This window comes from Ursus maritimus, unplaced genomic scaffold (assembly GCF_017311325.1).
Source record: "Ursus maritimus isolate PB19 unplaced genomic scaffold, ASM1731132v1 scaffold_15, whole genome shotgun sequence".
NCBI lineage: Eukaryota > Metazoa > Chordata > Mammalia > Carnivora > Ursidae > Ursus > Ursus maritimus.
The window spans coordinates 22458384-22563855 of record NW_024423897.1 but is presented as its reverse complement, the minus strand read 5'-3'; the positions used below and the strand labels follow the sequence as shown (position 1 = coordinate 22563855).

General features: G+C 55.0%; 1 protein-coding gene across 1 annotated transcript; it reads left to right on the top strand.

Annotated features, from left to right (window-relative positions):
* Positions 1–17301: 17301 nt before the first annotated feature.
* NDST1 (N-deacetylase and N-sulfotransferase 1) lies at positions 17302–75745 on the top strand. The gene is made up of 15 exons (XM_040630401.1): positions 17302–17419; positions 45324–46223; positions 52088–52582; positions 55460–55547; positions 56739–56893; positions 57569–57754; positions 59452–59580; positions 60375–60557; positions 61540–61636; positions 62810–62933; positions 65012–65186; positions 67190–67360; positions 68025–68134; positions 69861–69963; positions 70728–75745. The coding sequence occupies exons 2-15, from the start codon at positions 45711–45713 to the stop codon at positions 70845–70847; spliced, it is 2649 nt and encodes an 882-aa protein (XP_040486335.1). The 5' UTR covers positions 17302–17419; positions 45324–45710; the 3' UTR covers positions 70848–75745.
* The last annotated feature ends 29727 nt before the right edge of the window (positions 75746–105472 follow it).

Below are 105472 nucleotides of genomic sequence, written 5' to 3'. Positions count from 1 at the left end.
GGTAGGACTGAGGAGGGGCTGCCAGGGCCGCGCAGGGACCAGAGTGCCAGAGACAAGGGAGGCCCTGGGTGTGGGGCGGGCGGTCAGGGCAGCAGAATTAGTGACTGACCCCTGCAGCTGCCGGGGAGCACCAGTAGCAACAAGAGCCCCTGTGTTAGTCAAACACTTACAACTCGCCAGTCCCTGCCCTAAGCCAGGTGCACGTATCACCTCACTGAGTCCTTCCAATCAGCCTGGGAGGCAGGACAGCTTTTTGTCCCCTCATTCACAACTGAGCACCCAAGTAAGCAGTCAGCAGCCGTCAGTGTGGTGTGGGGATGTGAGCGCAGGCAATCTGACATGCTAAATCGCAGTTCTAAGTGTTTTCTAAGCATCTGTTGGGTGGGGACATGAAGAGCAGGGAATTGAAAAACCCACACCCAGCCCTTTGCTGGGCCCTCAAGCCCACCCTGGAATGCCCCAAACTTCCCATGTTAAGCAACAGGTCATACTTTAAATTGCTCATGCGTTCCATCCTCTGCTCCCCTTGGAGGCAAGTTTTGTGAAAGGGAGCAAGGAAAGCGTGGGAAGAAGAAGCTGTGGCCCAGGGAGGGTGAGTTAGTTCACCACAGACACACAGCCAGGAGTCAGAGACCAACGGTAGCCCAGCAGGCACTGGGGCTTGGAGCTGGGGCAGGCCGCACCCTGCGTCCTTCCTGGAAACCCCCAGTTTCCATCCTTCACAGGCTGGGACCCGCTTGCTTCTGACGCTCCGGGACTCACTCGCAGTTTGAGTGCATGGGCCCCGGGCCTCTGACCCTGCAGAGGCAAGCGTGACAAAGCCTCTGTCTGGGTCTTTGCTGAAGGAGGGATCCGGGCAGGAAGCGTGGTGCATGTACGGGGAGCAGGCTTAGCAAGAGGGCGGGAGGGATGCCTGCAGGGGCAACAGAGGGCAGGCCTAGCTGGGTCAGGGGCCTCCGCAGGTGCCATTTAAGTAGAGGCCCAGAGTGTAGGTAGGGGCTAGGGGTCAGCCAGGACAGGGAGAAGAGGGTGGGGGAGAATTCCCAGGCTGAGAAAAGAGCCTGTGGGAAGGTCTGTAGAAAACGTGGATCATTCAGGATCATTCGTGGAGACGTTCTGTGAGGCTGGAGGGGAGGGAATGGTGAGAAGTGGGCTCCCAGATCGGGAGGTGGGGTGGGGGTGAGAGGCTAAGTACCTGGATGGGCAGCCCCTGTGTTTGCTCCTAGGCCCAGCTCTGCCCAGGGAGGGAGATCAAGGCAGCTGTGGGAACAGAGGGGCTGAGAATGCCCGCTCTTGCCTAGGTTGCCCACTAGATGGCGCCTGATCCCCACACTGGGGGGAAGGCGCGGCCTTGACTGAGGCTGGTGGGGGGGGGCGCTCCTGTGTTAGGGATCCCGGCTCTGCAATTTCTGAGCCCAGAAGTTGGTGGGGAGTGTGAGTGTGTGTCTGTGTGTGTAAATCTGCACTTCAGTCGGGACATCCACCTGGGACATGGTTATGAGGTGGCCATGGCAGACGTTCTCTCTTTGTGCCTCACCTCACCCCCAGGAGCTCAGATTTTTATCCTTGTTTTCCAGGGAGCAAGCCAAGGCTAGAGAAGGTCAGGGACGTGCCCAAGGTCCCTGGGCTGGTTCAGAGTGGAGTAAGTGGTTGGAGGTGGAAACCAGGCCTCCCAGATCCGAATCTAGGGCTCTGCACTTCCCCACGCTGCAGAACTGGCTTTCAGAGGACCTGCTTGGGGTTGCCCTGAAGGCGAGAGCAAGGCCCAACGGGGTGGTGGTACCAGGATATGGATTCCGGGGCATTTACCCATTCAGCACACTTGTTGAGTGCGTACTACATGCCAGGCTCCGTGCTAGGCATTGGTGAACAAGAAGGCAATGGATAGCACAGTCCCAAAGGCAGAATCTAGCAGCGGAGCCAGCCAGACGATGTACAGATAAACCGGCCCAAGGGCTGTGAGGGAAACAGGTGGACTCAGGCTCGAAAAGGTCACAGGGTGGGCTTGTTCTCTTGGAGGGGAGTGGGGACCAGACTCTGAGACCTGAGGAGAGAAAGCACATAGCCAGAGGGCATAGCTCGTGCAAGGGCTGCCAAGGCAGAGAAGAGCCTGAAGGACCGCCTGGAGGAGGGGGCAGGTAAAGAGGGGAAAAGGGGTAAGATCATCCAGGAGGCCAGGAGCCTGGTGGGAGGGTGCCATGGGAAGGCGGTGAGGAGCTGGAGGCAGGGCGTGGCATGTTCTGATTTGTGTATTTCAAAGTTCACTCTGATTTTGTTGGGAGAATCTGGTAAAGACGGTCGTGCAGGTGAGAGATGGTTACTCAGGGCATGATAGTAGCTGTGGGGATGGGAGGACCAAATCCAGGTTTGAGAGATACTTTGGAAGTAGCATGGGTAGGATTTTGAGCAGCGGGTGGACAGTGGGGCCATTTATCACGGTGGTGGAGCCTGGGAGAGGTTGTGATTTGAGTGGCGGGTGGGACGCTCAGGCCCTGTCACTTTCGGAGCTAGCTGTAGGACATGCTGGTAGAAAGATGGGGCAGGTAGTTGAGGCTCCCTGGAACAGTCGGGGCTGCCGATGTCACCTCTAGATTGTTCCAATGTCAAGGGATTGGGGGAGGTTACCCAGCCCACAGTCCAGGTGGGTGCACAACGGAAGCCAGCAAGGGCCCCATCACTGCAGGTGTGCGGGGAGCCTGGCTGAGGTCAGTCACAGCTGCGGGAAAGGGGAGGCCTCTTTGAGGGGGGTGGAACGAAACGGCCCCTGAAGATGCCAGAGACCAGGACCGGGGGGCCCCAAGACTGTGTGGAGGAGCTGGACATGCTGACTCTTTGTCTGATTAGATTCTCCTCAGTGGCACTTCCCCCACTGCCATCTGGCAGGGCCCCGACAGGAGACCCTGGGGTGGGGGTGGGGAGGCCAGCCTCAGGGACAGGCTGTAATTTCAGCTGGGGGCAGGGTTTCTCAATTTCAGTGCCACCTGGTGTGAAGTTCCTCTTTCTGGCACCTCCCCATGACTGGTTCTGCTGACAGTCCCTCCTCCCCAACTACAGCTCCTCAGCCAGCTTCCCACCTGGAAAGGCATTGAGTCAGGTGGCACAGCATGGGGGGCGTGGGGAGGGGTAATTGGAGGGGGCTGCCAAGTTTAATTAGTGGTTATGAGGCCCTGGAAACTGCATCTGAGAGCACCCCACTCCCACCCCCAGACTTTCATCTTCAAAACTTCCCCACCAGCCTGGATGAAAGGGCCAGGGAGGGGCCAGGTATTAATAGTAATTATTAGTTTCACTAATAAAGAGAAGAAACAGGATTATCACCAAGCCTAACTTGTTCTCCCCTCTTTGTCTACCTCTTCTCTCCTTCCTCCAGCTCTATCTCTCTGTTCTTTCCTCTTTTGCTCCTTCTCCCTCTTTCTCTTTCTCTTTTTATCCAGGCCTTGACAATTCTATGTGTCCTTGTTTTGAGGCCTCAGGATCCTGTCCCTCTGGGTCTCATCAGATCTTTGTGTGGGATGTCTGGGGCACCAGATATTTAGGGAGCCCCCTGTGCTTGTCTGGGTTAGCAGAAGGAGGGTGGGAGAAGGAGTGTGTGTGTGTGTGTGTGTGTGTGTGTGTGTATTAAGGTGTCTATGTCCATTCATTCACTGTTTTACAAATGGTTATTGAACACCTACTAGGTGCCAAGCACGGGATGGGCCCCAGGGATTCAATGCTGAACAGGACAGACTTGGGTCCTGCGTGGGGAGCCAATATCTGAGGGGGGAAGAGGGACAGTAAACAGTAAACTGAGAAGTATGTGTGAGGTCACAGATTGTGACACACACCAGGAAGAGATAAACAGATAAGATGGTGGCCACTTCAGACTGGGGGACCAGGGAGGTCTCCCTGAGGAAGTGGCATTTGGGCTGAGACCTGAACGATGAGAAGGACCCAGTTATGAGACAAGATTGGGAAAAGGGTCTGTAGCAAAAGTCCTGGATGGGAAAGAGCTTGGAATGTTCGTGGATGAGATAGGAGGGTAAGGTGGCCCTCTGTCAGGAGAGGGGAGCTAGATTTAGAAAGGGTGAGCTGAGCTGGGGCAGGCCGGTACATGGGCACGCCTCCGTGCACTCACACCCCCCTGTGCACTCACGCTAGGCCCCACACTTGCTTGGATGCTCCGCCAGCATTGTCGAAATTCTTGATTTTTGAACAAGGGGATCTGCATCTTCATTTTGCACTGGGCTCCATAAATTATGTAGCTATTCCTGGTTGGGGAGGTCAGCAAAAGAAGTGAATGTCTGTATATAGAAGTATGAGAGCCACTTGGCTGGTGTTTGGTGAAGGAAGGAAAGAAGGAGGGAGGGAGGGAGGGAGGGAAGAAGCCATGTGCACACATGTGTGAGCTTATCTGTGAGGCTGTCATTGGGCCACATTAGCTGAGACCAGGGGTTGCTGTTGTGTGTGGAGGGCTCACACACAGATGTGGCCCCAACATGCCCCAAAGTCCTGTGGCACCTGCTCTGTTTCCCAGGACCTGTTGCCCAAGGGGTTCCCAGGAGCTGTGTGTACCAGGCCTGAAGCAGCACCGCGAACAGGGAGTGAGGCCAGGCTCATCCCAGGCCCCACTTTGGAAACAGGGTGATTCCTCCACTTCAGGGGGAGGCAGCCCTGTCTTGCCTGTAAGATTTGAGACTTTGGAGCCAGACAGACTTGAGTTCAAACGTGACTTTGACACTCTGTCTAGTGCTTGCAAATAACTGAACTTGGAGCAGGTGATCTGCTTCTCTGAGCCTCAGTTCCTTCATCTGTAAAATGGGGGTCACCACCTAAAAGCGTTGAGGGTGTTATAAGAGAAGAGCTGTTGGCCGAGCCAGCTTGGCAAATACTGGCAGTAGTAGTTATTACTACCACGCAACCTCTGGAGTCTTGGGTAAACATTTGCTTCTGCTCTGAATGTCTGCACAATCATGAAAAGCACGTTCTCCTCCTGGGCCTCAGTTTCCTCATCTCGTAAGTCGGAGTGATAACAATCGAGCCCATCTCTAACCACAGTGGTCAAGACGGAACCACATGATCATTGTGAAGCTTCTCTGTAAACTGGTGTGAGCACAGGCGCGTTGTTGGCACACTCCTGACCATTTGGGGGCAGGTTTTCTACAAATCTGCCCACCTGGAGAGAAAAGCACCCCTGGGTTTTTGGCCACACATAAAATTCGGTCCCTGGATTCCCGGCCCTGAGTTATTGCACTCATGCTGGAAAGTCTGCCTATGATTGAACCTCAAGTTCAAGGTCCCCATTTGGCCAAAGAAGAGGAAGGCGCCGAAGCTGCAGCCGAGGAGGGGGAGGATGAGCTGAGGCAGGACAAAGGAGCTGAAACCCAAATCCCCATGACCCTGCTTCCTTCCTCCTTCTGGGCAGCAAGCAGCTGGGAAGCTTGAGAATTAGTCTCTGACAAAGGGCCTGGGTGACAGTGTTGTAGTGGGCTGACTTCATCTCCCACATACACTCCCAGCAGCCGATTTGCAGGTGCCTCCAACACTCATGGGGACCCCTAAGGAGCACCTGCACCAGCCTGAGAAAGAGGGCCCTTCCCCTGGAGGAGTCCTGGTCAGGGGAACCTTGAAGAGAGAGTGAAAGGGCCCTTGGCCATCCCTGAGTAAAGATATGAGCTCTGGGGCCATGCCTAGGGGCGGCCACCAACCAGCGAGGTGACCTTGGGGCTATTTAGCTTCTCCGTGCCTCAGTTTCCCCATCTAGAACACATCACACCTTCTCAGTGCTGCTGGGAGAGCTCAGTGCTCTAAGGTTCTCAGCAAAACCTGACACACAGTGAGTGAGTACAGCAACATCTGCTGTAATTACATTCTTCAAAAGACGAGGCCACCCAGCGGGTTGTGACAGTCTGTCAGATACCCCGATAGACGAGTTCAAAGCCCTCCTCTATATTTTGCTGTATTTTTGGCTGGTGACCATCATTCATTCATTTGTTTCTTCAGTAAGTATTTATGCAGCGTATTTATGGCAGCAAAGGGTGGCGGAGGGGGGGCCCCAGGACTGATTGGTTCCTGGAAGGGCGTTTAGGTGAGAACTAACATTTATTCAGCATGAACCGCGGGCGTAGTTTCTGGGCGCCCAGGTTCCCACGAGCCTGGAGGTGGGTCTTGGCCAGTGAATAGCAGAGAGAGTCCAGGTGAAGCCACGGGTACAAGATCACACAGCTACTCAGGAGCAGCGCTGGGATTCAAACCCCTCTGAAGTGTGTGCTTTTCCAAACCCAGACTCCGGGTCTACCCTCCTGCCGCCCCTCCCCTCAACACCTGGCCCCGGCCCCCACTTTGGCAAAGCCACATCCCTAGGGGCCAAAGGTTGGGCTGTGTTCTGTCCCCCTCTGCCGCAGGATCTTTGTCATTTCCTCCCTGGTTCTCCTGACCAGGCAGACCAACCTTGGGGCTTTCCTCAGAGGGGAAACCCAGCCTGGAAGCAGCCCATGGAAAATGTGGCTGTGGGTGACTCCTGATGTTTGTCTCCTCAGCGGCAGAGCGTCGTGGGGCCGGGGGGGTGGGGGGTGGGGGCTGGGGGCAGAGCAAGGTGGGAGGCTGCCTGGATGCGTGCTGAACCAATGATTCCCCTGCGGCTGACACCCAGCCCCGCTCTGGTTCGTTGCCTGAGACAGAGCATAGCTTCACTTTGGGACTCAGTTTCCCCACCTATAGAAAATGGAACAGCATTTTCTGTTCTGTAACCGTCTGCCTTTGGCTCAGGTCATGATCCCAGGGTCCTGAGACTGAGCCCCGAGTTGGGATCCCTGCTCAGCGGGGAATCTGCTTCTCCCTCCTCCTCTCCCCCTCCTCCCCACTGCACATGCTCTGTCTCTGTCCCTCTCTCTCAAATAAATAAATAAAATATTTTAAAAAATAAACTAAAGAAGATGGAACAGGAACCGAGTTCCAGCACCAAGCCCTCTCTCTGCATGGTATTTGGGCTGGGAGTTTATGTGCTGGTGGCAAGTCCCTCCACCTTTCCTCTTGCACACTCGTGAGGATGAGATGGGACTGTGGCTGCGGAAGGATGCTGAAGTGGGATGCAGAGCCAGATGACAGCAGGTGCCGATCATTGTTGACTGAGCCCCTCACCGTCCAACTCCAGCTTCTGCCTCACCCAGCCTCCTGCCTGCACCCGAGCCCCATTCCCCAGACCCTCTGAAGGACCTGAGAGTCTGGGGGCAAGGCTGGAGCCGGTAAGGGGGTTTCTGGGCCTGGCATGACTCTCCCCCAACCAAGAAGTCATTCGCCCAGAGGAAACACCTGTGGGGCCTTCCCGAAGCTTCCCTGACATCCTGCCATGGCAGGTTTCTGCCTTGACTTTCCCCAGAAGCGGAGACAGGAGAGGGAGTTTGGGAGTAGGAAGAGGAACCCTGTGGCTAACCAGAAGGCATCCTCCTGGCAGAGCACAACACTTGCCTTATGCCTAGATTGGGAAACCCTTTCTGCTCTCTGGCTTCCATTTCCCCATCTGCACAACTCAAGGCGTCCATCACGTGACCTCAGAGAGCCCTCCCAGGTCTCCCGGGCCTAGACAGTAGGTTTCTGACTTCTCTCTGCCTCGGGGCTCCTAGCTTCAGCCTTCAGCACATGGAGACCAGTGCCACCTTCAGCGGCCTCCATCTGGGGTTTTCACCACACTCCCTAACTCCATCTGCTGCAGTAGTCCCCACATGCTCTCCAGAGTGGACAGAAAGGAAGGGAGGGAGGCAGGGGCACGCCCTGTCCCCAGCAAGATTCAAAGGCAGGAGGTTCACTTCCAGGCTTGTGCGCACGGATGGAGAGACGACGAGGCTGAGAGACGGCTGGTGAGGCAGCTCTGCACAGAGGGGCCAGCTCCCTGGGCACACGGGCACGCCCACCCCCTCTTCCACTGGTGGGGCCAGATGGAGGGGGCAGCCGAAGGGAGGGCTCCTTGCCCCCCATCCCCTAGGGACTCTGCAGGGGCCTGGATTTCTTTCCACACAAAGGGGGTGGGAGGCTTATCCACAAGCAGGCTTGGGGCAGACTTGGGGAAACATTTCAATCTGGTGGAATCACTATTGTAACATTACAGAACCGTAGTATGCTGCAGAATTCTAGAATCTTGGAGGCAAAGCATCCTAGAGTTTTAGAAAAATGAGGCTAGATTTTAGGGTTCTAAACTGCTGTCCAACACTGTAGTCACTAGTCATGTGTGGCTAGTGAGTAGTTGAAATATGACTAGTCTGAACTGAGATGTGCTGTAAATGTAAACTACCAGTAGATTTTGAAGATTTCGTACAAAAGAAAGAATTTAAAACATCTCATCGATAGTTTCTTTATATTAACTGCATGTCAAATTGCTAATAGTTTGGGCATATTGGGTTAAATACGATCTGTTGCTAAAATTAATTTCACTTGTTTCTTTGTATTTTTTAAAATGTGGCTACTAGAAACTTGAAAATTCAATGAGTGGCTTGCATTATGTTTCTTTTTTTTTTTTTTAAGATTTTATTTATGTGACAGAGAGAGAGACAGCCAGCGAGAGAGGGAACACAAGCAGGGGGAGTGGGAGAGGAAGAAGCAGGCTCCCAGCGGAAGAGCCCGACATGGGGCTCGATCCCAGAACTCCGGGATCACGCCCTGAGCCAAAGGCAGACGCTTAACGACTGAGCCACTCAGGCGCCCCTTGCATTATGTTTCTAATAGACAGAGCAGTTCCAGAACCTAAGAATCATGTTTAAAAATCTCAGAATCAGGGGCGCATGGGCAGCTCAGTTGGTTAAGTGTCCAACTCTTGATTTCGGCTCAGGTCATGATCTCAGGGTCATGGGATCATGCCCCGCATCGGGCTCCATGCTCAACGAGGAGTCTGCTTGAGAGTCTCTCCATCTCTCCGTCTCCCTCTGCCCCTCTCTGCATTTGCTCACACACTATCTAAATAAATAAATAAATAAATAAATAAATAAACAAACAAATAAATTTAAAATCTCAGAATCATGAAATTGTGACATTTCAGAACCTGAAAGTGATAGAGTTTTAGAACCAGATTTCCAGATCTTTACATCGCTGACTTTGAATCTTAGACAGTAACTCTCAGAGCCTAGAAGAATCTGAGAAGAATTCTGGTCTTTCTCCCACCTAATACAGGGATCTTTCTATCCCACCCTGACTGGACTTGACCAGCTTCTGCTTATCTCTTCCTGACTCCTGGCAAGAAGTTCGCTGGAGTCAAGGCTGCTTGGCTTCTTGAATGCTCAGTTTCTTCATGCTGGGTGGGATCTACCCCCTGCCTCTTTTTCCACCCTTAAGACTGGTTCCCAGAGCACCTTCCAGGGCCTCCTGGTCAAGTCCCAGTCCGTGAAAGGTAGGGAGTCTGGGTCCTGTCCCTTCCCCTCCCAGGCTGCTGTCCTACAGGCTGCAGGGCCTACCCTGACAACTGTTCCTAAATGTGGGCTTCAAGTACCCCCAAGCAGGGACCCTCAGCTCCAGATGACCCTCTCTGCTTCCCCATCCCTCAGCAGAACTGGTCCTGGGACCCCAATAACAGAGAAGGGGGAGTCCTTCCAGCCTCTCCCAATTTGTAGATTATCCTGTCTGTCCATCTGGACAACTGGCCTATAACTCATGGTCTCGACCCTGACCTCTTTCCAGCTTCAGGTAGAGGGGGATGGGTGACTAGAGGTACTGGGGCAGGGGGTGGCACAGGAATCAGGGGGTTGAGTTAGAGTGCCCCAAATATGCTTGGGAAGTGCTTTCAGTCTTAAGAGACTCTTAGAGGAGGAAGGAAGAGGCCTTTTTTCCTCCAACAGAATCAGGAATTCCAAGGCAGGACTAAGTGGCAGTGACTCAGAGGGCCTCAGGAATTCAGAGGAGGAAGACCAGAGGTCAGTCAGGGAAGGCTTCTTGGAGGAGGTGGGACTTAAAGGAAGGGGTGGAAGTTGGAGTTGTGAAGAGGTGGAGGTGAGGGCATTCTGGGCAGAAGGGAGGCTGGACAGACACGGCTTGTGCTCAGGCCTTGAGGGGCCCAGGCTGCCTGGAGTAGAGGGGTCAGAGGTGGGAGGGCTGTGAGGGTGGGTCAGCTGGCCGAGGACAGCCTGTGAGTTAGCCTCTGGGGATGTGTGTGTACAACAGAGAGCAAAGGAACTCCAAAGAGCTATAGGGGAATGTTGAAGAAAGTAACAGGAACAACTATAGCTGCACATGGCCTGGTGCTAAGCAGCTTCCTGATACCCAGTTTACCCTATGAGGTAAATGTAACTATCCCCATTCTACAAATAAACAATGGAAAGCTAGTTAAATGACAGTAAGAGGAGGTTGACCTTGGATTCCAACACAGGACAGTCTGGCTGCCACGCTCTTAAGCACTGGATGGAGGGTAGTTAGGGGAGAAGGGAGGTGGGTGGGGGTACGTGGGGGGACCTGGTTTATGATTGTGAATGAGTGGGACTGTGTGCAGTGTGCGTGAGCGGGGAAGGTATCCCTGCATTTCCCTCGCTCTACCCTCCCTCGGCCCTGCTCCGTCTCAGAAGAGACCCAGCCTGGGCAGGTGGGTGAGAAGAGGGGCCTTGGAATGATAAAACTTCTATGCTTGTTGGAGCAGATAGCCCCAGACAAGAGCCTGACCCCCATGCCAGTCACAGAGCCAACTTCCCACCAGGTCAACTCTGCCCGCCCTCCACATGCTGGCACATTTGCAAGGGCCCAGGAATGGTATCTTCTACACTTGATCCTGGGGGGCCTTGCCTTGCTGGTGCCCCCTCCTGCTTCTGCTACATGTACCGCGGGGCAAGGGGGAAGGTTGCCAGGCAGAGTCCTCCCCAGGTCGTCCTAGCTCTGCCACGTCATTGCTCCTCCCTGGGCCTTGGTTTCTCCATTTCTGCCAGGAGGAGGACCGGATTGGCTCAGGAATCATAAACTAAGATGCCAAGGGGCCCCATAATGCAAATGAACAAAGTGGGCTGGGCATGTGTATGGAGTGGTGGGGACCAAGGACAGCAGCCTCCAGACTAGGTAACCTAGTCCATCCCTCCCAGCTTCACTGGGGTCGGCGGGGTGGAGGTGGGGGGACAGCTACTGGGACCCTGAGCCTCAACTCCATTCTTCACCTAAAGAATGGACATCATAATGCTTAACCCTACCCCACGGGAGTGGTGAGAATAAACTAGGATAATTGATAAAACTAGAATAAACTAGGAGATTGATAATTCTCTTGTGGAGAAATACCCTCCCCGCCTCCATTTTTGATCAACGCAATCTTTTGATTTGAGTGATGTTAGGAGTATTTAGCTCCAGGGGATCAAGTGAAGAGAACTGAAGAATGTAGAGGCCGGCTAGTGGAGGAGTGGATGAGAAATGGGGCCTGGGGGTAAGGACAGGGCCGGGCAGAGCACCTCTGACCAGCAGCAGGGAGGTTTGGGAAAGAACAGTCCCTCCAGGCCCTTGGCACCCACCAAGCTGACGGCATCTGAGCCTCCACTCCGCTTGCCAGGCAGAAACTCAGCCCTGGACCCTGCCCTGCCCTCAGGGGACTTTGAGCCCTTTCAGTAACATCATTTAGAGACCACGTGTTCTTGTGTGTTTTTCTTTCGACAGGTTGTAATGGGTGCATCACAATGAACACAGTAAAAAGGGAAATTAAGCGATTTACATTTGTTTGCAGAAGCCATTACCTCCTGGTGTGAGCATTGGGAAGAAGTTCACCCTTCTTGGTTGTTCTATCTGTTCTATGGTCAGGAGGAGCCCTCCAGGGACTTGGAAGCGTGGGGCAGGTGGTCTGCAGATCCTGCGGAGCCGTAGCTCGGTATTTTTGCTAGCTGTGGGGATCTCCTCCAGGTTAGCCAAATCTCCGTGTTCTCATCTGCAAAATGGGGGTGACAGATCCGCACTGTGTGTACCTCGCAGGACTGCTGTATGGTCCCCAGGACTTGGTTTACAGAATGAGACAATGTTTTCCCAAACAAAAGAAAGGTACTTCACTTGCTAGGTGAGCCGTTGGCCGTGGCAGCTCCGGAGAGTGAGGGAGGGTCTGGGAAAGGCGTGACACGCGTCTTCAGGTTCTGCCTGAAACAGGAAACGTGGCCCCGGAGGTGGGACTGTTTTGGAAACCAGCGGCAAGTACTCTTCAAACAGCAGCAGCCCAGTGATGAAAGTGGGTTTGCAGCAGCAAAGGGCGGGAAGGGAATGCCGGGAAGTGAGGGAAGGGAGCACAGAACCTAGGTGGTCTTGGACACCTAGTGGGGGCTCGTGGCCCCTGGGCACCTTAGAGTTGGGGTGAATAATGACAAGAACTCAGTCTTTTAGTTGGATGGACCTGGATTGGAAAACTCCTGTGCCACTCCCGTCTGGGTGACCTTGGGGAAGTTGCTTCGCCTTTCTGAGCTTCGTGCTGTCTGGGTTGCTGAGTTACAAACAGAAAGTGGGTGGCATGCACCAGAGCAAGTAACTAATTGCTGTTAATTGCTCCTATCCCCCACCTCAGACAGTCTTTGGTTGGCTTCCAGGCCATTTTATATCCATGGTCCATCTGAAGCATGGATAATCTGCCCATTTCACAGATTTTCTCCTTTATTTGTTTATTTGTTTAAGAGATTATCAAGGAAGAACTCATTGTGCCTGTGTGTGTGTGAGAGAGAGAGAGAGAGAGAAAGAGAGAGAGAGAGAGGGAGAGAGGAGGGAGGGGGAGGAAACTGTTACACCATGTGGTCAATGCTGTAATTACGGTGACTGTATTCTCCAAGCCACAAATCAGGTCACGTGGTCTGACAGAGGCTATTTTCTGCCTCCACTGAAGTCCAAACATGAAATCACATGTAGTTACACATTCATTGAATCACCTTTTATTTTTTTAAAGAAGCAAATGACATGAAATTTGGATTGTCCTGGACAAATCCTGCTATAGTCCTAGAAAATCACTAAAGCCATGACTGGGGCCCATAAAGAGCCCTGGCAGGAGCAGGAAGACTCCCTGGAGGAGGTGCTGCTCAAGTGGGGCCTTGAAGGCTGAATAAGAGGTCTCCAGACAGAGGAAGAGGAGGAGAGGAGGTGGCCTGAATGCCCTTAGGACAGGACCTACCTTTCCTGCTCTAAAGACAACCCTACCGGGAATTGGGGATGCTGGCTACCGTCAGCAACTGTGTCTGTTTTCAGTTACTTTCACTCTTTCTTGTTTCAAAGACCTCTGGTGGGGGGAACAAAATTGTTACAGGCCAGTGTAACAACACACTCTTATTGCATTTACTTGTCTTCTCTGTAGTGGACTGTGCATTCCTCCCCGGGGAAGGGCCACCTCTGCTTGTTCATCTCTGTGTCGCCCTACTTGTCCTCCCCCATAAGAATGGCATGAGGAAGACTATAGGAGAGGCACTAAAAAATGTCAAATAGGGGCTCCTGGGTGGCTCAGTTGGTTAAGCGTTTGACTCTCGATTTCAGCTCAGGTCTTGATCGCAGGGTGGTGAGATCAGGTCTTGATCGCAGGGTGGTGAGATCGATGCTCCTGTGCTCAGTGGAGAGTCTGCTTCAGATTCTCTCCCTCTCCCTTTGCTACTCCCCTACACACGTCCGTCCCTCCCCACCCCCAAGGCACGGTGCTCTCTCCCTCTAAATTAAAAAAAAAAGTCAAATAAAATAATGAATAAAGTACCATTGGTGCGCATTTTGTAGGTAGACAGTATCTATTTGGTGCTGAATCTGTTGAATCTCATTTCAATCTGTTTCGTTAGCGAATGTGTGCGAGTTGCCTACCCTGTGCCTGGTGCCGAGCAGGGCCGTGGGGCTGGGTGGTGTCTGAGCCAAACGAGGGCCTGCCCACACAGAGCTTACGTGCTACGGGGAGAGATGTTCCCTGGACAAGTAACTACAAGGGGGATGAAGAGGGGGATGAGACATGTAGACCAGGAAGCCTGGTCTGGATTAGAGGTGTAGGGAAGGCCCCAGGAAGAAATGAAATTTAGCCCGAGATCTAAAGGATCACAATGAAAACTAACACATGGATGACGGACTATGTCACATATATGTGATGGAAACCACCCTGAGGGCTTGACGTATTTAACTCATTTAATTCTCACAAAGATCCCAGGAACTACAATAGTGTTATGGTCCCATTTTAGAGATAAGGAAGCTGAGTACAGAAATGTTGACAAACAGGCCCAAGGTCACACAGCTTATAAGTGGAAAGGCCAGCATTCAAACGTGGCAGTCTGGCTGAGTCCACACTCTTATCACAGAATTAGTTGGGTAAAGGGGAAGGTGAGGCATACCACCTTAGGACAAGAGGTGAGGTTGGACATCAGGGCAGAGAATTTATCCTAAAATCAATGGAAAGCCACTGGTAGTTTTAAGTAGGAAATGAGCACGATGAGTTTGCATCAGAGGGATCAAAGTGGGAGGGAGGGGGAGAGAGCAATTAAGAGACTGTGAACACGGACCATGGTGGAGACAAGATGGCAGCTTGGACGAGGCTGGCAATGGTGAAGAAGAAAAAATGGGGTTGCATTAGATTTTATAAAAATCTGGAGGCAGAACCAATGGGACTGGCTCTTGGATGGGATGCAGGGACCAGGGGCTGGTGTCAGATTTCTGGACTGGACATGTGAGTTGGGGACACAGGAGGAGGGGGAGAGGCAGATCTGGGTGGAAGAAATGAGCTCAGCCTCTGACTTGCAGAGTCGGATAAAGGTGACCTTGGGACAGCCAAAGGACATATCAAGTAGGCAGTGGAGAGGCCACCTGGATCTGAGGAGAGGATCTGGGCAGGGGGAGTTGTCAGCACAAAGACAGTCTTTGAGAGGTGTGGGTGGATCCTGAGGGGATAGGGGAGCAGGGCATCTCAACAGTCTTTCTCAGAACTTCCTGGGGTGTGGTTAGAAATGCAGGTCAACTTCACATCGTCCCATGGAGGCAAATTCCCTGGGTGGGGCCCGGGCCTTGCCTCCTTACCCGCTTTCTGGGCGACATTGAGCTGGAGGTCTTGAGGCCAGCTTGGTGAACAGCAACTCTGAAGACGTGAAAAGAGTAGGAAGAGGTAGCTCTCAGTGATGGGGAGTTACCCCAGCTCACTCCTGCCCCCCCCCCCCCCCCCCCCCCCCCGTGGTTTGGATTTGCATCATTGATGAGATGTTGCATCTCAATCAGCCTGGGCAGGAGCATGATGGCTCTGTGACCTGACTGGCCTCCCTTCCCCTCCACCCTCTCACAGCATGGTTCTTCCCACCTCCTTCACCTTATAGCCTTCTGGCTCCTCAGGCCCTAAAGATAATGTCCGATCTGTGGAGCTTCTCCCAAGAGGTCACCTATAATCTGCTCCTAAGCCACCTCTCCAGTTTTCTTGCTCAGTCTTTCCTTCCTGCTACTTCCGCCCTTCTCCTCCTGCCCCCTGCCTCCCACCCATGCAACACTCCGCTTTTCCTGAGCACTTTCAATGTGGCCTTTGCACAGGCCGTTCCTTGCGCAGAGCATGTCCTTTTCTCCACCCCAGTCTCACCCATTCGTCCTGTCCTGCTCTGACGCTGGGTCTCCCAAAAGCTCCTTCATTCTGCTCCCCTCGTGCTGTAGGCCATAGCATTTGCCCTGGGCCTCCCCAGCAGGCCCCCAGCTTAGCCAGCCCCTGGGCACCAGGAAGGACATGCGGATCATCTCCGAACATGCCTATACACTTCCTGAGTGTAGGCGCATGTCTCTTTCAACCCTGCTTCTCCCTTACCAGGAGCTCTGTGCCTGGCACAGAGAAGATGCTCACAGGGCCTCCTGTGGATGGAAATGGGCTTCTAAAGCAGAGATTAGCATGAGTAAGTTTCTAGGGGGCTTGTTTAACCTGCCTGAGACTCAGGGCATATTCAAGGACTTTCAGATCATTGACGACAAGAACATAGATTATAAAGGATACTTTGCTGGTGGATGCTGATTTCCTTGGCCAAACTGGTGGCAGGGCTGGAGTAGGCACTAAGAAGTTACAAGCCCCTCTTTGAACATGGCCTGCAGTTTGGGCCCAGGACCACCACTATTAGGCTCATTCCTATCTGATGGTACTCCATCCAAAGCTGTCACTTGGGCACATCTAGAAGTCAGGAACCCAGTCCCATCCCCCAGCATCTCTTCTTGTTCAGGCTGAGTGTCTTTCCCCCTCTGAGACAGGAGTGGGCTGGCTGAAAACCCCTCCCCCCAGGACAAAGTTGCCCTTTAGGGGAATGGGAATGAGTCTCTCCTATTGTCATGGGTCCAGTTTGGCCCTTCTACCTCTCTTGGCTCTGCTCTGGTTGCTCATGTGCTTTTTGAACCTGGTTCCTACAGTTAATTGTGAGCCTCAGAAGATCCTTAGGAAACTACCAATCTACTGTTTTCCAAATTCCACATCATTAGCAAGTTCCTGAAGGCTCACTAAGCCCCCCTCCCCTCCCCTGCCCCATCTCTCCTTATTCCCGTTGGTTCAGAGGAGGCAAAAAGCCCCTCTGTCTAGAGCAGTCAGATTTGAGCACAGACTCCACTCAGCTCTCTATGAAATGCCCAGAAATCATCTCATCTCTCTGGGCCTCATTGTCCCCAATCATTTAATGAGGACGGCCACTATAGTCTTGCCTAACTTGCAGGATCCTTGAGATGGTTGAAATGACACCAGGGATGGGAAACTGAGGCTCAGTGGGAGAAGAAATCTGTAAAGGTCTTCCACGCCTTCATCTGCCAGTTCTGGGCCAGGCGCTGGGGATTCAGCTGGGAACAACTTGTTGGGGGAGATGACATTCTAGTAAACAATGAGACCAGTAAATGAACCAGATAATCACGATAAAGGAAATAAAGGGGTTTTCGAGAGTCAGGGCAAAGGTGGGGTGGGGTGGGGTGGGGGTCACTCTGGCAGAGACCTGGTTGTCTGGGGAGCCGTCTGGGGAGGCCCTGGAGGGTTGTCATAAGCCCAGCGGCGGCACAGCCGGGAGGCCCCCCTTGGCCTGTCCAGGGCGCTTCCCGGGGCCCCCGGCGGCGCGGTGGGCGCGAGTCTTTGTCTCCCTCATTTTCTCAGGAGCCTCCCCGACCCCCAGCGCTGTTCCCTCTTTGACCTCGAATAACTTGTTGGCTTCCCCAGGGCTTTGTTTCCCCGGGGGTCACCGCCATCCGGACGCCCGGCAGCCGCCCAGGGCCCTCGTGGGTCCCGCATCTGACACCCCCTCTGGCCCCCGCCCCCTACCCGCTCGGAGACAGGGGTCAAAGGCAGCCCGCGTCACGTGGTCGCCGAGCAGCACCGAATCGGCCGGGAGAGCCGAGGAAGAATCCGGGTGGAAGCCGAGAAATCCAGCCCCGATAGCGGCGCCCGGTCCCGCCCCGGCCCCCGCCCCGGGGCGCTCGCCGCACGCCCGCCGGCCGCCCGGGCCTCCGGAGCCGATCTCGGGCGGGCACCCACGCTCCATCACGGGATCGAACCCCGCTCCCACGGCCGCGATTCGGGGAGGTAGGCGCCGTGGCGGGCGAGGGGAAGGGGAGACGGGCCGGGGGCCCTGGGCGCGCGGGCTCGCCCCTCTGTGTCCGACCGGCCTGCGGGGCGCGGGGCAGCGCGCCCCAACTTCCAGTCTTCGGGGAGACCCCCACCTCCCCGCCGCGGGACCGCGAGGCGGGGGGGGGGGTGACTGCGAGCTGCCCCAGCGCAGTGCCGGGGGCCGGGACTGGGGGCTGGGCACCGGGCGGGAGGGGGAGGGGGACAGCGGGCGGGAGGCTGAGCGGGCGGTGGCGGCGGCTGCGGCGTGGAGCGGGGGTGGGAGCGACGGGTGGCGGCCGGCGAGGGGTTAACCCCGGCCGGGGCCAGAGCCCGGCGGCGCCCGCACGGCCGGGGGGAACCCAGGCGTCCCGCGGCTCGCCGGGAGCACCTCCTGCCCCGGGGGGCGCCCCAGCCTGGGCAGGTAAGAGGCTGGGAGGGCCGGGGCCAGCCAGTCCCCTGTCGCCGGGCCGGCGGGGCCCGAGCCGGGCGTGCAGGCCGCGCGGGGCCCAAGCGGCCGCCGGCGCAAGTTTAGTGCGGGCGGGCGCCGGGCGGGCGAGCCAAGTCTGCCGGGGCCCCGCGCACCGGGGTGGGAGGACAAAGGGGTGGGGGGCCGCGCGGGGGCCGGGGGCAGGCTAGGGTGCGGGCGAGGGCAGCGCGGCAGCTGTAGGTCACGGATAATGTCACTCACGAGGAATGCCCCCTCCCCCTCCCCTCCTCCCGAACAGGGGAAACTTTTGTCTGGCGAGGGAGGGGGGTTAGAGGCCGGGTCCCCGCTCGGGGCAGGGGAAGGCAGCCGGACCGGTTTTCTCGGGACTGTGCGCGGCCTGGTCTCTAACTCCCTTCCTCCCTCGGGTTCTCGGAGCGAGGAGACTCCGTTTTGAACGCTGCTCTTGAACACCCTGGGACGGGGTGAGGAGGGGGCACCGGTGGACGCGTGGGCTCTGGGACAGGCCGGGAGTCTGGGGACTGGCCTCCTGGCTCTGCTTTCCCGGATTCGAGCACACGGGTCAACCAGGAGCCACGCCAGGCCCGGGAGATCCCGAACCCCACCCCCCGTCTAGCCCCAGCGCCGTGCTCCTCCCCGCCAACCCCCAGTCATTCAGAATGGCCTGCCCCCTGGTCTGAGGTGCAGACTGCCCTGGGTGTCTGTCACTTCCCGGCTCTGTGACCTTGGGCTGGTTCCTTACCTTCCCCTCACCTCAGTTTCCTTACCTGTAAAATGGGGAAAATATAGTATCTTCTAGAATAAGGGTGAAATGAGAACCTGTGGTACCTCAGTGAAGGGTGGCCTGTTTGTATTCAACAAGTATTTACTGCCTGTGTACTGCGTGCCAGGCACTGGGCCAATTGCTTTACATACATTATTTTACTCAATTCTCCCCCGTTACTATTAACCGCATCTCATCAAGCGCGCAACTGAGGCACAGCACGGTGAAGGTCACACAGGTGGGAAGTGGTGGAGCTTGGATTTCGCTCTCCTCCCCCAGCCTGAGTCTCAGCTACAGAGCTCTAGAAGGTCCTGCTGTGACTGAGCTCACAGTGTCATTTTCAGTTCAAATTATGAGGACACTTGTCCGCTTTCCCCATTCCCCTTACCCCTAGGTGATGCTCCTTCTGCCTGGTACTGGTGAGGGTGAGATCTGGTGCCCTGGCCCTTGTTATTGTGGGCAGCTGGAGCAGAAGGGAAGTCCACTGGCTCCCGGGCCTGGAGCTCTGCGATGGTCCAACTTCTGTTGCTGGCTGGGTCCATGGCAGGAATGCTTTCCCAGTGCGGGTGGTGCAGGGAGGAGCCGGTCTCCCTGGCTCCAGCTAGGGACAGCTGGTGGCTTTGTCAACAGGCCTCTCTCCAGCACCCAGGGGACGGCAGAGCCTTTCATCTCCATTCAGACCAGGTCACTTTCGGATCAGCAGGGGGCAGAGGTAGGGCCAAGAAGTGGAGCCCTTGGGGCGACAGGAGACAGAAGGCCAAGGGATTTATATCCCAGGTGTCCTCTTGTGTGAATCATCAGTAGGGTCCTTATTGATAAACTAGTGCGCTGTTCTAGGTACTCCAACCCCAAAAGTCCCTGAAGACAGGCATGGTGGGTGGACTTTGAACCAGTGTCAGGATTACAGAATCCTATTGGAAAATGAATGTGTGATGGGGTTTCTGAGCCTGGGACACGTGTAGGCCCGTGAGTGAATGTGTGGGGTGACCCAGACTCCCACTGGCTTTAATGCCCTGTGCTGGCCCAATCTTTTAGTTGGGGTACCATCTCATGACTGCCGATCAGGCTCTGACTGTGGGACGCCAGTAATTTTTTTTTTTTAACGGAAAACAACTTGCTGGGTAATAAATGACATCTTAAAGCAATGGAGTGGGGTAGGTAACAAAAGTTCTTAGGAGATGTGAGTTCGTGCGTTACCGTTCTAGCTGCCCTGAGGGCTGTGCCAGCACTGTATCTGGGATTTGCAGGGTCTGTAGGCCTTTGCTAGACTTCACGAACAGGGGGCCCTCTTGGGCGGACAGATCACTGTTAGCCTGTAGGAACAAGAGTGGAAATTCCCCTACTAGCTGGACTTTGAGGGGACTCAGAAATGTGGGGCAATGAGTGGAGGGGCTGGATGGCTGAAAGGAGTCCTGAGGAATGGAGATGACCCGTGGCATGTGGCCAGCTGGTCCTTATCGTCATGATCACAACAGGAAGAGAGGCCTCAGGGAGAATCAACAGGTGAAGGGATGGAGCCAGGAAGCAAGAAAAGATGGATAGTGAACCTCTTGTCAACAAGGGGCATGCAAGAAACAGTTTTAAATCACAAGTTGAGGATGTGGTCAGTTATGGAACCATAGACTGGGGGTTGGCCCAGTGGCCAACTGAGAGACTCTGCATCTGAGAAACGTAGCAACGGGCTCTAGTCTCAGCAGCCCTGAGCTGTGTCTGCCCTGGGCTTTGGGTCTGCTCTACCTGTCTTCCATGCTTTGGGACCAAAGCCAGGCCTGCAAGTCCCTAGAGATTGGGCAGACTTCTGCTGGCTTGGAATTTGGTTTGGGGTATGGCTTGAAATATCTGAACTGTTTGGAGGACTTGGACGTGCTTTACGTGAAATGGAACATTAGGGTAATTTGTTAAATATGTATGGAAACTGTCTGCGGAGTGGGGTGATGGGGAAATGAAATGGGGTGAGGTGCTGCTTGTTTCTCAGTAGAGAGGCTGCTGGTCTGATGGGGGAGGGAAGATGAGGATCTGGATCTGTGATGGTAAAGAGGCAGGACGTGGTCAGTGATAGATGGGTTTTGGAAGGTCAGTAGAGGGGAAAAGCTCTTTTGGTTGTTAACGTCGGCAGGGCTTCCTGGGGGAGGAAGTGTTTGTGAGGATGCAGGCTAGGGGAAGGGGGGCAGTGGGAGGCAAGATTGGGTTGTGGGGTGTTTGCATCATCCTGCTCAGGAGTTTGGATTTTATTCTGTAGCTGGTGGAGAGGACAGAGGGTTGTAAAGCAGCTCGTTGAGTTGATGCCTGTTACTGTGTCTCGTGCCAGGCTCCTTACAGACGCTCCATCGAAATCTCACAATACCCCTGCAAAGTAGCTGCTGCCGCTGGGAACCCCCACCCCTGCCCCATTTTCAGATGGGGAAATGGAGGCTCAGAGGGGTTGAGTCACTTGCAGAGCTGTTTGGAACGCAGGCCGGAACTGTTTCTGCCATAGTGTGCTGTTCCTCTCAGAGGTCATTTGGCCAAAGATGATGGCAAGATGGGTGGCGTTGAGACCCGCTCAGAGGTGATGGTAAATTGTGGTCCAGCGGAGAGCTGACCAAAGCCTGACGCAGGCCATGGGGCTGAGGAAAGGAGGAGGAATCTGCAGGACTTAGTAGCTGCCTTGGGGATCGGGATCATTACGGGTGACCGAAGGTTTGGGGAAGGACCCTTAAGTGGCAGTGTCACCGCTTTTGAACCCCTGCAAGGCTCTCTGTGGGCAGAGGGCACAGCCTTGTCCTGTGCCTCCCGAGGCCAGAGACAGCACCAAGGGTGATAGGAGGCTGGGGAATAGGATGGGGGGAATAGGACGCCTGGGGAGGAGGGAAAGTCTCCATTGCTAAAGGTATGCAGTGAGATCGGAGAGGGGGAGAGGGTGCCGAGGGCGTGTACCAGAAGGGTCAGGCCTGGGTGACCGCTCTCAGTTCAGCTGGGGTGGTGCTGGGCCCACTTCCACCCCGTTTTTCTCATAGCTCTTCAGGGCTGCCCCTTCCCGTGCTTCTTGGGAAGTTCCCCATACTTGCCTGGCCTGCAGTGCTCTGCCTGGGAGAGTCCTTATCCCGTGGAATACACTCAGCACAGCTGACCTTCCAGGGGCCCCTCGGGACGTCTGGGTCAGCTGCCGGAGCCCAAGCTGCCGGGAACTGTGGTTTCACAGACGACTGGAACCTTCTGCTTTCCATTTCCCAGTCTGTGAAATGGGTTCAGTCTCTCTTTCCTCAAATGTGTGGAAAGAAGGCTGAATTATGAATCAGTCTGAATCAGTAGGAATTGGAGGAGAGGGCTTGTGGGTTTGAAAGTGAGGAGTGGGAGGGCGTGGGTGGGGGCAGGACCGTCCCCCTCCTTCCCTGCAGTAAAGGTTAAAGCAGGGTCTCCTGGTCTGGGGTGGGGGGTCGTCATCAGCAGAGGCACTTTATCCTGCCTGAGGGGCTCTTAGAAAGTTCTGCCCATCAACTTCAGCTTGGAGCCTTGGAGCCTGGTAGAAGGGATGGACAGGAATGTCTAGGACTGTGTGGCCTCTGGACCAGAGCCAGTCTGCCACCAAAGGAGACACAGAGGGGACCAAAGCTCTTTTCTAGATGGAGGGGAGTTTATATTAAGTTGCCTCCTAGCCCTTTCTATTTCTCCCTGTTCTATTTCTTGATACAGATTGGATTAATCTAACTTTAAAATATACATAGCAAAAGAGCATTTATTTATTTGAGGGCAAGGTCTGGGGAGTAGCCCACGATGTGACCCTGTGCCCCATCTCCATTCCCCCCTCAGCCCTCAAGAAGAACCTGCCTCTTTTCCTCCCCTGCGTGCGCCCGTCCCTTCCTGCCTGTGCATCTCTGCTCCTGGTGAGGATGTGGCCTGCCGGTCACGTCCCCTCATCACCCCCCGCCCCCAGTCCTCCCCAACCAGGGCCCAGCTCCAGTGTTACCTCTTCCATACAGTCATCCCCAATGCCACAGAGCTGGCATTACCTGCTCCCTGCTTTTACATGGGCAGAGCCTGTTATATGGTCCCCTCGCTGGGCCCTTGGCACACCTGGCTTTGAATTCTGACTTCTTAAGGACACGTCTCATTTCTTCTAGGCTCCATGCTTTGGAGGCAGGCCCTGCACGCGGGCCATTTCTATACAGTGGGGGTGGGTGGCATTGCAGAGTGGAGTCAAAAGTTGTGGGTTCGAATCCCAGCTCTGCCACCATTAGCTGTGAGATCTGGAGCAAATTACCTAAATCTTAAATCCCTTTTGGGCATTGGTTTTCTCAACTGCAAAATAAGGATAGGAATCGTCCTGTTTTGCTAAGAGAGTTGGACAGATCGATGCCTTACCCAGAGTAAGAGCCCCGTCAGTAAGAGCTCTTCAAGGATAATAGTGGGGATTATTATTGTTTATACCCAGGGGATGGTCTGTCCTTTCAGAGACGGAGGGAAGAATCCTTGGAGTTTGAGTTCCTGAACTTTCTGTTCTAGTAGCCTGAGGAGGCTTGTTCGGAAGAGGAAACCGAGGTCCAGAGAGTCAGGGCAATTTGTGTGGGGTGTGGGAGCTGGCATTCTTATCCAGGAAGCCCGACAGGGTTTCTTCTCTTACACCTGTTGTTCCTCTTCCCCCCTTTCATCAAGGTTGAGGTGCTCAAGTTTCGTAGGCCCAGTTTCCTCTCTGGTGGTCATGTGGAATGGTGGCCAAAACTCGTGTCAGATAAGTTGGCCTGGCTGGCAGGTCCTGTGGCCATCCTCAAGAAGAGGGGCCCATACCCCAGATTGTGCACACCGTGCGCTGGAGCCTCCAGAGGCCTCCCGCCTAGGCTCCCTGTGGCCTGGGAACGGGGCTAGGATGATGGCAGGGAGAGGCGACCCTGGGGTAGGTCTTGAGGCAGCTGAGTAGGATACAGACAGAGCAGAGGCTGGAGCCGGATAGTCTGGGTTCAGACCCTTGCCGGGCCATCTCCGACCCGTGAGACCTTGGGCAAGCTCTTTAGTGTCTTCATCTGTACAACGGGGATAGTAATTGTCCCCATCGCGTAGCATTTAGAAAGATAGTGCAGGGAAAGCGCTTGAGTGCAGGCTCAGTCCGTGTTCGTTATGATTGTTGTTGTAGTTGGCGATGCTGTTTTTGCCCATGGAGCTCAGGTCATCCTCCCAGCCGCCGCAGGAGGGAGGCGCTAGTGTCACCGCCCTGTGAGATGGGGTGGCGAGGGCTTGGCGAAGCGGATGGCTCAGCCTGGGGAGGTGAAGACTCCGGGAGTGACCATCACAGGGCTGGTTTCGGAGGGGCTGCTCCGGCCAGCCGCCACTGACTTGTTCTGGGAGGCCCGGGAAGTGTGGAAACACTCAGAGCCAGCCAGGATGGAGGGGGTCGGATCTGGAGGTGTGGAGCACCTCCCAGCACTGGGAGACTCTGGCCTCCTGCACACCTGAGGCCTGGCTGTAAGAGGCAGGGCGGGGCTCCTCATCTCCCCTAGGCCGGCCATGGGTCGACCTGTCTGGGCAGGTCTTGGGTGGCGGGCGGGCAGCAGAGGTCTGCTGTAATGACTCAGTGGCAGCCACCTCTGGTCTGCGCTACCTGCCCAGGCAGAGGCCAGGTGAGGAGAAATGAGTGTCATCATCCCAGGGCCTTCACTCATGCTTCCCTCTCTGCCCAGATTCCCTTCCTCCTCTCCTTACGTCCAGGCAGCTCCTGCTCGTGCTTTCACAGTCGTCTTAGTGTCGCATACTCGTGAGAGCTCTTCCTGATTCACCTGCAGGTGAAGTCAGTGGCCCTCAAAGTTCCTATCTGGACTGGTGGCATCAGCATTACCTGGGAACTTGCCGAGGATGCAAATTATCTGGCCCCACCCCCGACCTACTGAATCAGAAACTGGGATCGATGGGGAAGGAGGGAATCCACAGTCTGTTTTAAGAAGCCTCCAAGTGACTCAGGTGCATGCTCAAGTTCAAGAAACACTTGGTTAGATCATTTTTTTTAAGATTATTTATTTATGTATTTGACAGAGAGAGAGAGAAAGTGAGCACGTGTAGGCAGAGCGGCAGGCAGAAGGAGAGGGAGAAGCAGGGAGCCCAATGCGGGGCTCGATCCCAGGACCCTGGGATCATGACCTGAGCCGAAGGCAGCTGCTTAACCGACTGAGCCACCCAGGCGCCCCTGGTTAGATAATTAAAAAAAAAAAAAAATGCTTCTGTCCTTGGGCTCTCAGCGTACTTCGCCACCCTTGGCAAAGGTGGATGCCAGGAACAAGGCAGCTGTGTTCTGGGGCTGGAGTCAGGCAGAGTGTGGGTCCTGCTTCAGAGAAGCCGTGTGCGGGGGGGTGAGGGCACATGCATGTGTGTGCGATTGCAGTGGTCAGGCGTGGTCTGAGAGGGCTAAGGGGCCTTAACTGTCGCCAGCCCTGCAGTGGTAAGCATCTCAGTAATTTTAATGACGATGATCATGTAATTGCCACTCAGCCTTTTTTGAGAGCTTATCAGTGCTTACTAGGCATAACCCTATAAAGCAGGCGCTATTACTGTCACCATTTTTTAGATGAAAATACTGAGGCCTTACAGCCATAAGGCGGTAGATCTAGGAATTCTACAGACTTCTGTAGGGCTGCTTAGAAGCACAATCTCTTTGGAAGAAGGGAGGTGGGGGATTGTCTTGGAGTGTTTGTTTAGCTGGGGCAACGTAGATTGGTTTAAAGATGCAGCAATGTATATACTATCAAATGAGTGACTTAGGTTTTGGTGGAGGTGATAGGAGTGTGTTGGGGTGATTAGGGCTGAAGCCTCCACATTGGGGCCTTCACTGCAGACGCTGTCATTTTTCTTGTGGTCTGGACGGCCATTTGAGGGACACAGAGACTCACTCAGTGCTGAGTTCAGGATCCCACAGCTGGGGCAAGAGACAAAATCAGAGAGAGAAGAGTGGGTCTCCTCTGGTTCTAGCAGAAGGGGTGAGAATGGGGGTCAAGGTCAGAGCCCACTGTGTAGCCTGCTGTTCTTTTCCATCCCGGTGTCCCCAAGGAGCCCAGGAGCTGGAGGGCTTTCCTGACACAGTGTGGGAGCCTCTTCATTTCTCAGTGGGGAACCAAGGAGCGGGGACTTGCCCACGCAGGCCACACACGGTGTCATGATTGGGACCAGAACCCAGAGCTGTCTCTGTTCTGACCAGGGAAGGGTTTGTTTCCCGAACACTGTCCCTGCCCCCACCCCATCTCAAGCAGTCTGGGTAGCCATTGCCCTCAGGGTAGCCCAGAGCAATGCTGGGGGCAGAGACGGGTGTGTCCTGGGGAGAAAGCTGCCAAAGAGAGGCGGGGCAGCGTTCAAGGGAAGAACACCAAGAAGCCCAGACCCCAGACGGAAACCAAGTGTGTTTTCTAGGTCCTGAGAGGATATCTGGAACAATGGAAATAGGATGGGGGAAGTTGGACTATAAAAAGGGCTTCTTGATATCCTTTATAAAAAAAAAAGTGGTCTTTAGGTTTGACTTTTGTTTCTCTGAAGGATGTTTATGTAACTTCCTGAAAGCAGGATCCCAGGGCTCCGTGAAGTTTGTCATGCTGCTGTTTATATACTCCGGGCTTTGAGCTGGGAAGGACTTGATAGGGTGGGCTCCCCATTTCACAATTGGTGGAACTGAGGTTCTGAGAGGTGGGAGGGGCCTACGTAAGGTCCATGCAGTGAGACGGCAGAAGATTTGGCCCTGGAGCCTTGGAGTCTTCTGGTGCCTTGCAAAGGGGCTGTCGTCTTGACTTCCGACTGCCTGGGCTCTGGCTGGCGTGGAAGCTGGGCAGGGGCTATGGAGGGGTCCCCTTAGGAAACACTCAGAGCTATGGAGTTAGGACAAAGCCGGGGCTGGTGTATAGTGAGGTGGGCTCACGGGGGGCTGACTTGGGGGTTGGGCAAGAGGCTGGGCTGGTATGCTTAGTGATGCCACCCCCGTCCAGATGCCACGGCCCAGCTGTGCGCCGTCTGCCCAGCAGCTGGGAGCTGTGAGTCACACCCAGTGGGTGCAGAGGCGAGGGCTATTGTATGTCGTGATTTCTCCGCTTCTCCCAGCCCTGAAGGGATGGCGAGGCCCTGAGCCCGGCTTCGTGCCCACGCCTATGAACTTAACCAGCTGTGAGTTTAGGCTTCATGTTTACAGATAGGAGGCATCCCGAAGGGCTTGGGGGAGTCCTCTTCCTCTGCCACCTCCTATATTTCTTGATCCTGTGTATCCTATGATCTTGACTCATCCATTCTCACCAGTGCAGGAGTCTGTGTGCCCCTGAGATCATGCACCACCATGTGTCGGCATTCCTCTGCATTCTTTTTCTGGAGAGAGAGTCTGGAGGTTTCATCAGGTTGTCAGAGGACTCAGTGTCCCCCCAAGTGCTGACAGGAGGGCAGGAGGCCACGAGTCTGCACTGCAGCGAGCAGGTTGCTGACGAGGCCGCGAAGTCGGAGTATTCCAGGAGACGGTAGCCCGCGGCAGGAGAGCACCACGGTTCAGACTTTAGTCTCGCAGGCTGCTGTCGGGTTCTGAATCCTCCACTTAGGAACTGTGTGATCTTGGATAAGTGGCTGTGTCCGTGCTTCCGTTTGCCTGTCTGTAAAATGGGACAAATAATCATAGTTATCGCATGGTGCTACTGGCTCTTAAGATAATCCGGGACGCCTGGATGGCTCAGTCGGTGAAGCGTTTACCTTTGGCTCGGGTCATGATCCCAGGGTCCTGGGATCGAGTCCCGCATCGGGCTCCTTGTTCAGCGGGGAGCCTGCTTCTCCCTCTGCCTGCTGCTCCCCCTGCTTGTGCTCTATCTCTCTCTCTCCCTCTGACAAATAAATAAGTAAAATCTTTTAAAAAATGCAGTTTTAAAAAAAATAAGGTAATCCATGTGAAGGACTTATCCCAGTGCCTGATACAAAGTAATCACTTGGTAAAACTGTGCTCTTATTATTAGTCCCAGCTCTGCCATCCTGTTAAATGCCTTCTGTCGGGATCCTAGTTTCCTCCTTTGGCTCTGTACTCTGTGTTGGGCTTTCCAGGAGCTGCGAGGCAAGGCGGGAGAGTAGGGGTAGACAGGGAGGGAGGAAGAACCCTCTCTGTGTTTCTGGGACTCTCTAGCCCAGGCCCTCCCTGGTGCCTTGAACGTGGCTTTGTCCTGAGGCAGGCTTATGTAACCAGCCAGGCCTGGCCAGGCAGGACACGATTCTTAACCTCGTTTTGTCCTCCATTGTCTCTTCCTCTGATGGAGCTGTTGCATTAGCTGACCTGTTCCTCAGGCTCCAGGGATGAAATCGAACCTGTGCTATGCTGCCGCCCCGTGATTGAATCTGGAGGCTTGCTGGGTAGGTGGCCCCTCCTCCTGCCACCTGGGGACAGACAGAGCTGATGCCTATTGCCTGCTTTGGGGACAGAGACAGGGACTCCTCTCGAGGGGGAGAGGCAGCCCGTGGGCTAGGGGGCCCTTGATCCATGGCTGCTGTGTTTCCAGCGGTGGTGCCTACCCTCCCCAGGATTCCCTCCCAGGAGTTCTCTCCCTATCCCGCAGCCCACACCCATCCTTCTCTCCCTGGGATCCTGCCCGGGGACCTCAGCTACCGGGAAGTTGGCTTCCACTGAGCTTCACAGCATGTTCCGTGACACAGCATGTCCCTTTCAGGAAAGCAGAGGCCACAAACTGGCAGGCCACATCTGCCCCACGGGTGGTTCTGCTTAGCCCATGCAGAAAATTGAGCTGATTGCCAAGAGGAGATTTTACCGAAAAATCCCGATTTCTGGCTTTACTTCACAAATTTGGAAGATCAGAAAACCTGGAGCCTGAGTTCTTCGCATAGTCACCTGGTCTTTCTGGCCATGTAGGTGTTTGAGTTTGTAACCCTATCCTGGCGGCACAGCCTGCTTTCTCTCCTGTTTTATGTAGCGTTGTTCCTGGTCTGTCTGCTTTGTGAGCTCTCTAAGAATGGCGGAGGGTGGGGGGGCTGGCTCGACTCTGCTCAGAGCATTGTGCTCAGGCTCAGGGCCGTGTATACAGCAGGAGCAAATTAAATGTTTCTTTTATGAACGAAGGTGTGGCCGTGGTGGTGCTCCCCGCTAGCTGCAAAGGTTCCATTTAATCGAGGCCTCTGGATCAGCCTGCCCTGTGGCCCTCGAATCCTCCTCCCAGATAAGCTGTGGCTGCTTAGCCACTGACCCAGGCAGCTTCTTAAGGTGTGGATAAACAGTCACCGAAAGTGCTGTCCCCACGCTGCAATATCACCACGGAGGGGAACATTTCACCTGTAGCCGTCCCACGTTTCGCTCTCCCAGGTGGCTCAGAGGAGCTTGGGGGGAGAGAGAGGCAGGGATCAGCAGCCTTCAGACGGCACCAAGTCCAGACCTCTGCGTCCTGGAGGGACAAGAGAAAGGGAGGTGGCATCAGTTCACGTGTTTACTTGACTGGGCCCTCTTTCAAGCCTTTCTCTGCTTTATTCTGCTCCTAGAGTGCATGCTTTCTCCATCAGCTCCTTTGTCCAGCTGTCTGTCCATCCAAGGTTTGTTTCATTCTCTCAGTTGAAATCCTGACCATCCCTAAGCTGTCTCCTCCTGGAAGAGGTCTTGGCTGAGAGGTTGCTGTTATTCTGGTTACAAGAAAAAGCTGGGAAACTTATAAAAACTGCATGTAGATTTCTGTCCCTCATCTTTGGTTCCTTCAGTCTCAGGTAAAACCTCCCTCTCCCCAGAAGTTCAGACATGGGATTCTGTAGCCGGGTTTTGAGGACCGTGTCTTAACTCATGAAGCCCAGGGCTGGTAGGGAGGACCCCTGGGTGGCAGCTATGCTGTGTGATGTCAACATGCCCCTTTCCCTCTCTGGGCTTCTCTTTTGCCCTCTGTGGGGTAACTACTGGGTTCTCTTTAGTAGTCGTGGCTGAAAGGGCCTTATGAGCCATCCTCAGAGAAGATGGCAGAGGGGATCGGCACAGGTGCCGGTGTCTGGGTGGGGGTGAGGCCCCCTGTCACTGGGCCAGGCCCAGAGAACTTTCACATATTTCAGGTCATCATGGGAAGAGGGAGGCCCAAGCTCTGGTTGTCAGGCCCCACAGGGAGGACCCGAGCCCAGGGAAGTTGAAGGTCTAGCCTGTGTGGCCCAGTGACCTGGCCACAGGCTGAGAGGTGCCTCGCTGTGTGGTCCTATGGCAGGCAACCCAAGGCTTCAAATGCAGGCCTGGATAAGCTATTACAGATGGGTAAACTGAGGTACCTAGAAGAAGGGCCTCTCCCAGTGTCGCACACAAGAGCATAGAAAGTCAGGCCCAGATTCAGGTCATCTGACTCCCAGGCAAGGCTACACTCCTCTGTCCCCACCTCCCTCTGCAGGGTCAATGCCAGATCACCCAGCTGGGACAATGTCTGATTGTCTGTGTTGACCTCGGCTAGTGCCTGGAAAAGTGAAGCCACCATCATCACAGCCACCCTGGAGGCGTGAAACCGGTTGGGTGTGCAAATTATCCCTCAGACATTCTCCATCCCATTTTTTTTTTTTTTCCTTAAACTGTCTCTGATGGGCCAGCCCCCTTGGTACCCGTTTCCGCCTGGCACTGGGCTTCGTGCTCTTCATTCTGAAAACAAAGCTTCCTTCTGATGGCCCTCCCGCTGCAACAGGAAAAGAGCAGGCGTGGCACTGGGCTGTCCTCCTCCGCCTCCTCTTGCTGGGAGCATGGGGCAACCTTTGTCAGATCCCGGACCCGGGACCTGGCCGTGCTGGGGGGCTGGGGGAGCAGGTAGCCCAGTCCCTGCTCCTGCTGGTGGCAGGATCCGCCCCTTGGGCCCAGCTGTCAAGGCCTCCCCCTTGACAAAAGGGTGGGCAAAGGTACCAGACAAGGACCAAGGCGCAGTCCTGCCCTGGTCCAAGCAGTCAGTTGTCCCAGGACAGGCTGGGGAATTGGCCAGGAACTGTTCATGTGACAATCATCAGGGTTTCAGCTGGCACAGGTGATCGGCCTGCAGGTGACACTAGTCTCTGGGGGCTACAGAAACCAAAAGATGTGTTCAGATGAGGGAGGCAATAAGCCCTCATTCAACAATGTCTTTTTCAAGCATTTACTTTGTTCAGGCACTTTTTCTTGTCCTGGGACACGGCAGTGAACAAAACAGACCAAGTCCCAGTGTTGGATGTGGGGCTGACGTTCTAGCCGTGGGGCAGAATAAACAAAGCAACAAATATTAGTTCAATACTGGCTACTCGTCAGGTGGCAGGAAGTGCCTGGAGGGAAAATAAAGCTTGGTTGGGGGTAAAAACAGTGGCTCGAGCAAGTGGCTCTGCTGTGTTGGGTGGTGGTGGAAAGTCTCTGATGAGAGGGAGAGCAGGCCCCACGAGGGAGGGGGAAGCCACGGTGTATCTGGGGAAGAGCATTGCAGAGGGAACAGCAACACAAAGGCTTTGAGGCAGGAGGATGTGGGGCATGTTTGAGGGGCAGGAAGGAGGCTGGTGTGGCTGGGACAGAAGGAAGAGCCATCTTGGTGGGAGATGGGGCCAGAGGGAGCCTGGAGGGGCAGACTGCAGGGCCCTCTGGCTCCTCTTTGCTGTTTAGCGTGAGTAAAGGGGAAGCTGCCAAGGGGCTAGGGCTGAGGTCACACTCGCTTCCGTGCACATCTGGGAAGGATCGAGTGGGCCACTGCCTGAGAAGAAGCAGGTTGACCGGCCAGGAGGCTTCTGTAGTCACACGGGTGAAGAACGGCTCGGTGTGAGCACCGTGCGGGAGGCAACCAGGTCAGATTCTGGATCGATTTTACAGGATAAGCTGATGGATTAGGCTTGGGGTGTGAGAGGAAGAGGGTGTCTACAGCAAGGGCTCTGGCCTAAAGGACTAGAGGGACAGCGTTGTCATTTACTGAGACAGGGAAGGCTGCAGGACGAACAGGTTTGGGGAGAGAAATGGAGATTTCAGGTCAGATGCATTAGGTTGGAGCATTGGCTGGAGTGGAGGGACACATGGGTAGAAGTTGGTCCTGGGCCTGCATACTCCTGTTGTCGAAGGGGCAATTTCCGCACAGGTATGAGGGGTACCGTCCCGAACTCTGAGAATCTCTTAAGAGCAAATGTTTCCTGGGCCCTTCCTGTTCTTTTCTCTTCGCAAACCTGCTTCTGCTTTTCCCCTCTGAGGAAGAAGGCAGATTCTGACGATTCACTGTCATGGTGGTCCCAGCCTTTCCGCCCAGCGTGCCTCTTATGGAAGGTGGAGGGGAGCCCCAGAGGCCTCAGGCCTCGTCCTGGCTCTGCTACCGGTAGGGAGAGCTTTCACTCTGTGCCTTGGTTTCCCCTCTTGTACACAGAAGGGTTGAGCTGGCCCCAGGGTTCTGAGGGTGGCTGGGTGTCCTTGAGGGTGCCGCATCGCACAGTGGTTTAGAACCCGGGCTTGGAGTACAGATAGGGGTGTGAATCCTTGCTCTGCCACTTGGCTGTGAGACTCTGGGCCAGTGATTGAATCTCTCTTAGCCTTAATTTTCTCATCCGTGAAAATGGGCCCACCATAGTACCTTGTCAGCGTTGCAGTGAGAGTTAAATGAGAACATCCACACAAAACGCTTAGCGAAGGCCCTGGCACATCTCATACTGTGTTAACACAGGCTCTTAGTACCAGTGACCTGGGTGATGGGGCAGGGTAAGGGTTTTGCCTGGTGGCGGTAGGAGCCATGGAAGGTTACAAAGTAGGAGCATGTTATATGTGTGATTTGAGGGCAGCCACGAGTGTGGGGACTTGGCCTGAGTTGTCTTGGTGAGTCCCTGACCCCCTCCTACCTGCCAGAGTGAGAACTGAGGGCTGGCCCCACCGGACTTGCCTGCCCTTCCTCGGCTGAGGCCTTCACTGCCGGCGTGAGCAGCCTCCGCCTTGCCTAGGTCCCTGGGGGATGGAGTGGTCATTTCCCTTAAGTTCTCCTCAGGACCCCTTATCTGTACTTCCCAGTGGCGGACCTTAGCAAATGCGAACGTGGGGCTTTGAGGGGTGGGTGACACTGAGGGGACTTGAGTTACATGGAGGGCTCTGGACAGGGCTGATGGAGGGGGGGAGGGCAGGCCGGGAGTGGCATTCCACTGGGCACTTGACTGTGCCCTCGGTTCCTGGTCTAGGTCCAGGCTGGGTGGTGCTTGCTCCCTTGGAGCCGTGGAGAGGTTGACAACGGGCAGAGGAATGTGGCCCCCTCAAGACCCACACTTCACTGGTGCCCAGGCATGCCGGCTGAGCCCTGGGCTTCTGCAAGCCTGTGTCTCAGCAGTTGAGCCATGCCAGGACAGCCAAGGACATTTCAGAGACCCCAGGGCTCACAGCCAGGCTGTCACCAGGCATTGCTTGTTTTCCCAGGGTCCAAGCGTTTTTAGGGATGGAGGGGGCCTCTGGAGGTATTCCAGGGACTTTTCTTACAGTGGGTAAATTGAGATCCAGAGAAAGCAAGGCACTTGACCAAGGTCTCACCAGGCCGCCTCCCTACTATCTGTCACCTCCCTCTGTTCCCATGTCCTTTGCTTAAACTCCTGGCCTCCTGCCCGGATGTTTGTAACAGCCTCTGTCTTGTGGGCTCTCTGAGAGCTTTGTTTGTCTTCCTATTATCCTACTCTTGCCATAACCTGCCAGGCGCACATGCTGTTTGAGTGTGTCTGGTCTCCTTTCCCCTCGGGTCCCAGACAGAGCAGCCCAGCAGAGAGGTTCTGGGCTTCGGCCCCAGCCAGAGACAGCACTGCCCCTTCCTAGCGTGGTGACCTGGGGCGAGGTACCCACATTTCAGAGCCCCAGTGTGTCTGTGAAATGAAACCAGTAGTACTTCGTTTGTGAGTATGGCAAAATGAGATAGCATGTGACGCGCTGGATATCAACCGGCGGGAGTGAGCTCTCAGAAATGGTCACTGTTCTAAGTGCTGCTTACTGAAAGTCAAGGGCATGGAGCAGTCGACAAAGCTCTGGACCAGGCGGCAGAAGAGGTGGGCTCCAAGTTCACTCTCAAATACTGCCTCACTGTGTGCATTTGCGGATGTCACCCCATGCCCTGGGAACCCCGTTTTCCTCATTGGAGAAAGGTGGAAGAAATCACTGTTGTGTTTTTATGAGGTTGTCCTGTGATGCTGAAACGATGGCTGTGAGAAAGCTTTGCATTTGTGTAATGATTTAAAGATGGCAGGGCGGTGGCCGCGGTGTGCTGTTGGCCTTGAAGACACTGCAGCCGCGGTGGTGGACAGCTGGCTTGGCCGGAGCCTGGTCTGTCTGCAAATGCTCTGCGCCCACACGGGCTTCTCATCCCTGCCCGCCTGCTCCCGCCCCACCCCCCCAGCCTGCCTTTCACATTAGCCTCACCACTGCACACTCGGGGGTGTGGGAGGTGCAAAGACCCGCTGGCATCCTCCAGGCCCTAGTGGGTTTTGGGTTCTCTGTGGCTGATGCCATGGAATGTAGGATTACAGCCAGACACCGGTTCGAATCTCAGCAGAGCACTCGCCCTCTGGGAGCCTTAGCAAATTGCTCCCCTTCCGTGAGCCTCGGTTTCCATACTGGTAGGATGAAGCCCTAATGAAGTGGAGGCCAAGCTTCCAGCAAAGGGCCCAGCACATGGTTATACTGGGGGGTTGTATAGTGTGTTTTCTGCCTGGAGCTTGGGGACTGTTGGGTTTGTGGATGGTGGGGAGTGGGGGCCATTGTGCCCATTTCTGGGGACGAGCTGCAGAGGTCAGTTGCCCAGATTGGAGCCAGGAGGGCCTTTGGAGTCATCTGGAACTGTCCGTTTTGCTGGTGAACAAAGCAGGTCCTGGAAAGGAGCAGGTGCTTGGCTGAGGTCCCTGGCAGGTTAGAGGAGGACTGGGCCTGGGGTGAGGCACCTAGAGGTACACCGTAGGGAGCCCTCACTCTCAGGGGCCCCTGGGAGATGGTGCCCACTCTCAGCACTGGGCAGGTGCACAGCAACCCCTGAGAATGGGTGCCTCCAGCCCGTTTGTGCCTGCTGCCTCGCCAGCCTCACCCTCGCCCGGGCTAGGACTGCACCTCCAGTCTCCTGACTGCAGGAACTGATCCCCAAGCCTTGGAAGTGCAGAGACACCTGAGAGGCACCTTCTAGGCAGCTCACTGTGGCCCCTTTAAAAGGAATCCGCAATAAGTAGGTCACCGGGTGCTTTTCACTCGGTCTGGGCTCTCTAGTTTCTGAGTTCCAGAGCAAGTGAGGCCCTCCCACCTGCCTGCCCCCCTCCTGCCCCTGTCCTACCAGCTGTGCCTCCATGTAAGCATGTGGGTGGGGGGCTCCTGTCGCAGTGGCAAGTCCCAGCAAGTCTAGAGGAACGAGGCCACTTTCATGCGTGCCCTGAGTGAAGCCTCCTTGGTCTCAGCAGGCCCGCGCTGTGCCCACCAGCCTTCCAGGAGATTAGGGAGAGTCTGCAGCTCTAAGCGACCCAAAGCTTTCCCTTCCTCTTTGTTGCCCCAGCACATCCGGCTTCCCTCCGCTCTGGCTACAGGGTCTGGAGCCTTTTCGGTTTCCCTAAGGCTTTCCTGTCCTGTGGGCAGCCTAGTCTGGGGATGTCCATCCGGGGCAGTTTCCCCATCACCCCTGCTGGGCCTGTTGGCTGGGCCTTAGGTGGCTGTGAAAAGGTAGCCAAGGCCTCTGCTCCCTCCAGGGATTCTCAGGCTTTACGAAGGGCTGGGAGGGTCCTGGGCCACCCTTGTGAGGGGACACGAGGGGACTTGGACAATCAGCCCAGTCTCCATCCCCGGGCCCACACATATAAACACTCCATCTTTTTTCCCTACTGCAGCTCTCGGGGCCTGAAATCCTGCCATTATCGTGCTTTCCTTGGTGTCCTCTGAAAAGGCAAATCCCCTCGTAGGTGGACAGTGTCACACGTACGCTGTTGCAGAGTAAAGCCAAGCTAGCCTGGCCCCTTTCCAGCTGTGTGTGTGACCGTGGCCTAGTTGCTTCTCCTCTCTGGGCTACGTCAGGCCCTTTTAACCCAACACCTCAACACACTGGCATGGCGTTTGCGCCTTCCACCCTCTGGCAGCCACCCTGCTCTTCCTCTGCCTGACCGGGCCCTGGGAAGTCCTCGCCAGCTGAGTCAGAGTGGGGCAGGGCCCAGAAGCCAATGTCACAAACCCTTTGACCACCAGCTGGCCCCGATGGAGGATATCAGGCCTTCTTCCTCTTCTTCTCAGGACACGTGGGGAAACTGAGGTCTGGAGGGGGAAGGGCCTGATTTGGATCACGTGGGAAGCCAGGCAGAGTGGCTGCCAACGTGGGCTCCTCCAGTATGGGTGGCGTCTAAAGGGCCCAGCAGCCTGAGGGCCAGGGACATGGAAAGCACTTCCAGGCAGGGGCTCATGCCTGCTGTGGGGCCGAACCCAGCAGGACATCCTCTTCCGAAGTCCGGGAGGGAGGGGCCGGTGGCCTCTAGCAAGGAACACGTTAGTGAGGGGCCTGGAGGCTTCCGGCAGGGATCTCTGTTGGTGGCTCAGCTCAGGGTGCCCTAGGGCCACCCCTCCCTCTCTCCCTCTCTCCCTCCCTCCCTCCCTCCCTCCCAGGGAGGGGGCTGGCGCAAGAGTAATGCCATTTGTCCTAGCTCTGGGATTAGGTGCGGTCTTTAAGTGAGGAGTGTACAGCCATGAAGAGGACGGCCTGAAGGGAAGCAGAGCCCAGCGCTGCGGCCTGGAGGTCTGGTGGGTCTTGGCGTTCTCTCCCCGGCTGTCCCATACCCTCCGACCATGGCCCCTAGGCCCGTCTCTCCTGTCCAGTCCTCCCAGGTCCATCTGGACGTGTGTGCCTGCAGTGCCCGCATGTTCACGGCCATGTGGGAGGGGGCCGGGGTGCAGGGGTGGGGGCGGCCTGGCCCCCAAGCCTGGCACTGGATCCTGTCTGCATTTAGGACCAGGGCCAGGTTCCTCAAGTGTCCCAGCCCCTGGGGCCGCCCCAGAAAGATGGCTCAGGGCTGACCGGGCAGATTCCTGGTGGAGTAGAAGGAGGTAGTGGCCGAGGGATGGGAAGGAAGGGCTCAGTTTCTTTCGTAGCTTCTCTTGAGCTGGACAAGTCCATGAACCCCCTGGAAGCCAACAGGTCTGAGAGTTGAAGATTTATTGCAAGGCCGTGGGGGGTGGCTGGAATGGTGAGGTCCCAGGGTGGTCAGGAGTCACATTCAGGACTTCGGTCCTGTCTACACTGTGAAAGCCAGGGCATGTCAAAGCCATGAGGACCCCTAGAAAGTTCTCACGTTCTTAATTTGCTGTATGGTGCGGACCGATCACGCCACCCTGAATTTGTTTGGAATGTGGTATCTGCCTGGGGGAGCTCCCTAAGAGCTTTTGTAGATTCTCAGAGGGTTCTGTAACTCCAGGTCACAGCCTTCTGATCCAGTCCACACCCCTCCTTGTCCAGTCAAGGAAACAGAGGCTAGAAGTAGGGAAGGGTCTTGTCCAGCGGTGCAGAGGGAGCGAGTGGAGGGGCTGGGATGCTGATACGGACTCCAGGCCCACGTGGATTTTGGCTTTTGCATCTGTGAGATGGAGCGCCTCCCCCCCCAGGATGCCTGTTTCTTGGAATCTTTCAGGGGGCATCCGGTGACCTGGGGTGTTCAGGGTGTTCTGCTTCATTGGGAAGACATGGTGAATAAGTGAGGTCATGATAGGACCTGGTGTGCACCAGACCCATGAGGCATGCTGGGCGCCGTTACCCTCCAAGTTCGCTCTCGAAGTTGAGGTCTCTTGCTTCTTACCCGCACTCCTGCCTCTGTCTCTTCTTCCCTCACATGAGGCCTTTCCCTGGGGCCTGGAGGCAGCCCCCCCGCCTCATGTGGACACCTGCTTGTCAGAGATGACAGAGACCCCCCGGGACAAGGGAAGGTGAAGACCCTCTGGCTGAGGTCTTGCCTTGCTGGGAATCTGTGGTGTCCTTCTCCGACAGTGAGGGCTTTCCCATCCCTGGAGAAGTTGGGTCAGCCTGTGTTTAGGCAGCGGGAGCTGATGATCTGCGGGAAGCCTCTCTCTGGACATGCTCTAAGCCACAGAGCTAGGTTAAGAATGGTGTGGAACGCTAGACATGAGGACTATATAGGTGTTACAAACAGGGGCCCCAAGGTGGGCTGGCTTGGGGTAATCCTAAGCTCTGCCTCTGCCCAGCTGTGTGACCTTTAGTCAGTTCCTTACCCTCTCTGAGCCTGAGTTTCCCCATCTGTAAAGTGTACATATCATTGACCCCACCTTTCAGGGTGTGAGGGTTGGGTGTGACAGATGAGGGAAAGCTCTCAGCACAGTCCCAGTGTGGGGCTGGTGAGTTACCAGGAGCTCAGCCAGTGCTGGCTGCTGTCAGTGAGGGAGGTGATGCTATTTGCAAGGAAATATTCCATTCCTTCGGAGTGCCTACGATCTGAGCCTAAGAAAAAAAGGAATGGATTTGACTCTGTCATAGATGGATTTGGGGGTTGAGGGGAGCACGCCCTCTTTGGGGCAGCTTCATGGGCTAGTAAGGAGCATGCCGGGTGATGGGCCTGCCCACACCGGTCCGTGTTAGGAGCTTTGGTGGGACTGGAGGGCGGCTGGTCCTGACCTGTCTTGTTCCTCACTCTGCCCCTCCCCTAAGCTGTCTTGTCTGTTTGCTCGGTAAACCCTTTCTTCAGAGGTGGTGCAAAGGTGAACTCTCGCTCGGGCTCTGTTGGAGGAAAGACAAATTCTCAACAAGTGGGGTCTAAGTTCTTGAGGTTTTTCTGTCGAGCGTTCCCTGCTGGGGAACCCAGCGCAAATCCCAGGCGGGGAACCTGGGCGTGAACCCACACTTTATGCTTTGTTTGCGTGTTGACTGATGGACGATTCGTGAGTCTTCTTCCAAGACGGAGCGTGAGAGGCTGCTTTTGATGTTAAAACACACGTAAAATGGGTGAAAACAAAAACAGAAAGAGCACCATTCAGAGGGAGCAGAGAGTGGGATGTGCGGAGCAGTGGTGAGAGCCGTGCCGGGTGAGTGTGGGGGGGCCCCGTGTGGCTGAAAGCTGACGAGCCGGGTGGCCTGTGTGGGATCCCAGTCACCCCCTCGTCAGCTCTGTGCGCTGGGACAAGTCGCAGGCCGCCTCCGGGCCTCACTGTCCTTGTCTGTCACGTGAGGGGAAGGTGGGTCGTGGCGCTGTGCTAAGGGTTAATAGCGCGGACTACAGACATATTCGTGTCTAATAAATGAAGGGTCATATTATTAATGCTGCTTGGAGATTTCTCATAGCAGATCCAAAAAGGGGAAGGTGATTGGCAGGGGCCTATCTCTCTTGAGCACCTGCCACGGGTAGGAGAGCGCTTCTGTTCTGGAGAGCTTTTGGTGAAGCTGGGGGACCAGCGTTGTGGGGGGAAGAGCAGCCGGCATCCTGCAGCATGCGCGCAGCATTGCATGGTGGGACACGAGCGGGGGAGCTCACCTGGGACTTTGAAATACAGCCATAGCCAGCGGAGTCCCACTCCGGGCTGAGGCTGGCTTTGGAGGAGGATGGGCGGTGTTTCAGTGGACAAGAAAATGGGCCCAGGTAGGTGGGGGTGGGGGCAGGGGGTCCTTTCCTCTCTCGGGGTCCCCGTGTCCCCATGTGCTCACTGCAGGGTGGGCGGCACACTCTGCAACCCCGAGACTCAGAGCCAGCCCGCCGGCAGTCCCTCGGTGGCAGCCGTGGGCTCCGGGGTGAGTGACGGGCAGCAGCTTGGCCCGCGGCCAGGCAGCACTGCGGGCCTGTGGGGGATGGGGTGTGCGGTGAATTCCAGCAGAGGAAGGGATTTGCTTCTGGTTCGGCCTCCCAGGGGTGTAATTGGGCTGGAGAGACTCCTGCACAGCTGGGAAGCAAATGTGGAGGATTTTCTCTGCGGCGCTATACGTGGTGGGTGGGGCAGGCTGAGGCTGGGTGGCTGGTGGAGCTGGGTGGCTGTGGGGTGTGGTGGGGTGGTGGGTGGTGGTGTGATTGTTCTGGGGGTGTGACAGGCTGGGAGGAGCTGGGTCAGCTGTGGGGAGTGGCCCTGGAGTGGCCCTGGGATTGCCTGTGGGGCTACCAGCAGGCACCCCTCCTCCCCCAACCCCGGGAGCCCATTCACAGACTTTTGAAGCTGTTTGTGCCTGTGGCCCAGATGGCTGTGATGACACCACTTGAACATACCGGCACCACGTGAGTTGGCCTGGGCATTCGTGTGTGTGTGAATATGGGGATATGGGGACAGGGTCAGGAATGCCCCAGGCGGGAAATAAAATCTGGGTTCCGTGAGCTTGTGGGGCTGCAGGGACCTCCCTGTGTCTATCCTGCAGCAGCGTCACGCCCGAGACACAAAACCTTGGGGCCCCCCAAAAACCTACATCTTCAGTGTCCAGTGCAGAAGGAGGGGACTGGGAAAGGGCCATCTGCTTGTTCCCAACTTCCAGTATGCTCCCAAACCTCACCTCCTTTCTTCTCCTTCTGGATCCACTGTGAACTGGATCTGTGGCCTGGGGCCAGGTCCTTCCCCAGCCTCAGTTTCCAGATCTGTGAATTGGCTAATCATCGTATTAGCCTCTATCACTGTGTGCCCGGCCCCACGCTGTTCGCCACACATCCTCTCCTTTAGTTTTGGCAGCAACCCTGTGAGATAGTAAGTGGTATAAAGCCGGTTTTACACCTGGGGAAACCAAGGCTCAGAGAGGTTGAGGGATTTGCTCAAAGATCCCAAGGCTGGTAATTAATAGGGGCAAGGTTCAAGCCCAGGCAGGCTGGCTCCACTCGGAGCCCTTCACCGTAATGCCAGCAGCTAGCACACCACTGCCTCTCAGATTGTTGGGATGTGGCAGAATGACACGTGAGCCCTTCGCGGGAGGTCTGGTGTGCACAGTAGACACCGAGGACTTGAGCGCTGCTGAGTAGTGCGCCGCCCCAGGAAAGGCACCGGAAGCGCAGCCTCGGAGAGCTCTTGCTCTCCTCCCAGAGCCTACCTGTCCAGCCAGGGCCGGGCCGGACCCTCTCCCCAGTCCTGATTTCTAGACAGCTTGGTCTCTGGAAGGCCCCTGACCTCTGCCTCCTTTCTCTCTAGGTCCTAGAGAGGATTGTGGGGGAAGCAGAGCATTTTGGAGTGTGTGTGTGTGGGGGTGAGGGTAAGGAGTGACTTTCAACTCCAAAGCAGTGGCCACAGTTACCGTGGTATTTCCCGAAAGTGCAGCGTTGCCATGGCATCTCCATGACGACCAGAGCATCTCATTCATTATCCCCAGCACCTTGGCAGGGAGAGCTGGGCCTGGGGCTGGGAGAGCACAGTGGGAGCCTGGCTGAGGGCTCGAGGCCCTCAGAGGCTGAGGCCCCCTCCTGCGCTCCCCCATCGCAGCCAAGGTGTCCCTGCCGGGCCCTGGAGCTGCTTCTGTCTCCTGGGGTCTGGGTTCAAATTTCAGCTCTGCCACAGACTAGCTGTGTTGTGTTTGGGCAAGTGACTTAACCTCTCTGAACCCCTTTCTCCTCAACTATGAATGTAAATAACGACAGGAGTAGTTAAAAGGCTTAAATGAGGTAAGGTGTGTAGAAGTGCTAAACACAGTGCCAGGCTCATGATAAGTGCTTGAAACATGTAGCAGTAAAAATAACGATGATGATGAGCATATGGTATCACTGTTGCTGTTATTTTTATTATAGAACCCCCTTGGAGGGACTCCCCATGGAGGAATGAAAGACCAAATTTGAAGTTTCAGAAGGAAACCTATTTGAGTCAAGATTTAGCGGTTTCCCATGTGACTGTGGCAAGTCATTTCACTTTGGAGCCTCAGTCTCCTTATCTGTAAATTGGGAGTAATAACAGCTCATTATGATTCATTCATCTCCTGAGTACTCAATTAGGACCTATGCCTGCGGAGAGCGGTGGGGGCTTCCACGATGAATCAGACTTGCCCCTGCCCTTCGGGGCAGCCAGGCGTGTGGGGAAAGAGAAGGAATGAAATTAGTGTTTGTGGAGGGCTTCCGTGTGCCAGCGGCCAGGGGTCAGGCAGGGCCTGCCCCGGCAGAGGTCTGTAAGCCCTGGTCCCGCCCCGGGATCTGGAAGCTCCAGGGTGCAGAGTTGTGTATGCAAACACCTCGAGTCTGCTCTGCATGGCCCTCACGCTCAGGTGCCCCCAGGGCCTGGGCAGGAAGCCAAGTGCAGGAAGGAGGTCGGCTATGGGACTGTGTTAGCCGGAGAGCACGTGCCCCAGCCGGTGGTGGCCTCTGGGGATGAGTGCCCAGTGTCAGCAGAACATGCTCCTTATAAAGAAAAGTTAGAAGTTCTAACTTTCATGTGAAATCTCCTGGTTTTGAAATATTGATAACAAATCTCAAATTTAAGAAAAATGCTGTGCAAGCCAAAGAATTCGGCCTGAGGGTCCTGGCTTTCCGGTTCCACCCTCTGGAGTGGGGATGGGGACGGCAGAAGCCTGAGGAATGGGACTTGGGGGCAGGAAAGGGGGTGGTGCATGGGGATGACTTCAGAGAGGTGATGACATTGGAACTGGGGTCTTGAAGGATGAGTAAGTGTCCCAAGGGGGAGGGGGAGGCATTCCAGCAATGGGAACTTCATTAGCAAAGGCCTAGATGCATGACCAAGATTGGTGACTGGTTGGGCGAGGCTGGAGTTTAGGAAAAGTGCTGGCAATGTCGGCAGGACCCAGGCAGGCCCAGGGCAGCAGGGGAGGGGCGGGGGCGTCGAGGCTTAAGCCTTCAGCTGACCTGGAGGACTTTGTGGCTCCAAGGGGATTAGAAGCCCCCCAGTTCTCCATCCTTGAGCTCTGGAATGCAGGTGGGTGTGGAGGGTCTTGGATGGCTGGAATGCAGGCCTTCGAGGGGGTTGCGGTGGGGGGGCGGTGCTGGAGGCCCTCGTGCCAGCACGCTGGTGGCTGGCACTTTATGCATGAAGCAGCATCTCTCCCTCCCTCAGCCCCCACCGCAGAGTATTTGGCCTTCTCTGGGGACAGGGGCTAGCTGGCCCACTCTCTTCCTCCCTTTACCCTCTCCTGGGCCTGGGCTGTGCCATGTCTTTCTCCCTGGCCCCTAACCATCTGGCCCCTTGCTCATCCATCCGGCTCCAGGGAAAGGCCAGGGCCTCTGAAAATGGGCATTTGGGCTTCTGAGGACTGGCTGTCAGAGACTTGAGAGAGAGCATGGAGCTGGCTTGGCCGTGCTTTGCGGGCTCAGTTCTTGCCCACACTGTGCCTATGCATGCACGGTGAGAGTGGCTGGCCCATATTTGGTACTGGGTGCTAGGCATGGTCTGTGTGCTTTATATGTATCAACTCATTTAATTTTCACAACTATGGGAGCATGTCAAACTTCGCTGTTTTACAGATTAGGAAACTGGGAGCCCTGAGAAGTTAAATAACTTGCCCAAGGTCACACAGCTGGTGGGAGGTGGCGCGTGGGTGTGCATGAAGCTGCCGGCTTCCAGTCTACGTGTAACCATAAGGTTTTCTTACTGTAGAGCTTTAAGGTCCATGGGTGGGTTTGAGAGCACGGGGTCTGGACTCCTTGAAATTGTTACAAGATTTTCCAGCGTATAGGCATATTTTTTATGGGAAAATGTTGTCAGATTCCCACAGGGGTCTGTGACCCCCAGGTGCCTGAGACGGCTGGTTGCATCATTAGCACGTACACTGAAAGTCTCTTAATGCAATCGACCAAGGGCCAGTGATCACAGCACTCAGGCCTGCAGGGGAAGCATGGTTGGGTGGCCGAAGTGGCCAGGTGCCCCCAGGCGTGGCAGACTGGCAGGCATCATCCAGGCAGCTGTACCTCTCCACCCACTGTGCTCCAGTCCTGGCCCCAAGGCCGAGAGGTGGGGCTTGCTGTGGCCGCAGGGCAGACGGCTGCCCTTATCAGTGGGAAATGGGATGCAGTTGCAACCTGGAAATATACAGGACTGTCACCCCAGCCCTCCAGGCTCCGCCCAGGAAACCTGTTCCCTCTTGCCCTACTCTCAGCTAGAATTGCGAGGAGTCCCTGGAAAGCTCTGCACGGTCCCTTATCTCCAAGCTGAGGCATGTGCCCCTCCCTATTCCTACCCCAGGTCAACCCACCCTTGTTGTTCTGGTCAGTTCAGGTAACACTTCCTCCAGGAAGCCTTCCTTGATCCTCCCCCTCCAGGAGAGTTAAGTGCCCCTGAGTTCTCTCAAACACCCTGCCCCCACTATCACACTCGTCCCCCTGCATTGTAGGTGCCTGTTTTCTGGGTTGCCTTGGATTCCCCATGGTGCTGGCACATAGTAGGGACTGAATTGCAGAATATGGGAGGTGGAAGAGCCCCCCGAGATTGGTGCAAGCTCCTCTCTCACAGGCAGGGAGCCCAGAGAGGAGCTAGGGTGTGCTCCGAGTCACACAGCGTGTCATCGGCAGAACTGGCAGCCGCACTGGGGTCTGAGACATATCCTCATTTCACACTCCTGCCTCTTGCTTCTGAGCACATCTTTTAAGAACATCTTTTTTTATTTTCACAAACATAGTAAATGATTATTGTAGAAAATTTAGGAAACAAAAGGAAGAAAATAAAATAATTCGGAGATAATCGTTGTTAACATTTTGGGGTTTTTTTGGTTTGGCTTTAGAGCCAGTGTCTGGCTTACACATAACAGTTTTTAACAGAAATGTGACCGTGCGTACTTTTATAAATGTTTTCCACTTCAGCGGCGTGTGTGACAATTAGATTTCTGTGTCAGTAAACGTCCTTCTTCCCCATCTTGTAGAAGTCGTAGGTGGCTGCCTGGGATTCTAGCTGGTGCTTGCAGCGTAAATGCTAAGGACAGTCCACTATTGTCGGGCATTTGCTATTATAAACAGCATTGGGATTCGGATTCTGGCCGGGAAATCATTACACACTTACTTCAGTGACCACCCTAGGATAGTAAGTTCCTAGAACTGCAGTTGTTGGGTCTCTGGTATGTGGCGCCAACACTCAGCGCACCAGATCGTCTTGGGCCTGGGAGGGATTTTCAAGATCTTCTCCCCTAAGCCTGGGTTGGAGGCCTCTGTTCGCTCCCTGGCTGTGCCCACCCAGACCCTCACACCTTCTGTCCCTGTCCCCATCCCTGTCTCTCTCCTGCTAGCTTTCAGCGGCTGCTTCCACTTGTGTGTAAGGGGACTGGGGGCTGCTATTTGGGGTGAGGAAATTGGAACTTTAGTGGGTGTGGGCGTGTGGTCTTCACGGACTTTCCAGTGAGACCAGTACAGGTGGCCTGCTCTGGGTGGGGGATGGGGCCGAAGGGGACCCAGGAGCCCCAAGTTCTGGCTGCCTGATGAGGCTGCTCAGCCCGTTCAGGGAGAGAAATGGGGGGGCTTGCACTGGCGGGGGGGGAGGAGACAGTGAGGATGTGGTGTTCAGCTGTGATTAGAATTCCACCTCTAGCTCCCAGGTCTTGCCAATGTTCATTTCACTTTGTCCTTCCTGCACCTGGAGTTGGCGTCGTTTAGCCTTAGACTCTGGTAATAACAATAAATAGCAGCCACTGTCGCAGACACCATATGATACACATTATACACATTAGGCTGAGGGACTTAAGCCCTGAGCCTCTTGTGAGGCAGGTACTGTTGTCAGCCCTGTTTCACAAGTAGGGAAACTGAGGCTCAGAGATTACAAAGCAGGTGTGAAGTCACGCAGCCAGGTCGGGCAGCAGCACCTGAGTTTGGGCCCACCGAGGTCGGGTCCTGTGTGTCCGCAGTCAGCAGACCCACACTCTGACTTCTCACCTCTGGCTCTCCTCTTCTCTCCACAGCCTTGGCCCCGGGGGCCCCACTGAGCGAGCGGCATGCGGCACCCCCGGGCCTGCCCAGTGTCCTTCGGCCCACTGCCCAGCCCCCCCAGGAGGCCCTGACGCCCTGGGGGCACTTCTGCTGTGCACAGGACCACGTGGGGATTTGCCATGGTGACATAAAGGGGCACGGAGGAAGGAAGGAGCGCGACCGGCCTGCGGACCGTGCCCCTGGCTGGGAGGAAGGGCCGGGGGCCCGGATCCTCCTCTCCTGCTGCCCACCGAGGGCCGCGCTTGCTAAGTGTCTGTGAAACTGTTGGTCAGTGGACGACTCTGGTATCTCCTCCTGCGTGGGGCCTGGGGGTGGCCAGGGCAGGCGGGCCTCCGGCGGCCGAGGTCTCGGGGGCCAGGATGCCCGCCCTGGCGCGCCTCCGGAGGCTGTGTCGGCACGTGTCCCCGCAGGCTGTCCTTTTCCTGCTGTTCGTCTTCTGCCTGTTCAGCGTTTTTGTCTCGGCCTACTACCTGTATGGCTGGAAGCGGGGCCTGGAGCCCTCGGCGGACGCCCCTGAGCCTGACTGTGGGGACCCGCCCCCGGTGGCCCCCAGCCGCCTGCTGCCGCTCAAGCCTATGCAGGCGGCCGCCCCGTCCCGCACGGACCCACTGGTGCTGGTGTTTGTGGAGAGCCTCTACTCCCAGCTGGGCCAGGAGGTCGTGGCCATCCTGGAGTCCAGCCGCTTCAAGTACCGCACGGAGATCGCACCGGGCAAGGGGGACATGCCCACACTCACCGACAAGGGCCGTGGCCGCTTCGCCCTCATCATTTATGAGAACATCCTCAAGTATGTCAATCTGGATGCCTGGAACCGGGAGCTGCTGGACAAGTACTGTGTGGCCTACGGTGTGGGCATCATCGGCTTCTTCAAGGTACGCAGGGCTTGGGCTCCCCACAGTTCATAGCTCTGGTGGGTTTGAATCCCTTTTCTACACTCATGAGTGTCTGACTCCTCTCGTCTGTAAAATGGGTACAATGGTAGCACCAACCTCCTAGGATGGTCCTGAAGGGTAAGTGGGTGAGTATATGTAAAGCGCTTGGAGCACACAGTGCCTGGTGTCTAATAAGTGCTTTTTAAATATTTAGGGGTGCCTGGGTGGCTCAGTCAGTTAAGCGTCTGCCTTCGGCTCAGATCATGATCCCAGGCTCCTGAGATTGAGCCCCACCTCGGGCTCCCTGCTCAGTGGGGAGTCTGCTGCTCCCTCTCCTTCTGCCCCTCCCCCTGCTTGTGCTCTTGCTGTCTCTCAAATAAATAAATAAAATCTTAAAAAAAATAAATATTAGCTTTTATTAGGAGCACATGGCAGGGGATTGCCTGGCACACAGCAGGCACTTGCCTAAAGGAAGCCCCGGAAACGGGTGTGAGGTAGGAGAGGCTTGGTCCCTTGAACGTCATGGCAGCCTTCCCAAGGGACGGGGTGTGCCCTCATTTTGCAGATGGGCAAAGCAAGGCTTAGGAGGGTTATGTATCTGAGGCTAGGTAGCCTGCAAGTGGGAGAGCCAGGATTTGAACTCAGATGTAGGCAGTCTGGGCTCTGGATCGTGTGCTCCTTCCCCTTGGCTCTGGTGGGCTGTGGCATTTAGACATCTCCTGCACAGAACCATTTTGCATTGGAGGAAAGAGGAGAAGGAAATCCCAACGGGCAGGTGAGCTGCTCTGGGCTCCGTGGGCACCCAGGATGACTGCTGGATCAGAGTCTTTGCTGACAGTGTCGTAGAGAAGCTGTCCGTGGGGAACAGCTGGATGGGGGAACGTAGAGGCTCTGGCCTCAGGATGGGCAGTAGGGACTGTACCGGTGTTTGGGGACATTTCGTTTCTTCGTTCAGCAAATATTTACTGTGTGCTGACTGTGTTCCAGGTCCTTTGCTAGGCACCGGGGACACAGTAGTAATCGGAGTGTGCCGGGTCACTGCTGTCATGGAGCTGACATTTCCGTGCAGTGGGGTGGGGTGGGTGACAGGCAGTGAACAAGTAAACATACCATGTGGCAAGGGGTGATAAGGACAAGAAGGAATAAAGCCGGGAAAGGGCACAGGGAGTGATGGGTATGGGCAGTTGCTGCTGTTTTTGATAGAATGGCCACTTTGACAAAGTGACTGGAAGGAAGGGAGACAAGGAGCCGCATAGCTCTCGGGACAAAGGGCTTTCCAGGCAGACGTGACAGTAAGTGCACGGATCCTAAAGCAGGTTCTTTTCTGGCATGAGCTGGGAGAGGAGCAGGAGTGGGTCAGAAGTGGCCCATGTCTGGCAGGGACCCTTGTGTCCCCAGGCATTCGTGGGCACCCCGGTGCCCCGGGCCCTGTGCTCAGTGTAGGGAGGAGCCTGGTCCAGATGAGGGGTTCCCACCGTGTGTGCTTTCATGCATTAATGAAGCAAGATGCTCTGCCACCAGAAGAAGGTTTTATGGGCCAAGAAATTGAAGGCCCTTAGAAGTCCTGCAGTAGAGCAACCTGGTGAGATTTGTTCCCCAGCTGGCTTGATCACAAAGCCCTTTATTTCACAGAGCACCCTCTGGGAAACGCTGGCCTGGTTTCTGGCTCTTCAGTGGCATAACCTCAGACTGCCTCCATTGTCTGTTTTTTCTTTTCTCCTGGACTCTTCCATTCCCTGCCATGAACTTCATTAAGTTTGATTCAGAGCCCCAGGCCTGAAGATCATCACAATGGCTGACATTTATTGAGTGCTCACCCAGCACGGGCACTGTCCGTGTGCTTTGTGTAAAGAATGAACTCACCTGGCACCCACCAACCAGCCTTTAAGGGAGGTGGATATGATCCTGATTTAAGAGAACAGGAAACTGAGGCAAAGAGGGGTGAAGAAATGTGCCTCCACTCATCTCTCTAATAAGCGCAGATCCAGGGTTTGAACCCAGGAAGTCTGGCTGCAGAGGCGGTAGTAGTAACCACTGTGTGATGAGTCCAGGGCCTCAAATGCCGCTTACGTAATAGAATTTACATCAGCGCACAGCCCTCCTGTAGTCTCTGGGGACCAGGCCGTGGGCACAGTTGGTACACCAGAGTTTGGATCCTGTCTAGCCCCAATTCTTGGCTCCCAGGGAGCAGGGACAGGCTCACTGTCTCACTGCGGGGTCAGCGGAAATTCCAGTCTTCGTGCTCTTCCTACCATATTGCTTAAGACAAGACCCCTCCTTGGTCTTGAGCGGGGCTGGGGGTGGGGGTGTGTGTGGTGTGTGTGTGTGTGTGTGTGTGTGTGTGTGTGTGTGGCTGTGACTTTCTGCTCAAACAGAGCCCTCTGGTGGTCACACTCCATCTTTGGCTCTTTCCGCAAGGCTGCATCAGCGCTGGGCTTTGGGTTTGTCAAACCCAGAGGGTTTATGGACTCCAGAGGGCTGGAGACACTCACTTTCCAATTCCTACAAGCGCTGGTTCCCAGATCAGTGTAAGAGCCGGGGCTGAAAAGTCCACACCCTGGTTCAAACCCTTCCGTCATTTATAAGCACAGTGATCTTGGGAAGGATCTTCAGCCCATCTGTAAAGTGGGGCCCATCACAGCACCTGCCTCATGGGGCCATGTTGAAGATGACAGTGGGCGGCACCCCGAGCCACCCAAGAAATGGCAGCTGTCTTGCTTTGTCATCTCCATGTTCAGCAAACAAGCGGGTAGTCGCCTTTGTCTGTCTTGTGGCTCTGACCAATGTGCGCCCCTGTGCGGTCCGGGAGGGTGGGGGTGGGTCTTCATCCATAGCCCTGGTTCCTGCCGTTGTGACTCCAGGGGCCCTGGGGCTGGCCACATCCTGGCAGGGGACGGACAGATGAGGGGCCCAAGACCCCCAGAAGGGGTACCTTGGGAACCTTGGGGGTTCCAAAGTCACCCAGCTAGTAACTATCAGAGTCTGTATTAGGTCTCCCAATTCCCGGGTCAGGGCCCTTCCTCCCTCGACCTGTATGACTCCATTGGGACATTTGATGTCTCCTGAGTGGGTCGTCAGTGCTGAGGAACAGGAGGGGTTCCCCTCAGGTGGGCTGAGGCCTACAGTAGGGGTCAGTCTCTGTGATGCTGAGGCCTCCTCGCCATTCCCTGCCGCAGTTGGCTCCTTTTCATTGCCCACTGGCTTTCTCCCTTCCTCCACGTCTCCCAGCTGGGCAGCTGGTTGTGCTGCCAGCGCCTGGCAGTCAGCTCAGGAACAGGGCTTCGAAATGGGATCCCCCAGGGCCTGCGGTCCAGTGTGGCCTCCCAGGCCACACAGGGCCTGAAATGTCGCTGGGCCCTACTGCTTTTGCCTGCACGTAGCCTACATAGTTCCCATCCTTGGGCAGTGCTGGGCGGAGCGGCCTCTCAGACAGGGCCTCTGCATTGGGACTCCAGAGTGGAGGCTGGCTCAGGACAGGGTGGGGCATTGGCAAGTATGGGTGTGTGTGAAGTGAACGAGGCCAGAGCTGTGCAGAGCCTTTGTGGGGATTAGAAACGAGCACTCCTGCGTGGCAGCTGTTAGCAGAAGACACCCTCTGGGCAAAGGCATGTCCACGTGGGGCACGTGGCTCAGTCGTCAGTGGAGTGTCCTTGTGCAGTGCTCACCTGGCCGGCTCTCCTGGGTGGCCCTGTGTAACCCCGCTACCGTCCTCTCCAGACCCATTGGGCGCCTTTGCTTTGCCCCACCCCAGTCATTCTCCTCACAGCAGCCAGATGGATCTTTTTAAAATGCATATTGGAACGTGTCATCCCTCTGTTTGAAGCCCTTTGATAGAGTCTTTGATGGCTTCCCGCAGCCCCTTCAAGCCTCCAGGGTCCCAGGTCTGGCCCCAGCCGACCTTTCTGCCCCATCTCCTCCTCTTCCTCTTCATCACTCTGCTGGCCTCTTGCCATACCTTGAGCCCTCTCTTCCCTCAGGGCCTTTGCCCTTGCTCTGCTTTGAATGGGGCCCCTCCTTTTCCCTAGTTGCTACTCAGTCTTTAAATCTTAGCCCCTTCTCTGGGAAGTCTTCCTTGAGTCAATTGACTATGGCCAGTTATTGAGTCTTCCAGAACTATGAACTTGCTCTGTGTAGCATATGCCCCATTGAAGTTTTGTATTTATTTCTGTGATTTTGATTGCTGTCTCTCTTCCCTACTTGACTTTAAGGTTCATGAGGTCAGGAGCCGTGTCTGTTTTTCCTCGCTGTATCCCTTGCACTTAACATAGTGAACAGCTGTGGAATGAACAAATGACACCTGTATTGAATAACTGTCGGGTGCCAGGTACTAGGGATCTGTCTTTTCCTTTTTATTCTTTTAAAAAATGCGGCTAACTCGTGGCTCGGTCCTTTAGGCATCCGACTCTTGATTTCCACTCAGGTCGTGATCTCAGGGTCGTGAGATCAAGCCCTGCATCTCTCTCCCTCTCCCTCTGCCCCTCTCCACCCTCCCAGATAAATAAAAATAAAAATCCAGTTAGCTCATCAAACATGTATTTGCTCCTTCTGGGTATCAAGCCTGTTTAGGGCATCAGGGATCCAAAGGTGGAAATGATAAAGCTCCTGCCGTCAAGTGGGCAGACTGGTGGGAGAGAGACCCTGAACAGATAAGGCCAAGGCCAAGGTGAAACGTGCTGCAAATGGGGCTCTAACCTGGATCCAGGGAGGCCAGTGCAAAGAAGAGGGTATTTGCATTGGGTTTTGAAGGATGAACAGGAGTTTGTCAGGCGAAGAAAACAGAATGGAACTGGCACAGGGACAAAGGCCAGTTGTACCATATCCAGAATCAGGTGGCTGGGGAGGGAGGGGGATGGTATGAAGGAGCGGGGGCTGTGAGTCTAGGAAAGAGGAGAAGGGGTGCTGTGGGTACTGTCTGCAGATCCCAGGGAGCTGGGCAGCACCGTGCCCTGGGAGGAGAAGGCAGACGGAGGGAGCTGGGTTCCTGGGAGGGGGTGGGCTTGGGGGTGTTAGGTGCATATGGAGGGTTGGGGACGCTCTGGGGCATCCCCAGCAGACACCTCCTGTTTGATCTCTTCTGCACTGGCATTCACCTAAGATTGCTCCCAAGGAAAGGATGGGGCAGCCAGAGCCAGTTGGGAGAGCCCAGGCAGGGAGCCTGGTGGCCAGGTGTGTGGCCTGCAGGGGGAGATCGTCTGCTGGTCACTGTGGCTCCTCCTGACCCTCTGTGACCAACCGAGGGCAGCCTCAGTGTCCTCCCCGATGAAGTGGGGATAACACAGGAACTGCCTCCTGCGGCTGATATGGGGACTGCATGAGCGTTTGTGATGCCGCCGGCCCGTCCTGAGCACTTTGCAGGAGGAACACTCATCATCCTCTACCACCCTGTGAGGAACATTTTACAGCCAAGGAGACGGAGGCACAGAGAGGTTACATAACCTGCCCAAGGCCAGGCAGTCTGGTGGCAGAGTCTGGGCTCACAGCTGCTAGACTTTTCTCTGATTTTGGGCATTACATAGCCTCTCTGGGCCTTAGTTTCCTCATCTGTAAGATGGGCATGACAGTGATGCCTCTGTCGTGGGGTCGCTGTGAGGATTAACAGCATCCCTGCGTGCCAAGTGCTTGACCTGGGTTCCTGGCTTTGGTAATAGCGTGGTGCGCATGGTGCGTGTTTGCTGGAATATTGTTGGGACCAGCGCAACTGGGTTTGCACAGGACCAGGGATGTGATAAGGCCTCCGGGAACATTAGAGAATCCTGTTGACACTCCTGTTATCAGTCCCCACCTGAGATTGTGCCCGTTCCCCTGGGGCTTCTGGATCTGACAGCTCTTCTCCCTTCTCCCCGCCCGCCCCGCCCCGGCTACAGGCCAACGAGAACAGCCTGCTGAGCGCGCAGCTCAAGGGTTTCCCCCTGTTCCTGCACTCAAACCTGGGCCTGAAGGACTGCAGCATCAACCCCAAGTCCCCGCTGCTCTACGTGACACGGCCCAGCGAGGTAGAGAAGGGCGTGCTGCCCGGCGAGGACTGGACCGTGTTCCAGTCCAACCACTCCACCTACGAACCTGTGTTGCTGGCCAAGACGCGCTCCTCCGAGTCCATCCCGCACCTGGGGGCGGACGCCGGCCTGCACGCGGCGCTGCACGCCACAGTGGTCCAGGACCTGGGCCTCCACGACGGCATTCAGCGAGTGCTGTTCGGCAACAACCTCAACTTCTGGCTGCACAAGCTCGTCTTCGTCGACGCCGTGGCCTTCCTCACGGGCAAGCGCCTCTCGCTGCCTCTGGACCGCTACATCCTGGTGGACATCGATGACATCTTCGTGGGCAAGGAGGGCACACGCATGAAAGTGGAGGACGTGAAGGTATGGCCCGGGGGGGGGGGTGCCCGGCAGGCCGGGCGGGGCCTCGCCACCTTCGAACCTTGGGGTGCCCCATGGTGACTTCGCTGTCTGCCTCTCCCCAGTGCTGTGCCTGCCCCCCCCCCCCACAGCCAGGTGGTTTTAGTAATTGTCTTACTAGATAAAAGCGGCACTGGAGATTACATTGAAGCGTTGAAGATAGAAGAATTTTGGAGTGTGGAATTCAGAAATGTATCTGTGGGGAGAGAGAGACTGTGTCATTGAAGCCCAGGGATGGGAGCTGTGCAGGGTTACGTATCTGCCTTTTAATCCAGACGCGATTTTTCACTCTCAGAAATGTTTATGTCAGTACCAGAGCTCCCACGAAACTTTTAAAACAAGAATTAGAGCTTGAATCCTACACAGGCATATTTTAACTGGGGTCTGTATAAATAGTGGAATGCATGTGTTTATTTCAAAAAGTGTTTACCAAACTAAACTGCATGTAAAAGCGTTTTGCAGACCACTGAAATTTTACACTCATGCATCCCTACTGAAGAAAAGCCTACAATTGAAGGCCATTAAGCAAGCTTTCAAATGTACTTTTCATCTAGTCTCTATTTGACTCAAGGTTCTTTGCAAAGAAAACGACATCACTAGAGTAAGTGGGGAAATCAGTGCCGGTTGCCATAAATAGAGAGCAGGCGCAACAGTAGATCCAGGGAAAACAAAACCAGGGGATTAAATTCTGCAGAGAGACTGCTGCCTGATGACCCCGTCCTCCCTTAGGAGATTAGCAAGCGTTAGAACCTATTAGCACCAAATCCAGACCTCGCTTTGATGTTCCGGATGGCAAAAGAGACTTCTAAGAGGAGTGCTTTCCTCCCAAGTGAGTCCCCTTAGTGGGCGCTGTGTTCCCTGTCCTCCTGAGGTCACTGTTGGGGTTGGCCCTGGGGCCTGGGAGGGAGGCTGTGGGTCAGGAGTGAACGCTCTGCTCTTCCTTACACCTCCAGAGGAGAAGAGCCAGCAGATGGTGTTGGGGGCAGGCACCGTGTGGGGAGTCAGGACCCGTTTGGCCCTACATTGACTGGAACTCGAGGGCGAGTCCCTTCCCATGTCTGAGCCTCGGTGGTGAACTGACAGAGGAGCAGATGGGAAGTTTTCAGGCTGCTCCCCCACCCCCGGGGGTTTGCAGAGGGGCCTGTGCAGACGGGCCACGCTTTGAGCCGTCCCAGCTCGCATCTCCTGGGACAGGGCCGTGTTGCTTTGATCTGCTTTACACGTTGTGTTTGCTCCTGAGAGCTCACCTCCTGAAGGGCTGTCCCGTTGAAAGCAAGGGTTAGGATGATCCCCGTTGAGGCTTTCCAGCTCTGAGGCTTCGTGCGATGCCATAACCGACCTCTAACAGAGTAGACGGCTGTTTCTACTTAGGGCGCTCTCTACTGCATTAACCTTAGTGCTTGCTGCCTGTCCAGGTGAGTCCTTGAGACTGGTGCAGGGTTGATCCTACAAGGAAACCAGGCTGCCAGGCTCACTGTGTCCCCCACGAGCCCTGAGGTTGCCCTCCTTGCTTCTTGTTTTCCCCACTTTTACAGTGAGAGGGATGAGAGCAGTCGGGAGCTATTTCTGTCGAAGAGTACTAATCGCGACACCCTCTTCCGCGCGCTCAGCTCCGTGCAGCCTGCCAAGTGCTTCGCCGGCCAGGGTCCCATTTGCCTTAAACATCCTTGTGAGTCTGAGAGGGCAGAAGTTTTCTCCCTCCCCCGTTCCTTAATCCCAGGCACAGGCTGCAGCTAAGCCTTTCTTTCAGAGACACGAACGTTGCCTCGTTACCGTGTACAGCGCTGGCTGCAGAGTGCCCTTTAAATCACACGGACAGCAGCTGCCTTTTCAGGGCTTGGCACGTCCCAGCTCTGTGCTTAGCCCTTTCTGTGTATGGCCTCAGCGGATCCTCATAGCAGCCCTGTGAGGGGGGGGATCATCATAAGTCCCATTTCGCAGAGGAGGCCACTAAGGCTCAGAGAGGTGACGTAACTTGCCCAAGGCCACATGGCTAGAGCGTGCGTGTCTGTCAGATAGGGTCTGGCCTTGGTGAGATGCTGGTGGTGGCCCCAGGAGGGCCAGCACTGTCTGTTTGCAAAGGAGTCTGACAGCAGGCTCTTCTTGCAGGTGTCTTCGAGGCCTTGTGCTCTGTGTGTAGGGCGGGGGCTTTTGGAGTCCTGACTCCAGAGTACAAGTGTGTGTGTGTTCTATCAGCGTCAGCCTCCCTTCGTTGGCTTGCCCACTATGGGGTGTGCATGGCTGGGGACATTGCATGGCCGGGGGATGCAGTATGTCTTTGGAAAAGTCACGATCCTGTGACACCAGCCTTGCGCTCACTGGGAGAGACCCTCCACATTTGACAGGCGAAGAGCCGAGGCTCACAGTGGCAGTGACCATGGACACAGACATGCCACCATTTTACAGTACTTACCAAAGTGTCTGGTGTTTCGACATGCGAGGTCTCATTCAGTCACCCCAAGAGAAATTATCTCCATTTCACACTTTGGGAAACGGAGGCCTAGGGCAGTCACAAAGCTTTCTCAAGGGCGCATAGCAGAGCCGGGCTAGCGTCGGGTCTTCTCTGGCCAGAGGCCCAGTGCAGGTGGCAGCTCAGGGCTGGCTTCATGGGTGTGAGACCCCACACTTAGAAGGGGCCTGTACAAGGTTAGTGCTGTGCCGTGGCCTTCTTGATAATTTAAATGATTTTGGAACAAGGGTCCCACATTTTTATTTTTTGCTGCACCCTACAAACTTCGTAGCTGGCCCTGCAACAGTAGGATTTTTCTGGGTCCTCACTGGGAAGAGCAGGGAGCTCCCAGCTTCCCCCTCACCCGCTTCTTCCTCCTCTGCCTGTCCTAGGCCCTGTTTGATACGCAAAATGAACTACGCACACATATCCCAAACTTCACCTTCAACCTGGGCTACTCAGGGAAATTCTTCCACACAGGTAAGTGGGCCTGGCTCTGCCCCCACGAGCAACTTCCAGGGGCCCTTGGCTCTGGATCTGTGCAGTGCTGTGCCGCTGGGGCAGCAGGTGGGCTGACGGGCCCACATGAGGGCCACATTTGACCCTGGTGTCCTCCCCCTGATCCAGCAGCCCACAGAGCAGTTACAGCCCCCGGCAGAGGGCATGTGGGGACAGCAATGAGACAACGGGTCTCTCCTTGTCCTTCAGGCTGTGCTGTCTTTGGGGGCATCTTCTCCCTCTTGTCTCCCCCTTTCCTCTCTCTTTTGAAATTATTTGTCCTATGTCTGCTTAAAAAAGTAATTGGTTGAATTTTAAGAATACTGCAGGAAAATATAGCATAGAAAGTGAGAATGCCCTATAATTGTTCCTGCCCGGAGGTGGCCATTGCCATTTCATGTTCAAGTCTTAAGTGTCCAGGTTGAGGGTGTAGGTTGCATGGTTCATACCTTCCCTCCTCGTTTGGGCTCTCCCAAGTTCCTCAGATGCTGCCCTTCTGGGCCGAGCAAGAGGGATAGGCCCCCGAGCTGTCATCTGTAGTTACAGTTCCCTGTAGCTGCCTTCTGCTTGGGCCACTGCGTGGAGAGCCGCTCTTGAATTCTAGGAAAAACCCTAATACTCTGCAATTCTGGGGGGAGATTCTGCAGCATGGTCCCAAAGCCAACTAGGAGCAATACTGGGTTGTCTATGTGCATTTTTCATATTCTCGGCGCTCCGCATATCAGAGGTAGTTTGAGTTATAGTATGAGACAGGGTTAGATGTCCTGTATATATACAAAGAGCTTCTGAGATGGTTAAGTAAAAGACAGGTGACAAATGGCCCAATAGGAAGATAGAAAGCGGATCAGAGCAGGCCTGTCAGAGCTGGGAGAAGCCGTTGGGATCATTGCCTTTGAACATGGATTGCACACATGGGGCCCGAGGGCCCAGAGAGGAGGAGGACTTGTCCAAAGTCACCCCTTGAGCGAAGGCCACACTCTGGACTAGAACTCGGGGCCCTGGATGGGGCGCTGTCTGCTCCCATGCGGTGGTTGGGTAACTCTCACGAGCAGCTCCTGGGTGGGCTGTGTCTGCACACGCCCATCCCCGGGCACCAGCCCAGCTTGGAGAGCCCCATGGTGGCGGGGCTGGGCGGGGCTGGGTGGGGCTCAGCGGCCCGTGCTTTGGCTGCAGGTACAGATGCTGAGGACGCTGGGGACGATCTGCTGCTGTCGTATGTGAAGGAGTTCTGGTGGTTCCCCCACATGTGGAGCCACATGCAGCCCCACCTTTTCCACAACCAGTCGGTGTTGGCCGAGCAGATGGCTCTGAACAAGAAGTTCGCTGTCGTGAGTAAGATTCCCTACAGGGCAGAGCTGGGTGGGCCAGGGGCGGGGGGTCCGGATGGCTGGCCTCTCGCTGCGGTTTCGCAGTTCCGTCTGACGGCATTTTGCTAGTATCTTTACAGCCACTGTCTCTCTGAAGCCTCGCAGAGACCCCGAGAGGTGGTTATCGATACTCTCCCTTTTAGATAAGACACGGAAGCGCAGGGAGCCCACACCAGCTAGGAGGAGGGCCAGCCAGGACTTAAATCCAGGCCAGTTTATTTCCTGAGCCCAGACTCTATGCTCAGGCCAGAGTGGGAGGCTCAGGAAAGCTGGAGCTGGTCCTCGGGAAGAGGGAATGAGGCCCAGGTACGGGCTCAGCCTGGGCCCACCAGCCAATCAGAGGCCAACACAGGCAGGAAGAGCCCCCGTCCTTGCTCCTCACTCCGGGGTGCCGGAGGGCATGAACCCCGGGCTGAGAGTTAAGAGTCCCCCAGCTTGGTCACTCCCTCACTTCGAGACTCAGGGTCCATCCCTTTCCCTCCCTGGGCCTCAGTTTTCCCATCTATACCATGAGGGCGTGGACCCACTGCCCTGCCCTTCTAGCCTCTGATTTCTCTCTCCCATTCTGCAAAGGGGAAATGAGACCCAGTGGGGAAGGAACCCGTGCTCACCCTGGCCCGGCCCTCCTCTCCCCAGGAGCACGGCATCCCCACGGACATGGGCTATGCGGTGGCCCCCCACCACTCGGGCGTGTACCCCGTGCATGTGCAGCTGTATGAGGCCTGGAAGCAGGTGTGGAGCATCCGCGTCACCAGCACGGAGGAGTACCCCCACCTGAAGCCGGCCCGCTACCGCCGCGGCTTTATCCACAACGGCATCATGGTGAGCAGACCCCGCGGCCCGTGAGGCGCGTGTGCATGCACTGGGGCAGCGTGGCCTGCGTGATCGGGTTAGGGGTTGCGGGCCAGGCTCGCCTGCCCCCTCTGGCATCCAAGGCTCATCATCCCAGGGAAGGTGGCCTGCTGGTCTGGCCCTTTCCTGAGCCCCTTTTCAGCTTTTGTGACGGGATCAGGGGCTGAAGAATTTTTAAAGGGGCCTCTGGTGAGGACTGGGAACAGGCCTCTGTCTTATTCATTTGCTTATTTAAACATTTTCAGTGAGCTTCTACTGTGTGTCTGACTCTGTTCTAGGCACCGGGGATACAGGAGTTTATAGAACGAATGAAAGTCCCTGCCCTTGTAGATGTGACGTTCTAGTGGCAGGAGACAGTGCACTCACAAATGTGTGACATGTGTAACATGTGGTCAGATGGTGATGGGGCCATGGAGAAGAGTCAAGCGGGGAAGGGAGATTGGGAGTGCCAGAAGAGAGGAGAAGCTATTTTAAATAAGGCTAAGATTAGGAAGGGCCTTCCTAGGAATGAGCCATGCTGCTATGTGAGGAAAAGCATTCAAGGCAGAGAAAACAAGTGCAAAGGCCCTGAGGTGGGCTTGTGCTAGGTGTGTTTGAGGACCAACTAGGAGGCCAATATGGCTGGAGGGGAGCAAGTGAGGGGGAGATGAGGTCGGAGGGGTGGTGGGCCAGATCCTGTAGGTCCACAGAAGGTCATTGGATGGACGTTAGCTTTTTTTCTGAGATGGGAAGTTTTTGCATGGAGTGCTGTTGTGATCAGACTCATTTTTTAAAAGATTTCCCTTGTTCTGGCTGCCGTGAGTTTCGGAGACTGCAGGGGACAAAGTGGGAAGCTGGGAGACAGTTGGGAGGCCACTTCAGTCTTCAGACGAGAGAGTGGTGGTTCCATCGGGGTGCGACGTTGCGATGTGATCAGGTTCTGGACCTACTTAGAGGTCGAGCCGGCAGGATCTGCCGATGAGTTGGAGGCAGGGTGTGGGGGAGAGAGATGAGTCAGGATGACTCCAGGGTTTTTGGCCTGAGCCACTGGAAGGGTGAACTGTCGACAATCCAGATGGGATTTGTGTGGGAAGGCCAGATTTATGCTTTCCTCTGTCCATCCGTCCATCTGTCCGTCCCTCCCTTCCTCCCTCCCTCTTCTCCCTCCCTCCCTCCACTGGCCTCCTCAATACCAGCCATTCATATTCTCTCCGGGGATGAGGTGGTGACCAGACAAGCAAGTTCCCTGCTCTCTCGGAGTGCAGTTTTATGAGAGGAGACCCAGAATCAACAGTTAAACCAGTATGTGACTGGGAGCCCTCCCAGGCAGGTTCTAACGCTGTGAGGGGGTTGCGAGGGTGACCGGGAGGACTGCTTTGCAGATCAGGGACCCTCGCTGGGCAAACATTCTCATTGCCTATCTCTGTTATTCTGGGGCCTGCTCATTTTGTTACAGAGGATAGTGGCGAAGCTTGTAAAATGGCAAAGGAAGGCCCCGTGAGCTCCCTTGAGGGAGTGTTGCCGGCTGCAGGAGGTCCCTGGGGGAGAAGATCCCCAAGAGTGGGGGCTGTGTAGTCACACAAGAGGCTGCCTTTCTGAGGAGACACCCTGGCCCTTCTCCTGAGGAAGGGTCTTCTGCCGCCGTCTGTGCCTGCAGATGCCATTGCTCCCCCCTGCCCCTTCCCCAGGTCCTGCCGCGGCAGACCTGCGGCCTCTTCACGCACACCATCTTCTACAACGAGTACCCTGGTGGCTCCAGCGAGCTGGACAAGATTATCAACGGGGGCGAGCTCTTCCTCACCGTGCTCCTCAACCCTGTGAGTGCTCCATGGCCTTTGGCTGGGGGTGGGGGCCGCTGCCGGACAGCCTGTCTGCTGTCAGGGCTGGCTTTCCTGGGCCTGGGGAGGAGAGGGTGGCAGCCGGTCGGAGGGCCTGCAGTGGGGAAACCCGCTCTGCACCCCTGGCCCCGGCCCTGCTCTACTGTGTGACCTTGGGAAGGGAATCCGAGTTGTCTTTCTTTTTTCCTTTGAGAATCTTGTACTTAGTGCAATAGTGTGAGCATTTTCGTCTGGATTCTTTCCAGTCTTTGTGTGTGTGTGTAAATATGTGGATGGTATGTGCTAACATACAGAGTAAGTCACTAATCTATAAACCATACATGGATAGCTATTTTAAACTACATGTATTTTAAGCTATTCATCTGAGCTTTCTGACCCTCTCTTTCCTTATCTGTAAAATGGAAATAATCATCCACGCTTTAATACTATCGAGTAGACACCAAGTGGTGGTGTCATTCAGCTTTACGGGATAACCGAGCACTCCTTGTCCATGACACCCCACCAAGAAAATACAGAAGAACACCCAAGCGACTGCGCAGTGGGTCAGCTTCCCATTTCAGGGCTGTGATAGTTGGTGGCCAGTCAGACCTGGGTTCACCGGGCTGTGCCTAGGCCAAGGTCACACAGCGAGTCGGTTTACGGCCCCGGTGAACCTTGGACTGGTCACAGAGTGACTCCGCAGGCTGCGGCAAGACCGGAAGAGTCAGAAGTGGGGTGGCGGGGGGCTCAGCTGCTGACCAGCCCTGCCCCCCACCTCCCTTGCCCTGGAGCAGATCAGCATCTTCATGACGCACCTGTCCAACTACGGGAACGACCGCCTGGGCCTGTACACGTTCAAGCACCTGGTGCGCTTCCTGCACTCCTGGACCAGCCTCCGGCTGCAGACGCTGCCGCCCGTGCAGCTGGCGCAGAAGTACTTCCAGATCTTCTCCGACGAGAAGGACCCGCTCTGGCAGGTGGCTGGACGGGTGGGGTGGTGGCCTGGGTGTCTTGTCGCAAAGGTGGAACCCCGCCACTCGAGGCACACATGCCAGACCTGGGCTCGGCCCTCACACCCTCTCAGTCTCTCTTGAGTACAGACTCAGGTGCACACTTGCTCCCCAGCATGGGCACGCTCGGTGGTTCTCACAGGCGTGTATGTACACACCGCCCACGCAGACGTGCAGATGTGCACGCATGCGCACTCGCACGCACCTTCTGAAGAAGCATTACAAAACTGTCAGCAGAGTGTGGCTCGCGTGCAGATCAAGGCAAGTGCCTGGCCTGGGTAGACTTGCAGACAGTCCCATACGCCCCTTCTCACGCTAGCAGGGTCTGTACCATGGGAGAGGGGACTGATGGGAGGGTTTGTGGGGGCAGTTCTTGGGGAAGTCTTCCCCGGGGGTTACCAAAATCTGGAAACAGAGCGAAGCTGGAACGGAAGAAGTCTCATAGTTCAGACCAGGGGCCCACAAGCCATGGCTCGTGAGCCAAATCTGGCCTGCTATCTGTTTTTGTAAATAAAGTTTTATTGAAACCCATCCCCACTCATTCTTGTATGTACTGTTTATGGCTGCTTTCATGCTGCAGCAACAGAGTTGAGTAGTTGAGACAGGGACCAGGTGGTACTCAAGCCTAAAGTAGTTCCTCAGCACTTACCAAAGATTTACTGACCTCTACAGACCGAGTTTGCTGACCCCTGGTCAGCTCGTCCAGGTAAATGCAGCAAGTGCTCGTGAGCTGCTGTCGCGCGCCAAGCTCTGAGCTGAGCGTTTTGCTAGAACCAACCAGAAGTGGTCCCTGCCTGCTAGCAGCTCAGTGTCCTGAGGTGGGGATGTGACAAGGACACACACAGTGACTCTACCTGGCAGTGCTGTAAGAACCACGTATCCATGTGCAACGAGAGTCCGTTCATTGGGTTTGGGGCCTCCCCTAACATTCCTTCCACTGTTGTTTTAGGACCCCTGTGAGGACAAACGCCACAAAGACATCTGGTCCAAGGAGAAGACGTGTGACCGCTTCCCAAAGCTCCTCATCATTGGCCCCCAGAAAACAGGCAGGTCTCTCTGCTCTTGGCCAGCGTGCCCCACTGCCTGCTGTCTCAGCCCCAAAATTCTGGAGACCACCTTGCCCCAGTTCCATTCCTCAGTAATCTGCCCCCTCTTTCCCAGGAAGTGAGAGTGAAGTTGGGATGGACATGAACTGCCTGTCAGTATGGAAGTGGGGAGGGAGTGGGGGGTAGGCCTAAAATTTTCCTGTCTGTCCTGAACCACAGCCTCGGGGAGCTCTCTTCCTGGGAGTCTCTGAGTCTAGGCAGAGAAGCCCAGATCAGCTGTTCTGCACATTTGAGCAGTGCCAGGCAAAACTGGTTTAGTGCAAAGAGGACAGCAATCTATTAGTCATGTCTGCCAGAGGTACAAGAGGGAGGAGCGGTGATGTGCTTGCTAAGTAATTGACATCCACACACACTGTTAAGCATACTCCCATTTTTCAGATAAAAAACTTGAGGCTCAGAGAAGTGAAGTGACCTCCTCTGACACATTCAGTTAGGAAATGATAGGTCCAGGTCTTGAACCCTTATCTCTCCGACCCGCAAGGTTTATACTCTTTAGGAAACTCAACTCTATAGTCTCCTTCTCTTCCAAGATGTCTCATTATAGCATACAAACCATAGACTTACACGCAGGAAAGGAATGAACTCTCTAAAGGAGGGGGTACGTCCTGTACCGTCAAGTAGGACAGAGAGTGTGAGGGAAGGGCACCCAGAAGGAGAAAGCATTTGAGGCAAATCTCTTAGCCCCTCATGAATTTCACATCAACAGACAGCAGGGTCTGGAGCTCGTCCCACGTGTCGGAGGACAGAGGCCCAAACCTGGAAACCATCTAGTTCTGGGATTATGAGAAGACGCTAATGAACTGGGCATGGCTGCTGGAGTATAAGGGTGGGAAGGCTTCTGAGGCCAAGTTTTTGTTTAGTGTTTAGAATGCCGTGATAGATTAGTGATGTCTGCAATGGATGCAGGAGTTGGGGTGCCCATACGCATGCCCTGTATTTGCTGTCCTGGCTTTGGTAAAATTCTTTTGTAGAAACCAAGCCCCAGACAAGGCAAGGGACTTTCCCAGGATCTCTCAGTGAGTCACGGAGAGCTGGAGTCAGAACCCAGGATCCCAGACCCCGTCTCTGTGTTCGGGGCTGGGCCCTGGTCTCAGCCACCTTCCATCCCTGCAGGCACCACCGCCCTCTACCTGTTCCTGGGCATGCACCCCGACCTCAGCAGCAACTACCCCAGCTCAGAGACCTTCGAGGAGATCCAGTTTTTTAATGGCCACAACTATCACAAAGGCATCGACTGGTGAGTGGCCCTTGGTGTCCAGAGCTGGAGGGGAAAGGCTGTCGTGTAGTCTGTCCCAGGGGAGGTCTGCTGTGCTCCCGGCAGGAAGCGGCGGGCACTTGCTCACAGGCAGCTGAAGTTCTGTAAACAGGGACAAAGCTCGGTGACCCTTGAGTCATGATGTTGGAGCCTTGCACAGGCGGGCCATTTGATGAGGAAGCCCTTTGCCCCTTTTCGTCACCGCCTGGGGTCAGAGACTGCTGAAGTGGGAGCCAGCCCCTCCCTCGCTTACAGGAAAACAACCCGAGTCCCAGAGAAGGATAGGGACTTGCCCAAGGTCCCAAGAGTTGGGGACAGGGCAGGGGCTAAAATCCAAGTGTTCTGACCCTGGGAGCTGGCTGAACTCTGCTTGCCTGACCCAGGAGCAGAAGGTGTTCTTGTGAGCCCTTCAGAGGGGGCTTGGTAGCCCCTGGGGAGTTGCCTGGGGAGGGGGTGGGAATTGTAGCTTCCTTCCAGAACCTATCACCAGAGCCGCGTGGGGATAGTTTTACACTCCAGTTATTGCAGTTTGCAACTTTCTGTACTATTGGCCTTTTCTTACCCTATACATGTATTACTCTTATGATTTTCATGCCAGTGGTTTACCTGGGTGGAGAGATTATGGCCCTTCTTCTGTTTGTTTCTTTCTGTACTTTTTCTCTCTTTTGTCTGTCTGTCGTCTGCCTACCTAGCTGCCTGCCTGTCTATCTCTGGTATGTGTACTCTCACCCAGTGTAGCCAGCTGTGTCACTGGAAGTCGCCTTCTCTTGGGTTTTAGGGAGGTAATAAGGTGTGGCACCATACACTTAGCAACACTCCCAGCGGGGTCTGGGGCGGCACCCCATTACAAGTACCCCAGCAGCAGAGACACACATTAATATGTCTAGAGCAAAGTATGCGAGCATTTACACTAAGATGAGTACGTCAGGTTTTGCTGCCAAATGGCTTTGCTTGAGGGGACATTTGAGGGGCAAAGCTTCTGTTTCCAGAGCTTTCTCAACTTAGGTGTTACAAACATTGGACTGTGGGTGTACAGATGCTATTTCATAAGGGAAATTCAGAAATACACTTGAAACTGATAACGCTATATGTCGACTAACCAGAATTTTAAAAAATAATAAATAAGAAAAAATAAATAAAATTCAGAAATAGGAGGGAGCTAGCAATTCCTCAGCCCCATTCCCAAGATTTTGATTTTGTAGGTAGGTGTAGGGTGGGGTGAGGAATCTCAGAAGCCCCAGGGTGGTTCGGATAAAGGGGTTTGTGGGACCTCCCTGGAGGAACCCTGTCTCCCAGGATACAGTAGGGATCCTACACCCTTACCTAAGGTGGGCCTGTGAGTTTTGTTTCCCACGAACCCCTGAAGTTGTACGTCTATTTTGTATGAGTAGGTGCCCCTGGGAGGCTCTGGAGTGTTCGTTTAGCTTCCTGAGGTGTCCTTCATCCAGAGCTGGTCCCAAAGGGCTAGTGTGGGCATCCTTCTGGGTGGGATAGGGGAGGTTATTCTGGAAAGCTGTCTGGCTGACGCAGGTGAGGCCAGGGAGGGGTGTGGCTGGCAGAAGGTGACACACTCCCCCTCTCTTTGTCTCCTGGTCCGCAGTGACAGGCTAGAAACGGCCATCCGAAGTCAGGAAAGAAACCCTGTACTTGGGAGGCAGGAGAGGGCGTCCCTCGGGTCCATGCTGTCTCTTCCCAGGGTCCAGGGTGTCCCAGTCCCCCCTACCCCCAGAGGCGGTGAGTTAGGGCCCCATCACTTTAACTGGGAGCATCTTGTTTAAGATCCAAAGACACCCCCCCATCCCATGCTTTACAACCTGTATCATTTCCGTAAGTCTTCCTATCCTCCTGACCCCAAGGTCCCCCCTGAAAAGGAATGAATTTGACGAAGGTTTACTGCCAGGCCATCTAGAATCCCTGCCAGAAGCAGGTCCTTGGGATCAGTGTGCCTGCTTGCTTTCTGAAGTTCTACCCCCAGCGACCCTCACCCTCTCATGCTGCACTCCCCAGGCCCCCTTGTCAGGAGTCTTGCCTGTGAGCTCTTCTCTCTGGGCTTCCTGCAGGTACATGGAGTTCTTCCCTATCCCCTCCAACACCACCTCTGACTTTTACTTTGAGAAAAGCGCCAACTACTTTGATTCGGAAGTGGCGCCCCGGCGGGCAGCTGCTCTGTTACCCAAGGCCAAGGTCCTGACCATCCTCATCAACCCAGCGGACCGGGCCTATTCCTGGTACCAGGTGAGCCGGGGCTGGGGTGGAGCCCTGGGTAGGGACATGGGGCTCTGTCCATCGCTCAGCTACTCGTACGTTCATTCAACAGATATTTCCTGAGCACCTACTATGTGCCAGCCCTAGGCTAGGCTTCTGGAATAGAGTAGTGAGTGAGAATAGAGTCCTGCCTCCACAGGGCTTCTAGCCTAGTGGAAGAGACAGGCAGAAATCGACGTTGCATCCCAGCCAACGGTTACCTGCCCACCCTGTAGTTTCACTGAGGGTCCCGCCTCTGATTCTGACACCAACAAGAGGTGGAGGCCGGTTCCACCTGGATGAAAGTGAGATTTGGTGAATACTAACTGGCCTCCTCACTGGACACACACTGGGTGGGGTGGGGGTGGGGATTCAGAGAAGGATAAGGCGTAGGACTCCCCATTCATAGGAGAGTATACAGACCCCTGATCAGGTAAAGAAGTTACCTGACTGTTGTTGTCTGTGCCAGAGAAGGTAGGACTCCTAATCCCCACTCGACTATGTAAGAACTAGAACTTTCTTTAACGTCAATGACCTGACTTAATTTCTTCTGAGCACCGTTCCACTAGGCTTACAGGAAAGCCTGGGCTCAGGCCTTCTGGGCAGTTTCTTCCCCTGCCTGCCAGTCTTCCTGGGATTCTGATCCAGTGCCAGAGTATGAAGGGAGCTCGTCTACCAGCTGGTCCAGGAAGACCTCCTCGGGCCAGGCCACGTTCAGCAGGTCCTGCCACCGTCTGAGCCTGTCCCTTCCTCTCTGGGGCGTCGCTGCATCGGCAGTGCCGGCAGGGGGCCGGGTACAGACGCTGCTTGCTCTCCGGTCCCCACAGACTGCCCTGTCTCTCACTGCCCACCCCGAGCTGTGTGTGAGGCTCCGTGCAGCTGTGGAGGCTCGAGAGAGTGAGCCCTGGTGGGCAGGCTCCCGGTCTCTGGATGCTGATGGCCCATGGCCTTGTCGCAGGTGGCTCAGACATGGCATTTCCCCCTTTCTGACTCTTTTCCTGCTGCCTTAGTCTGCTCGAGCAGCCATAACACAGTATCGCGGACTGGGGCTTAAACAACAGGAGCTTATTTCTTAGTGCTGGGGGCCAGAAGTACAGGATCAAGATGCCAGCAGATTCGGTTCCTGATGAGATCACTCCTCCTGGCTTTTCAACAGTTGCTTTCTCACTGTGTCCTCACAAGGCAGAGAGGGAGAGTGGGAGAGAGAGAGTGCGTGAGAGAGTGGGAGTACCCGCTCTGTCTGGTGTCACTTCTTCTAAGGGCACTAACCTCATCGTGGTGGCCCCACCCTCATGACCTCATCTACCGCTAATTACCTCCCCAAGGCCTCACCTCCAAATGCCATTGTATTCTGGGTTAAGGCTTCAACATATGAACTTTGGGGAGGGGACACACACATTCAGTCCATAACACCTTCTATTTCTATGAAGGACAAATTCCTAGTTTAGTGTAAATGGCTCTTAAGTCCTCTCTAACGTTGCTAAGCTCTGTTTTCAACAGAGTGCAAGCCCTGGGCTCAGGACCTGTAACAGACGTTTGTTCTTGGCCGGCATTTGAGAACATTGCTTTATTTTTATTGTATTTATGAGTGATTACCTTCTTTATGGGACAGCTGATTCTGGTATGTATTTATGGAAGCCGTAGTGAGTTTTATTTTGAAATAGCTTTATGTGAATAAGGAAGATGAGTCAGTGTAAATCAAAGTGTGTGGACCTCCTATGTGTATAGGAGGCTTCTGGATACGGGAGACATCAGAGAAGTGCCAGGCAGATGACCAACATTTGGAAACTCTGATCTAGTCCAACTCCTGTCTTGCAGAGATGGGAAAACTAGGGCTCTGAGAGGCCATGACTTCCCAGAGTCAAAGAGCAGTGAGAGGCAGAGCCAGGACTTGAACCCACGGCTGCTGGTTGCAGCCAGGGCTTGGGCCACTTCACAGCTGCTGAAGAGAGCCTCTTCCTTTGTGCCCACTGACCCTGCCCCCTTGCCTGCAGCACCAGCGAGCCCACGATGACCCAGTGGCCCTGAAGCACACCTTCCACGAGGTGATCACGGCTGGGCCTGACGCGTCCTTGAAGCTGCGGGCCCTCCAGCACCGCTGCCTGGTCCCCGGCTGGTACGCCACCCACATTGAGCGCTGGCTCAGCGCCTTTCATGCCAACCAGGTAGCTGCCTGTCCCTGACCCTTGGGAGGGCACTCACAGTTCTGGCTTGTGGCAGCTAGTAGAGAGCCTCAAATCTTCTTTTGTCAGCCCTGGGGCCAGAAATGTCCTCACTGGCGAGCTAGACCTTTGGGGTCCTTGAAAGTTTCATTCTTGTTTATCCCAAGGCTGATGTGTGAAAATTCCCTAAGCTCTCGTCCTGTCACCAAGCTCGAGGTCCCTAAGGAGACCCCCAAAAGCCCTGGGGTAGGCTATCTTCCTGGGAGTGGTGTGGTGACGTAGGGAGAGCCTGGTCAGAGAGGTCAGAAAGGGCCAGATCACATGAGGCATTTAGGGAAATCCTTGGAGGGTTGAGGCAGGAGAGTAATGTTGGGCCAGAGGCTTGGAGAGAGGCAGAGAGGGGTACGGTGGGGTTATGAGGGGCAGCAGGAGTGGAGTGATAGCTTCATCTCTAGGACAAGGAGGCTGGCAGAGAGCAGGGAGTTAGACTGCAGAAGCCTGAGGTATGGGGATACCTGCCGCTCAGAAGTGGAAGAAGAGACAGAGACTATAGAGTGAAGAGTCCCCAATTTGTAACCATGGCTGCTGACTAGAAGACGGGGAACCTGTTTGACCCTGGAGTACACACAGGTTCATATCATCCTTCTCCCTTTTCTCTTTTCTCCAGATTCTGGTCTTAGATGGCAAATTGCTGCGAACAGAACCTGCCAAAGTGATGGACACAGTGCAAAAGTTCCTTGGGGTGACCAACACTATTGACTACCACAAAACCTTGGCGTGAGTGTTGCCTTGGCTTTTCAAAAAGGTGATATTCTGAGCAGGTACCTGGACCAAAAAGCCAAAGGCTTGAATGATTATGGAAGAGATTCAGATAAATTAGAGTTAGAAAGTGTGCATATTCCTGATGGCTGTTTAGCAGAAAAGCTAATATTAATATGATTTGAGTCATATTAATAAAGGTATCAACTCAAGGAAAAAGGAGGTGGTGAATATGTTCTACTCTGGTCAGTCCCATCCCTGGGGTTTTCTTTTCAGTCTGTGCTGAACATTTTCAGAATCAATAAAAACCGAAGTAAGTTAGACTAACATTAAGCAGCCCTAGTTCCCATAAGGGTTTCTTAGCATTAGATCACGATTTAAGTATAATTTCAGGAAAAGGAAACTACAAATATTGTCATGGCTAATAATCCCACTCACTCAGAATCTGGTACAAATGCACTGAGAACGCCCTCCCAAGACGCGTAGAGGCCAGCCTGTGTGGCAGGAGCTCAGGGCTGGGGAGTGGCGTCTCCTAGCGCCATGTTACAGACAAGTGACTCATGCAGCTGGATGGGGTGGGAGGGGGTTCTCAAGAGAGGTAGGAATAAAGACACCTTTCCTGGTTACCCTCTTGGGAAAGTCATGCAGCAAGAATGTTCCCTTCTCACTGTCGGGAGGTTAAAGGTGAAGAGAAGCAGTCAGTTTTGCAGTTTGTGCCTTGAGGCCAATAGGAGCAGCCACTGAAGGTGTTGGGCTCTTGGCAGCAGAGATGCCTGGGTTAGGAGACCCATTACTTCTTTAGCTGTGTGACCTTGGACAAGTGTCTTAGCGCCTTCAAACCTCCCTTTCCTCATCTGTACATTGGGGATAAAGGTTTTGACTCCTACCTCCCGAGGGTCACTGTGTTGCATGCAGCGTGCATGCGGGGCTCTTAGCTCAGCGCCTGGCACGTACTACTGCTCAGAAATCACCTTCATCATCATCATCTTCCTCCTTCCTACCCGCCCTGGGACCCATTCAGAAATCCGGTCCCACACCTGCCGAATGGGAATTCTGTTTCTGGCTGTCCTCACGCCCGAGAAGCTCTGATGGTTCCTGATTAGGGGTGGGATTCTGATGCCACTGTGCCTCCCCTCCCCTCGGCAGCTTCAGAGCTCATCTGCCCCCCACCCCAAAACCCTCTGAAGGCCCAGCATGACTTCAAATCCTGAAGGCAGTCTTGCTCTGTCGTTTCTGAAGTTTACTCCAAAAGCCATAACTTCCCAGTGGTGGACATGCTGAAGGACAGCTGCAGACACTGCGTTTCTGGAAAAACAGGCAGTTCATTAAAACACACACCCAAAAAATGCCACTAAGCTTTTTCTTCCCTGTTTGGGTTCTTGGGTAGAAAAAGTTGCTCGGCCCTGAGGAGGAGCGTGCTCAGGAAAGGCTTCCCTGAACCCTGAAGGGTGGCACGCGTTCCTGTTCTGGGTTGCTGGAGGGCTCGGGCTGCCCTGCTGGGACAAGAGACTCCGAGCACGCGAGCTGCTCTCTGCCAGGAGGAAGGGGGCAGGTGTGTTTAGTGTAGCCCAGGGCCGGCAGAAGCAAATCCCAGCCCCGCACGTCTGTCTGTGGGTTCCAGAGTGTGCCTAGGGGAGTGGGTTTCACGGGCTAGGCTCTGCCACTCCTGGGGTTTGTGAACCTTAAGGTGGGGAGGGCACGGGCTGGGCCAGCTCCCATCCAGAGGCTTTCCCCACCTCCACAGGTTTGACCCAAAGAAAGGATTTTGGTGCCAACTGCTCGAAGGAGGGAAAACCAAGTGTCTGGGCAAAAGCAAGGGCCGGAAATACCCAGAGATGGACCTGGACGTAAGTGGACACGCTGCCCGTGGCAGCTGATCACCGCAGGGGTCCCTGACTGGCGGGGATCGTCTCTCCCCTTTACCCTGCACTCCGCACCTTAACGGCCTTGGCCATTCTTAGATGGTGTTCTTACAAGGAGGAAATAGAAGCTGGGACGTGGTGGGTTCGAAGCGATTTAGTCCAGTGAGTCTTTATTACCTTCTGCCTAACGTTGCGTGCTGCGGGCTTTGAGGCTGGATGAGACGTGTTCTTTGCCTTCAGGGGACTCCTAGTCTGGGAGGGGAATGAGTCACACACACCAGGAAGAATACAAGGCAGGACACGCTTCATGGAGTAAGAGAGCTGCACAGGAGTGCCAGGGGGTCTCAGAACCAGAGATGCTACTTGGAGCCGGGAGGGGCCCTGGAGGGGAAGGACTCTGGGGCTGGGCCTGCGAGGACAGGGCAGCATTTGGCCCAAGGTGTGGACGGATAGGAGCCCTGGCGGGAGGGAATGGCTTGTCCAAAGGACAGAGGGCAAAGGTCACACGCATGACTTTCCGTCGTCCTGATTTTAATTCGTTCCTCCTTTTCTCCCTATCACAAGAATTTTGACCTTGTGTACTCTGTTTTGGTGTCCTGCCATCTAGCTTTCTTTGGAGGCTACCAACGAAGATGGTGAATAAACGATGGGTGTGTGGGTTGACGCTGACAGAGCGGTGGGGTTACAGAGGGGAGGGTCCCTCTTGAATCGGCACATCCCCAAGATCTGAACTCTCCTTCCTGTTGCAGTCCCGCGCCTTCCTGAAGGACTATTATCGGGACCACAACATCGAGCTTTCCAAGCTGCTGTACAAGATGGGCCAGACACTGCCCACCTGGCTGCGGGAGGACCTCCAGAACACCAGGTAGCCGCGGCCACCGCAGCCAGACTGAACGTTTGTGACGGCCTGGACGGCCTGCCGCGTGCTGAGCCAGACTGACCTGCAGAGTGGGGAGCTGGGCCTGGGCTGGCCAAGCACTTCGAGCAATACTCAGCTGAGGCCCAGGCAGGGCCAAGAGAAGAGCCCAGGCAGGTCCACAAACGCCTCAGAGCATCCAGCGCTGGGTCTGTGGCCTACAGGACCTCCCTAGCCACCAGAGGTCCATTCCGTTCACGGCCTTCCGTGGGGAGGCCACTCCCTGTTGGTGGAAGGCCACTTCCTGGTGAGAGGGAGTCCGTGAGACTCCCTTTTCTGTCCCTCACTGTGTTCTACCAACCATGCCCTGCCCTTCATCCCATCACGCCCTGCCCTGGCAGGGTATCCCCTCAGTATTAGCTGCCATATTTTCCCTGTCCTCCAGACAAGAGGGAGAGGAGCCCAGCTGGGCCTTTTGCCAAACAGGGGAGAGAGACTGGATGCTTCCCTGACTGTTTTGAGCCAGGCACTTCAGAGGGTCAGCTGGGTACCCAGAGTCACTGGGCTGGATGTGGGGGTGGCCACCTCAAGAGAACGCTGAACCTCTACACACATTCTGGGTAATACCTTCACATCTCACTTTCCCTTTTGGGGAAAGAATTGCTGATTCCTACAGTATCCACCCAGTCCTCGGGGCCTCCTTCAGGACCCTGGGGCACTGCTATGCCATTTGGACCCAGAGACCCGGGCCTCCCTACCCGTTCCTCACCCTGGGATATGACGTGTGGTATTTCCTGTGGTAAAAGACTGAGGCGGTTCAGGAGTCTGCCAGTATACGTGTCCCAATGTACATACGTTGTCCCCACGCCCAGCCCCAACCTTGGCCCCTGGCAGACACTGGGCAGAGTGGGTGAGACTGCCATCCATGGCTTTGCCCCAGCTACCTGTGGCCAAGGGCTCCTAGAGACCCCCTTAACCGCCCCCCCAAATACTAAGAAGCTAAAGTATTTTAATATTTTGTTTTTTTTCTTGGTGCCAGAGTTTATACCCTGGGTGCTGGGGTCGCACTGTGTTATATATATATATAATGTGTATATATATATATATTATATTTTTTTTGGTTGGGTTTGTTTTTAATTCAGTCGTACAAAATGGTGGCAAGCCCCAGTGTCCTATCTCAGTGCTAGAGAATGAGATGGAAGGGAGGGGAGGGCGTGTCTTTGTGTGTCTGGGCCTCAGGGAGACAGTGTGGAGGTGCCCCTTGGAGAGGTCTGTGTTCCCTCCCCAAGTGTCGCGGCCTCCCTGGGGCCTCCTGCAGCTGAACAGAGGTGGTGAGATGCACAGGGAAGACCTACTCTCTCCAGGAAACCTGGCTTCAGGAAGCGCAGTGACCCTGGAGGAATTTTGGCCAAAGGAAACAGCAGGGCTGGGGTGGGAGGCCAGGGGGCTGAAGGCTGGCCTGTCCCCTCCCCCTCACATGGTGCTAGGTTGGGAGCTGCCCTGGGAGCCGGGCTGCCCGCCGGGACCCACAGAACTGTCTCCAGGCCCCCTGCAGACCACGGGATCTCGGGGCTGTTTTCTGGTTAGGGTCTGCTCCTACCCCCTTCTTTAACAATGTGAAGTGACTAAGGCTGGGTGTCTCTCCCCAGCCCCTCCCACTGCCAGTTCAGCTTCCAACCGACATCCAGAAAACCCTTTCTGGAGAGCCTTGTCTTGTTTGGAAGACTCTAGCATCTTGGGGCTGGAAGGGTCCTTTGATGGGTACGGAAACAGGTCCAGAAAGGCGAGGCGGCCTCCTTGGCCGATGTCTCAGAACTGGGCGCGAGCAGGGCCGAGAATTAAACCTGAGGCTCCTGATTCCGAGTCCAGTGCTCTTCTTCCAATGCCACACTGCCTCTGAGCCCATCCTGGGGACCCTACTCTGTGCCAGCTTCCTGTCCCTCCCTCATTCACACCCGTGGTCATTCCAGGATAGGGGACAAACCACTCCTTCCCAGCCAGGGTGCCTTTGAGCCTTCTCCGTTCCTGGTCTGCACGTGCAGTCCTGCCTTGCTCTCCCTGAGAGGTCCTCCCCCTGTCTGGGGGGGGGGGCAGGTCTGTCTGACCTCTCACCCCGACCCCTTTTCTCAAGTTCTTCACTGGCAGTGAGAAGAAAGGCGGATACTCAGCGTGATAGCTGCGTGTGGGTTCACTGTCTTCCGAGAGAAGCCTTCCAGTCATGCTTCTCATTGGGGCCTTTGAGCCTGGGAACCCAGTGTCAGGCCCACGGGGCGAGGAACAGAGTGTCTGGGGACGGGGTGGCGTGCCTGCTTGTGTGCTCCTGCAGACTTGCCAGTGCCGTGAGCCAGCTCGCAGAAAGGGGCAGTGACTTCCATAGTGCAAGCCCCGGGCCTCCCACTTTGCGGCAGGGGGCTTGGGCTCCGTGGCCTGGGCCGACCTTTACAGCCCCCACGTGCGGAGATCCGCTCTCTGTGTCTGGACGCCTGCCCCCATCTCTGGGAGCTCAGAAGGACCCGTGGGCGGGCAGCTCCGTTTCTCTCTGCCTCAGGCAGGTTCAAGACCCCGTGGGACCCTGTGGGAGCAAGAAAAATAGTGGGAAATGTTGTCCAGGCCCCTCTGGAAGGCTGGGAACTTGACCTGCCACGTGTTCTGAGTCTGTCTGGTCCCTGCTGCTGCTTCCCTTCCCACTGATGAATCTTGCTGGAGGACCTGCTGCCAGGACGTGTAGACATTGGGGCGGGGGACAGACAGATCCTGCGAGGGGCTCTCAGCTGCCGAGTGCACAGATCCTGAGAGGGCAAATGAGAGGGCAGTGGGTACAGCATCCCTGCATCTCGGCGTTCGCTCATTGTGTTTGGCCAGAGAGAGAGAAACAGAAAGAGAAACAGCTTAACTCCTGTAGGGGACTCCGCCCTCTGTTCTCCCATCCCTCCCCTGACCTTTGCCTGGGGCGGTGCAGGTGGGCCGGTCGCCTGCAGGGCCTCAGCCCCTCGGGTTCTGGAGCTGCCATAGCGCAGGCGTGTGGCTCTTGGAGGATGAGTCTGAAGTTCAGAGAGGGGCCTCTTTGGAGCCTGTGAGGAGGAGCAGCCGTCTGCTCCCGATGGGGGACAAGTAGGCTGACCCACAGACGCTGGCGGTCGCCGTCAGGAGCAGGCCCCACTGGTTCGTGAGCGAAAGAGCAGGTGAAGACCTGTCGTACTGATCATTTTGTCACAAACGCCTCCTGCCCTCCCTCTAGGGTTAAAACGAACACTTTGCCGCATTTGATTTCTCACTCGTTCTCTCTGTACGTATATATTTTTTCCAAATTAGTTTAAACGTAAGTCGCAAATATCATGAGACTTGACCAAATGCCTCCCCCGCCTCCCCTGAGAGTTAGGACGTTGTCCTACGTATTGGCCTGTATCACACCTGAGACAACAGTGATTTCCCAAGAACATCTGCTTTACAATCCATGTTCGCTTTCCCCCCAGATAACTTTTACGCCTGGTTTTGGAATCAGGATCCGGTCAAGGCGTATACATGACATCTTGTATCTGCGGTTTTTGTTCAGTCTCTTCAATGCCGAGAAGCCCTCTCTCTGGTCGCTTTGGCTGTTAAATGATGTTGATGAGAGCAGGCCTGCTGTCCTGTCGAAGTCCCACATTCTGGATCTGTGTGACCATTTCCTCATGGTGTCACAGAATGTGTTCTTCTAGCCCCTGTCCTGTCAAGGCTGATTTCGGCTGTGTGGATTTCTGCCTTTTGTGCTGACTTGACAACTTCGCTGCAGCCTGAGATGCCCCTCTCCCGTTCCCTGTACCAAGTGCCAAACCAGCAGAAGGGCTAGGTGGAGCTCCAGGAGCTCAGGGGAGGGCAAAGGAGGCAGCATTGCAGCTGGGCCTGGGCCCCTTTGGAAGGAGGAGGCTGGGCCCGTCCATGCTGGGCCTGCTGGGAAGGAGATGCCTCTGGCTCAGAAGAGCCTGTGCCGTCCCCTCTGATCCTGGCGATGGACCACAGGGCACCGAATAGCATTTCTCTCTCTCTCTCTCTCTCTCTCTCTCTCTCTCTGTTCTGTGGCCTCCTGGTTTTTACTTCCTGGAGGCCCATGGTCTGTGTGCACTGGAACAGAGCCAGGCCCCTGGGATGCACCAGGGAAGGGCCTAACTGGGGAACTGCCTCCCCCAAGCTGTGGTGTGAGGAGAAGAGCCCTGGGCTGGAGGCAGGAGATGTGAAATTTCATCCCAACTGGGTACATTTAGTAGCTACGTGACGGTTTCCCCCCCAGGGCCTCAACTTCCCCATTTATGGGATGAGCAGATGGGGCTGTTATAGCAGGGGTTTTCAAATGTCAAAGAAGAAAGCGGGTCTAGTCAAAGTGAGAATGGGGGGCCCAGACCCCTGCCCTCAGGGCAATGCTGGGTGCCTGGTTTGCAGCCCTGGGCCAGCTGCCCCCCAGGGCTCACCCTTGCCAGCTCAGACAGCCAGAGATTGGGGGGGGGCATGGGCTTTGTGAGGGGTCAGTGTCAAGGGCCTGGGGAGACTCTGGCTGTGTTTTATCCTAATAAGTTCATCCCTCCCTCCCTCCTTCCTCTCTCTGGCCCTTGAGGAGAATGAAGGAGGAGAGGGTTTTCTCTGACCGTGCTAGCTGTTAATATCAGCAAGAGGGCTCCTTTTGTAATTTGTGCATGAAATTCATGTCATTTCCTGGGGAGAGGAGAGGGCTGACTGCAGAGGGTGGGGGGCACGCTAGGGGAGCAGACAGGTTTCCTTCCCTTGTGGGGGTGGGGAGAGGGGGGAAAGGGGGTGCTACCCAGCTCACCTGATCAGGGCTCTCGAACCAGCCGTTTTGGGTTGTGTTAAAAGTGGGAACCTTCCTCCATTAATGTACAATCTCGAACTAACTGCTAATAAAGTGGGGTTCTATTTGTACGCACTGGTCATGTCTGTCTGTCTCTGAACTTTAAGAAAGGCCCGCAGGGGAGGGTGGAGATGGGGAGGTTCGCACCACAGCCGGTGAGGCCACCACTGCGTAAGGTGGGAAAGTCATCTTGCTCTTTGATCCTCAGTTTCCCTCATCGGAGGGGTACGGAGGAAGTTGGACTCCGTTCAGTGGCCGTTCCTGGAGAGTTTGCAGCTCCCCAGGCTGCACGTGCAGAGCCAGCTCCGGCAGGTGTGGGGTAGGGGCCCAGCCATCCGCATTTCAGCCTCTCCACGCTGAGGCCCCACGCTTTGGGAAACCCTGGCTTTGCTTGACGAGTCCTGTGGGTTCTCATTAATTCAGAGAGTCCCACTGTCCGAGGAACCACAACTTTGGTTAAAACACGTGACTCTCCAGCCCTCCCAGCCTGATTGAGGGCTGAGCTTGAGATTTGCCAGGGAGGGGCAGAGCAGAGAGGCCCCGGTCCGCTGTCTGCAACACAGGCCTCCGGACCTGCACCCTCAGGACCCCCTGTGAAGCTTTAAAACAATGTACGGCCCTGGGCTCCCCGAAATGCAGTCTTTCAGAACCTCTGGGAGCGGGACCCAGCAAAGTGCACTTTAACAAACTCCCTGATACACAGGAAGATTCCGGAACACTGAACCGGGCCACGGAGTGCGAGCCAGAGAAGGTGCGCAGGAACGTGGACCGCGGCTGAGGGCCGTGCGAGGACACAGCTGGGAACACCAGTGCGCCAGCACCCCCCCCCCCCCAATGCACGGGGAGTGCTTGCAGAGACCTTCACGGTGCGTCAGCTGGGAGCCTGGGGCGGGTCCTGTGGTATCACCGACGCTACGTGGCTGGACGCTGCAGTCATGGGAGCAGTTCCGGAAGGCGTGATACAGAAGGGTTCCTGTGCCAGTTAGGGGGTCCGGCCACATCAGAGATTTTTGAATTTTAAAATAGCTGGTATTTGTTTTTAAAAGAGAAAATTGGAAACCAGGTAAAGGCAGGCAGGGGTATTCTGGTTGGAGTGGGGTCAAGGTCTGGACTCTCACCAGCCAATTCCTCCTCTCTGTCCTCCATATTATCTTGGAACCCTAAAACTCCTTGAAACACAGTGTGAAAATCCATCCCAGCTGCTCTCAGAGGTCCCAAGAGTCTGCATTTCCTTTTTTTTTTTTAAGATTTTATTTATTTATTTGTTTGCTTATTTATTTATGAGAGAGAGCGAGAGAGAGCATAAGCCAAGAGGAAAGGCAGAGGGAGACACAGACTCCCCACTGAGCAGGGAGCCCGATATGGGACTTGATCCCAGGGTCCTGGGATCATGACCTGAGCTGAAGGCAGATGCTTAACCGACTGAGCCACCCAGGTGTCCCAAGAGTCTGCATTTCTAATAGGTTGAGTGAATAAAGGCCCATGAGACTGTCCTCATTCCCTAATTGAGAGGAGCCCACTCAAGGAACCCGGTACTGCAGGAACAGTCCAGGCTCCAGAAGTAGGCCTCCGGCAGAGAAGCCATGGATCGTGTGCATGGGGCAGTGTGTTCCATAACAGCAAACTGCTGGGAACAACCTAGATGTCCATCCACGGGGGATCGGCTCCATAGCCGCCAGTGTAGCCACACGCTGGTACATGAGGATGCAGTCGAAAAGAATGAGCTCAGTCTTCGCGTCCTGCCAGGGCGATCTCTCTGAGACTGACCTACAGTGCGACCATTATTGGAAGGAATGCTACGTAGGGTGTATTTTTCCCGGGAGTGTAGATACATACCTCTCACACCAAACTGATAACTGGTTACTTCTAGAGGAGGAAGAAGAGACCGGGAAGAGGACAAAGGTTCAAAGGGGACTTCAGCTTTGGTTGCAACACTTTTAAAAAAAACAAAGGAATGAAAGTCTTGTGGAATGAAAGTCTTAATAAAAAACAACTAGAAATGGGTGATGCAGAAAGGGAGCTCTAGACACCGGACTGGTGTAGGGATGACGCCATGAAGGCGGCACAGGTGTCCTTGACCCAGCTCCCGGGCTCCCATCAGAGCTTGGGGCCGTTGGCAGGGGGCAGGGGGAAGAATTCTCGCCTTGCCACAGCTGTCCTAAGCACTCGTCAAGGTCCCGAGCTGACTGTCTTGTGAGATCGTAGGCAAGTCTCCCCTCCCTCTCTGGCCCGCAGAGCCCAGCTCCCACATGCTGACAGTTGGGGGACTTAGAGCCTACATCGTCAGAATGGGACAACCTGACGTGGTATGAGGCGGACCCAGCGGAGCGCCTGTGAGGTTTCTGACAAAAGCGTCACATGAATCCAGCCGGCAGATACATCTCCGTTGAGAGACAGTTTGCAAAATAACTGGCCCGAACTCTAAAAATGTCACAGTCGTGAAAGATAAAGGCTGAGAAATGGTTCCAAATTAAAGGAAAGTGAAGACATCTGGCAATCACATGTCATGTGTGACTCTGGAAGGGGTCCTGGACCAGGAAACGGTCAACTCTAAAGGACACCGGAGGGACCGCTGGCAAAATGCGGGTAAGGACTGTGTGGATTGAATAGTGTTGTATCAGTGTTAAATTTCCTCATTTTAATAATTGTACTATTATTTAAGAATGTAGAACTTTTCTTAAGAAGTTCATGCTAGATATCTATGGGGTGAAAGGGAGGAAATGGAGCTTGAATTTGAACTTACCCAGTGCAGTCTAGAACTTGTCCAGCAAGGGGCAGTGTGCCCCCAGCTTCTCGCAGCTAGAGTCCCTGTGACCCTCTCCACAGAAAACTGGGCTGGTGGTTAATGGTGGGGGGGGGGGGGGGGTAGTAATATTACAAATAGTACTATCAATCAATTAAATTATATGAATACTAAAAAGCATGTCTCACTGTCAGGCAGGCCCTCTGCTTGTCAAAGACTACCTCTTTTAATCCTTACAACGAACTCTCTGAGGTTAAGTATTAGTATCATTCCCATTATATAGAGGAGGGATCTGGGGTTCGGAAAGGTTAAGTAACTCCGCCAGGATCACACAACTGGGAGTCCTTGGCCTGGGAGACTCCACAGCCCGAAGCCCCCTGGGCTGTACTGTGCAGGTGATCGGGCATGGAGCAGGATGGGAGAATCTACCCTCCCCCACATTCTGTCTCCAGCCCCTGGCGGCTCTGGACCTCGGGTTCCCGAACACCCGTCTGAGCCCGACATGGCCACTTCTTGCCTCAGAATCAACTGAGCAGGTTTTTAAAGCAGATACCTGGCCATGTTGCTCCAGATTCTGCTGCAGGAACTCTGGGAAGGGCCCAGGAGTCTGTTTTACAAGTTCCCCAGGTGTTCTGTTCTGTAACTAGAGGCGGCCGAGCCTCGGTCACTTCAGTGCAGCGTGTTTTCTTCCTGCCCTCTACAGCGCCAGGCAGTGTGCTTCCGGGGCAGAACACACACGGATCCCCCCCAGACAACTTCCCAAGAAACACTGTAAATTCCCTCTCCTTCAGGACTCTCCCTTCTCCTCCATTATGGCATTTTTGGAGGCTTATTTCCTCTGCCTGTCAAATCCACAGCCCTTAAATCTCTCTTCGTACAGGAAGTCTTCCTGGTTTGCCTCTACATACTCTCTGATCACAGGTATCTGTAGATGGTCACTAAAAATATATATATAATATTAAAAATTAGCATACAAGAACACATAACATGATGTATTGGTTATATTGTAGATAATTTTATTATAGCATATGTTTATGTTATTAAATGGTATGTATTGTTATTATACTATATTAAGCGTATATTATAGGCGTTTAGTCCCAGTGTATACATTCAGGCCTGACATGGTAGAGCTAAGAAGGCCCATTTAGGGGGCTCCTGGGTGGCTCAGTCGGTTGAGCATCCGACTCTTCATTTTGGCTCAGGTCATGATCTCAGGGTGGTGAGATTGAGCCCCATGTCAAGCTCCACGTTGAGCCCCATGTTGGGCTTCATAGCGTGCAGTCTGCTTTCCCTCTCCCTCTGCTCCTCCTCTGCTCACGCTCTTCTCTCTCTCAAATAAATTAATTAATTAAATTTTTTAAAAAGAGAAGGCCCAATTAGTCTCTTGGTTCTTCTCTTCCCCATTTTACAGATAGGTAAATTGAGGCCGAGGGGCAGGTAATGGGACTCTGGTGACTTTGAAGATCCTTGGTCCCCATACTGCCTCTTCATGTGGCTATAAGCTCACCCAAGACTGACCCCCCAACTCTCTAACTACCTGGCTCGTAGCAGCTTGTGGTCTAAGGAGGGGAGGCAGAGGGAAGTCGTCAGTGGCCAGCCCAGCCCCCATCCAGGCCCTCGTGTGAAGGAGGGCCAGGGCCATCTGCACAAGCCGGAGTCAGTTCCCCAGCTGTTTATGGGTCTTTGCCTCTGGTGTTTATAGTTCCGCCTTTGGGTCTGTGTTGCATCCCCACTAATTAGAACAATACTCCAGGAGGCGGCGCGGGGTGGTGGGGGACCACTGACGGGGAGCGGCGGGCTGGACCTGTGCCCTGGCTTCTGCCTTGCCTCACTCCAACAAGGATTTCAGGCCTTTTTCAAGGACACAGAAGAGACAGCAAGATGGCATCAATTAAAATCAGGTGAGAGAACAGGCTGGTTTGGGGGGGGACAAAGTGGAGGCAAGACAAAGGCTAAGAAATGCAGGCAAAATTTGGGGCCAAATCCTTCCTTTTAAGAAAATATACCTTTTTAAAAAAATCACAAAATGATGGATGTCCATCGTGGAAAATTGAGAACATACAGACACATGAGGAGAAAATTTTTAAAAATGTGTCCCACCACCGCTCATATTTTAGGACTTTGCCCTTCCGTCTGATGTGGGAGGTTGTTTTTGTAGAAATGAGAATATACTGACATTCTGTTTTGCAAACCTCTCTTTAATCCTAAAAGTTGTCAACGTTTTTGCGTGTTATTAAACCTTTCTCTACTACATCGAATGATGTCATTTCCACTTTTATTGTGAGGCAAGATTGTTGTGAAAGAATCGGAATCACGAGAGAAGTGCACAAACGCCGAGGTGTAAGTGTCCCTCTTGGTCTGGTCCCTGGGGTGACCCTTCCAGCCCCTCGGTGGGACTCCTCCACACACGGGCCTATGCGCGCCGTGGAGGCTGATCCAAGTTTAGGTAAGTGATCCCCTCGCCGTGGACATGGAGGTTAGGCACCCCGCTGTGGCTGGAAGCCCAGGCGGCCAGTGCGTTTCCGGGAAACCTCCTGATACCAGAAGCAGATCAGCTTCTCCCAGGGAATCTCCTCAGTGCGTCCGTTCCTGACGTCCTCAGGAACATGCTGGAAAACTCAGAAATGAGTTCCATGGGGCTGCTTCCTTGTGCGGTCATGTTTGTTTATGTATTTTTTTAATTGATACAAGGAATTCACATTTGCTGCAGAAATTTTTAACAATACAAAAAAGCCAACCTAAGAAAATGAACATCACTCAACACAGCAGTCCGCACTGCTGTGAGGAACCGTAGGCGCTCCTGTTTACCGGACGCTTGCTCTGTGCCGGTCTCACCGCGCTCAGGCCTAGCACGTATCAGAGGGCCAGCGTCCTCCCCACCTGACAGACGACTCAAGTCCAGCATTTAGGTTTGCAGACTTGTCCGTTGTCTCCTGGCTACGGGGGGCCAAAGCTTGCCTTTGGACCCGGGCCTTCTTTCTTTCTTTTTTTTTTTTTTAAAGATTTTATTTATTTATTTGACAGAGACAGCCAGCGAGAGAGAGGGAACACAAGCAGGTGCAGTGGGAGAGGAAGAAGCAGGCTCCTAGCGGAGGAGCCTGATGTGGGGCTCGATCCCAGAACGCCGGGATCACGCCCTGAGCCAAAGGCAAACGCCCAACGACTGCACTACCCAGGTGCCCCTGGACCCAGGCCTTCTAGTCTCCGAGTCTGCGTCTTACCCTACAACCCTGCTTTGTTTACATATCTGCCTGGAGGCTGTTTTTCTCTTTCAACATTATGTTTCATAATCTGCTTTTTTCCTCCTAGTGATAAGTGATGACCATCTTCTGGTGTCATTAGCAATTCTTCTCCATGGGCTTGAGTCTGTGAACGTACCACACTTCATTTAATAGTTGAAAACGTGCATTATTTTAGATTTTTAGTCTCCTAAACAAAGCCACACCGAACATTTTTGCCACTTGACTCTTGACGATGTCCACGGTGATTTCCGCAGGGCTGCTTTCCCTAAGGGCCCTCCCTGACCCATCACACCAAAGGGCAAGGCGGTCGGGGTGGCTGGGGAGCGCGCAGGGAGATGTGCGCACCCAGCTCCCGGCTTAGCTGGTGCTGCTTGAGAGGGACGTTCTGTCTGTACAGAAGACAGCGGGGAAGCCTTGTTCTTTAACCTGCGCTCCAGAGATGGCTTCTCAGTGGAACCACTAAAAGGCTAAGAGCTAGACATGAACCGCTTAGTGAATGACCCACACGTAGCCACGCTAGTGCGTTTCCCTTGAATCCATAGACAGTTGAATCAGAAAAGGAACAAGAGAAAACCAGTCTGAAAAAGTGGCGTCCCATCTCCAACGGACAGGACAGGGAGCATCTCCTTCCTCCGCAGAGACAGATTAGATTCTGTGATTTGGGGTCAATTCCAGAGACAGTCCATGAGGCCCTAGGGCTCTGCACCCAGAAACACGTGGGAGGATGCTCTGGAGCCCAGCGGGGCAGATTGGGCATCCTGGTGCACCGAGTGCTTGGCTGGGTTTTGGAGGGCTAGCTAGCCAGGGCCGGGGAGGACAGGGTCCCAGGCAGGTGAAATCATGGGCATAGCCTGGAGGTGAGAGACTGAGAGCCAAGGGCTGCCGAGTACCTGAGGGACCTTAGCCTGGAGAGCGGAGAATGAGGGGGGCGGGGTTGAGGAAGGGGGGCTGATGAAGCTGGAGCCTTTTGCAGGGTCCATGGGCCTTTGTCCAAGGGGTAAGGAGTCTGCACGTGACTGTCTGGTGGCAGGACCCGCATCCTGGTTCAGTACAAAGAAACATGATGAGTTTTTTGCCTCTCCCTGACACTTCCTCCCTCCCTCCATCCCCTCTTTTCTCAAAAGCCCCAGAGGCCTCTTCTCTGTGCCGGGCTCAGCCTGCTGGTGGGAGAGAGGTGGGGAGGAGGACATGGGTCCTTGGGACTGGGTCTGTGGAAGCTCTGTGGGTGAGGAAAGAAGCTGAGCAGGGTGGCCAGGGAGCGCTGCCGCCACCAGCCAGCCCTGTCCACTGGAGACCGGCAGAAAAAGAGCTCTCAGCTCCGCAGATGGGGGCCCGGTGCCAGCCACCCAGGCAGCCGTGGGGCAGAAGGCAAGAGCCTGGGCTCTGGGGCAGCATCGCGGGGCCTCACGCCCCAGCTGTGTGGCTGCAGCCTGGTTGCTTTCCCTTTCTGAGTCATAGTTTTCTTATGTGTGAAGTGGAAACATTAATAGAAGGAGGCAGAGGATGAAATGAGACAATGCACGGGACCCGCGGAGCGCAGCGCCCAGGAAGTGCTCAGTAGACACGAGCTCTGGCTGGGCTGGCTACCCTGAAGCGCTCCTGGCAAGAGAGGTGGGGCGCCGGCTCTGCCCCCCTCATGGAGCCGAGGCCTGCTTCTAAAGCTCCCTTTGGAAGGCCCCTCCAAAGTGTGGAGGGAGCTGGTGGAAGCCGTTGATTGCCGCCTTCCCCCTTGACAAACGAAGTTGCCTGCTCTAAGCAGGGTCCTCTTCCTTCCCCATTAAATGGAGTTTGTGAGCCTCCTGCCCCCGCGTCCCCTGACAGGTCGGGCTGGACTCTAGGTAACAAAGTGCCCGCTGGGGGCGCTGGGCATCATCTCACGGAATCCTCACACCCCTCGAAGGGGGCTCATTCCTCCCCTTCCCCTGGAGCCCAGGCCTGGAGATGTCTGGTGAGTTGTGGGTGGCGGGGCCAGGACCCCACTCTTCCCTGTCTGACCACAGGCCCTGGCTCCTGAGGGCTGTGCTGTCCCAGACCCCAGCTCAAACCCTACCCGAGGTCCCCCCCGCAATCCCGCCTCCCCGAGGCTGTCCCACCTGGCTGTCCCGCGCGAGCTGAGCCCTGCGGAGCTCTCACAAGGCACCATTCATCCCGCAGGCTGCTGATTGAAACCATGTGTGGCGGAGCCGGCCAAGGTGGCGGCAGCTCCGGAAGCCGGGCCTGGCCTGGGGCCTGCGGGCCCTGCGAGGACTGGGGGAGGAGGTCCAGCCGACCGACAGGCCTGCCCGGCGGAGGGGAGCTCCAGTGCAGGACTGACCTCCGCCCCCACCGGTGCACACACCAGGGGGACCCTGACCCCTCGGCCCATACTGGGGACCTCGGAGGCAGAGAGGCCCCTTCCAGGTGAGGGGGGGTCCTGCGCCTGGATCGTCTCGGGGCCCTTTCCAAGGCTGTCCTTGGCAGGGTCGGCTACTAAGGAAGGTGCATGTGTGTGTGTGTGTTTGCACATGTGTGTGTGCACGCATGTGACCATGTGTAAGTGTGTTTCTGTGCGCTGAAATCTACGCAGGGCACCCTGAGCCCCGGGACTCATTGTCACTCGGGGATTTCTGCAGGGCAGTCTGGTGCAGTGATGAAGACCGTAGGCTCTGGAGCCTCACAGACCTGGGTTTGAGTTCCACTTCTCCTGCTTCCTAGCTGTGCGACCAAAGGCAAGTTGCTTAACCTCTCTAGCCCTTCTCATTCACCAAATGAGGACTAAGGCCTGGTCAGAGGGTCTGAGCAAAGACAGTGGTTGCGGTGGGGTTTTGGGTGTTCGTGGCTGTTTCTGCTGAGGCGCCATCTCTAGGTTCCCAAAGTCATTCTGGCCCTAACTCCTGACTTCTGAGCTGCGGCCTGTCTGGGAGTTGGGAGCGTGCTAAGTGTGGGGTGTCTGTGTTTCCTCCGAGGCCTGAAGGCTCCAGTTAGTAGAGGTGAGCCGGGGAGCGTTGGATCCCCAGCTGGTGTGAGGTGCGGCCGAACTAACCGCCCCCTCCCAGGCCAAGAACAGAGCAGGACATTGTTCACGGGGCCGCCTCCCTGGCACTGAGGCCCCCACAGGAAGGGGTGTGCAGGCCAGGCTGTGGCCAGCACTGACCACAGTCTTGGCTGAGCCAGGACCCTTCAGGGGCCTGGTGTCCCAGAAGACGCTCTGGTTTCCCAAGGAATGTGCTTTCTACTGGGCAACTCAGGCCTTGTCCAGCCCGAGGCTGATGACCGAGACACTTTGAGGGCATTTGGTCCTGGCTGGGTGTCTCCCACTGGACGAACTTGGGACATCCCCAGGGGTGGGACTAGCCCCAGAATAGGAGCTCCCTGGAGACAGGCGTCCCTGGCTGGGATCCACCCTGTGCTCCAAGGCATCCAGACCCTCCAATGTCCAACCCAAAAGAGCCTCGTCCCTCCTTACACAGGACAATGCTGAAACCAGGAGGAAGAGGGTGCCCGTGACACAGAGAGCATTCAGGTGCAGAAGGTCAGCATTCTCCTTGGTGGTGGACAGCTGAGGTAAGGGCGGTGAGAAGGTGGCTGTGGAGAGGAGGGGAGTCTGAACGGGTGTGGAACAGCCCTCCACTTCCTGGCTGAGCGACCAGGGCGGCCACCTGCCTCCGTGAGCCTCCACCTGCTTCTAAAGCAGAGAGAAGGAGCCTCCAGAGCGCTGTGCGGGCTGAGGACGAGCCGGTAGTGGGGCGGAACCGGGGGTGGGGAAGAGCCTGAGCTGGGAGCCACCTGTCTTCAAGCCCCAGCTCCTTCCCTCTCTGCCGCGTGACCTCGGACAAGTTGCTTGCTTTCTTTCCTTTCTTTTTTTGGGGGGGAGGGATTTATTTATTTACTATTTTAGAGAACAAGAGAGAGAGAGCATGACTGGGAGGGGCGGCGGGAGAGGGAGAGAGAATCTCAAGCAAAGCCCGACGTGGCGTTCGATCTCACGACTCTGGGAACCTGACCTGAGCCGAAACCAAGAGTCAGATGCTCAACCAGCTGTCCCAGCTAGGCGCCCCAAGTCACTTTCTTCTAGAAAAAAGAGTTTTAAAAAAATCTTCCTCGTGGGACTGTTGGAGAAACGAATGCACGGACACGTAGCCATGGGCTTGACATCCCATTTGGCCCATGCTGTGTCGGTCAGTTTTATGGGCCAGCGCTAATCTGGGTGTTACAGGGAGGGTATCTTACAGATGTGGCTGTAGCCCATAATCAGCTGGCTTCTAGTGAGGGCGGTTACCCTGGGTAATCTCCATGGGCCTCATCGAATCAGGTTGGAGGTCTTCAGAGCAGAGCCCACGGGTCCCTGAAGAAGAGATTCCACCTACCGTTTCCGTGTGTCCTTCCTGACAGTCTGTCCCACTGTATGCGGCAGGGTGCTCCAGAGAAACACAACCAATAGAACGTATGTGTGTCCGTGTATGTATACGTTCTACTGGTCAGGTACGGGTACATACCCTCGAGGTGAGTTGGTAAGCTGCTGGTGTAGTTCCAGTTCGAGTCCCAAGGCCTGAGATCCAGGACAGCTGATGTTTCAGTTCACATCCAAGGGCCGGAAAAAGCCAATGTGTCTGTTCAAAGGCAGTCAGGCAGAAAGAATTCCCCCTTACACCCAGGAGGGTCAGCCTTTATGTTCTATTAGCCCTTCAACTGCTAGGATGAGGCCCACCCACATCAGGGAAGGGAATCTGCTTTCCTCAGTCTCCTGATTGAAATGTTAATCTCATTCAAAAACATTCTCAGGGAAATACCTGGAATAACGTTCCACCAGATATCTGGACACCCCATGGCCCAGATAAATTGACATAAAATGAACCATCACATACAGATTTCTTGCCTAGCCAGTCCCTACAATTGTACAAGTCAGTTCCTTGCAATAAATCTCTTAATGTGTTCCTTACTGATTCTGTTTCTCTGGCTGAACCCTGACCGATACATATAGTAAGCTGAAATAAGAATAATGATCATTATTATTGTCATTCTCTCTGAGAAGTCCCCAGCAGTGGGCCTAAACAAAGTAAGCCCTTGGCAAACACTATGGGAGCAGAAGTCATCCCAGTTTCTTCCATGACTTCTAAGAGATCCAAGGAGCAAGGACAAGTCCCTTCCCAAGACCCCAGCATGGGCAGCTTCATCGCCCCCCACCTCCCAGCTTCCCAGACAACCAGGCTGGCATCTATGGGTGCCAAACCCACCGAAGAGGAACCAGTCACATAGCTCTAACACACACCTCCACTAAACACTTCACATATTAACTACTTTGATTCTCACAACAGCCCACTCCAGGGGCTAGTAGAATTCTTCCCATTCTATGGAAGGGTAAACTAAGTCACAGGGAAGCTCATTGTGCACCCAAGATCCCACAGCTGGGAAGCAAAGGAACGGGGGCCCAACCTGAATCAGACTCTGTATCCTGCTGCTTTTATGACAGCTCTGAGCCTGCCGCTTCTAGAAACTGAAAGACGTTTTGGTGTGACAGTATGTTTTACGATTCCCCCCAGTTATAAGATGACAGTGTGGGTCTCCTTGAGCTTTGATCTCAGTTTGAGTTCCAGCTATAACCCTTCAGTATCTGATCCATCTATATATCCTGGGTATCTGGTACATAGTAGGTGCTTAATAGATGCTCATTGTTACATCTTTTTTCTGGGTCTCAGTTCTGTAGTGGGGATCATGATGTACTCCTTGAGCTTTCAGATAACCAATATGTCGACTTCCTTCTTTCTCATTTAATTTTTGCCACTTACCTTCAAAAAAAGGGCATCCAGATTGGAAAGAGGGAAGTAAAACTAATCTTTATTTATGGAGGATAAGACCTTGTACGTAGAAAACCCTAAGGAACCCACCAAAAAGCTATTAGACCTAATAAATTTTTCATCAAGGTACAGGACACAAGAGCAATATACAAAAATCAGTTGTGTTTCTATACATCTGCAACGAGCAATCCAAAAATGAATTTGAGAAAACAACACTTTCACAATAGTACCAAAATAAATAAAATACATACAAATCAATTTATCAAAAGAAGTGCAAAACTTATCTCTGAAAACTACAAAACATTGTCGAAATAGACTGGGGAAGATCTAAATAAATGGAAATATATATATTCGTGAATTGGAAGGCTCCATTAATATTATCAAGATGGCAACACTCCCCAAACTAATCTACGGACCAACACAATCTCTATCAAAGCCCCAGCTGACTTCTTTGTACAAATGACAAGCTGATTCCAAAGTTCATATGGAATTTTAAGGGATCCAGAAGAGACAAAACAACCCTGAAAAAGAAGAATAAAGTAGGAGGACTCACATTTCCCAATTTCAAAGCTCACCATAGAACAACAGTGAGCAAGACAGTGTGGTACCAGCGCAAGGCTGGACATCTACATCAGTGGAATAGAATGGGGAGTCCAGAATTCAATCCACATCTCTGTGGCCAACTGATTTTCAACAAGGGTGCCAAGGCCATCTAATGGAGAAAGAATAGTACTTTCAGCAGGAAGAGAAGACCCGGGAAAGAGCTTGGGTTTGGAGATCAGGCAGACTCGGCCTTGCTGTGTGATTCTGCGCAAGTGAGTTGACCTCTCTGAGCCTGTGTTTTTTCATTTGTTCACATGAGGATAATGAGAAATCGTTCATTTCCCAGATCTGGACACACAAAACCCCTACGTGAAGTGCTTAACTAGGATCTGGCCCCTTGTGCAAACCCACAGGCAGATGGAAGTGTAGGGTGGGACATACCGGTGAGGGTCAGGGTCTGGTGTTCCTCCCAGGACCCCCTGGGGAACCCCTTTCCCCAGGAAAAGTCAGGGCTGGTGGGGTTTCCATCTGCAGACTGAGCTTGGCGGAGCTCTGTGGGTTGGTAATAAATAGACAGGAAAGGAGATTCCATTACACAGGAATGTCTGGGGAGGGGGCGGGGAAGGCATCGGCCCCCCTCCTAGCACCAGCCAGCCCCGCAGCCTTGATGGATGTGCCTCGCACCACAGCAGCAGGGCCTGGCGGAAGGAGGCCCCTCCGCCGCCACTCACCCCTCCTGGAAGGAGGCCAGCAGCCAGATGTTCGTGGCCTTTGGGGAGCTGCGATGGGGGCGGGGAAGCCCGGCAGCAGGCGGGGGGCAGCCGCCCAGACCTTGAGCCTCTACCTCCTTTTCCTCCGCAGCTGGGCTCAGGTGGCTTCGGCTCTGCTGTTGACCTTTGGCTGTGGCCGTGTCTCCCTGGGCCTTGACTCTGCTCGGAGCTGGGGGTGGTGGGCCTCACCCACCCTGTCCTGCTGGGTGGGGCACGTCGCTGCCCAGAAAAGAGCTTTCGGCTCCAGAGAGGAAGATGTCTGACCTGCCTAAGGCTCCTGTGTTCTTCTGGTCAGAGCCAAGGTCCAAGAGGGGCCCCTGGATTTGTGGTCTGGGGAGTAGATCTGAAGGCAGAATCTGGGTGAGGAGGCGGTGTTCCACCAGCAGGTGCTAAGATCCACCCAAAGTCTATTGCCTCACAGGCCCCTCTCAAGAACCATGATCGGAACAGAGAGCACAGCGTCGTCTCTGGCCTTCGTTGCTTTTAGCATTAAATACTTAATAATTAAAAGAAAACAAGAAAAAAATACATATGTAAGGAACAACAACAACAACAAAGAGAACTAAACACTACCCCAAGATTCACCGTGTATGATGGGTTAACTGCTAACAGGGTGTAAATGCATCTGTATTTAAATATTCTGAATCTGTGGATATAAATATTCATGTATGCTTTTTTTTCAAATAAGCGGGCTCACCATACACGTCTAGCCTTGTAACCTGCCTTCTTCTCCGCGCAGCACGCTGCGAACATCTGCCCACATTCAGAGATGTAGATCCCACGTCAACCTTGTTGCTCCTTTTCATTATACAGCTGCCCCGTGTCATTACCTTTTGGGACAATTTTCAGACTTTCCCTAAAATGGACAACGCAGCACTGAATCTCTCTGTGCCTCCACCTTTGTTCACATGTAGATGATTCCCGTATGATACATCCCAGGAAGTAAAATCAGTGGGGTTGAAGAATGTCGTATGGGGGCTTTGAGGGACATATGACCAAACTGAGCCTGAACCAATTTGACTCGCACACGGGAGCCCTCCCTCCCCCAGCTCCGCTCATGCGCTTCACCCTGGAGCCTGCCTGCCGTGGCCACCCTGCCCTGGCCCCACCTTTGGAGGAAGGTGGTTGGTACCCCACAGGGACACCTGGCTGGGACTGCAGGCACCCGGGGACACATCTTTCCCCGATATTTTCTAGAGGACTCCAAGGAGTGGGGAAGTCCTGGACTGGAACTGAGGAGACCTTGGATAAATCCCGTCTGGTCCTCACTTTGCCCATCTACAAACTGGGGGAGCCGGCATCACGGTTCTCTCCAGTTCATAGGGACCATGACCGTCCGATAGTGCCTCTTCTAAAATCCCATCGAGTGGGCAGGAACTTCCGTGACTGGCGTGGGGACTGTGGCGGGCACTAATCTGTGTGGGGACAGGCCTGCTTACCACTGGGCAGCCGCCGGAAGACCTGGCTTGGGTGAGTGGCACAGCCTCGGAGCCACAGAGCCCCCGCCTCCTTGGGTCCCTGGGGAGAAGGATGTGTGACCATGCAGCCCACTGAGTTGTGACCTGTGGGAGAAGTGTTGGGGGAGGGGACTGGGCTTGGAGGTGACCCTTCAAGGGTTTCCGGCACCCGAGAATCCCATGAACTGCATGGAACCAGCACCTTTCTTGGCATTCACACGTACACACCTGTTCAACTTCCCATGCAAACCCACACGTCAGCTACTCCCGACAACATTCCAGCATTCTCTTCCCTTTCACACTGCCCCCGCCCCAAACTGAAGCCTGCCCTCGGCCTCATACACACTTGGTCACAGTCGGATACGCAGTACTAATAACAGGATCACAATAATTGTAAGAGCACATTTATTGAGCCTTTCCTAGGTGCTGGGCCCTTCCCACGCACCATTTAAGGCCCCCAGGAGCAGGGCCGATCATGAGCTCTGGGGCCCAGAGGAGGTGAGGTCACTTGCCTAAGGTCACAGAGGTGGTGAGCAGAGAGGCCTGCCCTGGGCACAAAGGGGCCCCTCTCCCGCACTCGTGCTCGCCTGCAGACACACCCAGGCCCACTCGGGCTCCCGGCCACTGCGTTCCTGCCCTGGTTGCGGCGGCCACTGAGGGAGCGCTTGCCGCCTGCGTCCCTCCAACCTCACCCAGCCCTTGGTACACAGTTGGACAGACCAGGCTTGTCCAGACTCAGGCGGCTGGAGACACAGTGAGGCCAGGCTGTAAACCACCGTCTTGGTTTCTCACGGACAACCGGAGCTTTCCCCAGACCCGTGTTTCTGAACTGGAAGGGGTGGCACCCTCCCTTCCTCGATCGCCCCTCTCCACCCCTTCATCCCCCTCTTTCTCCCCCTTTGCCCTCTCAAGCCAACCTTGAGGACCTACTTCCTTGGGCCTAGCACCGAGGTTAACACTGGGCCTCGGCGGGGAGAGTAGCCCAGGCTCCCACGCTCGAGGGAGCAACAGCTAAGCCGTCCTGTGAGGCCCAGAGGGCCGGCTTGCTCAAGGTGACCCGAGGAGTGGCTGGCAGAGCCAGGCCTAACAGCCCAATCTCCTACGCCAAGGCCAGGGCTTTTCTTGGGGAGACAAGCTCAGGTCCTCCACGCGAGTAATGGCTGTTCTGTACTCTGTGTGCGTGGCTCGGACGTGGAACCCTACAGGACGTGGAATTCTACGGAGCAGCGTGAACATAACCGTAGCGCCATTGGCTACAGTTCGTGCCGTGGGCACCAGGCATTTTATACGCCTTCTCTTCTTTACTCCTCTTGATAACCCAATCAGGTAGGTACTATTATTATCACCTTCCCCCAGTTTGCAGGTAAGGAAACCAAGACTCACAGCTAGTCAGAACTCAAACTCAGGGGCGCCCGGGTGGCTCAGTTGTTAAGTGTCTGCCTTTGGCTCAGGGCGTGATCCCGGCATTCTGGGATCGAGCCCCACATCAGGCTCTTCCACTGGGAGCCTGCTTCTTTAAAATCTTAAAAAAAAAAAAAAAAAACTCAAACCCAGGCCTGTTTCTCCAAAACCCGAGCTCTCCTGTGAGGCCACACTGCCTTGGATGAAGAAGGGACTAAAGCACCCCACACGGGAAGGCTTTGGCAAGCTGGGCTTGTAAAAGGATGGGAGGAAAGAGGGGAGCATCCTGGGAGTTGGGTGCAGCTTAAACCTGTGAGCCCCAGCACCAACAAGAGGACAGACCACTCTGAGGGGAGCCAGGTAAGCTCTTGAAACCCCTCTGGTCCTTTCTGGAAGGAGGGACTAATGGGTGGATGTGGCCCCACAGCTCTGGTCCAGAATGCTCTCGAGGACTGTGCGGGGTTGGCCCCAGAGAAGCCACAGGAAACCTTGAGCCGGGCAAAGTTCTCCTTGGCGTCATTAACCAGGTGCCATGGAAGGAGGAGCCAAGAGGTCCCTAGTGACTGTGCCATCCCAGGAGAGGGACACCGGCAGGGCAGTTGCAGGAACCAGACCCCGACCATCCTCGGGACCATGGGCATCGAGCTCCCCGGCGAATGGGGCAACTGCAGGCCGGTGCACCGGGCAGGCAGGTGAGTCCCGGGCAGAGGCTGGCAAAGGGAGGAGGGAGACGGGGGGCCCCACTCTGTCTCTGTCTAGGGTAGGAAAGGCAGCTGAGACCAGCTTTATGACATGTTCAGTCATGTCCCCAAACCATAGGAGTTAGAATCCAGCGCACTGTAGCAGGAGCAGGGAATGATTATGTCAGGAACCTCCGAACACACAACCCTCCCCTTTCCATTCCGCTTTCTGGTTCACCGCCACCTCCTCCTGCCGCCCTCAGCTCAGGTGACCCCTCCTGAGGGAAGCCACCCCGATATCTACCCTCCAGCTCCTACCACACACCAGAGGTGCAGTCAAACTCCTTTGGAATGGCCCTTCTAGAACCGGGGCTTTGCCTAGCATAGTTTGTAATTATGTTCTCATTTGTGGGATTATTTGATGGCTATTGGGCCCCTTCTAGCTGTGAGCGCCGAGAGGGCGGGGATGAGTCATTCACGGTCACTGGTGTCCGCAGGCCCCGGAGTAGAGTAAAATCCAAGAGCCATTTGTTGAACGCATGAGTGAGTGCGCGGGGAGGGGTGTGTGTGCGGGTGCGTGTGTGTGGATGGACAGATGGGTAGGTGAGTGGAAGGTTGAGTGTATGGACGGAGGTGTTCACGAATGCATGTTGGGTGGGTAAGTAGGTGGAGGGTGGGGGGGGACAGAAGCGCGAGTGAAAGGATGGCTGGGTAGAGCTTTGGAGTGTTAGACTGTAAGAATATTAATAATCATGAAACTCTAGGTTGCTGAAGTCCTACTTTTAAAAATTGCATTATCCTGTTCGAATAGAACGGCTCGACATCCTAGTTAGAAGGGGCAGTTACAGAGCTCAGCTCCCTCTTATAAGAGATGAGCAGACACTCAGAAAAGTGATGTAGATTCATCCGAGACCACGCAGCAAATTAGGTGACCCCCAGACCCTGCTTCCTAACCATTGTGCAAAGCAGCTTCTGGGGAAGGGGGGCGCTCAAAGTCTTGTGGTCCAGTCCTGTCTCTCCCATGGTTTCTGTGTGACCCGGGACAAGTCATTAGGCCTCCATTTCTTCTTTAGAAGAAGAGGTTACAAAATCTAGGGTTTTCTTTGCATTCTTGGGAAGGCCAGCCTCACTGGACTTTGCCAGATGTGGGTACAGATACCCTCGCACACCTTTCTCAAAGGCTAGTGGAGCTGTCAGAGTGGATGCCAGGCCCCTGGGGTGGAGGGCCGGTGAGGCTTCAGATCTCGAGTGCGAAGGCCAGCCTCCATCTCCCTCGTGAGCCAGCCTGGCCCTCAGCTGTGTCTCTGGGCCTGGTTCTGCACTCTCGGGTGTGCCCCAGGGAGGCGGCTCCAGGGCCCTCAGTGAGTTTCTGGCTCCACATCCCTTGGCTGGAACTCCTTCACCTGCCTGGACACCTGTAATCCCAGCGCCTGAACCTGGGGAGGGGTGTGTTTAGTCGGGAGAACCCCTTCGGGGGCAGCCTTGGGCTGTTTGTTCCCAGCCTCGAGGAAAAGGGGTGTTACGTGTTGGCAAGGAAGGGAGGGAGCTTTGTGGTGGCCCTGGAAGAAAGTAGAGGTTAAGTGTACCCAGAGGTCCCAGACACAAGACTGTGGGAGTCAGAGAGGAGGGGATTCTGGTGTGTGTGTGTGTGTGTGTGTGTGTGTGTGTGTGTATCAGAGACAGAGCTAGAGACAGGCAACGGCCCCATGGCCGAGGTATGGGGTGGGGTGCGGGAAGGGGGCAAAGGACAGAAGAGGAGGCTGGGGTGGCAGTCACAGGGACTCCTGGGGCCATAAAGTCAGGCTAAGTGAGGCCTTTGGACTTTATCCCCTAGAAAGTAGGGAAACTTTTTTTTTTGTTTGTTAAGGCTTTCACATTTTTTTGGACACTAAAAAAATTCATGTTGCATGTTCATTGCAAAAAAAAAAAATCAAATGGTACAACTCAATGCTCAGTAAAATCTACATTTCCCTTCCCCCTCCCCCAAGTTCCCTCCCTAGAAGTGACCCTTTTTGCTAGGTCTTTTATATCCTCCGAGAGATAGTCCACGCTACATTTATTCAATGTATCCATCCCTCCTTTTGACCCAGCGGAAGCCTATGGCACACACCGTTTTGTTACAATGTATGCGTTGCAGGTCGTTTCTGAGCGCGGAGTTCACTGCAGAGCAGTGTGTGGACACTCTGCACTTCATGACCCCGTCCCTACTGATGAACAGTGACATTTTTTCAGGGCCTTTGGTGCCGCAGACAATCCTGGGATGAATAGACCCTTGGGCGTCCGCCTTTGAGCTCTCGGGCTGGCACAGTCCTAGAAGTGGTCGTGCAGGGTGGAAGGGAAGCAGCCCTCGGCACTCCGTCCACAGCACCAAGCTGCCCCCCGCGAGTTTTGACCAGGAGTTAACAGGCTTCCAAGGTCTGGTTGTTTCCGAGGGAGGGGGCGGAAAGAGCAGGCTATGTGATTATGAGACTCGCAGTCTCAAGGTCGAGGGGGTGCTAAAGGATCCTTAAGTGAGGGTTTCTTGGGAGCCCCTGCGAACTCCGGGCCCTGAGGCTCCCTGCAATGCCTCATGGAACCTGGGAGGAGGGGGCCCTGGTGGACGTGTTCCTTTGCTGTGGGGGAGGCCCCCAGGCCCATGGCCAGGTCCGGGACTCGCATCCCCCATGGGGGCCGCGAGCAGCCTGGTGGAGGGAGGACAGGCTGTCGGCAGCTGTGAGGGGCCTGAGTTCAGCCAAAACCCGTGCAGAGGGCGGCCAAGAGTCTCTTCTTTTCATTTCTCCAAGTCTTGTGCTTTGGGCTGGGGCACAGTGTCATCCTCATGTTTCCTATTACTTTACAAGACTCCCATCAAAGCGCCAGCCGTGTGGGCCCTTTGATGTCTGGGCCGAGCCTGCCTCCGCCTTGGGGGAGAAGCGTCTTTGCTGAGGATCAAGAGGGGAGTCAAGCTGAGACGGTCCCCAGGCCTTCCCCACCTGACGTGCTCCCCCGGCTCCAGTCCTGCTGGGACCACAGGCTCCTGGAGGGGGAGTGGAGAAGCCATCCTGCCTGGCCCAGGTCCCTGTGATAGAGCCCAGGAGGGAACCAGAGGCCCAGAGGGGGCAAGGGGCGACCCCAGGCCGCACAGTGAATTGGCGAAGTGCCCCCTCTCCGATGCTGTCCAGACTCGGGGTTGGGGGGAGGCCGTGAAGGGGATTTCTCCTGTGATTGAGTGAACCTGGCAGCCTTTTTGATCTCTCAGCTCCCCCACCTCGTTTCCTAGAACCCTCCTGGTGCCAACAGGCTACAGCTGAGGCGGGAGGGGCAGTTCCCCTGGGAGGGTTCAAATCCTGGGCTCAGACCCTGGGAGCTGTGTGACCTATTTTAAGTTACTTAACTCCTCTGAGCTTCAACTTTCTCCTCTGTAAAACAGGGTGATGACATTCCCACCTCAGAGGGTCCTTGTGAGGGGAACTGAGAAGATTCCTGCAAGTACTTAGCATAGCGTTTAAGAGTCTTGAGAAGAATAGCTCCTACCATGGTTGTTGTTGGTGATGGGGATGAACAAGGCGAGGGGAAGGGGTTTCTAAGCAAAGGGGGCTTGTGTGGAGTAGCCCTGCTGATATAGGGCCCCACTCCTGTCCAGTCGGGCTCAAAGCCTGGGCTGGGGCCATCCCTGCCTCTAGGGACTGAGATCCTTCTACGCTTCTCCCCTCACTCCCCACCTCTGATTTCGAGCCTCCTCATCTGAGCCTCAGCTGAAGGGTGTGGGGGTGGATGGAAACACCGTGCCAGGCGTGGGGTGGGGCACCGATGGGGCCTGGGCCAGGAGGCTCAAGAGGCAGGGGAGGGGCGTCTGGGAGGATGTGGCCCTGCAGTCCTCGCTCCTGGAGGCAGCCAGGGTGGGAAAGGGGGGGTTGGTTTCCTGGCAAAGCTGAAAAGCTTTGGATTTGACTTGGAAACACATTGAGAAGTCCCTGGCGGCTCCCTCCTCAGAAACAGCCTCTCTGAAGTTGAGCCCAGGCTGGGGAGGCTGGTTCGTATAAAGGGGCTCGGGGGACCTCAGTGATAGAGGACAGGCTGAAGCTTCTCCCCAAGAATTGTGACACATGCCCCCTCTACTGAGCCTCCCTGGGGTTCTGGAGACTTCTAGGAGACAGGGGACAGGAAGTAAGGGACCCTGCCCTAGGAGCTCACAGGTGGGGAAGGGGGTAAGCACCTTCTCGGCTAGTCCCTTGGGCTCTACCTTCCTGGTCTTTTGTTTAGCCTGTGACTTCACTTATCTAACATTTTTCTTTAAATTAACTCCTTTTTAAAACTTGAATACATTTCTTTAGAAAGGAACTTTCTGTTGCTATTGTCAATGCAAGACTTCTATCCCTTGCCATGCAGAGTAACCATATTAAATCAAATAAAAGCAAAACAATGTTGTTCAGTTCTAGCTAGTCTGAGACGTGCTCTCTCTTTGATAAAAACAAACGAGATTAGCCGATGTGAGAGAAAGACAGGCTGGCACCCAACTAAGACCGCCTCCTTGATCAGAGCTGTCAGACAAAATACAGGATGCCCGGTTAAATTTAAATTTCAGATAAACAATGAATACTATTTTCATATAAGTATATCCTACATGTTGCATAGGTTTTACTTATACTGAAAGAAATTTGTTGTTTATCTGAAATTCAAATTTAACTGGGAATCCTGTATTTTTATTCACTAAATTTGGCAACTCTTTCCTTGATGAATGAAAGACAGCTTTTAAAGGAATAACTTTCTCCCTGCTAGGAGATTAGATGTTTCTATGCAGGATCCCTGTGCCACCGAAAATAATCTTGAGAAAAGCTGTTCTGATTCCAGGTGGAATGAGAGCAAGCCACAAGCACACCAGCTTGGGGATTTGGAGGTGGGGAAGAGCACTGCCCTTGGGGGAAATTCTGAGAGGCTCCATGAGGGAGAGGGAGCTGTGGGGTCTGGGTCCTAGTCAGGGACCAGTGGATGCCGTTCTGCACACCCTTCCCTCACTGACCCCCGGGGCTGGAGGGACAGAGGACACTCTGCAGGGGTGCAGTCTTAACCCTGCTCGCAGACGACAGAGGGGCATGTGTTTCAGTAGCTGTGGCTTGGGAGCATGAGTGACTGTGTGTTTGCTCAAATCACACCCTCTCAGGACACAAAAGGGCTTTTGAGGGAGTCTCCAACACCTCCCCCAGCCCCTTGCCTTGCCCCAGATGGGAATCTGAAACTGACTTGCATTTCTCCAGTGACGGGGTGCTCACTACCTCCTAAGACAGCTCTTTCTGTTGTTAGGCAGTGTTGACAGTGAGAAAGCCCTTCCTTAGCCTTGAACAGAAACCTGCCTTCCCGCAGAGTCTCTGCAGATTCACTTCGGCCCTCTGAACAAAGTGGTCCCCTCCGGCCCAGGACAGTCCTTCAGAGATCGATCAGTCATGAGGCTAGACCCATTTCTTTGAACTCTACCTCTGACAGCTTAATTTCTGACTTCCTCATTGGCAGGGAAGCGGGTTAGGGCCGGGGATGGGGACACTGCTTGGGGTGGCCCTGGCTTGTGTACTATTCTTAGTCAGGGAGCAGGGAAGAGGTTGCGGGGGGGCGGGGGTGCACACACTGGGAGCAGAGGTGAGGATAGAACCGGGATGGGAGGGAAGTGTCCTTCTTGTAGAGGCTCAGCTTGCAGGAATTGCAGGAAGAGCCCTGGACCCCTGTGGTCTGTCCCTGCTCAGCCCCTAATTCGCTATGTGGCTTCAGGCGAGCCCCCTCTCCTTTCTGGGCCTTCGCTCTGCTTTATACACCAGGAGCACTTGATCTGTTCTTACAGGTAAAAAGGCTGTGCCTGTTCTGATTGATCGGTGCTCTGCCCCCTGGGGTTCCGTGAGGGAAGGGTTTTAGGCAGTGCCAGGTTCAGTGGGGAAACGGGCAGGGCCTGGACCACACAGTGGCAGTCTGGGAGCTGCGCCTCCAGGGGGCCCGCAGGCTCTGGCCCTGCTGGCTCTGGAAGGATAAAGCAGGACAGAACAAGGTGATCGTGAAGTCAGCTATGGGGGCGGGGCGGTCCCTGCTGGGAGCCAGGAGGCACCCTGCGTGGGTAAGCTGGCCCCTGCGTTACTCCAGGCCGCAGATTTGCACGTGTGTTAGCCCACACCCTGCCACCCAGACGGCTGGAGGACAGAGGTGCTCTGTGGAGTCCTGTGAGCAGGCCAAGACTCACGGCCTGAGGCTGGTGTAGAAGGAGGGGTGGGGAGGGGTGGGGGTAGGGGGGTGGGGGGGGAGGCTGGCTGGGCGGGGCTGGGGGTGCAGATGGGGCTTCTCTGCCAGGGGGAAGGTCTTTAGGAAACAAAAACACAAGTCAGAGCTGGGGCCTGGCGGCAACACAAAGGGGCTTTCTCCCTGTCCCTGCCCTTCAGGGCCGGCAGGCTGAGTGAGGGAAAGCTCAGACGGCTCATAGTCCTCCAGCTGGGCAGGGTCTCCAAAAACCAACACGTCTGCCCCCTGGCCTTCGGACGGGCTGTCCTCACAGACGGCACATGTCCAGAGAAGGGGGTCCTGCCGCTTCCCCAGCTCTCTCCTTTGGCCCCTGTTTCTATCTCGCTGTGTGACTTTGTCCCTGCCCATCTCTCTGGGCCTCAGTTTCCCCAGCCGCGCGAGGAAGGACCAGGAGAGATGGTCTCGCTGAGCCCTCCAGGCCCCACATTTGCAGCCTCCCGAGTTGTCAACAATAAGAAGCTCTTACAGTTTACAGAGCACTTTCCTATGTCCCGCTAAGTTTACCTCCCAACAGCCTGGTGGTGAGTGAGGTGGGCGTGGTGGGCACCACCCCTCCAATTTTTTTCAGATGCCAAAACGGAGGCTCAGAGAGAGGAAGGGGTCCTCCAAGTTCAAACTGTGAGGTAGTGGCTAAGCCAGGCTCTCGTGGCCGCGTCCAGACCTCCATCCACTGCCCTGGTGTTTTGCACACTCCTGGAATGCGGTGGGGGGCGGGGGGCATGGGCCAGAGCAGGCGCGATCGCTTCCCTTGCCTGTTTTCCACGTGGGTTTCTGTGTAGGAAGTACTCCGTGGGAACAATATCTGTATCTAAAGAGGAATGAAAACCTCGTGCGCTCCTTGGGTTCCTCAGGTGTGATCTGAGAAGGACCCCTTCCCAGCTGCACGAGCTCTCGGTTGCATAGCTTCACCTGGGGTTCAGGCAAGAGCGTCACGTGTCTAATGGAAATGAAGGGGATTTGTATGTTTTTTTAAAAGAAAGTTTTATTTACATTTAATTAAATAAACATATAGTGTATTATTAGTTTCGGAGGTAGAATTTAGAGATTCATCGGATGCATATAACACCCGGTGCTCATTCCCTCAAGTGTCCTCCTTAATGCTCATCACCCAGTGACCCCATTCCCCCACCCGCCTCCCTGCACGTTTTTGTTGTTGCTGTTGTTGCTGTGTTATCAGAGACATTTAACATGTGATGGTGTTTGGGTGGAGGTTAGAAATTTTCACAACGCGTAGAACTGCAAAGTATGAAGATGTTAGTATCACCAAATATTCACGATGGAAGGATCTTTAGAAACCATCTGGTCCATCCATGCCTCCCTGCCCTTTACTGAAGGGACACTGAGGTCCAGAAAGAGGAAGGTATTTGGCCCAGGTCACCCTGCCTCAGTGGCAGAGACAGGACTAGAACTTGGGTCTCCTGACTTTCCCCACAGTTTCACCACAAGCCACTCTGGGGAGGGGAAGGAGAAGAGGGGGCTAGGGGCCTGGGGACAGTCAGACAAGAGGTATGTGGGGTCCAGCCGCTTGCTGATAAGAGACCTACAATGCCATTCCAAAGGGATATTTTATCAAGATGTCATTTTTCCCACTGTACACGAGTTTCTTTCTCGCGCAGACTAGGCTGGCCTTTGCGATAAGGCGCCTAGACATGTTCACACTAAGGCAGCCAAAACATGAGGCAGGAGGAAAAAAATTCCCTTCTTAATCTGCCCCCCCCAGCCCACTACACCCCCCTCATTTCCTTTCATTCTCTGCAAGTTCTCATGCCCCCCCCCAACCAACCCACCCGGCTGGCTGGCCTCTTCCTGCTTTCCAGTAAGCCAGCCCAAAGGAGCCAGGAAGGTATGCGGCCCTGAGGAGGTCAAAGGAGAGAAGTATGGAGGGGCTTCCCCTGGGAGAAGAGGTGCAGGCCACAGACTCTCCCACCACCAGCAAGGGCCAGGCGGGGTGCAGGGGGCATGTTGTTTACGGGCTTGTCCCTGGAGCCTTCTCCCTCCCTGTCCCCCAGTCCCTGCAATGAAACACAGAACTCTCTGGTTGGGGGTTTAAGATGGAGGCGACTACAGGTTTCCCCACCTGCAGATTCCCCACTTCATGACCCCAGTTCCTGACCTCCTGATCCAAGGGCTGATGGGAAACTCTGGGGAAGAGGCTACTTTGCTTCCTTCCATCCATCTAAAAACTCCCAGACTTAAGAAATCTGGCCAGACAGGAGATCTGGGACCAACCAGCCACTGCTGGACCAGAGTCTTCTCCTCTATAGGCTCTCCACGCCTCAGTTTCCTATCTACCCACTAAGGGAGGGGTTTAGATTCATATCCTGGCACTGAAATTCTACTTCTGGCTCTTTCACAAGACGATGTTCTAGCCCAGGCCTTCCGGATGCTTGGCAAGTTGGCTGCATGGCCCCCATGTATCAGTACCCCGCCCCTGTTCTGCTCAGGAAGTCTGCCCCGCCCTCCACATCTGGATGGAATTTACCCCCCAAAGCAACTCAATTACCGGTGATCTGATCAGGACGGCTCATGTGTCAGAGGGGGCCCTGGTGAAGGTTGCTCTGCCCGAGATGAGGGTTCCTGGATATGTGGCCCACCCTTCTCACAGCCTGGGGTGCCCTCCTGGGGCCTCAGGGAGGACAGGGCCTGGTGAGCAGTGTCTTGCTGAGCAGGGGGTTGGGGATGCGGAAGGAAATACCACCTCTTGCTCTGTCTCAGGCCCCCTGTCCATTTAAGACCTGAATCAGCACAGAGAGGCTGGAAGGTGGAGCAAGATGGTGTTCGAGTTTTAGACCAACTGGTCTGGCTCGGTGCTCAGCCATGGAATCTGCAAGGATGGTAGCCCTTATGACTCCTCCTTACATCCCGCTCCCCAGCAGGGAGCCTGGATGGTAAATGCTGGTGCTGACTTGCAGGGCTGCAGTAGCAAGGGTCAGGCATGGAGTGCTGTGGCATCGGATGCCCCCCTTGGGAAATTCAAGTGATCCCTGCTGTCTTCCTGTGGCTTCTGCGAAGTTGGCGAGTGGGGAGCAATGGGCTTTGGGGTTTCCTGTTTCTTCAAGTCTGCATTGAAAAAATCTCATGCTGAGCCCATTGCTAAAGAACTGTGTTCCTGGACATCAAGCCACCCCACCCCTCACCGTCCACATACACAGGAGGGTCACTGAGCCCAAGAGGTCCGGGCTGGAGTGAGCTGTGCCCATCAGTTTAGTGACTGCCCGGAGTCAGGGGCCACCAGATTGCCCGAAGGATAGGAAACAGAGCGAGTCACGCTTATCCGTAGCGGAATCATGCCTATGCGCGCCTACTGCCCTCCAGGTGACCCCCCATGGTCATGGGCTCCACGTGAGCTGGGCTGGGCTTGCCAGGCTGGGGGAGTAGTGCGCACATGCGCACACACCCACGCCCCCCTCCTGGCATCACCGAATCTCAGCAGGACTGCTCCAGCGTTCAAGACAGCAAATACTCACTACTGCCGATTCAGAACAAAGCACTGCGCTCTGCTGTGCGGGGAATGAAGCGTCTGAGGCCAAATGTCGCTCCCCCAGGGGCTCCCACTGTCGATGGGGATAGAAAACACTGACCAGAGAGCCAGTTACGAGCATGAGTGGAGCCAGGCAGGCAGGCCAGGCTTGAATACCAGCTCTGCCGCGGACACGCGGGGGCTTCGGGCAAACCGCTCAGCCTCCCGACCAGCCTCAGAGCAAGCAGGCCATGCGTGCTACACGCCAGCGTGGTACCTGGCACAGAGTCAAGTGCTCCACGAACGGCTGCTTTATTATGTCCTATAAAATAATTAGCATTACGACAATAACCTCTCACTTCCCTGGAACCCCTCCTACCTTGCAGAACCCAGCCAAGAACTCATATGAAGCTGCCCTTCTAAAAAGTCCTCTGAAGGGCACGGGTGGCTCAGTCGGTTAAGCGTCTGCCTTCGGCTCAGGTCGTGATCCTGGGGTCCCGGGATGGAGTCCCGTGATGTGACGGGGCTCCCTGCTCAGTGGGGAGTCTGCTTCTCCCTCTGCCCCTCCCCCTGTTAGTGCTCTTTCTTTTTCTCTCTGTCTCAAATAAATAAATAAAATCTTTTTGGAAAAATTTAAAAAGGTCTCGGAGCTGTCACCCATGGAGTAGCAAGTCCGTGCACCAAAGCTCAGGGGGCTTTCTCCTCAGTAAGCTGATGACAGAGGTGAGGGTGATGCCAGTTTAGATGGCTGGGGGACGGGAAGGCTTCCTGAGGCCTGAGGGTGCCGGGCTGACATAGGTAGAGAGTCTGGATTGGGAAAGAGTCGGGAGGCTGAGGTGGGGACCGGGTTCCCAGGAGTCTAACTCATTGGCTGCCCTGGGGCAGTGGGAAGGGCAGTGGGGTCACTGTGGGGGGTGGCAAGATGCAAGGCCTCCTTCAGGAAGCTGACTCGGGAGGGCTAACGCAGGTTCCGGTGAGCGACACCGGCTGGCAAGGAGGCCAGTCAGGGCCCGTTGGAACCCAGACAGGATTTAATGCCAGGATCCATCCACAGCGTGAAATTCCAGACAGGAAAATCACCATGTACTTGGTAAAGCCCCGCTTCACATCCTTCATATCACATGATCTTCATAATTCAGCGAAATGGTTACCTCCACCTTGCAAGGAAAGTCGAGTCCCTAAAAAAGGGAACTCCCCTCACGGTTAGTGGCACAATGAGGCCAAGAGCCCAGGCCTCTAGCTCCTGCATCAATGCCCCCTCGCTGTGAAGGGTTTGAGGGGCCTCTGCCTGCCTACGCTTATTAAGTGTAGAGGCATTCGAGAACAGCAGAGCTCTGTAGTCTTGAGACCAGGGTGGGGGCCAGGTGATGAGTGAGCCCCTAGGGGGTTACAAGCACTGACTCTGGAGCCAGGGAATCCTGGTTGGAGGCTCAGCCCCATTACTTACCAGCAGTGTGGCCTGGAGAAGCATCTGAACCTCTCTGGGCCTCAGTTTCCCCTCAATGTGGAGCTATCCGCCTCAGGGGATGCTCTTTCTCTTTCAGGAGCCCTGGGAGGGAGTAGGCTTGTCTCACAGTAAATGTCACAGCCCCCACACCTGGCACGGGGCTCAGAGGACCATAGAAACTCAGTCAATGTCATCGCAATTAATCGTTCGTTTTATTATGGGCACTTCCTCTGTGTCAAGCGCCGCGTAAAGTACTCAACTAAATGGATGGTGAGACCGTTGGTGAGAAGGGACTGAACTCTAACAGGCGTGGGGAGCAGAGGCCACTGCTGGGGGTGAATAAACATCAGTTGGAGGGGGCACTGTAGAACAGGAGGAAGGGGCCCTGACTTGGGGGGAGCTGGGGAATAGCTCACCAGCAAAGCATGCCAACAAGCACAGGGTCTGAAAACCCCGTTCAATTTCCCACTCGGCTGTCATCTTACCATGTGACTCTGGCCAAGGCCCAGCCCTCTCTAGGCCTCCGTTTTTCCTCGGGGAGAACAGATGGAGGGCACAAGGGACTGGGAACTGAGCTGTCAGGGAGGGAGTCTCCCTCACCTGAGGCCTCAAGGCCTGTTGGGATCTGCCGACCTGAAGGGGATTTCCTGGGGCCGGCCCAGTTCCCAGCCCTGCTGACGTCTCCGTCTCCGCTGGATGCGTGCCCAGAGTTGAGGGGGGTTGCCCAGAGCAGCACTCCAGTGGGAAAGGCAGGCAGGGACTCTCCCAGCCCATACCTTGTCCCTCCTTCTGGGGCCCTGGGGTCTCCCCACCCCCAACCCAAGATAGGGAAGTGGGGGATCCCTTCTATTGAAAGAAGAAGGCACTGCCCCTTGGCTCAAGATCCTGATTTGCTGTGTGACCTCAGGCAAGTCCCTGCCCCTTTCTGGGCCTTGGTGCCCTTTCTCAGAAATGACAAGGCAAAGATTTCTAAGCTTTTTTGGAACTCTGACACTCTGGGATCTTGCTGGGAGTTGGGGGGAGGGGGGTCCTGGGAAAGAGAACTGGGGTGGAGGCTGGATTCCAGGGGCTTGCATCGCTGCTCTGAGGTGGAAGGTAGAGGGGTTCCAGGGAGGGTGGTGGGAGAAAAGGAGCCCCAAGGCCTCCAGGCGGCTGTAAGAGGGACTAGGAGAGCCTGAGGTTTTGGAAACATATTTATTTTTAAGTGTCCGGTGTCACCGGGGGCTTTCTCTTTGGGTTTTGAAATGTTTCAGAAGTCAGCACTCTGCGTGTGCGTGTTTGCCGAGTGGAATATGGACTGTATTTATTCTTCCTTTAGCCGGAGCCCTTAAAAATATAGACGGCTAATGTCTTCAGCATGTATGAAATATCCCATATGCTCGGAAACAAAAGGGGCTCTGTTATTAAAGTTTCATTTCCACACGCCCCCTCCCCTCCCTCCCGCCCGCCCCCCTGACACCCTGCCCTCCTTCCATCCCGCTCAGCCTGCTCCGAGACAGAGCGAGAGCGAGGACGCAGGCGGGCAGTCGTGGCCGGAGCCCCGGGCATAGCTGGTGCCTGCACGAGTCGGTGCGGATTCTGGCTCCAGGTGAGGGGGAGACCGTGGGAGAGGAGAGCGGGGTCCTCCAGGGGAGAGGGCCCTCTGGGGTCCCCGGGATGGCCCGTGGAGGAGCGGGGGTCAAGGTGGCCCTTCCTGTGGGCGCCTGTGGGGCCGAGGCCCTGGCAGGGCCCGGCCGTCTGGGACGGAAATGCCCGCTCTGCTGCTAACTGGAACCACATGTGTCTCCCAGGCAGCGGGACAGAGACGCCGCCAAGCCTGGGGCTGGGGACTGGGGGGTGGGGTGTGGGGGGCAGGGAGGAGGCAGGCTGGCCCCGCTGTGTGCCCAGGGTGGGTGGTGGGGTCAGAAGGCTTGGGGGCATTTGCATCTATACAAATGAGAGCATGTCAAGAAGGGTGTGCGCGAATGTTTGAGTCTGTGTGTGTGCATGTTGCCCGGATGAGTGTGTGTGTGTGTGTGTGTGTGTG

Bases quoted from the DNA above. Each gene is read 5' to 3' on its own strand.
- NDST1 (XM_040630401.1), top strand. From the start codon at position 45,711: ATGCCCGCCCTGGCGCGCCTCCGGAGGCTGTGTCGGCACGTGTCCCCG. The intron at 59,581-60,374 runs GTGAGTGCTCCA...GCCCTGGAGCAG, and splicing joins TCACCGTGCTCCTCAACCCT to ATCAGCATCTTCATGACGCA. The intron at 60,558-61,539 runs GTGGCTGGACGG...CTGTTGTTTTAG, and splicing joins AGAAGGACCCGCTCTGGCAG to GACCCCTGTGAGGACAAACG.